We start from the raw sequence: 144,179 nt of genomic DNA, 5'->3' as shown, positions 1-144,179 counted from the left end.
TTTCTGTGGACTAGTGCATAAATGTACTCTGCGGACAGCAGGGTTCACAACTTGAATTCAGGTTTCCATCTACACTACGGACAGTAGGAAATTCCGCCTTGATTTATGTAAAGCAGAGATAATTCTACTGTATGTGTTCAGATTTTTACATAAGTCACAAAAATCATTCGTCGATATCTGTGCAGACAACTGCCTTCGATCTACATTGTGAGGGCTCACGATTCAAGTGGAATGGCGATTGCACATGACGCATTCTACTAGCCAAGAGACATTGTACCAGTGCGACACGCCCCAACCACGAATCATCGCAGAGTGCGCACACGCTGAGTTCTTCATGTACCACTAACTCACTGCACTACAAGTCATCTCCACGTGGCCTTGTTAAAGCAGAATTCACTAGGCAAAAAACATTGCTCCCAGTGCGGATCATCGCAGGTTACGTACACGCAGAGTGCCAAAGGTACCAGGAACTCACTGCACCATAATTCTTCACCACTTGGCCGTATTCAGGCAGAATTCAATAGAGAAAAGACATTGGTCCGAATACGGCCCCCCTTTCACCACTCATTATCGCAGGGTACGTGCAAGCTCAGCGCCAAAGATACTACTAACTCAGTGCACCATAAATCATTGCAAAGAAGAGTGAACAGTGTTATGTCAGCAATGAGGCATAGTATCACTTTTAAATGGAATTCTTGCAGAATTCTATCGACAAAAGACATTACTTTAATTACTGTGCCTCCACCCCCTCCACCACGCATCCAAGCAGGGTACGTACACGCTAAGCGCCAAAGGTACTACTAACTCAGTGCACCACAAATCATCGCCACGTGACTATATTGAGTCAGATGTCTTATTTAGAAGAAAATATATCATAGTTTTTGGAGATGTACTGCAACTTACTCCCGTGAAAAGACAACCAATATTTATAAGAAAACTTGATTTTAAAGACTTTGCTACCATTGCGTTCTGCTCGGAACATGCATCATCGCAGGCTCCACAGAACTTTGTTGCTTCAGTTGTCACTAACTCTATGCACCACTTATCATCGCTGGCTGCACACACACTAAATTACCAATACTATGAAGCTCTAATCAATGCCACGTGGTCATGGGCTTTTGCTAACCGCTGCCTCCTGCCTACACTGGATACTCACCAGTAACAGAGCGCGTTACAAAACGGTTTATACTATACTATACTATACACTGCGGTCATCAGAGCTCACAATTAATTACACTGTTGATTTATTATTTGCAGAATACAATACCAAACTAAGTATAACATTTATCAAACCCTATACAATATCCCTTTATTATGCTTCCTTTAACAACTTCTGTTATATCACTTATAGATTTACTTGAATAATAAATTTTGCATTGCAAGTGCAAAGGTACACTTAATGATAGTCTACACTGTGGATAGCATAGGTCACAATTTGAACCTCACCTGAATTTCTTTATTGGAGACAAAAATGGCTACACCACTGGAAGAATCATCTGATTCTGATCATTTTGTTGCTGAAGAATTCATAATCATCGATGGTACTTTTTTTTCCCCCCTCAAAGTACATACAGTCCAGAATGCAACAGTCAATGCTTGGAGTGCAGCCCGTTCACACCACACATCATCGCAGGGTGAGCACACGCTAAACACCAGACGTACCACTAACTCAGTACACCATAAATAATCACCACAAGGTATTATTAAGGCAAAATTCTGTAGTCAAAAAAGATTATCCCCAGTGTGGCCTATCCAGACCACGCATCATCGCAGGTTACTTACACGCTCCCTTTAAATAGCCCTGCACCCCAGAATCATAACCCACCCTTACTCCTTAAAATACCCCAACACCCTTAAACACTAACCCATCTTAACCCTATAAATATACCCTGTACCCCAAAACCCAAACTTATCCCTAAACCCTAAAAATATCCCTGTACACCAAACCTAGCCCTGAACCCTATAAATACCCCTGTACCTCAAAACCCAAACCTACCCCTGAACCCTAAAAATACCCCCGTACCCCAAAACCCAAACCTAGCCCTGAACCCTAAAAATACCCCTGTACCCCAAAACCCAAACCTATCCCTGAACCCTAAAATACCCCTGTACCCCAAAACCCAAACCTAGCCCTGAACCCTTAAAATAACCCTGTACCACAAAACCCAAACCTACCCCTGAACCCTAAAAATACCCCTATACCCCAAAACCCAAACCTAGCCCTGAATCCTAAAAATACCCCTGTACCCCAAAACCCATACCTATCCCTAAACACTAAAACTACCCCTGTACCCCATAACCCAAAACTATATCTGAACCCTTAAAATAACCAAACACCCCAAAACATATACCTCAGTACCCCAAAACATATACCCCTATACCCATACTTACCTTATCCAAACACTAAAAAAAACATGCTTTTACCATTCATGCATTTACAACGAATTTCTTTGTAAATGTATGCGTGGTAAAAGCATATAAAATGTAATGCCAGGCGTTATAATGGCATTGCGGAGTCATGGTACTTTCGTAATGAAAGTATGCGGAGTGATGGTATGCGGAAAGAAAGTTGCGGAATAATGGGTGTTTACCCTCCCCGGGTAAGTACATTTGTGGCACGGTGGCCCACATCTCCAGCAACATACTCATATTTTTTCACCACCGATTTGAAAAATGCACAGGTCTCTCTCATTGATGGCCAACACGACATACACTTTTAGACACACCTCCCGCCACAAGTTCTAGAATTGCGAACTTTAGAGCTGGGGAGCTACGTTCGAATCAAGGCATCAGCTCAACATCTTGTGATTCCAGGCAAATCGCTTTGTCTCCCCGTGCCTACCACAAATGAATGTGTTCTTCTGTAATGTAAATTGTGCTCATGCCATGTTGTCGAGTTCGCGCTATATAATATTGCAATGAAAAATAAAGTAGGGAAACTCGAGTTCACACACTACTGAACGCGCACTCTTAAGTGCATCAGCAGTGTCACAGATAAGAAATGCTATCAAAACGAAATCCTACAAAACAATATATAGGCTGTGGGGTTTTAGGTTTGAACCTATAATAACTGATAAAACCCCACTGAAAGAAACATAGCCCTCACCGGTGAAAACATATAAACACTGAAAAAACACCTGCACAACCACAAACTAAATGTCATTCAAAGAAAGGAAAAAGAAAGTGAGAGTCATTTTGTTCTTACTGAAGGGGTCAATAAAATGTAACTTTGTTATACAAGCTAGCAGTAAGAAAGACTGGCTAACATTATTCTGCTTGAGTTTTGTTCTTTAGGGATTCCACTAAAATATTGTTTCTTCTTCCTTTTACTTTTTTCAGTTTTATGGCCTTTAGTCTAAAGATGCAGGGTTTAGTTTCACGTTTTAGGTTTAGTTCAATTATTTTATAAACTGTAGAGAATCAGGACATATCAAACTCACATTTGATATTTTGGCTGCATTTGATTCTTTCACTGATAGGTAAAATGGCTAGTTTCATAAAAGAAATTCCTAATATGTGTCATCACATTTGCCCACAGAGAATGGGTAAAAACTCTTAATATATCAGACCATAGTTTCTAGTGGGTCAGTATTGATAGTAGGGGAATTGCCAACACCTCAGGCTTTAAACATTAAAGCTAAGGTATAGTGACAAGTATATATATCACCAAGCATCTGGGATAGTGGTGAAAACGTGACACCAGACTTTTGGAAAACATGGAACGCAGTGTCACTTGTTATGCTCTGCAAAAAATGTTCTTTCCAAGTTCAACAAAGATTGGAGTGATATGGTTTGTATTTGTAGTTATTCAGCTACGTATATAAAATAAATTGTGTGATAACCTGTCAAAATTGATACCCGGCCTGACGTGATTCCCTGTAGGAGATCCTTGCCACTTGTTAGATGGTATGCTGAAAGCTTCTTTACAATCTTCAGAGTTAATGAGGGATGCTATTGACTTTTTAGTCCATTCTGGTGCACTGTTTTCTTATGCCCAGGAACTAAAACGCAAATATTTATCATTTCGTGATTTATTTAGCATCAAAGAAAGAGTCATCCAAACTGTGCCCCTTAGCTGACGGTTCTCAGCCCAAGGGGCTATGAATGCTAAGAGGGCCTTTTCACAGAAGTTTACATGGGAAGGAAAGCGCGAGCGCACATGACCAAAGACTCACTGAAGAAGTATTGTATGGTGTACTACAATAAGATTAATTTGCAAAAATCTCTTTGGACCTCATCTACACTATACGTACACTGTCTTTATACCATGTTCTTTCAGTGCAGAAATAAAGCAATGATAAAATCAAAACGTTCCATAAACACCGGAAAACACTTTTTCTGTTGTTTTTAGTGGCGTGAAAATGTGTAACCACTGATAACAACTGTTTTTTAAGATATTGAAAAAACTGAAAAAACCCCACCAGAATTTACCAAAAATAGAAACTGAAAACAGGACAGCCTAACAATATACTACTGGCCGGCAGCAATTCATACCCGGACAACGTCGGGATGGGCTGCTAGTTATTTATAAAGTGCAGCACCAAACAAAGTAACGTCCCTCTAACCTACACAAAATGACCACATGGCCTTACTAAGCCAGAATTCACAAGACAAAAAACATTACTATCAGTACGGCCTGCCCAAACCACACATCATTGCAGGGTCCACAGAACCATGTTGTTTCAGGTACCACTAACTCAGTGGAAACCACACTAAATATATCACCTATCAAACCCTACACAATATTCCTTTAGTATGCTTCCTTCAAAACATTTTTTATATCACTTATAGATTTAGTTGAATAATAAAATGCACGCTGCATACATGTTCTATCTTCCACTTCAATCATAATTGTAGATGCTGCAGTCCACCCTAAGATCTACACTGCAGACAGCAGGGTTTACAACTTGAATTCACCTTTGTATCTACACTATAGACAGTAGGAAATTCAATCTTGATTTATTTAATGCAGAGAGAATTATACTGTATGTATTCAGATTTTGTTAAAATAAGTGAAAAAGAGCATTGTTCTATAACTGTACTGACTACTAGCTTCTATGTGCACAGTAGGGTTCACAACTTGAATCTACCTTTTCATCTACACTACAGACAGCATTACATTCAGCCTCGATTTATTTAAAGCAGAGAAAAAAATAGTGCTGTTGCCCTGCTAGTATGTGCAAGCACCTTCAATAGCTGCATAGTGTGAACTATGATAACAAAGAATGTAGAAGATTGTGCCAAAATGTACCTCCATCATCAGCAATGCAAAGTACCTCTGGGGTATCACCTTCAACATCGCCACCAGACATATGTCCCCAATTTGTGAAAGTTACAATGCACCGCGTGAAGAGGAATCGTTTAATTTGTTATGGGGAGCAATCAGTACACCTAGTTTGCACAACAATTGATAACCATTGATGCTAGTTGGTTTTTTTCCCCCTCAAAGTTCATATAGTCCAGTATGCAACAGTAAATGATTTCAGTGCAGCCCGCTCAGACCACGCATCATCGCAGGGTGAGCACACGATGAGCACACGATAAACACTAGACGTAGCACTAACTCAGTACACCGTAAATAATCGCCACGTTCCCTTGTTGAGGCAAAATTCAATAGTCAAAACACATTTTTACCAGTGCGGTCTGCCTGGACCACGCATAATCGCAGGCTCCACACAAACCGCCTGTTGTACAGTGCTTTGCTCCTTCCTTGGGCTAACATTCTAGATCTCCCCTTGTGTTCTGTATTCTGGAGCGCTCCTTCGCCTGGTTGGCAGTTGGAGCTCTGGTTGGACGAGGAGCTGACCTACTATCTCTGTGCTGCAATAAAGCTTATCTAAAGCTTACTTGTACCTGTGGTCTTCTATTCATTTACATCATTTGGCGACTTGAGTTGGCGAGAAGTCCGACCACTGTCTCCGGTGTATGCTGCAGCCTAAAGTTGTTTTCCAGAAAAGTAGCGTCTCAGCCCTCTCAAGAATCCACGCGTGAGACACAGCGTGAATGCGGAGTATCGTCTCCGTCTTCTCAGTGACAGCGACTTGATCAATTTTCTGACAATTACGCCGATTTTCTGTTCGTGGTGCAGCGTTGACGTCATCTCAATCAACGTCTACTCCCCTGCAACGTCTTTGTCGGTGAGTTACTTGGCAACGCTACGTCACTGAGCGCGTCTTTGAAAGCCGTACAAATTCACGTTGTGGATGAAGACTCAGAACGTCTGACGCCTGACGTTTACGCACGACGTCACGACGTTGTCGGCCATTTTGACGCCATTACTGTTACCCTGGTTACACGCCGGAGAACAGAAGACATTCGCGCTCACGCTTAGAAACACGAAATCTTCACACAAGTGTAAGTGTTACCGGAGTGCGTATAAACGCACACAACGTTTATAAAACTTGTTTTGGTACAGTTCCTCACTTTGGGCATTGTTAGGAACGTGTGTGATGAAGCATTATCGGAAACGAGTGTGATAGAGCACTGTGATGAAGCAGTAAGCATCAGCCATTCTTCACAGATCATCAACTGCAATAACAGTAAGCGTTTACCTTCTACTCTTTTTACTCTACTGTTTGGTGTACTTAGTTCTCTTTACCTGCTAACAACCTTTAAAGGTCATGACTCAATCAATCAACGTTGCTCTCCCTCCTCAATTTTTGTCAGAGCCAGGCAATCCCCCTATAGCATGGGAAGACTGGATAATTATGTTTCATAACTATATTTAGGCTCTGGATGGAGAAGATTATTCGCCTAAACGAAAAAAAGCACTGCTAATGACCACGTTAGGTAAAGAGGGGCAGTGTTTGTTCAGATACTTACCTCAAGTACTACCTGCAGGATCACAAGCCGATTTTGACGAGTTTAAAGAGGCTATCACAAGATTAGAAACTCGCTTTGGTAAAGAAGAGAATCTCATCCTTCAGAGATTTAAGTTTTACAAAAAATAAACAACTGGCTGAAGAGAGTATTGACGAGTTTGTAGCAAGACTACGCGAATTATCAATTAAATGTAACTTTGGCCAGATGGCGGATGAGTTAATCAGAGACCAATTAGTTGTTCAAGCCAACAATAGGAAAGTGCAAGAACGCTTGTGGGCGGCTAAGAACCCAACATTGAAGGATGCCATAGAGCTGGCCAAAGTCGTAGAAGAAAGTGAAAAATGCATGCGAGAACTGCAAAAAAGTGGCTTAGAATCCAAAGTGGCTGAAATCTCTCATAAGAGTACCCTTAGTGAAAATAGTGACGAAGAATCTGCCGCCATTGCAATTGTCAGGAAGAAAGGCTACATTCTTCAGAAAAAGAATGTACAACCAACATCTCTTAACAGGAATAATCAGAAAATGTGTTTGAGATGTGGTAGCTTTTCTCATCCTTCAGATGGGAAATTTTGTTTTGCAAACAACAAAGAGTGTCTACGGTGTGGTAAAACGGGACACTTTGCTAAGATGTGTAGGAATAAGAATAACTCAAAAGTTACAGTTGTTGATGAATGCGATGTTTTGAGACGTGATGTTAACAAAATTCTAGTCCTGACTGACACAGTGTGTGCATGTGATAACCAGAGGGGTAATCCTTTCAAAGATGATTTTGTAATTGATGGGAAAACTGTTACACTCATGGTTGATACCGGTTCAAAGTGGACCATAATTCCCACTTCCTTGATGGAAAATGTTTGGGGGAAAAGAACATTGAGAACGTGCGACATTTTCCCGTCTGGTTACCAGGGTGAGAGAATTGACATGCTGGGTTTCTTTGAAGCGGAAATTGCTTTCAAGGGCAGATCTGCCTATGGGAAAATATACATTTCAGCTGATGGACCAGCAATCCTAGGCCGTCACCACCAATACGACCTCCACATTATAGTTGATCCCAGGTCTGATAACCCGGTTTCCATAATTGAGACCTCGTCTGTGGAGAATATTTTGGCCAGATTTAAAAATGTGTTTAGGGACCAATTGGGTGAACTTATCGGATACTCTCATCGCATAATCCTTAAGGAAGGCAGTTCGCCCGTACAACACAAAGTAAGAAGGGTGCCCTTTGCTTTACGGGATGAAGTTAAGGCTACTCTTGAGGAAATGCTCCAAGGGGGTATCATCGAGCCCATTGAAGCGTCTCCTTGGATTTCGCCTGTCGTGATCTCGCAGAAACCGGACAACAAGATCAGGTTCTGTGTGGATCTTCGTTCTCTTAATAAGTGTGTGGTAGCTGACGTGTTTCCCCTCCCCAACATTGGCGAATTGGTATCAACCCTTAGAGGAGCAAGATTCTTTAGTAAGTTAGACCTCAAACACGCCTACCACCAAATTTGTCTTGATGATAACTCAAAGCACTTAACTGCATTTATCACCAGTGAAGGCACATTCCAATTCACTAGACTACCTTTTGGGCTAGTCTCAGCTGCTAGTGTATTCCAGAGACTTGTCTCTGAAGTTTTTAAGGGTCTTGATAAGGTACTATTTTTTCAAGATGATATCTTAATTTATGGTAGTTCATTACAGGAACACAACAAAATTTTACATGATGTGTTACGTAGAGTAGATGAGTCTGGGTTAACCTTGCGAAAAGAGAAGTGTGCCTTCCTATTGAAAGAGATAGAATACTTAGGTTTTTGTTTGTCAGAGGATGGCATTAAACCCAAAAAGAATTTAATTGAAGCTATTGAGCTAGCACCCTCCCCAGTTGATAAGGATCAACTTCGGTCCTTTATGGGCTTAGTCGAATTCTACTCAAAATTCGTAAGAGATTTTGCTTCCAAGACAGCTTCTCTTCGATCCTTACTTAAAAAGGGTGTCAAGTTTAGTTGGACTACTGAACACGAATCCTGTTTTAATTTGATAAAAAGGGAGCTCAAATCTGCTAACGTCCTCACCCCTTTTGACACTACCCGGTCCTCCATCTTGATGGTGGACGCAAGTGCCATAGGTCTGGGCGCTGTCCTTTTACAGAAACATGGTGGCGTTGAAAAAACAATTGCATTCGCATCTAGACCTTTGTCCTCTTCTGAGTCTAACTATTCGGTAATAGAGCGCGAAGCTCTTGCCGCGGTCTGGGGTACAAGTTACTTTAGAACCTACTTGTGGGGTTACAAGTTTGTTTTACGTACCGACCACAAACCCCTTGTCAACGTCCTAGCTCCTGGTGGAGCTGGTAAGGGTTCTCCCAGGTTGGCGAGACTAGCTTCTCGTTTGCAAGACTTTCAGTGCGAGATTGAGTTTATTCATGGGTGGAAAAACATCCAAGCAGATTGTCTGTCTAGGCTGCCTATGCCTTCCACTGATTGTAGTTCTGAAGTCAAGTCTGATGACCTTGCAGTTGCTGTTATGGAGGATGTCTTGTCAGTAGGTGGTGGCACATTTACCCGTGATGAGTGGTCAAGGGGAATGGAGGAGGATCTGACTTTGAAGGCCGTTATCAGTCTCATTTCTAATGGTGCTAGGAGAGAAAGCACTGTTAGTCCTTCCGTCAGACCCTTTCTAAAAATTTTGGATGATCTTTCTTTAGAAGGAAAAGATGTTCTAATGCGAGGCGATCGCTTCGTTCCCCCTGTTCTGTTAAGAAAGAGAATTCTGGACTTGGCCCATGAGGGACACTTGGGTCAAAGCCTCACGCAACGTCGTGTCAAACTGAACTTTTGGTGGCCCTCTATTGATAATGACGCAGTGGATTGCGTGTTGAGGTGTAGTTTTTGTAAGGAGGGTGAGAAGCGCCTCAAAGTTTTAGGCTCCCACTCCACGCACAAGATTACCTTTGAGAATTCTCCCTGGCATAGTGTATGCATAGATTTTATAGGCCCCATGTGTGAGCTTCCTACTGATCACCGGTTTGCAATCGTTCTTATTGACTGTTTTTCAAAATGGCTGTGTGTTCAGTTTGTAAAGGAAATCACTACAGATGCTACCATTAAGTTTTTGAGGGGCATTTTTAACAATGAAGGATACCCTTCTGTTCTTATTTCAGATAATGGGACTCAACTCACGTCCTCAAAAATGACTTCATTTGTTAATGGTTGTGGTATCAGGCATCAGAAGACGAGTCTTTACAACCCACAGGGTAACGGCCTTTGTGAAAAGGTGAATCGCCTCATTAAGGGTGTGATTCAGATGTTTGTGGAGTCTGGCTGTTTTTCTGATGAGCGTGTCCAAGAACTGGTCTGGGCGTATCGCTCCACACCCCATAGGTCTGGTGAAAAGTCTCCTTTTGAGCTAATGCGTGGTCGCACACCCGTGAGCAAATTAACCCCTTCTTGGCTGAGTTCTAGCAGTGAAATTCCCTTAATCCATGACAGTGCCTCCTTGCCCATTTCCGTGGGTGATTTGGTCAAGGTTAAGCCGGGCAGACTTAGCAAGGGTCTTAGCAAGTTTAGAGGCCCTTACAAAGTCAGGAAAGTTTTTCCCAACTTCATTGTACTAGCCAATGGTGAGAGTTGGAATTACCGAAGGGTAGCTCTCTACCAGAAACGTAAAGATTCTTCTTCTGATGACCTGTTTCCTGCCAAAGTGGATGGCTGTAATGGTTACTTATTGTCCTCTGGTAGTCCTTCTTCCCCCATTCCCTTGTCTGCTGGTCGGGGGGAGGTGGGTGGTGGTGATGCCTCCACTTCCTTGTGTACTTATCACAATAGTTCTGTGCTTGATTTCGATTCTGCTTCTCTTGTTTCTCCTTCTTTACCTCGTACTCCTGCTCCTCCTTCCTCTTCCTTAGCTGATGTCTGCCTGAGGAGCCCTCGCTCCCGCCGTCCACCAATGTATTTGAATGACTATGTGCATTAGTGTTTCTTTTCCCTTTTTGTTCCTGTGTTTCTTTTCATTGCAAGGAGGGGAGATATGTTGTACAGTGCTTTGCTCCTTCCTTGGGCTAACATTCTAGATCTCCCCTTGTGTTCTGTATTCTGGAGCGCTCCTTCGCCTGGTTGGCAGTTGGAGCTCTGGTTGGACGAGGAGCTGACCTACTATCTCTGTGCTGCAATAAAGCTTATCTAAAGCTTACTTGTACCTGTGGTCTTCTATTCATTTACATCACCGCCCCTACCTCAGTGCACCACAACTCATGAACTCTTTACGATAGAATCTTCTGTGTATTATTTCACATAAAATGCTCCTACCTTTGTACAGCAGAAGCCATAAACCGTTTATGATTAAATATCTGTATATGATATCATGATTACTATTCTACTTGTTACCAACAACAACGTAATAAAATGGAGTCGAGCACACGTGCCCGTACCCACTTCAACTATCTATCTGCGTCTGTGTATTTATTGTGTTTGTAAAATGCTGCTCCTCCACCCTACCACATTATATTGTGCTATAAGTAGCGTATGCAACCATCTTACCTGTGAAAGTAAGTGTGGGCTATTCCTCCTTTTTTTATTTTTACTTTTTTAGCATATTTATATAGCGCAAAATCAACCCAAAACTATATCAGCAATTGACATGAGCACCATATTTACAATACATTTTCAGGCACGCCTACATTACGTCATTACTCTACAATAACAGGATGTGGACGCAACTCCGAGACTCGAACACTGATTTCCAGCACCAAGTTCTACAGTGTACCTGAATAACCACATACGTATATATATTAGCTGCCCTTCATGTGCCAAAAACTGCAACTTAAACCTTTCATATCCCTGTATGACTACAACTACAACACTCCACTGAATGTACAACAAACATTCATTATTGCAGAAATGGGTCATGTCCACCATCTTTTATGTGTGCAACTATGAACGAATATAGAGTCAGTAATACCCTGTACCTCCCATGTTGGCCAAAGTTGTGGAACTGTACTGATATAATGACACATTTGCGTTTAAGACCCGGATGACGTCAGCACTACACAACGGACACCCGAATCACTTGATTTCTCATATAGGTCACGACGGGACCATGCCCATAGCTCCGGAATCATGGTTTAGAGCCTCGCACAGCACTGGCATACGTCAGGCCAGCCCACTCCACTTACGCTATCAGGAAAAAACAAAAACAAAACATTGCCCAGATTTCCATTGTAGTGACTCCTTAGTTCCAGGTCTAGTTGTCAGAACAGCACACACACACTCCCTCATGGTTGGTATACACCCACACCACACCGATACAGCGCATGCGTCACTACACACGTGACCTTACCCACTAAAAAAATGGGGCGCATGTGCTGTACGCCATTTTAGAGTTGCTCCCATCGCAAGAGCTGTGATGGCCCATCCTAGTGATTCGGACGCCTCATGGAGGCCCGAACCACCGAGTACAAGGGCCCACCACTACGTGCGTGGCCTCTTTGGTCACGGAGTTAGTGGTACAGGCAGGACTGAGCGGGTGAAGAACCTGCGATGATGATGGGAGCACGAGTATGTCGTTAGCCATAGCAATATCAAGACTCAGCACCATAAGTGAGACTTCTTGGTGGCAGAGTGGGACTGCAATATGAAGAAGGTGTCCTGTTCACGAAAAGGTGAGCAGTGAGGCCTGGGTGCGCATCAGAGGGAGTCGCGGGACTGCAGCAGACTGGATACAAAAAACCAACGCAGCGATTTAGGCGAACCCAGTCCTATATACCGAATCTTATTCCATTAATATATTTTTTTTCCAATAGCAGGAACGTTTTTATAATTGGTCAAACATCCGAAATATAAACTGTACAAACAGTTGTTTTTAAATGCAGGAGGGAAGGTGTGTGAAAGGGCGATGTTATTGTACTCTACATTAAGATAGTAACAAATATCAATAATAACATCTTTCTTTTACTATCTTTTAGATGTAGAGCTTCAGGGTGCATTATGTCCCGGCATGTGGTGAAAAACACACCGGTGACAGAAAGGTGAGTTGTGAATGTCGTGAGTGATGTCACTGACCATGTCATGAGTGATGTAATATGTGAGGTCATAAGCAGTGCATTGCGGGTACGCGAGTTATAGTTAGCTCAGCTAACTATAACTGCTGAATTTCACTTTTTTTGTACCTGTGAAACCTGAACCTAACATCCCTGTAACCTTTGTTTTTTTCAGTGAATATATACATACATATATAAGCATACATATGTGCATACACACACATATATATGTATACGCGTTTATATAAGCAATTATTTATATATAGTATTACATATTAGTGAGACTTATTTAATTACTATTAAATGAATGGTATATACAAAAATATTCAGAATTTACTACTTTAAACAACGTATATTAAAAAATTATATTTTAGTATGTATTTTAACAATATGAGTGTGAAACAATAATTTTTCCCATATTGTTGCACTTACTATTATATGGTTAGAAAATCGATATTTTCGTGAGCAATATTTTTGACACAATATTACTGTTACACAATATTGTTGATTCGGATATTATGTCAGTGATTCACATGAAACAAACGTGTAGCCCATATCTCTAATGAGCTAGAGTGATAAGCTAACTAATTACATTTACTGTTCATATGAAATATAGACTGAAAGAAGAGTTTTTTGACATTAACGTGCAAATGTTTTATAAGAGTGAGCTTCAAATATCTTATAATTCTGAAACTTCTTCCCAATTGAGATGGAATATATCCATGTGAACTCTGAGTCTTATATTTGTCCGTGGCTTGCTAGTAGAGTTTCATTATTTACCGGCTATCATTTTGGCCATTACTGGATCTTGTTGTAATCACCGTTGTCCTGCTTTCTTAATTTCCAACAATTTTTTCTGTTTCAATTAAATAATTGTTTAATTTATTAAGTAAGATTAATATTTAAAATCACATTTATCCTTATGTTGATTTCTCTCCATTATGTTGTTGTCGTTTGACAGTTTAACAACTTGGGAATTTTCTCATCTTCAGCTTTACCTTTCTCTAACCATGCCAGATTTCCTGTTATGAAAACAGCTTAATAGATTCTGTGGAAAAAATCTTGGACATCTTTATTTTTGCACTCAAACTGTTTGTAGGTTGAACTTTATCTATATTTATATTATATCCACAAATAGTTGGAACAGTCTGGTTTTCAGACAGTTTTCCAATTAAATTTTAATTGTTGTTAATGGAAGGGAACATTCTCACTTATTAGTATTTTATAGCATTTTGAATTGAGTGTCAGGTTAATCATCAGGCTAGATTTAAAGACTTAGAATAGTTTTTTTATAAGGAAAAGACATTCCGATCTCCAAAATCATAAGACATTGATGTAAAGTGAGAAAGTTTTGTAGCTTGGCTTGTAACAGGTTAAAACTGAGTCTCAGATCTTTAAAAGAAATGATCTTGTTTGTCTTGAACATATCTTAATGTATTGCCATTATGTCATGGTCTATCCAGGTTGTCCAGTTTAGAGGTTTGTTTTGCTTGTGGATGAGTTGGTGATCTCAGAGAAATACTGAAAAATATTTTATACCAAGTTTTTTAACACATTTATAGCAAAGATCATGTTGACCAAACATAAGATTTTTTATTTGAACCTGTATGCTTATAAGAAAATTTTGAATGATAACTCATTTATGGCCAACATCTCCTAATGACCGATTTAGGTGTTTCTTTGGTGATTATATTGAATATTGAATATTCCTCATCTAAAAGCTTTTAGAAGGAAAATAATGTTTTCTTTAAATTTGGAAAGCAAGCTCCCTTCTGAGAAGGAATGTCAAGTTTGCCAATAAATTCTTAGGACCTTTTCTTTGGAGTCCAAAGAAGTTAAGCCAGCAGCTTTTCTAGTTTGAGATAGAGATATTAAGGTTTGCCAATGGATATTAAGAACATTTTCTGTTGTAGGGAGTGTTTCACTACTGTATATGCATTCTCAAATATGTAAAGAATTCTTGATAGAACATTCATTTTTATTATTTTATTTTTTTGCCCCACTGACCTAGATTAAGTTTGTGCCATATTAGACGTTACTTCTCTGGATATGCTGTAGCCCACACATGGTAATTGTATTGTGCTGTAATGCACAGGTCAGTTCTAATACTCCTTTTTATGTACCATTTTAGAATGGGACATTTTGATTACTTCCATCAAAATTATTTGTAACCCAAAATACGATCTAAATAGGTTCATTAACATGGGTTGTTTTCTTTTAGATTCTCATGAGAAAGATAGTGTAAGTAACATATCATGGGTGAGCAATAAGCATTTGCACTCATGATGATCTTCTTTAATAACAGATATGGCATTCTTTGTTTTAATATATATAGCACCTTCTAGAAGTCCTACATTTAATAAGAAATGCTATAATGGACAGCCTTGCTTAGCTGTGTAAATCATTAACTCTACACAAAAGTAAATTAGTGTTAACATTTGCTTTGAAAACAGTGTGTAACACTTTAATGCTTTTGATGAAGGGATCTTCAAAGTTCTTCTGTTTAAAAAGTATGACTAGACTTCACTATTGAATGCATTCTCTGCAGCAAAACTCTTTAACATAAGATGGGGGCAACATACATTTGGTAAAAAAGTTAAATCACTTACTTTAATATCGTCCCAACCCTACCTGTCTATCAAAAAATAAGTTTTATTTTTGTCTGCTAGACCTGGTATTATTTTGTTCAACCTATTTAATGGTTTTTTAATTAATATTTGTCTTCTAAGTTAATTGGTAAAAAAAGGTCAAAAGCTTGCACTGCCTAGGTCGATTTTACTTGGAAGCTCTCCTGATGATGTTATATTTAACAAAGTCTGCTTTTTTCATGGAGGACCCAGGGAAGGTCAGCCCTCAGCTCGGACTACACATGAATATGAAAATGGAAATAAATGGACTGCTGGTTGACCATTGAAATAATACCATAGAGCCTTTCCAGAAATATAGGAGGCTCCCCCGCAAGAACTCATCTGAGGTGCGCATATGCAGATTGGCCCACTTTGTCCTACCTTTTCTGGTGTTGGCCCTGGTGCTTGCCATTATAGCAAGAAAACAGTTGCAATTGCAGAGTGGTGGGGAAAAGGGGGCTAGTCCTCCGACCAGCTCTCAGGAATTCCGCTGTGTAGGACTTACAGGAGTTAAAGGGAGGGCTTCTTGGCCCCCAAGGTCCTTCTGGAGCCAAGGGGACTTTGTCCCCAACTAGTAGTGCACTGGGAGACACATTTGTAGAGTGGTGGAGAAAGGGGTATGGCCTCTGACAACTTCTGAGCAATCCCGCTGAGTGGGACTTACTGGAGGTAACAGGAGGGGTAGTTGGCCACCAAGGACGTCCTTGGGGGCCAACTGCCCCTCCTATTACCTCCAGTAAGTCCAATACAGCATGATTGCTGAGATCTGATAGCATGCCACGCCCGCTTTTTCCACCACTTTGCAAACACACCTCCTAATGCACTTCTAGTAGGGGGATGTAGTCCCAGTAGCTATTGAGGGTCCTTGGGGGGCAACTACTCCTCCTGTCACCTCCTACAAGTCCCACACAGTGGGTTTGCTGAAAGGTTTTCGGTGGCCATCCCCTCTTTCTCCTCCACTCTGCAAACGCACCTCCTGGTGCACTACTATTTGGGGGATGAAGTCCCCTTGGCTCTTGAGGCTCCATGGGGGCCATCTAGCCCTCCTGTTACCTCCAGTAAGCCCCACACAGCTGGATTGCTGAGACTTGGTACCCCCTTTCTCCAGCACCCAGCAAATGCGCCTCCTGGTGCACTTCTGCTTGGGGGATGAAGTCCACTTTAGTCCTGAGGCCCTCGGGACGCAAGGGGACCCCATCACCCACCAGCAGTATGCCGAAAGGCGTGTTTGCAGAGTTGTGGAAAAAAGGGCATGGCCCCGGACCACCTCTCAGCAATCCCACTGTTTGGGGCTTACTAGAGGTAACAAATGGGCTACTTGGCCTCTAGGAACCCTCACCAGCGAAGGGGACTTATTTCCCCAACCACGAGTGCCCCAGGAGGCGCGTTTGCAGAGTAATGGAGAAAGGGGGTGGGGCCTCTGGGGAGTTGCGGCTTTGTGTTTTTATTTTTTATTTTAGGAAAGGGTCTGTGGGGCCCCCTTTCCCTTGACCCTTTTGGGCCCTGAACCAAACTACCCCCGAGGCTGATTTCGGTCCCAAGGACACAACCCCCGGGGCAAGGCCTTTAATTTTTTTTCTTTTCAATTTTGTTTTTCCTTAATGGGAGGGAGGCTGAGAGGCCTGCCTCCAGGGCCATTTTCAGACCTTGAGACCCAATCCCCCAGGGCATGGTTATTCCGTTGGGACCCCAGGGTGAGCCTGAAGGCCCCCACCGTCCTGGCTGCCTCCCGCCTCCTGCAGGAGCTGGCATTGCTTTTTAAACCCAGGAAGCTGCTGACATTCAGCTCCCTGGGTGTAAAAAGCAAAGTGCTCCGCTTTGAGCAAGGGAGAGCAATATGCTCTTGCTTTCTCAAACCGGAGCACTTGTGTGCTATGGGACGGCCCATAGCAAACTGCAATGTCCTTGGGTGGGCACCCTGGGACATTACTGGAGTTGGCCTTGTGGTTGTCCCCAGGGCCATAGTTTCTGTTGGAGGGGGCCGCACAACTCCCCTCCAACAGAAACTAAGCCCCAGGGAGGTGGTGGTCCCCGGGGCAGTGGGGGTCCAGAGCCTCCCCACACAATATTTTTAAATATAGCCCCAGGGAGGTGGCGGTCCCAGGGGCTGGAGCCCACCAGGCATTATTTTAAATATAGTCCCTAGGAGGTGGTGGTCCTCGGGGCTGCGGGGGGCTGCATGGCTCCCAGCATTTCAGTAAGTTAACCCCTGGGAGGTGGCGGCCCCCTGGGCTGCATGGGGGGGTGGAGCCCCAACAAGCATTATAATAAAATATAGCCCTGGGGAGATGGCAGTTCCCAGGGCTGCGGGGGCTGTTTGGCCCCAGCACTTCAAACAATTAGCCCCGGGGAGGTTGCGGTCCTTGGGGCTGTGGGAGCCCACAATGGCCTGCATCTTTATTTTTAAATGCCCCGGGACCTAGCCCCGCGGGGGCCTAAAATAAACAAAGCATGTGAGTCAGTGCTTCGTTTTAAAAACAGAATTGTCTGAATTCGCGGACCCACCGCGAATCCCGCTGAATTTGTTTTTACAAATGCTTTTTTTGGCCGGGCCCCCTGAACAGGCCTAGGGGGTCAGGGTGTTTCTACCCTGCCCCCTTTTCTTGTTTTTTAACATTTTTGCTAGTGACTCGGTTCAACTTATTCACAAGGAGGCTGCCAACACTTCCTGGTTTCAAGTGTGGCAGCCAATCAGATCTTAGGCACAAGATTTGGAGGGTTCGCGGATCCACCATGGCCACAGTTTCTCAGGAACTACTGAAAGGATTTATACCATTTAAAAAAAAGAGAGCACTCTGGACCAAGAGCTACCTTTCTGCCAAATGTGGTGTAATTCTGTTCAGCAGTTCAGGCTGTAGCTGTGTCAACAGTTTCCTTTGGAAATTAACATGGAGAAAAAACATTTTGCCCCCCCCCCCCTTTTTCTCGGCCCCGCTTGATGGATCACTCTGTGGAATTTGTGAAGGTTCGTCAAACGGTGCCAAAGTTATTGGCAAATCAAAAAACGCTTTTCCTTTGGAAAATAGATCCTAACTATCTCTACTTACCGGCGACCGCCATCTCACTAACCTGGCACTAACAAAAGCAGAGGAGGACATTTTATTGCTGGGACTTTCATATTGTCCTAAAAATATGATGAATTATCCTCAGACAAGAACTGAATCTTTAAAATGTAGAAGGAAGCTAAAATGATGAAAGTACATGCAATCAATAAACAATTTACCCACAGGGCCAGGGTGGAGTCTTGTACAAGGGGGTAACCAAGTGAGATTACAACTATTTCAGATCTCTCCCTATTACTAACTTTGAGACAACTAGAAATGGGAAATGAAGATGCCAATGTTGAAATGACAAGCCAGGATGTCATACAGCAATATGATGACAAAGAAGTGGGAGAGGCGGCGATTACACCGTTTGGACACGTTGTAGAACTTTACCTGCCACACCTAAGCATACTAATGACCCCTTCCGTGAGTTGGTTTCTGAAGAACCTAAAAAAATATATAAAGAGAGGAACCAAGGTAGAATGAAAAGAACAGCCACAGAATTGGAATATAATGAGTTAATGGCCAAGTTAAGGAAGAACAAAAATGTGGTTGTAAGAAACTCCGATAAAGGTGGCAATCTTGTGCTATGGCCACTGGACATGTATTTACATGAAGCACGTACTCAACTGGGACGGAGAGAATGGTAAAAAAAAGTAATCAGATGACAATGACTACGTTTCATTTTGAATACACACTCTAACTAGAACAATGGATGAATGATAACTCACTATCCCATGACAAATATCTATTTCTGAGAAATTATACCCCTAAAACTCCAGTGCTTTATCTAATAGCAAAGGTGCACAAGAACGCCAGCTGCCCCCTGGATGTCTGATCATTTTGGCAATTGGTAGTGTGATGGAGAACACATCCAAGTACATAAATTACTTTTTACAAAAATATGGGAAGAATTTACCATTGTGTGTACGAGATAGTGGCGATTTCCTAAAAATGATTTATGAAGTTCCTAAAGAACAAGAGTATGTACTAATGGCACTGCATATAACAACTTTATATACCAGTATTGCCCATAAGGATGGCTTGAGAGTCATGCAGCATTTCCTTCAAGATAAGCCAGTAGGTATGTATAGTCATACGCACCTTTGTTGATATCCATGGCAAAGTAATGTTTAGAAGGAAACTTTTTCTTGTTTGGGGGAAACTTTTATCATCAACAGCGTGGGGCTGCGATGGGCACCTGCTTCGGCCCCAGCTATGCAAGTTTACATGTAGGCTGGTGGGAGGAGCAGGTGCTGCACAGGGAACATGCAAGAATATGGGATGAGCACATAGTAATGTAGGTCAGGTTTATAGACAACCTTTTTTGTAATTTGGAGGGGCACTATTAGCACAGCAGAGCAGTTTGTGAAACTTCTTAACAGGAATGATTTGAATTTGAAATGTACATATGGTATCAGTGTGACAAAGGTAACCATTCTTGACATAGAAGCATTTGTTCAAGGAGGTAAGCTAGAAACAAGACTTCACAGGAAGGAAACGGCAGGTAACATAACACTGCATGCTTCTGGCTACCACTCTAACAGCCGCGGTCGGTAGGGGAGTACCTGCCAGGGCGGTGACGTGGGGAGGGGGAGGGGCAGGGTGGGGTGTAGTAATCTATGGATAATGGACTTTTACAGGTAAGTAAACATATAAATAAATCAAACGAATTTCGTTGCGTGCACTGCATTGCATTTAGGGATGCAGTGCACGCAACGAAATTTGTTAGATTTATTTATATGTTTACTTACCTGTAAACGTCCATTATCCATAGATTACTACCCCCACCCTGCCCCTCCCCCTCCCCACGTCACCGCCCCGGCAGGTACTCCCCTACCGACCGCGGCTGCACTCTAATCGCACTAAACAAAGCATTTCGTATGTGAATTGCAGAGAGTGATCTACAAAAGTGCCAGGACAAAATGACTAATAGATTTTTAGAAAGGGGATACAATATCTCAGTAATTGAGAAAGCCCACAAAGCAGCTAACAGAAAACAAAGAGAGGATATATTTTCCACAGAAAAATCACGGGAAATGGAAAGTAAGGCCCCCGTTAAGATTTCTAACCACATACATTGTGCAGGATAAAGAACTTAGGAGTCTGTTTAACAGAAACTGGCACATAGTGAGATCAGATTGAGTTATAGGAAATGCACTACCAAAACATCCTCCTATTACATATCAGAGAGCCCTATCTCTTAGAGATGCAATTATAAACAGTAGCCCGGAGATGGAGCACGAATATAATTGGTTAAGACCTCCCAATTGGTTTCAAGAAATGTACTCATTGTAAGGCTTGTAGTATAGGCCAGAACCCTGCTGCATACTACACCCCATTTACAAAAGAGGAGGTAAAAATCAGGGGGGCATACAATTGCAAAACAAAGTTTGCAGTTTATGTGCTGACGTGCACTTGCAATTTAAGGTATGTGGAGAGCACCACATTGCAAGTGCAAAAACGAATCTTACAGCACATGAGGGCGATAGCCAACAGAGATGAAGTGTGACCACAGATCATTGCTGGCACCAACCGACGTCAGCATCTATGAATAGGACGGAGCGTGGTGAGAGTTGCTGGGTGTATCCTCCCAAGTTTTGAACAATTTCACCACCCCACTTGGGTTTTATTTTTATCATGTTGCAGCACGTAGGCTAAGTCACTGTACTCACACAGCCCACTACCAAGACCATAAGGCAGCTCGACTGTCTCCACCCACTGAGGCCAGCATCACGAGGTATGTAGGCGCTGTGGATTGCTTGGTGTTGTTGTAAATGTCAGCCCATGAAGAAGTGCGTTATGCGCACGAAATGCGTTGGCAGTTTTTACTTTAATTTGGTGCATTGATCAACTTAGAAGCCGCAGCTCACGTCAATAAACGACAAGTACTAACCTTCCTGTGGCGCGGCTTCTTTTATGGGGACAACATTTTGTTGGATGTACATGCAGCCAGTCTTGCCGCGAAAGAAGCCCTGCCGTGGTGTGACCACGGATCATTGCTGGCACCAACCGATATCAGCATCTATGAACAGGACGGAGCGTGGTGAGAGTCGCATGGTGCATCCCCCAAGTTTTGAACAATTTCACCAACCCACTTGGGTTTTATTTTCATCATGTTGCAGCATGCAGGCTAAGTTATTGTACTCACACAGCACAGCACTACCAAGACCATAAGGCAGCTTGACTGTCTCCGCCCACTGAGGCCAGCATCACGTGGTATTTAAGTGCTGTGGATTGCTTGGTGTTGTTGTATAAGTCAGTCCATGAAGAAGTGCGTGATGCGCACAAAAGGCGTTGGTAGTTTTGACTTTAATTTGGTGCATTGATCAACTTGGAAGCTGCAGCTTATGCCAATAAATGACAAGTACTTACCTTCCTGTTGGTAGGCTTCTTTTCTGGGGACAACATTTTGTATATATATATATATATATATATATATATATATATATATATATATATATATATATATATATATATATATATATATATATATATATATATATATATATATATATATATATATATATATATATATTTAAATCTGACTTTCAAACAAAAGTGACTTTTTTGTTTCATTATTAAATTTGATGATTCTGCATGAAACATTGAAAATAAAGTTCACTCACTTCTGCTCTTTCATGGAAGGTTTTGTGCTTATTCATCTAACAGTGGTCAAGAAAAAAGGGGACTCCCAAGACATCGAAATCCCATGTTAATTCCCATTGAAAAATGTACTTTTTGATGCAGAAAAATTGGCTAAATATTAATTTGGCACTAAGGGGCTGATTACGGTGGTGGACGAACTAGGTCCGCCCGCCATCGTAGTGGTGTTTGGGACCGCCCCCCAGTCATGCTGTGGTCCCACCACTATGATTAGGATGCGCTCGCCATACTGCGGGCGCATCCTGGGCTTTTCACATCGCGGGTGGTGCTGCTGGCTGCAGCACCGCACGCAATGTTCAAAGTGCGTTCACAGCCTTTCCCTACACTATGTAGCAGGCACCACGCGGTGCCTGCCACCTGGTGCATGGAAATGAGGGCGTACCATGGGTACCCCCAGTGCAGCAGCCCTCCCCTCCACAAGGGGGGCCCGCAACGGGCCCCCAAACCCAATCCCCGCCAGCCTTTCGATGGCCGCCATGGAGAGTCCTTACCAAACCCACATCCTGATCTGGTGGACGGTGCCTGCTAGGCACTGCCACCATGTCAGGGGTCCTGCACCATCCGCCAGGCAACCGGTGCGATTGCCTTTGGCGGGAAATCGGCAGATGGCCTCTGCGTCCGCCGCGATACCCACCGCCATCCTAATTTGGCAGTAGGTAATAAGCTAGGTGATGGGGGAAGGACCGCCGCCCCGGTGGTGGTGAGCCTTCTGCCATCATAATGACCCCCTAAGTTAGTACTTTACTCATTATTTGGTGTAAATCAGTTTAGCAGTTTACGAGAAATGTATGTATAAATAGGTGCTAGGAAAGTTCTTGAAGGGATTAATTTCCTGGAAAGGTTAGCGATATCTGTATTGTGCTGTGGCAGTCCTGATAGAATCCTGTAGTGCAGACATTTTAAAGATACTCAAATCGCATTGGCTGGGAAAGCCTTTTATACTGTCAACCAATGCTGCACTCTGGACCATTGTGGTATCTTAGAATTGTAGGAGCAACCTTTCTGTTGATGTTGCGGCAAGTCAACCAGATTTTCTGGTCCTGTGATACTGAAGCGGCTGACAGGTAAAAAAACAAACTCTTACGGTTTATCTGAATGCTCTTTTTTTAAATTTCCGGTACTATGGGGTGCAGCAGGACCACCAGTCAATATATCATTAACATTTCAACCTTAATTCCCCAAAAATCTCTGAACGGGTTTACACTAAATCCCAAAAAGCATGTTTTCTGAGTAAAGATCTAGCCTGCTGCCAAATGTGGTCGAATTCTGCTCAGCCCTTTTTTCTCAGTCAATGTCTAAAATTCCTGTGAGAAATTCTTTGGGGAAAATATGCCTTGACCTCCTTTTTCTCAACCCCCACTAAAGGTATCACCCCAAAACGTTCCAGGAAGGAGCTGAGGTGGATTACATTTCTGGGTAAATTTCATGAAGATTTGTCAAACAGCACTAAAGTTATTAGCAAAACAAAAATGTTCTTCCTATGGAAAGTCTGCCATAAGTATACCTATACAGTGGCAGCCCCACAGTGCAATTAAACTACATAATGCTTATTTCTTACAGTATCTCAAGACATACCAAAGCAGCTGTTCAAGAGTTTTAGCTAACTGGAATGTATTTCGACCCCAGGCGGGTCTTGATGAAATCAACACTATTGATACAACTGTCCCTAAGTGAGCTCATCGCCATAAAGTGCAACAACAGAGCACAACAGTGTGAAAACAGATTAATTTAAATGAATCCATGATTGCTTTTACTAGAACAAGCATATCATCCTGAAATTAACAATCATTTGCTTATTTGATAATTTCATATCTATATTTGCAATTCCTATTTTTTACTTTTCATGGGGTAAACTCTCCACCCCACCTCTTTTTCAAATGAATGTTATCCTATTTATTGGTGGTAACCCCCCAGCCCACTCTCCATTTGCCCACTGTTTTTTTAACTTCTCCCCCAAATCCCATATTTTGTCTTATGTTTTATTAAAATACTAATATAATAGATACATTCACATAATATTTGCATTACTATAATTGCTACTATTTTATACTGTCACATATTTTAAATATACGTAATGGAACATATAAATTTGCCTAAACGTTGTTCTTCTAAATATCTAATTGTATCTTTCTATCTATCTATTTATCTAGCTATTTACTGTTTGTCTGTCTGTCTTGATCAAAGGTTAAGAGCAGTAAGTATTTTTAATTGCTTACTATTATTTACCTGTTTTGTAACTACGTCTGATGTATTTCCTGCGATGTAATGACTCCGGCGTAATACCTCTGACTAAAACATAGCACACCAATAGGATGTATTACTGACCCACAAAACCTGCCTATGTTCAAGAGTCTAAATAAAGGGACAAAATGCAAAGTATTATTTATCCCAGGATTTTTCAATTTTGCAATTGAGTTGTTATTGTGTGTATTCAGGTCTAGGGGCCTGTAATATATTGAATCGTCAGATAGTTTTCACGTTAATAAATTCAAACACAGAGATGTGTAATATGTCTGACAGCTGAAAATGAGGATTTATTGTGTTTCTGCTTCTGAGCCCATGGAGTGAGTTACATGCAGTTAGTTGTTAAAGCAGGGAATCACAACCCAAAGTAGATAATCACAATGTTTACATCAAAGACCCAGTGGAGCGATACAGAAATATAAGGCAATGTGTCATAATACACATACAACATCTGCAGCACAATTGCTGACATTTCTCACAAGAAATGGATTTTAATGTCTCGGTGGAGGTACTCAAAATGAGATATCATTGTTTCAGGTTCTTGTGTTGCATGTCGCTTTCATCATCATTATGACAGCTCTCAAATCACCATGAAGAGCTCTCCTACTGCCAGCTTACTATGATTTTGTGGCACGGAGGAGAAATCATGCAGCCACATTATCTAAAATATGCAGCAAAAATGCAAAGTATGCAGCCCATTGTCTGTCAGTATTCATTTCAGCCATCTGACCTAGAACCATGTTTGGTGAAATCTGCAAATTATGCAAATATCTGGCAAATTATATGTCAAATGTAGTAAACCCATAATTATGCAGGAACCTCTGTAACAACAGAATCTCATAAATACACGAACCTTGGCTATTCCAATTGTTTTATTCACGTATTCAAGAAAGATAAACAAAATCTACACTTTATAATTCCATTCAGTGCCATTGTTAACTGCACTTTAAAAAATAACGTTTTCCTTCTAACTACCACAAGATAAACATGTAATAAAAACAATACACATTGGGAAACGTGTACCTATACTATACATAACCTATACTGCCATCCCAGAGGTTCCAGTGACACAAAATTCAGCCTTGAAGTTTATGTCACCAGAACTTATGAGTAACAAAATTAGACCAGACATTTTGTTGTTGTGCCATAGAATACAATGATTTTGTTTTGGCTAAGAAGTTGTAGGAAACTTATATTAGTGTAAAAATATTTTTTTGCAAAAACGATGTCCTCATATACGACCATCAGTGCTGGAAACTCTCTCAAAAGAAATACAGTGCTGAGAATGATGATGATGGAAACAATAAAACAAAATAATCATACCCTGGAAACATGCGGATCTTTGCAAAAGGAGGGGCAATATCAATTCACATGAAAGAATATTAAAATATGTGGGAGGCATGATATTGAATGGAATACTATTATACGGCCTAAACGCCTACAACTAAGAGCCATTGAATTATAACCTCTCAGTTATGAAATAGAAGGCACGGATGTATTTCGAAGGGACACTTCCAAAGGTGGTGCAAACGCCTAGAGGGATATTGAGGATTTCTTTGTTGAGAGAATGTTATTTTGAGTTATTTCACAGGCACTGCAAGAAGAAATAGTCTGAGCCCTGACAACCTGTGTTTGCAGAGGAAGGAAGTGGATGTTGCGAAGATATGTATCTTGCCTGAGGATCTAGTACACAAGAAAGTATGGGAACAAATTGTTGTGTGTAGAGCCAATGTCCATAAGAAGTAGCCTTGAAATTATTTCTCATTTATATCAGTTGGTTCACTAACAATATTAAGATTGTGAAAGTGCTCCAGTGTCTTCGGCTGGAAAGGCCAGCATAGCATTTGTCCCAGTGACACATCTGGTGAAAAAGAAAGCGGACCAATGCATTGGAGACAAGAGAGTTAGTCCCAGATTCAGTAAACCCATATGTTGTCCTTGCACCACGCAAGTCAACACAAGAGCTTGAGTGACACTTACAAAACCACGCAAATAGATATGTGTGGCCTTGTATCACTTTTCACTCTCAAAGTAACGCAATGCATCGCGTTGTGCTGCCTTGTGTTGCCTTGCATCGAGAAGGCGTTACATGAGTGGAGCATTGGCATTTCCATTCATCCACCAATGTCTTTTGATGCAAACCAAGATTTACTAAAGTAAGTAATTCTGAATTTGCACCAATATAGTGCGCCTATCCCACCTTGGCATAATGAGGAGAAATATTGTTATTTCCTCTTCCCATATGTGCTGCATTTTGCAGCATACATAAAAATCCATAAATTTCTTATTTGAAGTGAGGTTAAAACCATAATAGGATGAGCAGGGACGTGTAGTGCTGATTTAACCCTATGTACAGGGCAAGTCACTGACTGAGGTTAATAAAGAGACTCCTGTGTGAAGTACAAACTACATCAGAAATACTAGGTGGCGACTAGAATTTGACACAGAACCCAGTCTTGAACTAATCTCGAAGGCAGGACCGTGGTGGCAACAGGAACTGAGAGATAATTGAAAGCAAAACACCTGCTACTTACTATGTCGACATATCTTCCTCCTGTGATCCATAATGTCAGAAAACGTCCCAACAGCACAAGCCATTAAACACTTTATGCAGAAACTCATCACTCATGTTATACTTCACTACGTCCATGACAGAGAAAGTCTTGGAAAAACATGTGATGTAAAGAAAGACAGCACAAAACATATGACAGATAGTCTGCCACCTTTTCACTCCTTCAAGACAGCTGCAAAGACTTCCACACTGTAAACTGAATAGAAGACTTTATGCCGAACATAAAATAAATTCCCAGTACAGCTCAGTTCAGGCCAGGATTGTCTGTGTTTTTCCAGCTGTCATTTCCCCGGTGGGCTGGTGCCATTGGAGACTTGATTTTAGGGCAGGGGTCTGCTGTTGGCGCCTCTGTCACTTTTTCCACAGGAAATTAGAGTGGACAACATTCCTAACTTTGAGAGTCAATGCAACATAGTGGCTAAGATAGCTTCCAGATCTGGCTGTCCAGGGCCATAGAACCCAAAAGCAGCCATGGCAAACATTTTCAAACCAGCCCCATTCCCTTCCTCCTCGCTCCCCACGGATCCATTGGCAGGTAGCTTTGGTGATGTAATTTCAGGGTAGTGTTTCTGCTGTGTGTGGTGCCAGCCTCACCTGGCAGTATTGTTCAGGACTGTAACAGTTGTACAGCAATTGGGGTTACCTCGGCGGGAGGCCTTGGACAGCCAGATCTAGTAGTTACCTTAGCCAGTGTGTTGCCTTGACTGTCGAAGGTGAGACTGTTGTCCACTCCCCTTTTAGGGGGTGCACTTGCTGGTGTGGCAGACTGTGATAACATGCAGAGGGCCAGGAGGTTGGTAGCACACCTTGATGGTAAGGTGTTTCAGGGGCTGCAGGTGGGTGGAACACCTGTTGCAGGAGTTAGTGGGGCGCCACAACTTAAGGCGGTAGTACAAGGGGCTGCAGCTCCGTCAGTGTGTCAGGGAGTGCAGGTGGGGGTCGCACCGGAGGCAGGGGTCCTTGGTGCCCCACATCTTAACCCAGTGGCTCAAGGAACCTCAACTTCGGTCAGCCTAGTGGCGCAAGGAATCTCAGCTTCAGTCAGTCCGCTGGCTAGGAGCACACCTGAGGCAGGTCTAGCGGTGGTGGGGGCCACATCTTCCACCCAGGAATCAGTGGTAACCAGTACAACGGCATTCCCCTGGCTATTGGTTTGAGGGTGTGCAGTCTGAGCGTGACCAGAAAGGCAGGAATTTCACAATGAAAGTGAAGGAAAGAATTTAAAAGGGGGATTACGTGGATATGTTTGATTTGATGGTGAATATGCCCAAAGGGAAGGGAGCAGTGTTAAAAGGAGTGCACACTCTCTAGGGACTGCGCCATTGGCCCTACAAAAAGAGGGTGGAGGAAACATTGGTTAATTGGGTGAAAGGCTTTTGAATTTCCAGGTTATTATTGCAGAACAGTTTACTAATTTAGCTGCCCAACTCGTGTGGTAGCAGAATAGGATAGTGTACGAACATGATGAGTTTGGTGGCTTGGCTTGGAAGAATTAGGATAAGGAATTCAGGAGGATTAAGGCTACTAAGCCTACTCTATCGTGGGATCAGATTGATGTAAACACTTGGCAACATCTCATTAAGCCTCAGTGCATTGAAGCCACTCCCCATCGGCACTTTTGGATGGGCTCAGCGTCAACTGGCAGGAGAGGAAGGGGAGAAAGAAACGTTTGTGTCTGGACTTTAACAAACTATCATATACCCGGCCCGAAGGTCTTCCAAGTTCAATCATTGGTGCTCATTCTGTGGCCTGCCATTGCACCCCAATTCCAAGTGCTTCAGAAAGTCCAAGGACGAAGGTGCTATGAAACAGTACTGATCACCCCCTTTTTCATAAAGCTCCCCTCCCAGTCAATAGGTTGGAAATGGGCCCATAGCTCAATGTGTACACTAATACCACAGTATCTTAGGCATTTTATGAAGGTTTCAAAAAAGGCTTTAGAATCCCAGCGGAGGGGTGTGCTGGCGTTTCCTACTGCAGGAATCAGCAGTCACTCAGGTCCAATCATGGAGAAGCTAGGGATAAGATCTTCAAATAGATGAGTCTGGGGACGGTGGCAGGCCACTTTGGCTCGGTCCAGTTCGATGATTCTGTTTGCTCTTCCCTGGGCTTAGTACCCAAAAAAGAACTTGGGGAATACAGATTGATACACAACCTATCAGCACCAAGGGGTAAGTCAGTGAATAAAGCCATTGAAGGGTTCTGATTCTCGGTCAAATATGCTTTTTTGGATCAGGTTATTCAGATGCTGCGGGAATTGGGACCAAGAGCTCTTTTAGCAAAGGCAGACATACAGTCAGCTTTCCCCTTGCTCACTGTGCATCCAGAGGACTTCCATCTGCTATGTTTTGAAAGTGAAGGATCCTTCTACTTTGACAAGTGCATGCATATGGACTTCTCGGTCTCATGCTCCTATTTAGAGAAGTTCTGCAGTTTTCTGCACCGGCCTTCAGTGGGTGTTGCATTACTTGGATGATATCTTTTTTTTTGGTCCTCCCAGGGACAGGGTAGTGTGCTGAGGCTTTGCAATCTTTCGCTTAACTAATGAAAGATTTTGGGGCACCCCTGGCTCAGGATAAGACTTTTGGACCTTCAATTACTTTGAAATTCCTAGAGATTGAGTTGGACTCTGTCGTCCTGGTCTCGGTGCTCCCCTTGGAAAAGTTAACACTTTTTCCCACGCCTTGAAGGCATGCTTGGGGGCTAGGAAGTTTACCTTGCAGCAGCTGCAAGTGGTGGCTGAGCAGCTGAATTTCGTCATGCGCATCATACCCATAGTTTGCCACTTTTCACTATCAATTACCCAGGCCTTTTCTGGTTTGACCACCATGCCAGGTTGTCAAAGGAGGTCCACCAGGATTTGAGGATCTGGGAGGCATATTTGCGTGATTTTAATGGGACGTTGGTATGACCCAGCCCACACAGGTCCAATGAAGAGAAAGGTCTGTTCACTGATGCCACTGGCAGCAAAGGTTTTGGTGCTATTCTAGGTCCAGCATAGTGTGCGCGGGAAACATCCTTTACAATGGAACCGCTACAACGCGGTACCGTTACGACGCAGTTTTAACAAGGAAAGTCGTTACAACGACTTTCGCTGGAGGGCGCTCTAGGATAGGGGATAGTTTAATTTACTATCCAACACCTTCCCCACTATCCACGGGGACTGGTGTTGGAATAGTAAATTAAACTATTCACTATCAGCGCCCCAACGCAAGTCGTTGTAACGACTTGCGTTGTTAAAACTGCGTCGTAAAGGGACGCGTTGTAACGGTACGCATTGTACCGTCATACATCCAGTGTGCGCAGCAGTGGCCGAGGGAGTGGGTGTAGTCTGGTCTAGTCTCTAGTTTTCTTGAGCTTTTCCCGATTCTAGTCGCTCTCTCCATCTGGCCAGAGCAGTTCCTCAACCAGTCAGTAATTTTCTGGTGTGACAACTTGATATTCGTAGAATGCATCAACGAACAGGCAGCAAAGTGAAAAATGATCCTTAGGCTTTTGAAGGAGATTGTGCTGCTATGTCTGAAACTTAACGTACTGTTTAAAGGCAAGCATGTCCTCTGTGTACTGACCAATGCAGCTGATGCTTTATCTCATTTCAAGATGCAGGCTTTCAGGCACTATCACCCAGGAGCAGTGGAATTGCCATCGCCTTTCCCAGACCAACTGTGGCGGCTTGATGCCCAAGTTTACCAGACTGCATGGCAGCCAGTCTAGCACCTAGGATGAGCCATGCCTATGAGGGGCCATTTGGTGCATATTTCAAATTACTGGTGCATAAAGGTTTGGGGCATTTGTTCACCCCCATGTATGTGATTGAATTCCTGGGGTCCTTAAGGGATGAAGGATCGCAGTGGTATGTGCCAGGTGCCAAACTTCAGCAATATCCTTTTTTGCAAAAATGCTGCGGTACACAAATGGGGCAAAAATCTTCCTGGGGCTGAGGGCATTGAGGGGTTGGCAGCATCTGGAGGGGGCCAAGCCTGACTCCAGGCCCCCCATCGACGTGGGGAAACCAGCACCATTCATGTCCACCATTGGGAGCATTTGCAGGTCACCAGATGAGGTCCGCTTCTTTAGGGCAGCATTCATCCTCACAGTCTATAGAGCCCTTAGGGTAGGTGAATTGGTGGCCAAAAACAAGAAGGACACTGAGGGGGGTTGAAGTATACTGACATCCAGTGGCTGAATGGTTCCCTGGAGACTATTATTCCCCACTCCAAGACAGATCTGGCTTGTAGGGGCGATCACATTATTTTGCATAGGGCTCCTGGTAATGCATGTTGCTTGCTAAGCAACATTGAGGTTTTCCTTGGGCATCGGTTTCAGGGTATTGGGGCCCCCACCTGGTGCATGCTGATAGTACACCTCTGACCAGGTGTCAGTTCTGCAGAATTCTTAATGAAGCATTGAGAGCGGCAGGATTAGATCCTGCTGAGTATGAGTTGCACTCTTTTAGGATAGGGGCCGTCTCTGCTGTGGCAGCAATGGGGTGTACAGGCCCGGCAGTGCAAAGGATTGGAAGGTGGACCACTGATTGTTTTAAGCATTATATAAGACTGCCCATGATGTAGGGACTGCTGCTAATCACGCCCTTTTTTATCCATTTCTGTATTTTCCTGTGGACACAGCCTTCCACCATGAGATTTGAGTCAGCTGCTGGATTTCTCAATGAACCCTGTAAATGCAGAGGTGACGGGGATTACAGAAGTGTTTGGCCATTCTTACATTCGACGCGCAAAGGCCTTATATCTCGCTGGTTGTTTTGCGGCCAGGACAAGACAGACAGTCTACCGACTGACTTTCTGTGGCCAAGGAGGGCTTCATTTGGCCCAGTTGAGGTATATCTTGGACAGGATCCGCCCAAAGGGGTCATCGTAGATGAGCAGGATGGACTTCTTTGCACTGGTAATGTCCGAGTTTAATTGGCCTGCAAGGAAATTTCCACAGGCCACACTAACAGGGTCCAACTTCTTTCCCAGATTGTAATGGAGTGATGGCAAGTCGGTCAAGGCTCTAAACAATTCAATGAGGCAAGTAAATTATACAATTGATAAGTTATCCATGTCGTCCAGGCTGTCATACATACTGTACTGCTGCTTAAAGGGTGAGAGTTCTTTCTTACAGGACGGGGTACACTTGTCAGAGGCAGGCAATGAGATGTTCCTGGAGAACCTAATGGCTTGGTTGATTCATTGCCCAGTGTTAGTGTGGGTGGGGAGGAGGGGCCATATAGTAAGTGAACTATGCTGGCCTGTGGCTTGTGAGGTCATGATTGGTGAGACAGTTCGAGTCTATATAGGAATTCCTTTTAATTTCAGGCTAAGATAACAGCAGTGGCAGCGAGCTGATTTGAAGTTTCAGGGGCACAGGGGGTTGGGAGCGGCCGCCAGCAGGTGGTCCTTACCAGCCAACTACCCTCACAGGCGCAATGGCTGCCAAGCTGGTACAGGCCCTTGGGGGGGGTGAAGGGTATAGGGGTACCTGAGGTAGGTGCACCCACTGCACAGGTGTACACAGTTATGTGAGGTGCTGTAGGTGGGTGGGGTTCTCCCCTAAGGAGGGACCGAACCAGGCCTATTTTTAGGTGATCAAGGAGGTTCAGATCAAGGGACACTGGGACCAGTCATGATCTCACTCGAAGTAATTCTTATGGATGCACAGGAACAAGTTAGAAATGGTTAGGTAAATTACTGTATTTGCGTCTCTGTTAAGGTTAGGCATCTAATCTTTGTAAATAAAATGGTAAACATTATGGGCTATTGTGCATTAATGTTTGAAATAGGTTATTAAATTTGTGTGTGCATAAATATGAGCAGGGGTTTACGACCCCTAACCCAAAAAGAGAAAATATTGGGGCATATTAACAAGATGTGCTTTAAAATATGCACATCGCACATTTCCATATCGCCGGATTTTTTCGCCGTGACAGCGCGTAATTATCAACGTGCATCACGTAGGCGAAATGAAATCCGGCGATAGTCGGCGATATTGAACATTAGCGCAGGAAAACAAGCGTTGTTTTCACGTGCTAATGTGTGCCTTGATAATATGGGGGGGTGGATTCAGCTTTATGATCCACACCCCCATGTTATCTATGCCTAACACCTGATCAAAGCAGGCGTTGGGAGACCTGCGATAAACTCGTAATAGGGTGATACCACCTCCAACCACATTTTACATGTGGTTGGACGTGGGAACGCCCACCCTGCATCCCATTAGCATTATCTATCGCCCCCAGCGCGGGGCGATAGATAATGTCAAGAATACGTCTCTAACTCAGGTTAGAGACGTATTGGTAATAGTACGATGTGAAAAAAATGCGTTAGCGACTTTAAAAAGTCGCTAACGCATTTCTCGCGGGCTTGGTAATATGCCCCATTGTGTCTTGCCTGTGACTTTGGTTGGGGGACTGCTGCGAGCCCCTTGGGGGGATGTGTGGGTTAAAATTAACTTGGAGGCATCGGCGATACCTGGCCATATGCAGGAGCACATCACATCACATAAGACAACAACATGTAAAATAACATTGTATAGCATGTATAACATAACATAAAAACATACCACAACATAATTTAACATAGCATAACGTAACATTCCATAACATGCTAAGCAGAAAATGTAAGCTCTAAATCTTAGGAATGATATCTACAAGAGAGAGAGAAATGTTTGACCGTTTTACAGCTAATGCTAGGCGCCTACCCGTGATGATAGCCGGCCTTCAAAACTAGGGCTAAAATGTAATTTACTATCATATTTGCACTCTGTGTAGAGCCATTCACTGGTGTGTCTCATGAGGCAGAGTGTAGAAAATGAGAAAAGCAAACGTGCCCCCTATGCCTAATAGAAGGTCTATGTATAGCTACTGCCTGAGAAAAATTCCGCTGAACATGTTAGACACTGTTACTCATGGCATTCGCTCTCATGACAGATAAATGCTACCAAAGAAGGAGCACTTTGCTACAGTTTTCAAACAGAGTTCTAGCAAATATAGATATTTATGGAAAAGGTTAAATTGTCAAATTCTCCATCCATTGCATTTTACTGAATACGATTTTAGAGTGGAGAAGTTAGCGATCATGTGAATTGAACAATAAGACCAAAATGAGCAAAAAACAATCTTTGCCACCTCCACAGAAAAATTAACCTTTTTATTCGGAAGCTGAAAAGTGAAAATAATGAATCAGCTCTCTGCAAACGTAAATGTATCCCTGCACAAAGCTAAAAATATGCGTGTGCTCAAACTTACTTCTAATGCAATCATCCACTTTGAAGCCTCATAGACCAAAACACGATAGGGCAGATTTACGAGTTCAGGTGCATTTCTGCAAATCAGCAGGGATGCGCCAGAACAGATGTGACACGTAATTCCCTCCCTGCACCACCACAAATGCGTTGCATTTACAATGCGGCGCACCGTGGCCCAAGGAGAGGACGATGTGTGTCGCATCCTGTGGCGTAAGGACAGCGCATTGCTGGAGTCGTGTCGCAAGCACGACGCGCTCCAGCAAGGCTCAGGGGTGCCCCATGCCTAACATGCTGAGTCACTCCTTACGCCTGCTTCAAGCAGGCGCAGGGTATTTGACGCAGCATGGACGTAAAAGTGACTCCGTGAAATCTTGTAGATTTCACTGCGTCACTCTGACAAGGCGTTCCTGCGATGGAATGCCCACCATGCGCCGGAACGCCCACATGAAACCTAACGCAGGTTTCATGTAGCGCAGAGCTTTACAATGTGACGCATCTCCCTAGATACGTCACGTTGTAAATAACGTGCAATGTGACGCATGGTTTTCGCTGCCGCTGCATCACAGAAGAGATGCAACGGCGGCATAAATGAGGCGCATGGGGCTTGTAAATCTGCCCTCAAGGGGCAGATTTACAAGCCCCTTACAACACTTTTCCATTGCTGTTGCGTCACTGTTGTGATGCAGTAGTGGCATAAACAATGCGGCCAATTTACAATGTGACGCATCTAGGGAGGTATGTCATGTTGTAAAGCCCTGCGTCACATTATACCTGCATTAGGTATTATGTATGCAGGGTTGGCGTTCACACGCAGGAAAGCCTTGTAAAAGTAACGCAGTGAAATGTACAAGATTTCACTGCGCCATTTCTAGTATGCCACTGTGTCAAAACCTTACACTAGCTTGAAGCAGGCGTAAGGAGTGATGCAATACAGTAAGTATAGGCCTTAACATGCATTCCTGGAGTTGCGGTGTGCTTGCGACAGAACTCCAGCAATGCGTGACTTTTGGGCCAACAGGTGCGTCAGAATTTTTGACGCATCCGTCAATTCTTGCGCCATGGTGCGTCATATTGTAAATACGATGCATCCATGGTGGCGAAAGTGTATCACACACTGGCACAGGGAAACTGATGCATCTCTACAGATGCATCAGTTTCTTGTCAATCTGCCCCTAAACCTTTATTATTAAAGGTTTGAGAATACTGACGCAGTATACACACTTCTTGAATTACAGATGTAATGGGGTCGGTAATTACAGTTTACTACTTTAGTTATAAATCCTGATCCATATAGTAAGACAAGTTGCCAACTGAATCGAAAACTACAACCTACTTGTACTCACTTTTCAGATCCCGCTGAAGCATTTATGCAATGGAATAGTAAAAAAAATAGAAATAACCATATACTAACATAGAACACCATAACTAAATAATGTACATGCAAGCAGGTGTGTGAAAAAAATAAGGCTTCATTAAGAAATGGATTATACTAAAATAGGCAATGTTGCTTAAACATTTCTTGGAGCAGTTCCACAAACTTTTTTCTCCAACAAAAAGCAGAATAAACTGTGGTTCTATCAGTCTCATCTTCATTTGCTTAATAGGTCCATACTGTACGTACCTACACCGCTCATCATAAAAGGGAAGAATGCAATCTGGGTGTGATTTTCAAAGAAAATGTTAATACCAAAAGAGCCTCAGTGTCGCAATGGTGTCTGACATTAGTTTGCCACTCAAATTCACATCCTTTCAGAACAGCAGTTCTTTTTTACTGCTGGTAATTGTGTTTGCCTCTGGCTGCATTGTGTCAATGCCATAATGTTATGTGTTGACTGATGTTATTGTATTACTGCTGGTAGTGAAAGGTAATTGGAGTATACCTTAGGAAGGTTGGTATTGTTAGAGGATCACTCACTTATCACTGGTATTCTCTTTAACGGAATATCAAGAGAGTGAAAGGACGTTTCAATAAAACAACAACGTTAATACATGGATTTAATTGTGATTGCCTTTTGCACAGCTTTTAAGTCCCATTGCTGAGAGTTTTCACTGCTGCCAATGCCCACCCCAAATCAAATCAAAAGTTAGGGCTTATAGTGACCTGAAATAACATTTAACTGTTTTTATTGCATAGGAGAATTGGGGCCCAGTGTCATCTTCAGGATTTTGGGGACCTTTGGCAAGATATATTTTGGGGAACCAGTTTTGAACAATTTTGAATTGTATTAACCCTTTTTGCTAATTCAAGCACTATTGTGGAAAAGTCAGCCCATAACGCACCGGATGCCCAGGCTGCTGGCGCAAGGCGCCTCTTAGTTCCCATCGTAAATAATTACCAAATAAAGAGACGGGCACTGGAAGCAGGAAAACAAGAACAGAGTTTTATTTCTCATGAGGAGAGCCTGTCATTTCGGACACTCGCATAGTGTCTTCAGGAGGTGCTCTAACAAGTTTCTCTGAGGCTTCGTCTTTTATACACAGGTTTATGGCACACAGACATCCTTCATTACAATCTTGACATTGTGAAGTATGAAGATATTCCAACACGTGGCTACAGTAGGGGCCCTTATCCTCCATACAATAGGAGGGGGCTGTCACGCAGCTGAGTGTTCTGCTGATTCCTTTGGAATGTGTGCGCCTGATCGAATCTCAGGGGGTGGGGAGGTCATGATCAATAGTAGCCCCCTTTGAAGAGGGGCGAGTGCATACAGTAGTGGGCCATAAACTGTATCCTCAGGCTGAGGGATGACCAGCGGTCCGTGCAGACAATCAGGCTCAGAGGAAGGGGTCATAAAAGGAGGGGTATTCATGGAAGAAAAGGAGGTGTTGGTCAGGCGCGGGGTGTGATTCCCAGAGACAGAGTCATGCGGGAGGGGAGGGTTCACGACTTGTGCATGTGAGAGCGGGGGCGGTCAGGGTGCATGGGGGATGCTTGCAGGGTCAGGGAAGGGGCTGATGATCGATCGCAAACAGAGAGACCATGGTACCTAAAATGGCTGTTGTATATATGTGTGCATGGGTCTATGCTGGCGGGATAACACAGTCAGTGTTTTGCAATATCCATTCTGCTTACGACAAGAGGTACAGCGAACACAAATGAACGCCGCTTATGTGCATATACATTGCTATTTTCAACAGTCGCCGCTTTTTAACGTAAGTTAGTTCTTTTGTGTTTACCCTAACTGACGGAGTGTACATATAGCCATGTGTGGCCAATGAAATAACGTTCGTAAATGCTAGCAGATTGAGTATAACCATATGTAGTCACAACGATTGGCGAAATGTGGTACGTATGAATTTACATTTGTTGGGTTATTCATGCAAGTCTAGAGATCGGCATAATACTTTAGTCGGGGTCAGTCAAGGAAAAATGTTCCGACACATTATAAAATCAAGTTCTTATTTTCTCTCCAGTGACATCAACATACAGTAAAAAGTGCTATATGAGACTTTTGGACTTGAGTGACCGATGAAACATTTTTGAAAGCAATAAAAAAATTAGTTTGAGGGAGGAATTCAGTTCGATGTAAGCAACTAGTCAAGGGGTGGGTAGAAAGTTCAGGAAGGGGGGTCTTAGTGAAAATGTCTTTTCAACGATGAGCCACCACTGGTAGACTCTGGTAGTCCGTTTTCTTTTCGTTGGCGCTTTTGAGCACCGGCGGTGGAGCTACAAGTCCAGCTCAGAATCATCCTTACGCGTTGCAAGGTGCGATCAGTCCTCTGCTGTTAGATCACAGTCCTGTTTCCTAACTGATCTTCTTAGGGGTGCCTTATGCTGGGCACCTGCGTGTCTTTCTTCTTCCGTGGCAAAACCTTATTCTATAGTCAAAACGTATGTGAAAAAAAGGGTGAGTTTGTTGAATAATCGAGGGAAGAGAGGGCGGAGTGGGGCCAGATCTTTGAACATACCAAGGGACCAAGGGAGCAAAGGACAACGAGCAGGCAGGCCCATCAGTCGGACTCAAAAAGGGGACGGGGACTTCAGGCACGAGTGGGTCAGCAAGTCCAGGGCTTCAAGGCAGCCCTTCATTCCTTCATCTGCCGAGTTTGAGAGTTGTGCCTCGTCCCGCGTCTCGTTGCTCTGCGGCTCCACCTTTGGTTGCGGTCACATGTGCTTCATGATCTGTGGCCAGGCTGTGCGTCACGTCCAGCTCCTCTCCTCCGGTGATTGTATCTTTGAATGGGTACAAAACAAGTTTTTAGAAAAACTGGCAGGAGAAGACATTTATACATCTCAATTCCGTCCCCAACCCTAAATAGGTAGGGAATAAGTTAATCGGTTACAGTCAGTAGTCACCACTTATGGAGTATGTAGGAGGACATTTCCACTGAATTCGTACTTTCTATCTGGCGTTCATACATGACGTACGCGGAGAGAAGTCGGATTCCCATCAACAGTGTATTCTATCAAAACTCAAAATCGAGTCCTTAACCCAAGTACTAACGATCTTACATCTCCCTTCGGGGTTGGCTAACTCTCGCAAGCAGGAGGTGTTATCGTCATGTGGGGGGCAAAGACCAAACATGCTTTTCTTGGGGAGTGACGGTTAATCAAGGTTATTAATTGTGCTTCGGGGATAGCTGATATGGAGCCGGGGTCAATCGGGAGAAGCGAGGACGCTTTGGACATCCGCACTTAAGTGCAGAGGGGTGGGACAATCTGGGCATTGGGGATCGCATTTCTGACGAACTGACAAACCGAAGACCATTGACGTTATAGTCCCCCTATAAAAAGGCCAGATTAGGGGACATCAGTCGTCTGACCTGTCCTTTCCTTCATTACCAACTCGGGTTCTATCGTTTTGCAGAAAGGAGAGGTAGTAATATGGCAAGTTACAATCGTTTTAGTTCCTGTCAATTTTGCCGAACACCTTTGTGTTCGAAGAGACCCAATTAGGTTCGTGCCGGTGGGGAACAACGTTACCACAAGGGAGGAGGGAACAGGGGGACCCTCAGAGAGAGAGAGAGTCGCCCACACTCTAAACGAACCATTTGGTACACGTATGACGTGGAGAGAGAGAGAGAGAGAGAGAGAGAGAGAGGGAGAGAGAGAGAGAGAAACATGTACAATAATGGTCCATTCAGTGCGCACACAACACAGAACAGCGGGGGTTAAGCAATACGGAAAACACAGGCAGAGGGATGACGTAGATCTATACATCACGTACACAAACTCAGACGGGGGAGACAGTACATGTATTATATAAAAAAAAAAACAAGACAAAACATAGAACAGTTATTGGCCAAAAAGGATCTCTTCCTGTACGCTGCGCATTCTCAGCATCCTAAGCTCTCTTTACTTTTTTTTCTTTTTATTGTCGGCTGCCTTCACTGGAGGTTTTGGTTGCACACACTTACGCCTCTGCCAATTGGTCATGAACTAACCTGGTCGGGCTAATGTTCACGGTGGTATTTTCGAGTCATTTTAGCAAATGTGTTTCCAGGCTGAGACAACAGTTGGTGTCAGTTGGAGAACAATGGGGCATCTTTGAGTTACATGTCTATGAGGATGCGAAAAAGGAGGTAGTAGGTTTTTAAATATTGGCAATATTCCTAGTCCTCCCAGCGGAGGATACTTGTATAAACCTTACCTCGGAATATTCCTTAAACTTTCCCTATTTAGTCAAACGTAGGAATGTATTCATTATTGTATGTCATTTTTGGTTGCATTATTCGGGGTTTGTCGCGGTTAGGTACCATAATCAAACCCTCTTTCCCGTCTCTTCGTCCGCTAGATCACCATTTTCGTACATTAATCGACATTCCGATGTGACCTGCAGAGAGAGGGTAAAAGAAGGGTGCAGGGGCTACATTGATAGACACATTAGCGCGCATAAACCCAGAAAGGCTTTTACTTACTGCATACTTGGCCTATCTCCACGGGATGCAGTCCCTGCCAACTGGGCGTTCAAGCCCAGGTGGACCCTTTAGCGTGGGAGAGATTTTTATCGGAAGCTTGTGGATAGCATAGGTCGCCCAAGTGTGGTATTACGGATCGTGTGCAGGGGGGGGGTCAAGTGGCACTCCTTCGGGGTGACTTAGGGGTATTTTAGAACAACCTTCCTGTTACAGGTAGCATATAAAGTATAGGCTAAATACCAGGATCTTTTAACGGTTGCTTTAGGCTGTAAAAATTGCAAAACACATACAACAAAAACCTGGGCCGTTCATATTTGCAATATTTCTGAGCACTATACTTTTTAACTCTTAACTAATCGAGCTGAGCCATTCCACCTGTAATTTAGTTACATCGGAAACAGTAGTCATTTATTTGAAACTTACCAATTTACGTGTGACAACTGCGTTTGCTTTTTCCAAAAAATCTTTAATAAGAATGTCGGTGCACACATACGGACCTACAACCCCGTGGGCCGGCCACGGAGCAGGCTGGAACTGTACATGTGGGGACACTTATTAGTGGAAAACCTAATAGAGTCGGTGGTCGTTAATTTCATAATAAAAAGTGCGACAAGTGCAATATAATCATATCGAAACTTCAGTGTGAGCGAGTATCATAAGTGTTGAAATTCGAACTTTCAATAATCATGATGCGTCAAAACTTAACAACAATTCATTGTCCGACTGTTCAATCGGTACCCATCTCATGTCAATTCATTGTCCTTCATTGACCGAACACATAATCAGTACCCATCCCATATCAATTCATTGTCCGAGCTGACAGTATACATCCTATATCAATCCGTTGTCCGAACATATAATCAGTACACATCCTATATCAATCCATATGTTTAAAAACTACATACATATCCCATGACACCAAGGCTGAGCAATCGGGGTACAACAAGGAGTTGAAAGATTCATTTGTACCGGCGCCATTTTGGGTGCAACCAGGCAGATCCAGGCATAGTCTAAATCTCCACTAACTCGTGGTTGGCCCAGAGCCTCTTTCGGCAGTCCAAAAGTTCCGTTAAAGGGCAAAAGAAAGGATCGGTGGTCTGAACCATCAGTCAAAGGGGGAGGGAGGCAACAATTTTCCTACCGGGTCATACTGGGTTTTCACCGGAACTGATCCGAACTGTAGTCTGCAGGATTCTAGTCATTCAAACTGAGGCTGGCGCCGGCATGGGAGCGCCAACGTCTCGCGGCTACATTTTCATCGTTCCGTGGGCAATCATGGCAGTCATTCCCCATCGGGGGTGTCTGCGGGGGTCGGGGACTCCCGCGGCTCCTATAGAATCTTCAAGGTCGAGGAGAACTTTTATGATGGTGGGACTCGTTTCTTAATCAACAAGCAGCCGGGCCATCTCTTCACCCCGGGCCCGCTCCAGCAGGATCGTCCGCCATTTTACGAGTGGGCGAACCCATGTCGGGTGAGTGGAGCGTTGGGGGTGCCCCTGGGGACCGCCACCTGGGGAGGTGGGAGAGACTCGTTTGCGCCGTCTCTCCCTCCCAGCGCACCCCACGCCGTTTTCCTCGGCGCTAATATACATGATGGCCGGACCAGGCGATGAGAGAGGGGGGGTCGGAGGCATAGGCAAGACATCCCCCCCAGTGTTGTCGCAGCCATTATAGAAGAAGTGGCGCCTAGTACGTTTCGGGCCGGGCCTCCGGTTGATGGCGGCCGGACGCTCTTCGCCACGGCCCCAGGAACGGGTCCCTTGGTTCATCCTGGGGACAGACCTTGGCGCGTGGTGCCGTCTTCGGGCTATTCGCGTAGTGGCCTCTCCACCCCCAGGCCTCTTATGGAAGCTGGTCCAGACTGTCTGAGAGAGGGGGGGTCGGGGCATGGACATTCCCCCCTACAACTCTCCAGTGTTGTCGCAGCCGCCACCGCGGCCGGATCCCTTCGGCCCCGGCCTCTCCTCAGGCCCACCTCATGCGATGACCTCCGGCCGACGGCTGGCAGCAGGACCCGCCCTACATGTGTTGAAGATCTCGTCTTCCGGCTGGGCGTAGCCGCAAACCTGTTGCACTTTGGGAGTTTCCAGAATGGGGGCGGATGTCTGCTGACTTGTATCTTTCCCAGGTTGCCGTTATTGGGGCGTGGCAGGCGGTGGGACAGACATGTTTGGAGCAGTGAGGGGCGATGAAGCCTCGTTGCCTCGTGGCCGTCGCAATGTCAAGCTTGGCTTCTCTTATCATTTTCATGTTTCTTATTACGGGCTTATTTCTAACGTTTCTTGATTCTAGGACAATCATATGTTTTATCATTAAGTATTGTTATCGTTTCCTTATTCGTTATTTAATAAAAATGTCATCAGTGGCCTACTGATTTCATTTTCCTATTCCTTTCTTTCTAGTTTGTTTCATGCTAAAGTTTCTGTTAACAGGATACAGTGATCACTTCGTTATTATTGCATATGTCCTTTTCACTAGGGGTGCTCTCTGGTCGGGCCAGATGACCTACCTCTAGTAAATGGTCCGGGTGGAACTGGTTTATCAATCAGTGGGGAGTAGATAGGCATGACAGATTACAACGGGGGACAAAGGTCCGCATTACCTACCCTTCCCTACTTGCAAAGACTAGACAGAGTATTTCTTTTCTATGTTATTTGCAAACAGAGAATACCTCCAAAAAAAACAATTCCAAACAGTCAATGTTCGGACAACCAATCAATCAATGAGGAACGAAATAGGCATGACGGGTTACAATGGGGGCAAAAGCCTGCGTTACCTACCCTTCACTATCTGCAAAGGGAGAGAGAATATTCCTATTCTTCCCCGTTTGTAGGCAGAGAAGATCCTTAAGAGAACCAGCTTCGAACAATTCAATGCTCGATCAAACAATCAATCAATGGGGAGAAAAATAGGTATGACGGATTACAATGGGGGACAAAAGTCCGCATTACCTATCCTTCACTATTTGCAAAGAGAGAGAGACGTTCCTATCTGTCGCTGTTTGCAAACAGAGAATGTCTCCAAGAGAACCAATACTTCAAGTAGCACCCAAGGCTAAACGAACCAATCAATGAACAATACCAGTATCTAAATACCGTTTCCAATATCAACAATCAATCAATTAATCAGATGGATAAAGCCATCCTACCAATCAGACGTAAAGACGTCCTACTTAACCTTACCCGGACCGGACCGTGTGGACAGTTCTTCGTCTTCCTTTCTCCAGCGCCCGATCGTTCTCTTTTCTCCATGTTTTTACCGCAGCATTCCTGTGGGATTCCAGTCAGGACAGTAGGTCACTTGAGAGAGGTCCGTTCGGAATCGGTGAAGTTTATTCAATCGGCAGCCGGACGAGGGCCCTCTCAAGGCAGGTATACTCCAATCATTTAGATGTTCACCCCATCGTCTGGACCTCTCTTACCGGACCTTATGTCGCTGATGGACCCCGCGTTGGGGCGCCAATTGTGGAAAAGTCAGCCCATAACGCACCGGATGCCCAGGCTGCTGGCGCAAGGCGCCTCTTAGTTCCCATCGTAAATAATTACCAAATAAAGAGACGGGCACTGGAAGCAGGAAAACAAGAACAGAGTTTTATTTCTCATGAGGAGAGCCTGTCATTTCGGACACTCGCATAGTGTCTTCAGGAGGTGCTCTAACAAGTTTCTCTGAGGCTTCGTCGTTTATACACAGGTTTATGGCACACAGACATCCTTCATTACAATCAAGACATTGTGAAGTATGAAGATATTCCAACACGTGGCTACAGTAGGGGCCCTTATCCTCCATACAATAGGAGGGGGCTGTCACGCAGCTGAGTGTTCTGCTGATTCCTTTGGAATGTGTGCGCCTGATCGAATCTCAGGGGGTGGGGAGGTCATGATCAATAGTAGCCCCCTTTGAAGAGGGGCGAGTGCATACAGTAGTGGGCAATAAACTGTATCCTCAGGCTGAGGGATGACCAGCGGTCCGTGCAGACAATCAGGCTCAGAGGAAGGGGTCATAAAAGGAGGGGTATTCATGGAAGTAAAGGAGGTGTTGGTCAGGCGCGGGGTGTGATTCCCAGAGACAGAGTCATGCGGGAGGGGAGGGTTCACGACTTGTGCATGTGTGAGCAGGGGCGGTCAGGGTGCATGGGGGATGCTTGCAGGGTCAGGGAAGTGGCTGATGATCGATCGCAAACAGAGAGACCATGGTACCTAAAATGGCTGTTGTATATATGTGTGCATGGGTCTATGCTGGCGGGATAACACAGTCAGTGTTTTGCAATATCCATTCTGCTTACAACAAGAGGTACAGCGAACACAAATGAACGCCGCTTATGTGCATATACATTGCTATTTTCAACACTATGTTGCCTAACAATATAGAATTAAAGGTTAAAGATTAAGATACAAAAATACACAGGAGTCAGCAAAAGTGAAAGTTCACTTTCCCTGGGGGCCCCTTGGAAGATTGGGGCCCTGGGCAGTTGCCAACTTTGCCCATGTCTTAAAGTGTCTCTGATGGGGGCATTACAGAGCAAAGCCTCTGTCTCCCGATCTAAGGGGTACCCTGGAGACCTCTACAAAACATGAAAACATAATCACTTAGGGCCTCATTTATAGTTTTACAGATGGATTACTCTGCCACAAATGTGAGGGATATCTATCAGTCTTATTACAAGTGCATAATATCCTAAGGCACTTGTAATAAGGCGGTAGGGATATCCTTCATGTGTATGACAGAGTAATCCATCTGCCGAATTCTAAACCAGGCCCACTGTTTTTTCATTTTAAGTATTTCATACAGTGTGAACCTCTCTCCAGAGAGTAGCAGACACTCTACAGGGATCATCACATGGAGCAAACATGAGGTGCTGAACATAAAACAGTATTGTATGTTTGAAGTTTTGGAGACTTAGGAAAGTGGAGTGGGTACATCCAATTAAAATGGCCTTAGATTAATGATTTTTACATGAAACATATTTACATTGTATAATGTACATCCAATTTGGGGACCATGGAAATAAGGAGATTAACTCAGAAACGCACAATTCCTGGTCATGTTTCGAAAATGGGATCAGACCTAAGATCATTGAAACCACCATTTTAAGCACTATAGCACATTTCCCACCAATTATAGATTAGTCAGAGGATGTCACAAACTCGAGAATACAGAAGAGAATTGTACAATAGCGTACAGTTCAGTTCCTGTAATCGTATAACTGGCACTGATGCTAACTCAGGGAACACCCTTACACAATCCAATGTTTGTGTTTGATTACTGAGGAAAAGAGCCACAGACAAAAGCCCCCAAAACCTTTGGAGGTTAGATCTCACCACACACAAAACAGAAATGCAGTTGTAGATTCTACGTTACGGGAACGACAGTCTTCAAAGACAGAACATGGGGGCATATTACCAACAAATAGCGATATTTATCGCTAAGTAGGGTTAGCGGCAATATTTTTATCGCCGCGCATCACCGGTTTTATCGCTGAGATAACTTGCTATTACCAAGGTTTATCTCAAACGCGATAAAAATCAGGCGAAATGCGTGAATATCGCTGAGAATACAGCGATATTCACGCATTAGCGACGAAATGCTCTTAGTCATGTTATCCACCTCCCATTGGATAACATGGCTAAGAACTGGTCTGAGCAGGCGTTGGTTTTTGGCGATAGCGGGAATATTTCCATCGCTACGCCTGCCTTGCTAATAGGCGATAGCGACGTTAGCGACTGCTTTCAGTCGCTAACAGGTTGAATACGCCCACTTTGCATGTCATTAGCGATAAATATCGCTGACATTCAAAGCGGGCCCCAAACCGCTCGCTATCGCCTAAAACTGTCGCTAACATCAGTTAGCGACAGCTTGCTAATAGAGCGATAGAATTATTGCCGCTTAGCGGCCGAAAACGGCTGCTAAACCGGCGATAATTGCCTATCGCCACCCTTGGTAATGTGCCCCATGATAACTTTTAAAGTGAAGCCAAAATGAAGACCACAGAAATTATGGCTGCTGAAGTGAAACTTAGATTTACCCTGAACTCTATTGTACCAGATCTCTTCAAATGGCCCCTATTAATCTTTTCGGATTTGTTCAACCTTAATTTCTGAGTCGATATGTAAAGTTATAGATAACTTCAATTCTCGCTTGAAAAACCATGTCAAATTTTACGCACATTGGCCAAGATACCAAGGGTGGTTCCAACACAACTAGACTTCCACTTTGCATTAAATTAATTGACAAATAGGAAAACTATGCATAATTCTGAACTTACAGTTTATTAATCAAAACTTATTTTGGGTAGTTTTCAAATTAAGGCATCTCTCACAAACCACTGAAGAAAACATAATATATATGATGAATGTGTGACTACTCTTTGCAGAATTGGGAAAGAGCCATAGAGAAAATTACAACCAATACTGAGATCTAGACCTAGTTAAGAAACATTATGCTGCACATCAATTTAGCTTTCATTCTATACCAGCATATGACTGAGGTGTTCTAATAAATTAAAGACGAAATCTGTCATAGCTGGATAAATCCACAAGAGTGGAGAAAGTATTATAGGTATGATATTTTCTCTTGCAGAGGACGACAGTAATGATCTTCAGAAGAAAGACAACATACATTTATACCTAGACACTAAGACCTGTAATGGCAACACTTACATGTTTTAGATTTCTGATATTTATGAGTTTAAAGTCTACATTTCTCCTTGTCTATTACCCTCAAAAGGCACAACACCGTTTTTATTTGACAGCTATTGTAGCAGTATGTATTAACCTGCACACTTTAGGGGATATTATCAAGAACGTGCGATAATCATCGCCAAAATAGGTTAACGTAATTTTTCATATCACCGTCTATCGCTGGAAAATAACTTTGTGTTAACGTCGTATTCACAACATGGCGGTAACATGCAATAGTCTCCCGATAACGTGTCAAATGTCCGCAATAAAATTACTGTGACGGCTCTAAAAATCCGAAGTAGAATGTGAAAAAAGTGGCGATGGGACCAACCACGATAGAAAAAATCGGCGAAAGCTGCGCCAGGTCTGCAATTCACACACGTCAGGTGGGAAAAATCAATGTAAAAGCAGAAAAAAAACACAAACAAAACCGAAACAACTGCGAAGCACAATGGGGGTAGCCAGAGCAAGTACAGAGGACAACCAGAACCCCACAAGCCCCACAGAGGACCAGCCTGGACCTCAGTGTCAGGGAAGGGCAAGGAGAAGAAGAAGAGGAAGACGTGCTTCAGTCAGCAGGAAAACAGGATCCTTATAACGGAGGTGATAGAACACCATCAACTACTGTTCGTCACCTCCACTGTGTCTTTGGCAACAAAAAATGGAATATGGCAGTCTATCTTGGACAAGGTGACTGCAGTCAGAGTGCTGAGGAGGACAATGGAAGAGGTCAAGAGGCACTGGAATGATGCGAAGCGCAAAACCAAGGAGAAACTCAGCAAGAACCAGAAGTCAGCAATGCAGGCACGAGGTGGGAGTCCAGCACCACAGGAGAAGCTGGATGAGATGGAGGAAATGGTGTCCACATTCATCAGTGTGGAGACGGTGCCAGGAGTTGGGGGGCCAGACACTGCTCAACATGACCTGACACAACAGCAACAGGGTGAGTAACGACTAGAGACCGGGGGGACGGGGGAAATGGGCAAAATGGCACACATGCACAATTTAGTGTAGCACAGGGCACACCCACAATGACTGGATCATGTCCCTGATCCCCGTGGCACACTGCAGCACACCTAAAAACAGCAGGTTGGCCCCCGTCGACTATGTGCTCAGAGGTGGCCCTTACCACACATCACCAATCTCACAATCAACCCATGCACATGTGCCAAACCCAGCAAAGCGTTGTGTCTGCGAGCCACACTGACAATGCAAGTGACACTGCATGACGAATAGCATGGCTGCAGTCAATATATAGGGTGACCAGGTGCACCGGATTTGCCAGGACAGTCCCGGGTTTTCACCAGCTGTCCCAGCAGATTTCAGGAAATTAAGCTCATGTCCCTGTTCTTAGAGATGGTTGCCGAAAATGGTGGGAGGTATCTTTTTATGTTTTGAAAAGCAGGGATAGTTAGCAGCTGATATAAAAAGAGCAATTTAATTACCAGCATGCTACTGGCTTTACAAAGGCATTTTATGTATGTTCTTACTGCCTCTTTTGTAATTACCTGCTAAGAAGCACTGTCATTCTGTGCGCTGGGTTGAAGTAAAATTGTTGCCCTTCTTCTAATTTTGGGAAATATCCCGGTTTTTGGCTTTAAAATTATGGCCACCCTATCAATATATCATGACATGTTGCACGCCACGACACTGAGGTGGCTGAGTGTGGACCATGTCCATAAAGCAGCAGGTCACACTCTGACACATCCACGTGCACAAACAACCCCTGACGTCAACAACACATCTGCGGACAAACCATGCCCCAGAGTCACAACTCCCACCAAGATCCCAACTTACCTAAGTACGCAACATCTCAGCACTGTATCAGCACAGAAGTCAAAGGCACACCGCCTGAAAGGGATAAGGGCCAGCAAAATCAGAGCTGCAGGGGCGACTCTCCCAAAATGCTGCACACACACACACACACAACATTCAGAGCCCATCAACATTGACAACAATGTGCTACAAACTGCAACGTATTCACAACAGAACAGATGACACAACTGCTGCCGCTTGTTTGTAGAAACTGGCCAATCACATTTGGCATAGCAGGTAAATGTGAGTTCATAATGTACAAGTACAAACACATCTGTGATGTTGTCGCAAGGTCCACTGTCCCACATCAAATAGCCAGCTCCTCCCAAACAGTCAGAATGCCGTGCAGCCTGTATGTTAGCTTGTACAATGCGTCAACATACATGTGACCACAATGTTAAACTGCATCTTACCTTCACATTGCAGAGGGAGATTCAACACCTCCTTCAGAGCAGACCGTACATCTCTTCACTGATGACGAAGAGGACGTCCACACCATTGACCCCGATGCCCTCCAACAGCTCATGGAAAGCCTTGGAACCCCACCTCCAGCTCGCGGCATCAAGGAGACCCCACCCCATGCTCAGAACACACAGCAGGAAGCACTCATCATCACGCCTGTCTCCCAGGACCTCCACGAACAACAAATGGCCTTCCAACGCCTTGTGTTAGAGGTCCAGAATGAGATGGACTGAACAGGTGTGGGTGAGGTTCGATCTAATGGCAGCCAAACTAGATGCCATATGTGGGTGTCTAAGTGTCATCAAGGAACACTTACAGTCCCTAACATACACCCACAGTCCGCTTCAGGCTCTCCCACGATCCATGGCTGACATCGCTGGAGTCCTCACTCAGAGACAAGGACAGCTGTCTAGTCAGAGTGGCTCCAGTAATGTCAGCCAGGAGTTGGGACACATGCGGAGAATCATGGAGAACATGGAGCGGTTGCATGAGGAAAGAACGGCTGCCACGGCTGCACACAGGCGATATGTAGCTGGGATCTTTCATGCCCTGCAGGCTCTCATCATGGCATTGCTGCCACAAGGCCTGGCGCAGATGAATGCTGCTGCTACCACTCCATCCACATCTCCGCCCCCTGAAGTGTCAGTGCCACACAGTGCGGCAGACATTCCACCATCAGCCCCTGATGTGTCGGTGACACACAGTGCTGCAGACATTCCAACTTTGGCCACTGATTTGTCACTGCCACACAGTGATGCACAAAAAACAACAACACCCACATGTGAGGCACATGATACATCAGAGGACGAAGATGCGGATGATTCTGCCTCAGTGGTAAAAAGGACGCAGTATCATTCATCTCCGCCATATGGCCTGTTCCCGCTTGGTTCTGCCCTCTGCATCTTCACCTTCCACTGTCCCCCAATACACTCTGCGCCACTTACCTTGGACCTCGACATGGGCTACCATAATCTGTTTGGTTACCAATGACACAGCAATCAGACTGCGGACTGAACTCTTCCTCTTCCTCTTCCGATGAACTTGTCTACGATCAATCAAGTATGAAAGTAGGGATGATGTAGGGGCAGTGATTCCCCCTCACATCCATGTTGCTAATGTTGTGGGACTTGAGTCACAGGGTGCAACTGTCTGCATCATGGTGGTACATATTTGAGCACAAATGACGCCCTGTTGTCTCGTCTCGGTCACTAATGACTGCCTTTATGTCATGAATTTGGACACATGTGATACGCTGCTGAGTGGGATTATGTACTATCGTTGACACCCTGACATGGCATTTTGAATACATGACACCCTAAACTGTCTCTCTGTACTGATGTGACACACCCACCTTCTAGTTGCCATTTGTGAGCTTGATAGCACTAAATGTTGCAGTTACACTTGTCAGAGTGATGTGCTTATGCAGAGGAGTGACATGTACACAGGGAATGTGTTTTGAAAGAAATGTTTTTGCACATGCTGTGCCTGTGGTCATGTTGTCCTGTCTCATGTTTGCTGAGGAAGTCGCAATGTGACGTGCTCTTGTGAAGAAATTGTGATTGTGTTCCTTCGGGTTATTCCAGCTGCAGCTGCAGTGGGGTGTGGTTCACCTGCCTCATCTTCCTCATCATAGTCCAGTGCATCTGGCACCTGGGTCCATGGGGCATTGGTGCGTACACAAATGGTGTGCAACACACAACATGCAATGATCATCTTGCACACTATTTGCGGTCTGTACAGGAGTCTTCCACATGTGATATCCAGGCACCTGAAATGTGACTTTAACACGCCAAATGAGCACCCCCCAATGCTCCTGGTGCGTTTGTGGGCCGCATTGTACTGCCTCTGGGCCTGGGTGTTCGTGTCTCGGAGAGGTGTCATCATCCACTGGCAGACTGCATATCCGCCAGCCCACCCCGCTTATGCTTAGAGGGGGGACGATATGGCTACATGTCCAAGGTCTTCCCCACTGCCTCAGGTAACATGGTAGCATCCACTGTCCACCACACTACAAACACCAGCAGTATGTGTCCACATGGACATGTCTGTGCTCTGCACTCTGAAGTCTGTCCAGCACATCACCGCCACACTTGGCTTTGTGTACATTCTTATTCATGGGTCACTTTCCTCCTTCGCCCAGACTTGGTTCCCACCTCTCCCCACATTCAGCAATTGTGTGGCAGAGGTGCCATGACGTGGATGGTTTGTCTACATGGCTGGCCACAGTTACCACAGTTACTTGTGTTGTCGTGTCTGGTAGGTGGGCATGTTGTTGGCATGTTGTGTGTGATTTTTAACATGTGCATTCCCACGGTTGTGAGTTGCATGATTGTGGAGTTGAGGTGTATGGTGTGTCCATTTGGTACTTACCAACGAGCAGTGCATTTCCATAGGTGCCATCCTGGAAGCACTGGTTGATGATGGACTGTCGGAAGATGTAGGAATCATGTACACTGCCTGTGTAGTTGGCGACAATGTTGGTGAAGAGTCCCCGGTGGTCCACTATTGCCTGCACATTGATGGAATGCATGTGCTTTCTGTTGCGGTAATTGTGTGCAGTGTCGGCAGGGGGCACAAGTAGGACCTGTGTGCAGTCAATTGCCCCCAACCCATGCGGGAAGCCAGCTATGGCGTAGAAGCCTTGCTTGGTCTCCAGCTATTCCTGCGCAATGTGAAGGTGTTGGGGTACCAAGCTGGTGATGGCATCCAAGACAGGTGTGAGGAACTTTGACATGGCTGGCTGTAAGACTCCTCTGACTCTGGCAGTTGTTGGTTGGAAGGTACCGGAGCCCAGTGGTAGAGATCGCAGGTCACCCGACCAACAATTTTACCATATACGTATCGGGCCCATAAGTTTCACTTTATCATATTTAATCAGGTGACCTTACTCTCTACTACCAGTAACCCTGATTCCTTCCTATTTATTTCTAGTGTACCTGACTTACCAATCCACCGTTACGGGTACCTATGACCACAATGGATCAGGGAGCTAGCTGTAAAAGAAAGGCAGGCAAAATACAATACCGACTTTATTTCTTCTGTATTCATCAAATAACCACAGACTACTGGGAAGTTTTAAAAGCTTTATCTAGATTTCAGATTCAGAAAGTAAACAGTTCACGACCAAGAGACAATCAACAATCAAGATAATGAAGATCACATAACCATACAAAAAGTAAATCAAGGCAACCATTTATGAGTCTAAGGAGGGTAAGAACATGAGAATATGCTAAGCGGATTTCAGGAATGGAATTCGAGAATGGATAACTAAAAAGGGCAAATTTTATGCACGTCTAGAAATTTACTACTGGGAAAATACTACAAAGTTGAATAGAGTTTTGAAAAATCCATGCCATCTATAGGTAGGGGAAAAATTGGAACACGCTAAGTTCTAGTAATTAACTTCAATTAGCTTGAAAAGGGGAAAATTATAAACCACATCTATATGTCATAAACAGTACGGAGAAAAGTGCATAAAGGGAGGGTAACATAGGAACATGCTAGGAAACAGCAATAACGTGTAGCTTTCTTTTAGGAGCTTTGCGAAAGCATGGAAAATCAATTGTGCGCAAAAGTATGTCTTTATTGAAGCAAAGATAGAAAAATAGAAGGTGCAGTATAGAGTTTCAGCACTATATATTTACCTAGAATGGTGTGAAGACCAACCCTGGCCACGGATCAGTCAAGGACAGGAAATACCCCAAGGAAGGACAGTCATCAATGGGACAGCTGGTGCAGAATGGACACCCCAGGACAGGACAGGAAACCCAGATTAGGATCAGGACAGGACCACCAAGGAACGACCAGCACCCGCAGTTTGGAAGCAACGCCTGCGCTCCACCCTCTCTGCAGCTATCAGTCAGAACTCCGATTGGGTTAGCGAATTCCCCAGCAAAGTGCTTCGCCAGCACTTAAGGTTCAGTAAAACCTCCAGAGACTATTATATATTTCGGACAGAGTGCTCCGCAGCACCTCTGTATCAGTCACCTATTGAGTGCGTTGGGTCAGTGACAGGTCAGCTATTCAGACAAGTCGGACAATTTCTCTAGCTAAACCTAGGCTAGTTATACTGTTTTCGGGTCAGTGTACCACCCCCCAAATGTTGCAAGTGTCAGAATCCCCAATTTCGATTGGTCTCCAAGTAGCATAGGTCAACACACCAATCACAATTTACGTCTACAAGCCCCTATTTACATACTTAGGAACCGCCTATTTGAATTTGGGGTTCTCATGAGAACTTCTATTGAGTACAATGGAAAAATAACATTTGTATCGATAGAGGAACAGTGCAGGTCCATCCTGCTGGGTCACAGGTCGCGTTCACAGGAGCATCTTGACTGTGGCTGCCAGCTGGCTGAGTTCCATTGCTCAAGGTTGCCTTCTCTCTGCCATGTTGTCATGCGCAGAAGGGACTTTCAAGATGGTTCACGTCTCCCTCAGACCCCCAATATCGCGGTACATGAAAAGTAAGCGAAAACAAATTAAAACATAGAAATAAATGATTCACTGTATACCGGGAATAGCTACTCTATACCCCTTACTTTATAATATGCCATTGCGTGAATGATTAGTGCAAACAGACAATAACACGAAAGCATTTGCACAAGCTTCACCACGTTAGGACACAGACAGCCATTTTTGAAGCAAGTACGCAGGCGCACAATTTCCCACCAGAACTGCAACTACGTCACGTCACGTGAGTGTGACTAACGCATGCGCAGAAGAAAACCCTCCAAGCAGCGGCCATTTTAGGGACAAGGGTTATTGAGTTAGTAAAACACATAGGCAAGCGTCGCTAGGACACCCCAAATGTAAAATAAAAGGGAAATTAGTAAGACATACAGGTTGAGTTACATTTTTACATGTTATTCGAGGTTCATGAATTCAAGCAAGTCGCGTAATATGCGAAATCTTGCTTCATCAATCCCCTCTTTGATGATATTTACTATCATCACAAACTAATGGAATCAGATGCCAACTTTTCTCACACTTTGTTCATCTCAATCTCTTCCAGCATTCGATTCAATTTCTCTTTCACATCTTTGTTAGGGTGAGAATTTTTCACCCTTTTGTAAATCTGATTATTCTGTTCTTCCAATTCAAGTTCATCCACACTTCGTTTCACACCTCTCTTATTTATAGCGTACTTTTTGGTGTGCTTGCGACATTTGCAACAAACAAATATAAGGAATATGATGAAACCTATCACTCCAATTGGCATCAGTACCTTAAACAAAAAACTTTTACCTAAATTAGCAAACCAATGACCTACAGAGGAGAGACCATCAGAAAGTCTCTTCCAGGCACTATCAACCTCCAGTGGTTTGAGTTCTTTTTCCAAATTTGTAATGTTCCTTACATACTTTTGGATTTGCACACTTTTGTCCGGTATGTAAGTGCAACAATGTTGCGCTTTCAACATCCGGCAGACTCCGCCCTCTTTTGCTAATAAGGTGTCAAGAGCAAGTCTGTTTTGTAAAACCATTGATCTGATCGCAACCATTTCGGTATTGACCAGCAGAAATCCATGAGCTGTGTCAGTAGACAACACATCCACTATTGTGGATAATTTGCAAATTCTGTGTGTGTTCAGAACCACTCCCACTCCAGGTATCAGTGCACTAAAAATACTACCCATTATTTCACCTACGCTTTCTCTTTTACTACGCACTAAGCCATTAGTGTTTTCATTGCTTCCAGCAATTTCATTCACATGGTATATTTTCGGGAAGACAATGCCAAGATAGCAGCTTCCATACCAGTGATCCGGCAATTTGAAATAAGCCTTGTTTCCACATATATAATAAATTCCGGGAAACACAGGTTCTGACCCATTTTTGAAACCCCAACCTCCAATTACCTTGTAATTGTGTTCACATTGACTGGAACCAATGAAAATTTTATTATAATAACTAGTCTTTTCACGGTGAAGACAGAGTTTTCCCTTCCTTTCGAAATCCAGCAACAAAGCAGGACCACTCCCACCATCTGAGGTGCTTTCCATGTTTTCAGGCCATTTAGGAGTTTTCTGTCTTTTATCATTCGCCTTTCTCTGGAAACTCTCCCTTCTTTTCTCTACCATGTTTAAAAACATTTTCTCTTGTTCATGTAATGAACAGGTCAAGTTATCTCTGTGTGCGTCATTTAATTCTATGGTACCTATAGTCAGAAAGTATTCTCCCATATAACGTGTAACGTCACTTTTAGTATGTACAGGATTCAGATTTCCACGTATAGGAAGTTCAGAAAATATCACGTCTGAGTTAGAGTAATAGTACTGTAACGGTCCTCTTTTGTAGAATAAGCTAGCTAAAATACTACAGGAAATTCCATATGTCAGGGGTAAGTGATGATAAGTCACGCCTTCAGCTACAGAAGTAGGTAGCTTCATACAGACATAGCAATCTTCTATTTCCATAGTTTCTACATAACGTACTAACAAGTTTGCGAATACATTTAAATGAGTCTGGTTCTTGATTCTGTGATAATGTAGTCCTTCCTCATCTGGTGCTTCTAAGTCTGATTTAGTTTGTCTAAGTGCTTTTTCACGTCTTTCTACACTTCGTGTTTTCAGTTCTTCAGTGTCAGTGGTCACAGTCTGTGTAGGGTCAATATTAGTATTTTTGCTCACCATATAAGGAATAAAAACTGTTAGTCCTATCCCAATGATTAACACTAGGGCTACACCACATATACATACTATGCAGCATGTTTTGCAACAACTGCGTCTAGGCCTTCCAATCACACTTGAATCAGACATTTTCGATCAGAAGAAGTTTTCAACCCCTCTTCGTAACTTTGCACAGGAAGCTTACACTGAGCAAATTCAGGTTGGTTCGTCTTCTTCAGCAGACTAATCAGCAATCTGTTCTTCGTCACTTTCGTCAGTTATATCAAGATCCTCAAACTCTTCCAATATCAAATAAGTCCATTCAGGGTCTTGGTATTTTTCGTTCAGTCTTTTTATTCGATCACTTCTTCTTTTGGAGCTTTCTCCAGCCTGTTCTGCTATACGAGAGCTTTTCCTTCTTTCCTCAAGTTTTTCTTCTACTGTTTTTAGTCTCAGTCTCAGTCTCTTAATATATCTCGGTTCGATATGTTTCTTTTTCTTGAGTCTTTTAGCTGGCACTGTGATTTGGCTTTCTTCTAATGCTCTTTTATTTTCATTTGTTTGTGGCACTTCTGCTTCTGTTTCTTCCCTTCCTGTCTGACTAGTCCCAGGTCTTACTTCAGTGTCTTCTGCCTGGTCGCTAAGCTGGCCTTGTTCAGGTGTATACTGGATTTGGCTTTTGGGTGTTTCAGTTTCTGTGTCCTGAACACGTTCTTCTAGTTCTATCTGTTCCTGTTCAAGCACTTTGGACCCTTGTTTTTCTTCTGCTTGAACCTTTTCACTAGTTCTGGACTGTCCCTTTTCAACTTCAGGAGTTTGTGGAGGTGTGTCAATCACTTGCTCTGTCCCTGTCTGACCTTCTTCGTCTTCAGATTTTACATTGATTTTGATAATCTGATAGTCTTCGCCTGTGCCTGTCTCTTCCTCTCTATCCCACTCTCTATCTGCTTGTGTTCGACTTCTTGTTCTGATGGGGTCGTCAGTCAGGTCGATTATGGGTATCCACTCATCTCGACTGGTGCTCGGTTGTTCGTTGTCAGCTACTTCAGGACCATCATCTGGAGACCCCTCAGCGGGACAACCTTCAGCGTCAGTTTTCTCGTCTGGAATCACCTTCTGTGTATGGCTGGCATGGATCCACTTTGGAACGCCGGCACACTTCACCGCTGTCGTGGTCACCAGTATCACTTGGCGTTGTTTTCCCCACTTCGGTGCAAGGCAACTTGAACGAGTATGTTTCTTGAGTACAACCCAGTCGCCAGGAACCAATTTGTGGACTGGGGTTGTTGGATTGGCGACGGCGTCTTCCCCAATCTGGCGAGAGATAGAACGCACTTGGTCACCCAGTTGCTTGCAGTACTCAAGTACCAAATCATCAGAAATGCTTAACAGTTTGTATCCTGGTACCCATGCCTGTCTCATTACTCTTCCCATCAGGATTTCATGAGGGCTCAGGCCTGTTTTTCGGTCTGGAATACTTCTGAGTCCCATCAGAACAAGAGGTAAAGCATTTATCCAGTTCATGCCGGTAGATTCACACATCTTTCCTAATTTCGATTTTATAGTGCCATTTATTTGTTCCACCACTCCAGAAGCCTCTGGACGATAGGCACAGTGCAGCATTTGTGTGATCTTGAATGCTTTACAGAGCTGATCGATTATCTCATTCTGAAAATGTCCGCCTCTATCTGATTCAATTGTGACTGGCACCCCGAACCTAGGTATTAATTCTCGCAGTAACAATTTTGCTACAGTTATGGCGTCATTCTTTTTGGCAGGGTAGGCTTCCACCCATTTTGAAAACAGGCAGACAATGACAAGGACATATCTCATTCCCTCACAACGAGGCAGTGTGATGAAGTCAATCTGTACTCTTACAAAGGGACCTCCTGATTTTCCAATTGTTCCCAATTGGACTACTGTTTTCTTCCCAGCGTTAAACTGCTGACATGTTAAGTACCTCTGGCAGAGTGACTCTGCTACTTTCCTGAACTTCGGATTGTACCATGTTTGTTTGAAAACCAGTACCATGGCGTCCCTACCAATGTGTGAATTTCCATGTATCAACCTGGCCATTGAAGCAAGCAGATGTCTAGGCAACACAGGCATACCATTTGGGCCCACAATTACACCATCCTCACTTCTCTGTCGACAACCAAGTTTCCTCCATTTTTCCTTTTCCTTTGATGGCACAGCATGCTGCCAATCTCTCAACTCTTCCCAGGTAGGCACATCCTCAAACACCATAAGTTGGCAGCTGTTTCCGGGTCCCCCCAATTTGATATTTACAGACATGCGATTTCTGGCACAATGTTGGGCCACTTCATCAGCAAATCGATTTCCTAAGGTCACATGATCAGTGCCAGATTTGTGAGCAGCACATTTGACCACTGCCAATTCTTTTGGTAATTGGATTGCCTCCAGTAAATCTTGTACAATTTTTCCATTTCTAATGGGAGTACCTGAAGAAGTCAGAAACTCCCTCTGTAGCCACAATTGGCCGAAGTCATGCACAACCCCATAACAGTATTGACTGTCAGTATATACTGTTATTCTTTTGTTCTTCCCAATTTTACAGGCCCTTGTCAATGCAATCAATTCGGCTACTTGTGCAGACTTCACTCCAAATAGACAGGAAGCTTCTTCAATGCGTTTTACTGAGACTACAGCATAAGCAGCACTTAGGCCTACAAGTTTGTGTCTCATACATGAGCCATCCACGAACAGCTCCTCATCTTCCACAGGCAAAGGCACTTCCTTAATGTCTGGGCGTGGTTTAGTACTGATTTCTGTCAGGTCAATGCAGTCATGCTCGTCCTCTCCCTTGGCTTCTGCAATCATTGAGTCAGGGAGCAGGGTAGCTGGATTCAGAATATTGCACCGAGTAATGACTACATTTGCAGCACCCACGAGAATCCTCTCGTATTTAGTCAGCCGACTAGGTGTAAGATAGTGGGTCTTAGTTCTGGTCAGTAAAATTACAACTGCATGTGGAACATACACAGTTACAGGATGTCCCATAACAATGGATTCACTCTGTTCTAGACTCGTGCAAGTTGCAGCTACTGCTTTCAGACATCCGGGTAATCCAGCAGCCACTGGATCCAAGGTGGCAGAAAAATATGCCACTGGACGTCTAGTCAAACCATGCTCCTGAGTTAATACTGACAGTGCACAATTATCTCGCGTGTCACAGAACAGTGCAAATTCTTTCGAATAATCAGGCATCCCTAAAGCAGGGGCTCTACACAGACACTCTCGTAATTTAGTAAATGCTGTCAAACTTTCATCATCCCATTCCACTGGGTCTTTTGCTCCTTTCTTGGTCATTTTTATCAAAGGCTTTGCTAGGACTGCAAATCCCACAATCCATTGCCTGCAGTATCCTACAACTCCAAGGAACATTCTGACTTCTTTCTGAGTACGGGGTAACTGCATGTTCCGAATTATTCTGACTCTCTCAGAAGTGACTTTTCTGATGCCTTTTTCTATCTGGTGTCCCAGATATTTTACTGACTTAGTGCAGAACTGCAATTTGTCAGGTGACACTTTATGTCCTTTTTCACCTAGGTGATTCAGTAAGGCAATGGTGTCAACAACACAATCTCTCTGACTTTTAGACGCCACCAAGAGGTCGTCTATATATTGCAGCAAAACAGATTTTCCAGGTTTGACTAAAGATTCAAGGCACTTTTTCAGAATCTGATTAAAGATAGAAGGGCTTTCTGTATACCCTTGAGGCACGCGATTCCAAACGAACACGTGACTGTGGAAAGCAAATGAGAAAAGAAATTTGATGTCTGGATGCAATGGGATCGAAAAGAATGTGTGACACAAGTCAATCACGGTGAACCACTCAGCATCCCAGGGGATCCGATACAGGATCACTGCTGGGTTCGGGACAATAGGACAGCAAGGAACGACAATCTTGTTTACCTTTCTCAGGTCCTGAACTACCCTGTACTTGCCACTAGGTTTCTTGATTCCAATTATGGGTGAGTTACATGGGCTACTCATCACTTCTTGTATGATGTTCGCTTCTAGCAATCTTTTTATTTCAATGGCAACTCCTGCTCTTACTTCTGCACTCATTTTGTAAGGCTTGGTATTGGGGTAAACTGCATTTTCTTTCATAGCTATTTTGATTGGGTCTACATTTGCCATTAAACCTACATCTTTTCCGGTAAAGTCCCATACTTCTGGTTTCACTGTCTTTTGGAGTTCTTCGGGTAAGTCTTGTATAGTCATTTGTTTAATTTCTGAGTCTGGTCTAATTAACATTAATTTGTATATGCCATCCTCGTCTGGGGTTTGAATTTCGACGCCCGTGGGTGTGCAAAAGATGGTACAGTTCATTTTGCACAACAAATCACGTCCCAGTAAATTTACTGGACTGGTATCACAAACTACAAATCTATGCATTTCGTTGAAATTCCCTATTGTGATCTCCATGGGCTCAGTAACTGGGGTACTAATCAATTGATTAGACACGCCCACTACTTGGATTGCTTCTCCCGAGAGGGGTAGGTTTGGAACATCTGCTGTTCTCACAGTAGAACGGGTAGCACCAGTGTCCAACAGAAAGGTGACATCATTGCCATCAACCCTTCCTTCTATGTATGGCCCTGACTGGTCTACCGGCAAGGAGGCGCCAAGCACGCACTCCTCGTCCTCCCCTCTCAGGCCTCGTCAGTATTGATCATCACAGAGAAAAGTATCGTTCAACAGAAACTGCGAAGTTGCTGCATTTCTATTCTCATTGCCTCCCCAGAACCCTGTGGTGATTTTCCCTTATAATTTGGTTTTGGCGCTCGGGGCAATTGACTTGCCTTTACCTGATGCTGGGTCTTTCTTGGTTTTTCATTCTGCGTCTGTGGAGTTAAATCAGGGGTTTGGGTATTATCATGCTGTAAATATGGACACTCGTCTCTCCAGTGCCCAATTTCTCCGCACTGGTGGCAGGGAAACTTCTTTTTAGCTTCTTCTCTGCTCAATTTTACTTTGGGCTTCCCTCCACCCCCAGAGCCTTGATTTTGGGTATTCTTATTCATTTTATTCAATTGCTTTTCCTGTTGTTCTGCCAACTTCACCTGTGCCCACATAACTTTCTCTTTCAGAGCCTTTCGCTTGTCTGCCATCTCATCCTCACAATACTTTGCATATCGCAAGACCTCATCCATTTTCTTAGACTGCCAACAGATTTTATTGTCTTTGATCCACTGACAAATTTCGAGTCTTAAACCGTTTACAAACCTGTAAATGAAGTGGGTCATATCCTTCATCTCGATGTTATCTATACCACTGTACGTTTTAAACACTTGTAACAGTCTCTCATAAAAGGAGTGCACAGTTTCGTCCCTTTCCTGCGTGGTTCTATCTATCTTGGTCCAATCAGTTTCCTTCGCAGGCACCTTTTGCTTCAGGTGTAACATTACTTGTTCATATTTTTTCATCACCTCATCAGAAGGAGCTCCTGTTTTAGAGTCCTTTGGGTATTCCTCACTAGGCCAACCAATGGCAACCTTGCATTCGGTCCATAAATCCACAGGAACCACTATATCGAAAAAACCATCCAGGTCTTTCCATAGGCATTTTTGCACCTTTACACATCTTTCCACCTGCCTGTACCAGTCCACAGGCTTTTCTCGTAATTTTGGAAAGTCATTGGTAAAGGACACAATATCCTGTCTGGACCAGGGAACGTGCACATATTTTCCACCTGGCACTTCACACATAGGGTATAACTGCTCTGGTTTGTCAGCTTCCTTTAGAACGAACTCAGGAGTCGTCTGTTTGGATCTAGCCTCATCATTCTTCTTGGCCCATCTGGCTTTCCATCTTTCTACATCTCCCCATTTTTGCAGCACTGTCAATAATTCTATGACCTGTGCCTTTTTTCCTGACACATTCAGGTTTTCCAAATCTTTGTCTGAAAAATCTGCTCTGTACGGTTTTTGCAATGGTTTTGATTTTGAAATATCTATTCCCATACTAGCTGCAGTGTCTGTTAGTTTCTCATGGAGCACTCTGGCATTCCGGGTAAGACTCTTGACGATAAACAGCAGCTCTTCTTCAGAATAGGTATTTAATCTATCTAAACCTACGTTTCCTGCCATTAGTTCTTCTATTTCTACTCTCAGTTTGTAGATATCTAAAGGTTTCATCTGAGGAGCTTGTTTTTCTAATTCGCGACTCCATCTTTCAATTTCTTCAGGAGTCACTAACGTGACACTCTTAGTACCCGAAGTCGATTCCATTTGAATCTCTCTCGTATTGAAAGGATTATGCCTTTTCTGTAATCTTTTCCCTGCATCCCTAATGGGCAGATCCATTAGCGAGACCTCAGACTCGCATTCACTTGTCTGGTCATCCACTATCAAGGGCTCTGGTCTCGGCTGTGCTATAACTGGGGTAATAACTGGAGTTTTTGGACTCCCTTGTCGGTCCCCATACAACAGAACCACTGGTCCAATAGTTACCGGGATTGTCAATGCTTCAGGGCTTGTATTCAACTGGGAGATTTTCTGAATTATCTCAGTTCTTTGTTGAGCTAGAATTTCTCGCTCTCTTTCCTGCAGTAGTCTATCCAGGCTTATTTCAGGTACTATTTGCGGAGTCAATGTTGGGGCAGTTGGGTGCGTCATACTAGGCCCTTCACCATAATTGGGTTTCGGGAACAAGCTTCCTGCGCTTAAGGATCTTGGTTCTTCCGTATATGGAGGTCTTGAGAACGGATTCCCTGTATTTGAGGGTCTTGCCTCACCTTCATAGGGTGGTCTGGGACTGAAATCTCTCTCACCTGAGTATCTTGACTCCCCACTAAATGGTAGTCTTGGACAGGTATCTCTAGCACCTATGGGTCCTAGGCCCTCATTATAAGCAGGCATTTGGCAACTGTCTCTTGGATTTACAGATCTATTCCCTTCCTGACACGGAGGTTGTTGGGAAGTATTCCCTACACTAGAGGGTCTATTTCTTTCATTATAAGGAGGCGGACTTCTCATAAACAGGTCATCTAATAATTCATCATCCGACTCCCCAATGGGCACCCAATGTTTGCACTTTTCTGTCTTCTTCTCTCCGCCGGAGGACCACCCATTGGCATCATGGGAAACAGTCCTTCTACAATCATATTTTGTCTCCACTGTTTCATCTTTTTGTCTCGGGTCTCTTGTTTCAGTTTCGGATACCATTTTGTTAAACCTTTATCCATGCGGGGCTTGTCTCTCTCAAAAGCCTCAATCTCCCATTCCTCTAGTGCTTCGTACTGCGTTATTCTAGGTCTGGGATGTAAATCATTTATCCGGGTTCTCAAATTAAATAAAATCCTGCCATTAAATGTACCTTCTAATGGAAAAGCCAAAATTCCATCATCCTTTGTGTATTCCGCCCAGTTTTCCAACCATACACACGAGTGGTACCCTTTATCAAACATCATGAAAGATGCGGGAGTATTCGGTGGCGGAATGACAACACCTTCTCTAGTTTTAATCGGTTTGTCTTTTTTGAAATAATTCTTCACTTTATTTACAAGGGACAATTTTCTCTTATTTCCGTACATAATGTCTGTTTTATGACCTTTCCACTGATCGTTCTCAAACCCCAACAGTCTTGGATCAGGTCTAGTCGCAGGTCTATACGAATGCCACATACGATTTCTGCGAGTGACTTTGTTTACAAAATCACTTCCAATCCAAGTGCGTCTTTTATTTTCGTGCAACCAATAAAGTGCACGGTTTCAAATAATCTCGACCAATGGGTGCGCGGCCTTTTCGCGAGACAGTTCTCACGCTTCAGCACTCACCCCTCCTTTACAATTCCAGCTCCGCTACACACCCGCTGTGTCTACCAATCCCAGCGCGGCACAGAGTGACGTCAGAGCAGCTCCGCAACTGACTCCCTCCTTTACAAGGTAACGGAAACTTGATTTCTCTTTTAAAGTGCAAGTGCTTTGGTTATTTAACAACGTAAACACATTTGCCACTGTACTCAAGTGTCTAGACAGTAAAGATTTGTTTCACTGCAAGTAAACTACTTCCATTTACTTTTCACACACTACGGATAGATCTCTTCTGCCTACCCTTCACTCAAGCATTAGGGAACCTGCTACTTCTTTGACTCATCCACTTCTTTTTGGGATAAATACAGAGCCTAAAGTTTCACCAGCGAACCCCTTTGCTCTCACCCAAGCTCCGATGAACCTGCTACTCCTTCCGGTGCGACCCTTACTAGGTTATATCACAATAGAAGTTTTGCCAGCGAACTCGTTGCTATCATTTATTCAATCTGTTCACGCAGAAAACCCTAATTAGTGCTTCCAGTTCTGCCTAACCTGCACCAACTTTCCTTGGGCCAGTCACCTCAAAGCAAGTGGATTCTCTTCACCACTCGCTATTCAATTCCCCGGGGATTCCCAACAAACATAAAACACTTTACTCACAAGTGGGTTAATACATATATCAGTATATCAATAAGAAAAACAGTTTAAAACATTTCATAATTTTTCAAAGCAAAGCATTTCACGTGAGTGATCAACTCACAAAAATGTTTACTTTTTAGCAGCAATAATTTTCTCGATTAGCAGCATCCAACCTATCTAGCTTAACTAGTCCTACCTAACTTTAACTAGTCCCTAACCATTTCCTCTGCTACCAGAAAATTACTGATAGAGATCGCAGGTCACCCGACCAACAATTTTACCATATACGTATCGGGCCCATAAGTTTCACTTTATCATATTTAATCAGGTGACCTTACTCTCTACTACCAGTAACCCTGATTCCTTCCTATTTATTTCTAGTGTACCCGACTTACCAATCCACCGTTACGGGTACCTATGACCACAATGGATCAGGGAGCTAGCTGTAAAAGAAAGGCAGGCAAAATACAATACCGACTTTATTTCTTCTGTATTCATTTATTTATTTATTTATTTATTTTCGTAATTTTTATAGCGCAACAAATACCCTGGGGTGTCTCGGCGCTGTGGAGCTACTGGGGTCAGTGATCCTTTTACTGGTTAAATAGCCACGTTTTTAGGAGCCTGCGGAAGCTCATCAGGTTAGGGGCAGATTTGATGGACTGTGGCAAAAGATTCCAGAGTTTTGGGGTGGCCACCAAGAAACGTCTATCTCCCCAGGTGGCGGTTCTTGTACGTGGCACAGTGAGGAGGTTGGTATTGGCCGATCTTAATTGCCGTCTAGGAATATATGGCTGAAAGGCTTCCGTCAGGAACCTGGGTCCTATGTTGTGTACTGCCTTATATGCAATACAGAGTGCCTTGAATTTGATGCGGCTCTCAACTCTCAGCCAGTGGAGTTGACGAATGCCAAGAGTGGTAGAATTGCGGCGAGGAATGCTCAGGAGAATCCTGGCTGCCGCATTCTGAATGGATTGCAGCTTTGTTATGACTCGCTTCTGGGTGTGGAGAAGGAGAGCGTTTCCGTAATCCATTTTGGAGAAGACTAAGGTAGAAACCAAAGTCTTCCCAGCTGAGGGAGGGAGATAAGGCAGCAGCTTCTTTATCTTTTTCAGGATAAAGAATGAAGACGACACAACCTTGTTTGTATGCAGGTCGAAGACCATCTTGCTGTCAAAAATGACTCCCAGGTTTCTGGCTTTTTGCACTGGGACAGGTGGGTGGCCGAGCTTTTCCGGCCACCAGTTAGTCGACCATTCTGGAGAGAGTTTTCCAAAGGTCATAACCTCGGTCTTGTCCGAGTTGAGTCTAAGACAATTAGAGGCCATCCAGGTACTGACCTCAAGCATAGCTTTCTGAAAGTTGGCTGCCACTGTGCAGCCGTCCTTGTGAATGCCCAGGACCAGCTGGGTATCATCTGCATAAGATGTTAACCGTATTCCATATTCCTTTATTACCCTCGCTAAGTCCGCTACATAGATGTTAAATAACATGGGACTTAGCGAGGAACCTTGTGGGACTCCACAAGGAAGTGCAGAGATGGGTGAATAGAAATCTCCCAGCCTTACAGTCTGGGTACGGTCTGCCAGGAAAGATCAAATGAGATCCTTGGCCGGACCGTTTATGCCCAGAGCTGTGACACGGTCGACTAAGGTGGCATGGTCGACCGTGTCAAAGGCCGCTGACAAATCCAAAAGGATGAGGACAGCCGCCCCCCCCTGATCCATGATTGCCCTGATCTCGTCAGAGGCCTTAATCAGGGCGGTCTCTGTCCCATGCCCTTTCCTGAAGCCAAACTGCGTTTCGTCGAGAAGTTGGTGGGTCTCAACGAACTCTGAAAGCTGTCTGTTCATAACGGATTCGCATACTTTGGCGGCGAAGGGTAGACAGGCAATGGGTCTATAGCTGACGACGGCTGTGGGGTCTAGGGAGGGTTTCTTCAGAAGGGGTTTTATAACATATTATTATTTTATATTCATCAAATAACCACAGACTACTGGGAAGTTTTAAAAGCTTTATCTAGATTTCAGATTCAGAAAGTAAACAGTTCACGACCAAGAGACAATCAACAATCAAGATAACGAAGATCACATAACCATACAAAAAGTAAATCAAGGCAACCATTTATGAGTCTAAGGAGGGTAAGAACATGAGAATATGCTAAGCAGATTTCAGGAATGGAATTCGAGAATGGATAACTAAAAAGGGCAAATTTTATGCACGTCTAGAAATTTACTACTGGGAAAATACTACAAAGTTGAATAGAGTTTTGAAAAATCCATGCCATCTATAGGTAGGGGAAAAATTGGAACACGCTAAGTTCTAGTAATTAACTTCAATTAGCTTGAAAAGGGGAAAATTATAAACCACATCTATATGTCATAAACAGTACGGAGAAAAGTGCATAAAGGGAGGGTAACATAGGAACATGCTAGGAAACAGCAATAACGTGTAGCTTTCTTTTAGGAGCTTTGCGAAAGCATGGAAAATCAATTATGCGCAAAAGTATGTCTTTATTGAAGCAAAGACAGAAAAATAGAAGGTGCAGTATAGAGTTTCAGCACTATATATTTACCTAGAATGGTGTGAAGACCAACCCTGGCCACGGATCAGTCAAGGACAGGAAATACCCCAAGGAAGGACAGTCATCAATGGGACAGCTGGTGCAGAATGGACACCCCAGGACAGGACAGGAAACCCAGATTAGGATCAGGACAGGACCACCAAGGAACGACCAGCACCCGCAGTTTGGAAGCAACGCCTGCGCTCCACCCTCTCTGCAGCTATCAGTCAGAACCCCGATTGGGTTAGCGAATTCCCCAGCAAAGTGCTTCGCCAGCACTTAAGGTTCAGTAAAACCTCCAGAGTCTATGATATATTTCGGACAGAGTGCTCCGCAGCACCTCTGTATCAGTCACCTATTGAGTGCGTTGGGTCAGTGACAGGTCAGCTATTCAGACAAGTCGGACAATTTCTCTAGCTAAACCTAGGCTAGTTATACTGTTTTCGGGTCAGCGTACCACCCCCCAAATGTTGCAAGTGTCAGAATCCCCAATTTTGATTGGTCCCCAAGTAGGATAGGTCAACACACCAATCACAATTTACGTCTACAAGCCCCTATTTACATACTTAGGAACCGCCTATTTGAATTTGGGGTTCTCATGAGAACTTCTATTGAATACAATGGAAAAATAACATTTGTATCGATTGAGGAACAGTGCAGCTCCATCCTGCTGGGTCGCAGGTCGCGTTCACAGGAGCATCTTGACTGTGGCTGCCAGCTGGCTGAGTTCATTGCTCAAGGTTGCCTTCTCTCTGCCATGTTGTCATGCGCAGAAGGGACTTTCAAGATGGTTCACATCTCCCTCAGACCCCCAATATCGCGGTACATGAAAAGTAAGCGAAAACAAATTAAAACATAGAAATAAATGATTCACTGTACACCGTGAATAGCTATTCTATACCCCTTACTTTATAATATACCATTGCGTGAATGATTAGTGCAAACAGACAATAACACAAAAGCATTTGCACAAGCTTCACCATGTTAGGACACAGACAGCCATTTTTGAAGCAAGTACGCAGGCGCACAATTTCCCACCAGAACTGCAACTACGTCACGTCACGTGAGTGTGACTAACGCATGCGCAGAAGAAAACCCTCCAAGCAGCGGCCAATTTAGGAACAAGGGTTATTGAGTTAGTAAAACACATAGGCAAGCGTCGCTAGGACACCCCAAATGTAAAATAAAAGGGAAATTAGTAAGACATACAGGTTGAGTTACATTTTTACATATTATTCGAGGTTCATGAATTCAAGCAAGTCGCGTAATATGCGAAATCTTGCTTCATCACCAGAAGGTGCAGCACAGCCAGCAGCTTTGTCCGCGGAGGAATGTTGGTTGTCAGCTGTGTTGGTACCATCAGCCTGTGGACAATGTGGGTCAGAATGCAGAGGATGGTTGTCCTTTTGAGCCTGTAGTGGGCAATGACATCCTTTGGCGTTAAATCTGGTGCGTTTTGGGAAGGTCCGCTGTCTTGTTCTGCGCTGCCTCTGTGGTAGTCCGGGGGGGTGGTGGTCTGGGGGGTTGGGGGGACCTGGGGGTGGTGGCGGTGGGTGTTGTGGCCCTCTTGGGTCCCCAAGCTGCATGATTAGTATGTGTTGGTCTTCAGATGTGGCTCTGGGCTGGGCTCCCTTTTATACTGCAGGTTGTCGTCCTACTTAACAGCAGTAAAAGGCAGGTGTTAAATCCCTGCTGCTAACGTGCCTTATTGCCTGTTTTTGGATTGCATCGTCGATCTGGCTGGTTAATGAGAATATCGAGAAGTTATGTTTTTGCGTGTTTTTCCATGGGTACGCCTACTGTGCATATCATTAGCACTAGTTGTTGCTCTGATCCGTGGTGATGTTTTTTGCGGCAGCCATCACTGGGAAACTGGCAAGATCGTCAGTTTGCACCAGCTTGAGAATAGGGCAATAAACCTTTTACCACTTTTGCGGCATAAAAAGTGACAATAGATCAGCGATAGGTCCTTGAGAATATGCCCCTTTGAAAGCAATACATCCGATGTCCAACTACGTTCATGCTAATAATATCCAGCTGGTACACTTGCTTTAAAACATTAAGTGATGCTTCTGAAACTTAAAGACCTTGTCACTAGTCTGGCAGCCGGAAGAAGCTGAACCCCAAGGAAAGCAAGAGTACATTTAGGCAACTATACGAAGATCTAGGCCTATATTTATGATGGTTTTGTGTCACCTTGCACCATGCAAGGAAACGCAAGTGTGACGTAAAACCTAAATGAGATTTGCTAATCCACGAGAGACCAGCTTGTAGGGCACTACATCTCTGAATAAATCTAGAGTTACACAAGGCAGCACAAATCGCTGCTTTGCGTTACTTTGCTGCCGGGAGGTGTTCCATGGGTGGAGCCTGGGTGTTCCTATGCTTCAACCCATACATTCTGACACATTCACAGATTTACGAACACTGGGAGACCTGGGAATGCATCACAATTGTATGCCTTCCCACCAGAGGCACAATAAGGAGAACTATATTTCTTCTAATTGTTTCCTTTTTCTAAATTGGAAAATCTCTCTGCGGATTATTTTTGTGCAGGAAAGTATCTCTTCCTGCACATAAGCAAAACAGCCTACAGTGCAGGCACCCTTGCAGCAATATGCAAGGGTTTCTGCATTGGAGCTAGGCAGCAGTTTGTGCGACAGCGCAGGCAGAGAGCAGGAATGTACAGTGTAATGTTAAATACAGCGCATTCCTGACCTCTACCTTTCACGCAGCACAGCAAGGTGACTTGCTGTGTTGCATTTCCTGAAATGCTGATAAATAGGGGCCCTAGTTTCTAAAATCAGTCTGAGAAATAACCAAAGCTTGAAACGGAGTGGAGATATCAAAAGGAGGCAACAGATGTTTCGGGGACTAAATGATATAAAGGTGAACGTTAATAGTGAGGTTCAAATATTCAAGCATACATTTGCAGGCTTGATGCCCTTAAGTGTGAATAACTGAGGTTGTCTTGGTTGTTTTTTGTTTTTATTCCATCCCAAAGAATGCTGTAGTGCTGAGTGAAGGCTTCTCATTTCCTTCCCCCAACATTCCCCCATCACCTCATTGATATTTTCTAACTCACAAAATCAATTGGCATCTGTTTGCTCTCCCAAGGGACTAAGGGAATCTGGTCTCTATCGTAGAGTTCTGATAATGTGATGCTCTCTGCCTCATGAATGTTTCATTGACTGAATTCCTGCTAGATGCAGCTTGCTGCTGCTAGTTTGGTTGTTTAATAAAAAAAGAAGCCCTGTTGGTACCAACAACGATTTTTTTGGGGGTGTACATTTCTTTTAGGGACCCAAAGAGCAGAGTTCAATAATGTTTCAACAAATTAAAACAAATGAATAAGACATATAACCCGGAGGAACATTACTGCACACAGCATGTATTACGTTCAAAGTTCATGGAACAATCTATGTACATGTCGATGATTAGTTGCTCTAATATGTGCATAGTTGAGACATGATTACTCATGCAGTGACTTGTGAAAAAAAAGAAAGTGACTGAGGGTAAAAATACAGAGAAAATCCAACACAGTGCGCAAGCCAACTGTCAATATGTATATGATTCATTTCACCAGGGAGCAACTAGAAGGGGGAATTAGCTTGTGTCCTGACCCCTTTAGGGCATCTGGCGTTTAACCCTATGGATAGCATGGTTGCACAAAACCATCAAGGAGAGTTTTCATCAGGACTTGGAGAGGGAAAGAAAGCAACCAGTATGGTAAGGCAGGAATAAATTAAAACCGGGTCTGGTATGTGTAAAAACCATGGAAAGTTTGCTGGGAGTCATGCAAACGCTCACCTTAAATTGCATTGGTTAGCACTTTCCAATTGGAAATTACAGAGGTGAAAAAGATGGCAGGCCTGCTGATTCGAACAATATCTGCGTGTAAAACTAGCCTCAGTAAAACCATTGTTAAATATTAGTGGGCCAAAGGCAAGTTGAGAGTAAAAGCAACTCACCAATGTGCACCCAAGTTAGTCGCACAGAAATGATATGAGCCCATCAGGGAGACAAGGCTGGAGAAATTACCTAATGAGGGAACAAAAATAATACTTTACTATAATCACCCAGGCAGCTCATGGGTTAAATGTCAACAAAATATAATAAAATAATTGCCCAGTTAAATTAGGCAGTCAAAACGTATCCAATAAATCATAAACAAGCCCTTCCTGTTATTTCTGCCGGGAATGGGCTGCGAAGATTTCAAATGGATAATGGTAAGTATTTGTCCAAGGTGTATATTTAATTATGATCACTATTTTGTAAAGAATTCATAGAAGTGGGTAGGGTAACTCACCTAATGCGGTCGAAGTCCGCAACTTGATAGAAGCCACATAACTGGGCTCCAAATCCTTTGGTATGCTTACCCTTTTGTCTCCTTCAAGTACTGCAGGTATGCTGCCCCCAAGTTTCAAGTTTCAAGTTTATTTTTTATGATTTGGGACTCCGAAGAGTTCCACATCAAGTGAAAAAGATACATCCAACATCAACAAAACACTCCAAAAAAGAGAAATTCTCTATTTATTTTTTTACGGTACTAAATTCATCATATCTTATAAAAACAGAGAAAGAGCATATACACAGAAACCATTCCAGGAACCTTTCAAGTGGAAAGTGGATTGATCCATAACAAATCAGATTACCATAATTGAATACTTAGAGGACTTTTGCGTAGATTTCAATCCAATACTACAATGGAAACTTAAGAATATAGAAGGCGTCCGTCTGAATCGTATCCGGATTCCTCTCCGTACGAATCGCACACGTCCATCCGAATCACGTAGTACGATCCGTATCTCGTCAATCTGTCCAAATCGCCGCAAACCAAACGAATTGCAAGGCTGAAACCGTACGACACGGACCCTCACAGTGAACCGTACGATTCGTAAACATGCAGTACGACCCGACGAGTACGATCCAGACCGGGGTATGAGGACGTGATTCGTACGGTCCACGTCAGGTAAGGGCGATTCGTGCAGACAATCACACAATCACATACACACCGTACGGTGCGTACACCCCTTGATCGCAGGGTGTACGCACCGTAGACCCTGCGATCATGGGGTATGGTGCGTACACCCCATGATCGTGGGGTACAGTACGTACACCCATGATCAAAGGGGGCGAAGCGTACCCCTGCAGACATGGGGTGTACACACCGTACCCGGGGGGGGGTGTTCCGTACATCTTTCGAGGCATACTCTGCTTCTCTGGACGTTTTTGGCTCCCGTAATAAAAGCATTGTACGGTGCGTACCCGACACGAATCGTACTTGCTGGGTCGGGAAAACCTGCTTCGAACTGTACGGATGTTGCGTACAGTGGGTTCCGAGGGAGAATCTTACGGAGATTAGAGTTGTACGGTCTTTGTACGATTCCTACGGAGTCCTGCTCCTGGTATGAATCTTACTTCATCGTACGTACGGGGGAGGCTGCAGGGTACAATTTGTACAGGAAAAACGCTCCGTACGGCTATTCAGAGTGGTTTTTCCCGAATCAGAATCGGCCCCATAATAAAAAGCGGGATTTGTCAATTCAAAATACAGTACGAAATAACCAGCAGCATAATGACAGTGCAATAATATTTTAAAAAACTTTGCAGAAAAACAGAGTAATAAAATTCAATGTGAAATACACAATAGCTAGCAGTGTAAAAAATGTGTAAAAATTAAAGGCTGATATTAAAATAAAGATATACAATTTCAACATACAGTACTCAATAACTAGCAGCAAAAAGGGTAAAAAAAAGTGCTCGGAAACATGCATAATGAACCAATACTGTTCTAAAATATATTTTAAAATTGTTTAGAAAAGCTAAAAATTGTAAAACAAACTAATTCAGAAGGAGGTGACAGACAGTCACAGGCCTCTTCTGCTGTGGTGATATTGTACTTTAGAAAAAAAATCCTTAGGTATCTGCGATGTAAAGGTTGTAATGTGGGGCAAATGAGTACAACATGATTTAAGTCTTGTACACAGGAGTTACATAAGTGGCAGAGTCTTGCCTGTTTGGCACCGACCTCCTAAGCTCCTGTTACGATTCTTAAAGGGAGTAGATGCAGCCTAAGCAACAGAATAACTCTACGTACTCCATGTTTGAGATTCCGTAAAGCATAAGGTTGGGGATTTTTGTAGATAGTACTCCCTGCAGTACAATCATTATTACTATTCTCTGTGCACAATAAAATTTCTCTTTCATGAGATACCCCGTAGATTGCTTTTTTAATTCAGATTTTCAAAGCACGTTTACAAAGTACCGCCACACTATCCATCTCTAGGCCAAACAGTTTCATGGCTTTTTGATGATTCCTAAAAAGAGCACTTTTTTCTTTCATGCTGGCAGAGATTTCCTCACGTAGTGCTACCCGTTGGGCGTTCTCAGAGCTATTTGCTAATACGTTGCTCCATCTTACGCACGCAGCCATAGAGAGCACATAAGTGGAGAGCAAATCAAATTGTAGCCGAATCGCTGCAATAGGAGCAGCGTGATTCAGATTACAGATTTGGCGCCAAACCTGTCCCTCTACTTTCTCAAATTAATCCCACTCTTGTGCATCTACTGTTACGCATGCATAGCCCAATGCTGGTGGTATCTTTATTTTATAAACTGATAAAATATGTGCGAAGTATCTTTTCCCACAGTGTGTATAAAATCGATTAATAGCGAAGGCCTGTGAAATTGCCTTGCCTTTACGTTGATCCATATGATTGCTACTGGAACACCTGTTTGTAAAAACTTTTCCTAAGTATGGGTAAAACTTTACTACGTCCAGTTTCTCATTTCCAAAGAACCAATGCAAGTTCTTTCTGATTCTACATCCCCGATAGCTAAAAACCATAACTTTGCTCTTTAAAATATTTATTTTTAAGTAGTATTCTTTTTTATACCTAATCAACTCAGCAAGGTGTCTTTGAAGTCCAATTGGAGTTAGATCCATTAATATGGCATCATCTGTATATAGTAGGCAGCTCAACTTTAAGTTTCCTAATTTAGGGGAATCCCCTTTGATGACCCCCACTCTACTTGGCAAATCTTTAACGTAAATAGAAAAAAAGGAGAGGGGCCAGAAGACACCCTTGCTTTAACCCATTATTAGTTTCTATTTTTCTGGACAGACCCTGTGTTCCCCCCAATAAGACCAGCGTCCAAGTAGAGAAATGCAGTGCAATAATCAATTGTAGTAGATTCCCTGGTATCCCCATGGTGACCAATTTTCTCCACAACATCCCCCGATCTACCCCATCAAAGAAAATCTATAAAACCCGCATATAACGGCATCCCGCAACTCATTGGATATTTTTTAATTAATGTTTGCAAGGCGGTGATGTTATCCAGGGTACCACTATTTTTGAAAAATCCTGTTTGCTCTACGGGGATGAGATCATTTCCGAAAGCCCAATCTTGCAGATGGCTAAGAATGCTTTTCGCAAAGAATTTACCAGTCGCATCCATGAGAGAGATCTGTCTAAAACTGGCAGGGGCATTTTTTGGACCCTTTTTGTATAATGGAACAACTATACTTCCCTTCCAGGATTGTGGAATGTCACCATGGGTATAACAATGGACAAACAGTGGATGTAAAAATTCTGCCCATGCTTCGCCATCCTGTTTGGATATGGCAATTGGTACATCATCTGGGCCCATCGCACTAGAGTACCTTGCCCCTTTAATATAACACTCTATTCCAATGCACGAAGGGACTCCATAATCGCTCTCCACGGAAGAGGCAGAGCCAACCTCGTGAGTCCATCCAACTGTAAAATTTAAAGCATACAGCTAGGAAATATACGCAGAACATTCTACATCTGAAATCAAAATAGGCTTTGCCTTATCTCTCCCATCGCAACATTTTGCTATCAGTGCCCAATATTTCCTAGTGTCACCAGATTGAGCGACCTCTCAGAGTTTAACCCAGTTTGAGTCTTCGACCCTTCTACGTTCTGCTACCATTTTCCTTTTCCATACCTGTTTTAGTCTATTCATTTCCTTTTGCCTTGGTATTGAGGCCAGCTTAAATTGTTCTCTGATTTCCCGATTTAGTTTTTTGATTTCCCAAGATTTAACCACTGGCGATGCAGAACTGGCAACTTGCTTTTTACTTCCGCACGATCTAATTTAAGCCAGGATTCTCTCAAACCTGAAAATAGGGGTTCTAGAGTGCAAATAAAAGCCACATTTTGAAAGACTCTCTTAAAAATTGGGAGCACATTATTTGACCAAAAAGTGTGCCCATTACTTCAATTATATGAAACCTTTTTGACCCTATGACTCCAGAGTTCAGGCATCTCAAATTCCATGTCAACATTAACAGCCAAAATTCTATGATCCCTCATGCTTGTTGGAAGTACCTTAAATTGTGTACATACACCAAAAAGTTGGTAACCATGTAATCAATTAATGAATGACCCAATGGGCCCGGTGAGTATAGGAGGCTGGGGAATCCTCTGGGAATCTGCCATTTAACATTACTAGGTCACACATTCTCAGATTATGCAAAAGTAACAAGCCTCGTTTACCTGATCTTAAATGATCGGGCAGTAAAGAATCCGGAATAGACCATACTTCTTCCAACTCAAGATTTGAAAAAACATGACAGAACCATTGGAAATTTTAGCATTAAAATCACCCACCATCATAATCTGCAAGCATTGTTCAGTGCTACTTATCCTTTTCACATAGGAACAGATGGAATCAACCAGTGAGTTGGATGATCTTCCTGGGGGAATATACACGTTTACCACAAAAGGGGAAACAGCTTGCCCTGATTTTTCTTTACCCATCCTCAACTTGACTCCCATGCAACACTTTGAGAGATGAATGTAAATCACAGGATCCCATCTTATCGTACAGCTAAGTAAAATAGCTAAACTACTGCTAGCATGCCCTTTTACTGAAGATTTTGCTGCACAAAAGTACACAAAGAAATTCTCGAGGTGAAAATCCCGACCGTTCCAGGTTTCCTGGAGGCAAATTATTTTAGGGTCATAATCTACTAACGATTTAAGTTTACAATTAGTTTTTCCTACCCCAGCTAGATTCCAGGATAGAATTATTCCCAATTGGCTACCTCCGCAACAAGGGCAGTTTTGTAGTTTCTTTTGAGCCATTCAGGGTTCCGGCTACCCAGCTCCACTGGGCCATCTCATCCTCCACAATGGGACTACTGGGCCTTTGAACTTGGGGAATTATAATGTTAATTTCTCTGTTTCCTAGGCTTCCTTCTCAGCACAGATATTTGAATGTCTTTAGGATTTATAGGGTTTATAATGCCTATAGCAGTAGGGAACCCTCTACCTGGCACCTCATGGGTCTTCTCTGATAATTCAAACGGGACAGGCCAAGAATTCACACAAGAGAGCACGTTTATTCCTCTTTTCCTAAAGTAATCTACATTGGCCAGTACTAGCATTGAACTACCCCTGACGTGAATGTGATTGAAGTGTTTGGAGGGTCATTCCTCAGGTCTAAATAAACCAACTTGAGGTCTTTGCTTGTTACCAGTCGCAAGTCCTCTATTTCTGATAACAACTACAAAAGGGCGCTTCTATTCAGTAACATTGAGTCAGTATCGAACAGGGAGACAAAAAGCAAGGTCTTGTTCCCCTGGCCGATACCCGGCCCTGTGTGCCCTATGTGCCTCTTACCAATTGGCCCCAAGACTGATCCCCTCTCTGACCTAACCCGATTACTGTTACAAACTGTGATTAAGTCCCCCTCCCAACTCTCCCCTGGCTGGGATCAAACCATACTGGGAGTGTATCCCGTCCGAAAGGAGGAAGAAGGGCACCTCCGCTAACCAAACCCTGTTCTAACACAGAGGCATATGTATTTTTCTGGTGTATGGTCTCTACTAGTTCCTTGATTAGCTAAAGTAGTGTTGCAGGGAAAACTCTGAATCTCAGGGTCACCCTTAGTGACTTTGGGAGGCCCTCTCTCTTCCTGACCCTCTTGGTTCCATGGCTTAATAGGCACGGGGTCCAAGAATGTCGGCTGATTACCATTAACTAGCCCTGCATTATGACCAACATTCAATATAGATTGTCCCAAGGGAGCAGGGACCTTTCTACTTGATGGTGATTTTGTGCTATTTGGCTCTTCAATTACGGTAGGGAACCGCAGTTTTGTCTGTTTCCGTTTAGGGATACGTCGAATCCTGTTCTTCTTCTTCACCCTCTGATTTTGTTGGGTGTTACTTTCTCTTAGTGGGGGAACCACCTCAAGGGGAGCATGGCTAAAGTATTAGCAGTCTCTCCTATAAACTGGTTTAGTCGAGGGACCTGCCATGCGCAAGGTGTTTAAGTTAGATTTTCTAAAAATAGGGGATACCTGCAATGGGGACGTAACTGGAGTTACATTTAAATTTAAATTTCCCCTAAGACTATTGGACTGGGTACTCTCTCTATATTGTTTAACTAGAGCTAAGCTAGGGGACTACCTCTAGGCGGTACAATTATAGAAGCCTCCTTAACTTTCTGCTCCTCCAACTTAATTCCCTTTATAGACCCCCATTACATGTCTGGCATGGGCAACAATCTACATCAGGGACCTTTGCTAACTTATTTGATACTTGATTAACCGAGTTCTTGGATCCCCATTAAAATAGTAGAGAGACCCTCCGATATATGATCAGAATTTACCGTAGTTTTCTCCAACAAAGATAAACTTGATGAGAGAATTCTCTCCAATGCATAAAAGATCTCCAAAGTACCCCTTGTACATTCTCAACTGAATTCATACAATTCTAGCGAATTAACATGAGAAATAAATAGTGGGGGCACTACTGTACAGGGCAGGCATATGAGGGCAACCAGCTGATAAAACCAGAGACAGTCTCAATTCCGGATCCAAGGTGATTGTTTTTCTCAAATGCGCCTCCTAGTCTTTGTTTTTTCCAGTGGTATAGCGATTTCCGGCAGGGTATAGTCCTCCATTTTCACCAGTACAAGGCTAAGGTGTGTAGACTGTGGTGCCTGTGATGCCTGCTCACACAAATTCGGCGGGGAAGGACCAGAATTACACTCAATGAATCTTCTGGGAGTGGTTTTGGGTTTATCAAACAAGGATAACAACCCTGCCAATGGTGACAATGATGACAATTCCTTTCCATCCAGGGTCTCAGACTTAAAGACTTCTGCTCTGCCCTCAGCTAGATCCATTTCCCTCTCCTGCTTGTAAAGCATTTCCACCAGGTAGCTGTGTAAATGAGGACAACTTACGTTTTTCGCCTGTGTTCTGTTGATGAATAATTAAGGCGGGAAAAGGGGGCGCCTTAAACTCTGGTAGAGCAGACTGAACGCCCTCCTCATTCTCCGGTTTTACATAGGTGTCCATCTCCTGGACATCCTGGACCTCCTTTGCCCCTTCCTATGCCACCTTACCCCATTTGGAGCTCCTTATACCCTTCGTGAGCATTGACATCACCGATGGATAGGTTTTCAAATGTGAAAGGTGCTCCCTATTTCTACTTCGCCTGATAGTTTTTGGGAGTTTTAGGGGACTACAGTGGCCCGTGGATGACTTACTGAGTTGCAGATGGCCATGACACTCCTGACAATCCAGTGACTGAACCTACCGGTGCGTTTGAGAGCAAGCAGCTGGATGGCATTACAAAATATTTTAATCTTTTGAAGTTTTTGGGACCAGAAGGAACCAGAGAGATTTGGAGATTCGGAAATAACCTAACAACCTATCGAGCAGAGTAGCAAGGTGGTTGAAAAATGCTTTAAACTCCATGGCCCCTTATCTCCTCGCCTCTCCAGACACCTAGATGCCTATACACTCCCGGGCCAATGTTCCGCCTCTGCCTCGCCTCGCTGCGACCTCTGCGCGGCCCGACCTCAACGGCCGTCTCCTTTCAAACTCTCTGGATGGCCACCAGATCACCGGATAATTACGCAACTCTGGCTCAGGTTCTGGGTAGGCAGGTGCAGACACGAAATCGAAGTGAAGTGGGGAGGGGACCTTCCTCTAGGCCAGCCGCTCTCCGTTCTTCCGTTCGCGCTCACCACTCACCTTGCTCCGCTCTGCGCGCTACACTCTGATGTCCGGCTGTGACCATCACTGCTCAAATCTGCCTGCCTGGCCTTGATATCCGGCTCTTTCAGCTTTCGTTCATGAACCATTAAGATTTCCTTTTCCTCAATTCTCCTCCATTTTCAATTAAGTAATCTGCAGCTTAAATGCTCTCTCCCCTCTTATCTCCACCATTTCTTCACTGCACAGGCAGCAGGAAAAGACACTGATCCCTTCCCTAGCAGGAAGCTCCAAATCAGAGGTCAACTCCTCCTCTTTCCCTGCAGGTGGTTTCTCAGAACGTTCATCCGCCAACCCACCATTCGCTCCTGTGGTCTCACCCAACAAGAAGTGAACTTCTGCCCAGGTGCTCAGCACTTTTTACAACTCCACCTTCCTGGTGGTGCTCTTGCCAGGAAATCTAATCTCCTTACAGAAGTCCTTGAGCTGGGCCACAGTGTATACCTCTATGTTGGCCTGCTCAAATCCCATTCTTGTATGTTTAGTTGTCGACCCAGCAGCCAGAGACATGATTTTGTGGAAAAATCAAAAAATGCCCATGGGGGAGAATTTGAAATTCAAATTGGTCTTGCATGTAGATTGGTAGTGTTCATCAAGTTACTGTATGGCATTGAACAAATACAAATCCTATCCTTACCGCTGATCACCAATTTTAGTAATTGGGTTGTTGGATGACTGGGGAATTAATTGTAGTCAAGCAGCAGCTTCAAACCTAGTCACTGTAAAAAGGGGCACACTCTAAATTAACCTGTGCTCACCCTCTGGTAGCTTGGCACAGAGCAGTCAGGCTTAACTTAACTTAACTAAGTTGGCAGGGTATGCTCAGACGTGAGTCCCTTGGCCACTGGATTCAAGATAGCCTGGCTGATGAGGAATATGAATCCGAAACCGGTCCCAGGATGCTGGTTTCCGGTCCAGGGAAGACATGGCTTGGCAGTTCGGGCTGGACTGTTCCCATGAGGCACAGGGTCAGACTGATTTGCATATGGCCATGTCTGAACTGGGGTGGCTGAGTGAGCTAAAGAATTTTGATGGATTAAACCCAGATCAGTTGACTGGGGGTGAGTGTTTGATTTGCTCAAGCACTCCGTCCATCATCCCCTTTTGTATCGCTTTAACTTAACAACAATTCAAATGATAAAACAGTGAACACACAAACAGATTTCACACCAGGCTAGAACAATGGAACTTAATTTAATAAATAAAACAAGACAAAAACAACACAAATCCAATAAGCAGAACTTGAGATAGGAATTTTTAAAGAATGAAGTGTAAAATAGCGCTTATAAGCAACAAGTACTTCCTTGGGGTATCTTATCACACTCGACCAGGACATAGTAAAAAATTCAGGCAGACCACGATGAACCGTGGTCCGGATCCAGGGATCCAGTGAGGTCAGGCTGAACAAAATTGCCTTGATCCAGGCTGTGTTGAAGTCAAAGATGTTGGCCAAAGTGATACACAGGCGTCAAGCCCTGCAGTGAAGGCGATGCCACTGTCCTGATATGCGCAGCAATGAATCGCCTTTGATGAATAAAGCATTGTGATGCGGACATTCGTCTTTTAGGATGTCACCGATGAGATGCCAGTAACCTTGTGCAGTGGTGGTTCCGAAGGCAATGCGTCGGGCCAATCTGCCCATTGAGGGTGATGTGCCGGTTCTGGGCATGAAACAGGAGCTGGTTCCGATCCCCGCAACAGGAGTGACCCGCCAGTTCTGATCCATGCAACATGGGTGATGCGCCTGTTCTGATCCACTCAGTGGCACCAATGTGTCGGTTTGATTGATGATGCGTGTATTTTGCTGAAGCAAGCACCTTAGGCTTCAGTTCTAAGGGCACCACTTGGCAGGGCAGACTCACAGATCCCAGAGTCGAGGTACAGAAGCAGTTACGTTGGAAGTATTTTATGTCCCTGATCCTTGAGATCAGGAGGCCAGTCAGCTAGCACTTGGAGTCACTTTGGGTTCAAGTGATGCTGGTCAAATCATTCTCACCTAGGCAGGGGAACAGCAGGCAACAGCAAGGCAGGAGTCCAGCAAAGCAGCAGTCCAGCAGAGTGATAGTCCTTTAGAGAATAGCAGTCTTTCTTCTTGACAGAGTCTGCACGGGTCCAGAAGTGTACAGAAGGGGTCTCCAGTGGTCCAGTACGTATAATCAGTTTTGTATTTGATGTGGGGGAGACTTCAGAGACAGGTCTTGAAGTGCACAAAGGCCCTCCCTTTCTGCCCTGGCTCCAGACTCACTACAGGGGTAGTATGCAGCCCTTTGCGTGGGTCCAGAACACAGCCTATTCAGGTGTAAGCTATGCTGGGTCCAGCTCCTCCCTCCGATCCTGCCAAGAAGGCCCATCAAGTCAAACCTAAGCTCCCATTGTGTGTGGTTATCTAGGGGGAATACACAAAGTCAAGTTGTCACCCTCCACTAATGTATATCAGAGACAGTCAGCAGGCACCAAATGGCTAAACTAAGAAAACTTTACAAAATTTGCATTTTCAGAACTGCAATTTAAAATCCGACTTCACCATAAGCTGTGATATTAAATTATGATTCCAGAGACACCAGGAAAGTCTATCTCTTCACAATTGGGAATTACACTTAAAACATGTAAAGCAATCCCAATGGTAGCCTATGGGACTGGAAGGCCTTGAAGTAGTGAACAATGACTTTGAGAGTTGTTCACTACCAGGACAGGCAATTTTTAAAAGTACATGTCCTGCCTTTTTAAATACATTGCACCCTCCCCTGTGGATTGCACAGGGCCTAGTTTAGGGGTGACTGATATGTTCAAAAAAGGAATGTTTGGGCGTGGCAAGAGGTATATCTTAGAATGTCAAACGGCAATGTAAACTGCACACACAGGCTCTGCAATGGCAGGCCTGAGCCATGGTTAGACGTCTACATAAGTGGATGGCACAATCATTTACAGGGCCTAGGCACAGGTAGTACACTTTACTAGGGACCTATAGGTACATTTAATATGCCAATTGGAGATGAGCCAATATTATGATGTTTGGGGAGAGAGCACAAGCACTTTACCATGGGTTAGCAGTGGTAAAGTATAGAGTCCTAAAGCCAGTAAGAATGAGGTCAGAAAAGTGGAGGAGATAGGCAAATAGCTAGGGGGAAGACCACCCTAAGACTGTCAAGTCTAACAACGGTATTAGTACACTACTCGTTTAGCTAGTCTTCAATATGTTAAACAAAACACATTTGTCTTCCAGATATAGACTCCCGAGCCACAATAACAATTTATGATTGGACCACACAATATCTTGCTTGTATCACTGTACTGTACATTCACCTCGTCGTTCCGCATTACACATACGAAGGCAGCTTGCCCAAAGAAATTGACATTTTGGAAAACCAAACAACTAATTTACTAGAAGCAGAGGTGCATTGAGATGCATTCGGATGCACATATTATTCAATGGGGGTAAATATTCTATTATCAAGTCCTGTAGTGGACAGCTTGGAGAAAGGCAGATGGATAATAGTAAAGAAATGTATCGAAGAATAAACAAGTCATGTGGAAAGATTTCTGATGCTTCAAGCAATATAGCATTTGGCCTGTTTGACAACTTCGAAAAAATATAAAAAAGGTAATTAATTTAGTACCACTATGGAGTGGCATCCTAAGATTGCTGCCGTCCCTCATCTTATGAAAATGTTAGTTAAAGTTGACTGAGAGGCACATTTGAGGTGGTAAATTGCTGCATTGTAGAACTGAAGTTGGTTGATGAAGAGATGAACATTTTGACAATTTGAAAAGTGATGTCTCACTGGCTTGTGAACAATTAATCAGGTGATACATAGGAAACACTTCTTATTCTGAACAGGATATCCATGATTGCCCTATTTTCGTATATGGATATTACTTTAAGGGCTTGTAGTTTGATAATATATGTATTGTGTGAGAATTACTTTTTGGACGAGTAACACTTGATAAAATAACTAAAACATAAAAACTCTCCATGGATACAAACCTCCGATTTTAACATAAAATTACCGCAATACCCCAGGTCTAAAGTATGTGGAGCATGTATTGGGCAGCAGAATGCATTTTACAAATTACCATGATGCTCAATTATGCATTTTCAATAAATGTGTTGGCTCTCAAAATCAATTTATAGGACAATATGGATTTTCTAACAATACTAATAAAAGTATCCGATTTAATATGAAAAATTACACAAAATAGAATGTGACTTCTGTTGTGAGGGAGTGGTACTGCTTGAGTGTCACTCACTGTATGCTCTTTTATAAAGGACAGGGAGTGATAGCCACCAGTATCTGCCGCTTCAGATAAGCTTTACAGCTCCGATCAGAAGCTCTGGGTTTTTCTACATGTGATTATGGGCCCGATGTAGGTAATCTCGATTTACCTACTCTTAAATACCAAATCATACCGATTCGGTATTTAAGAGTAGGTAAATTGGAAGTAGGCAGATGTAGGTAATTTTTCTTTTTCAATTACCGAATCAGTAAGATTCGGTATTTACCGATTCGGTAAATACCGAATCAGTATTTGCCATTGATTCCTATGGGCCTTGAAGCCCATAGGAATCAATGGCAAATACCGATTCGGTAATTACCGAATCAGTAAATACCGAATCCTGCCAGGGGGAACGGGGTGTCACTTTGACACCCTGTAGCACCCCAATGTCAGGCTTGTGTGCCATGTGGCACACAGACATGCCCTAAGGGCATGTCTGTGTGTCACATGGCACAGGTGTACATGCACAGATGTGCATGTACACCTGAATTCGTTATTTACCATGCAATAGTATTACATGGTAAATAACAAATTCTTAGGGGCCTGTGGCACTGTTTAAAACGCCACCTACATCTGCATTTACAGATTCGGTATTTTTACCGAGTCTGTATTTACCAATTCGGTAATTTTACCGATTCGGGAAATACAGATTCGGTAAAAATACAGAATCTGTAAATACATGCCCCCTACATTGGAAAAGGCATTTACCGGTTGGTAACATCCGAATTCGGCCGTTACCGACCGGTAAATGCCTACCTACATCGGGCCCTAAGTGCGAACACATGTGTGCACATGTGTGTAGGATGAGTGTATGAGACTGCTGTCTATCACAGCCCAGCATCTGCACACAGGTAGCCTGTTGCAGGAGGGACCCTTCAAGTATTGGTTAGGCCTGGCCAAATTTAAAACACTCTGGTGTAATAATCAGAATGTAGGGAATTTTGAGTTAGATGTGTTATGAAAAATTTCAGAGACTATGCCAATAATGCCACTTTGTTTACATGCCATTCATGGTATAAATCTACTGCTAAGATGGTGAGTGCATTATAAATTTACCACTGCTGTTGATTTTTGGACTCCAAAAACAATGTACACAAGGATGTATTCCACACTAAAATATATCTCAAAATGACAGATTTGCATTTTATGTAAATTATGTGTAGGTTTGCATAATTTCGCTGACATTTTGTGTAAGTACAAAAATCTAATTATGCAAATTTAGCACTCCTCTAGTACTATGCTGACCTGTGCAGGCCTTATAATGTGGGTGGGCATTAATAGTATGTGTATGTACATCTGGAGTGCTTTAATGTTTTAAACGTTAGGGGCGAAATCTGCACCAAACTACATGTTTCTCCATTGTTAGGCCAATAGATGAGCAAGATGCATCAATAGTATGTTATATCATGATCCTGAATGAGGATTTGATATTAATTTCCACATATCTGCACTCAATGTGGCACTTAAAGATATACATAGTTTTGTTGTACTCCGCTTTTAATTAGTTTCATTCATTTGGATTGAGCTACTGTACCATGTTAATTACCCTGCGAGCCTGCAGGAATATCAAAGGCCTCCTCACACAATAGGGTAATTTCCAGCAATTAGACCAGCTTTTTGGATGAGGAGATGGTGAGTACGGAATATGAATTTTTGCTAAATGCTATTTACACTGCAACAGGCCTGCGAAGGCTCAACCTAACAGAAACAAAGTAGGGTAGTCAGACCTTTGGAGCCAGTCACAGTAGCTCTTGCCCTTTTTGAAGTTTTGGAGGGGAGCGAGCAGGTAGCTGTGACAGCTAGGAGCAGGGCATAGTCTCTCAGAAAAGGACTCCAAGAGACGACTTGACTGGGGATGGGCGGTAAATTCTGCTCCGCTGGTGGAGTTGATAGCAGTTTTGGCCACCCCATGTTACGCATGTAACAGAGTTCAGTGCAAATTCCACCAACTGCCACATGGTGGAATTCTTTCTCATGCGCAGCTCGCCAATGGTAAGATTGCAAGTGTGAGCAAGATTTGGTGTCCCCTAGTGCAATTTTCGGTTGCTGGGAGGGCACATGGTGTGATTTGCCCAATGCGGGTGGTCGTGAGGGGTAAGAAAGCTGCCGCTCGAGTAGAAAATCTACTTGAGTTGCAGCAAAATCAACTCGAGAAGCAGCACCCTTTGGGATGCTGAGTGATGCAGTTCGCACTGATTTTTCAGTATGGAACGATTTCCCAGCCCTAAAAATTAGCATGAGCAGTGCAAAAGGCCTATTTTCTCCCTTTTGGGGAACTCTGCGGAATCTCGCTGAGTTTTAATATAACTCCCCCTAATTCCACGGAATGAAACTCTGCAAATCCCACCCACCCCTACACATCACAGCTCAAATTCGGAAAATCGAAAATGCTGTGTGCAGGAGGGTTGGGACAGGGGTGGAGTGATAATGTGGCACCCTAGGATTGGGTAGAAGTAACAAGCATCTAGAACGTTCCAACTTCTTAATTAAAATCCCCGTACAAGGAAGTTACATTTGAAAACAACTCGGACCACTCCAGGTCGGAAGTTCTGGTCATGCAAGATTTATTACATTCTGGAACCTGGCATACTCTGTGTCAGCAAGATGGGGTGAGACATTCATAGCAGTTTTTGTCAAAAAAAATAAAGATCCCTCTTGCATCGGTTCTTAGGGCCCAATTTTACTGATCAATTTGAATTTAAATATCTATACTAGGATACATGTAAATTGACTGGCTATGGTCTAAGTGATGTAGTGGATACAATGCAGCATGGTTTTATTCCTGCAAGCGATACTACTTCGCATATTAATCTGGCTATCTCAGCTCTTGAGGTAGCTGAGGTATTAGGGCAGGCCACCAACATTATCCTGCTTAATGCTGAAAAGGCATTCAGCAGCATCATTTGGTAGCTTCTTTGGTCAATAAAAAGCAATATGGGCTTCGGCAGTGACTTTCTAGTGCTTACTAAGGCTCTGTATGTGCTTTAATGACTCAAGTTGCATATATGGATCAGTGATCGGGTCTTATTTGTATGAGAATGGGTACCAGGCAGGGGTATAAAAAAGCGTTCTATACGAGTCCCACATGATCATGGTGGATGGAATGTTACTCGCCTCCTTTTGGTTATACTGAATTTCTTTGTTTAATTATAGACTTTCTGCAGTGGTTTGTTCACAGATATGGGAATTCTGTAGGCTATTTCCAGAATATAACACTTTTAAACATGGTAACCTACCTGTTAACAGGTTTGGTAGACATGGCATATTTTAAGCATACACACTGTAAGTCCTTGCAGGTCTACTATAAGATTTGACAGCCCATACGAATTACCTGTGGAATGTCAAGTTTTAATTGCTACACTTCACTTGGCCATGACCCAAATCTGCCATCTTTTGCAGTAGCAGTTATTTAAGTTGGTAGAGAGCCTTGGGTCTTCATACATTAGGCCAATTGTATTCAAATGGAATGCTGCAATCATTTGAAGATCTATCCAAAGATTTTAGAATGCCTGGCAGGGAATTTTTTAGATATCTACTGTTGGGGAATTGTTTGAGGCAGCTCCTGATCAATGAGGTAGTGTTTAAGGATAATGAGTTTCTGTAAAACTTTGCTAGGATACTGATTAAGGCGTTATCAGTATCTTTTATCAAATCTTTATGGGCATTTGGCTAGCAAATGGTTGCAAAATGATGTCTTTGAAGTTTCCACGACTGAGATCACTCATAGGGGCATATTCACAAGGAGCTATCGCCGAATTAGCGGCACTTTATTGCAGCCAAAGTCATGATAAATTTACCCTACCATTCACAAGCTGGTATTAACAGCCCACAGCACCGGTTTTCTCGTGATAGCAGCCGCAAAAAACATTGCCACAGAGGACCCCCGCAACTATCGCTAATGATATGCAGAATAGGTGTTCCTGTGCAAAAAGCTGTGACAACACCACACCTCAACATTCACAACGACCAGCCAGATCCTTGATATGAACACAAAACATGCGATAAGGCGCATTAACAGCAGGAAATTAACACCTGCTCTGACCTGGTGTAAAGTCAGACCAAAGCCTGCACCACAAAATGGAGCACAGCATACAGCAAGACCTGAAGACAAACAGATGCCATGGAGCATCTGAACATGCAGCACGGACACCCAAGAGGACCAAAACACCCACCGACACCACACCCAATACCACCCCTCCCTGTCACCCCCGACCAAAGACATGCCACATCAGCTACCCCAAAACATGTACGAAATAATCCACCTGATGTCGCACAATCACAACTGGTGACATGCATGTGTCGTCACAGACATTAGCATCACACATTCACTTTCGAAGCAAACAATGAAACTTTATTGAAATTAACACACAAATGAAATGAAGACACATGGAGTATGCCCTCGACACAATCCGTCGGTCTCAGCCTGCAAGACAAAAAAACATGATGAGAAGGTGTGTCCTACGCACATCAAAGGACAGAGAGAGAGTGAAGGAGAGAGAGAGAAGAAGAGAGGGGGGAGAGAGAGAAAGAGAGAAAAGGAAAGGGGGAGAGAGAGAAAGAGAAGAGGAGAGGGGAAGAGCGAGAGAAGAGGAGAGGGAGAGAGAGAGAGGGAGAAGAGGAGAGGGGGCGAGAGAGAGAGGGGGAGAGAGAGAGAGAGAGAGAACAGAAGAGGGGGCGAGAGAGAGGGAGAAGAGGAGAGGGAGAGAGAGAGAGAGAGAGAGAGAGAAGAAGAGCAGGGATGGAGAGAGAGAGAAGAGAGGGGGAGAGAGAGAGATCTGACCCTGCGCACTGATGGAGCGAGATAGAAAACAAAATTTTGTTTAATCTCGTGAAGTCACATTTCCATAACATGAATAATAATATTAATGATTTGTGATATGTCGTGCTAATACAACTTAGATTAAACTTTACACATGGGGGGACTAACATGTGTGCTCATAAACGTGCATAATTGTTGCATCTTTTTGTTCGTGCAAAATAATAAAATAATTTATTGTTTTCGTTTTTGTCATTACTAAATGCTGCAAACTTAAGAGAAGCATGTGCTTGTTTTGCTTTTCCTTGTCTGTGTGATGTCATTTCTACTATTCTAGGTGCATTTAAGTCTCATGGAATAACGGAGACTGGTAGATATAAACGCTGCTTTATTTGTTTGCTTTGGCTAGGTAACATTTTGATTAATCGGGTGGGTTAATTAATTAGTAAATCTTAAGGTGGATACAGAATCTACATTATTTCTTACATTAATACTTTTCTTGTGTTTGTTTTATATTAGAAATCATAAGTTGTCTGCTTTTTGGGCCTTGTCTGCCCGAACTACAATATGCTGAATTTTACTTCTGCAAAAGTGCTGAGACGCCCTTTCTGAAATAAATTATTCGTCAAAAGCTGCGTTCACAAAGCAAAAACTAACGTGCTATCGTCATTCTGTCGGACATGGCCAAGGTCGAAAAAGAACATTTTGTCAGTCCTTAACTTGGCATCCGCGGAAGTCAATTGAAAGTCAATGGACGCTGCGAGAATGACTTTATACAATTGTTGCAATACAAGGAAGCTCCTGGTTGCACTCGGAAGGGACAATGGTCTCTAAGAAATATGACTTAATGGAGGTTTTGAAAAGTGGGTGACATGTCGCTTGTCACTCTCAGCCAATGGGACGTCGAAGATTTCTGAAAACTTTCCTTTGCGTAGTTTAGTTAGCGTAGAAAGGTTATTCAGAAGTGTAGGTTACTATTAGCTAGATCACGTCGCCAATGGTGGTCGTTTAAATGGTTAGGTTTTATTCTAATGACAATATTCTTTCCGCAGATGTATACATTTGTATATAGTTTGTAGATAATGTGTATATAGATTTAATCTGACCACTTGATTCAGTAGGCCCAAAATATGTCAGGTTTATGAATGGGTCCATATTTAGTATAGAATTTTGTTTATAGGTTATAAAGTTGGGTAGCGTTGTTTATGATATATTTTCTATAGGCCGCTGGATCAATTCTCTGGTAGCAGAAATTGATGGTTGCTAAGAGTAACCAAGGTAATATGGTGGTTGCTAAGGGTTACTAAAGTATTATGGTATGGAAATAGGATCGATGTTTTAACACATGTTGAGTTCGTTTTTCGTGCTATCTGTAAGCTATACCGGTATAGATTGTGTGGCGAGAAATTAGTCACGCAAGCCATCTGTTCTGTTTGTAGTGATATCGCCGAGTATCACAAGAGGTATCGCCGTGTACCATAGTGTTGTCGCCGAGCAGCACAGTTTTAGGGCTAGGTGTGAATCTTGTATAGTGAGGGTTTTCTAAGAAATTAAAGCAGCATGAGAATAGGGACAAAGCGCCTTCCATAAAACTCACTGTGATAAGAGTATTAGTTATATCCGAGCTTGAGTGAAGGGTAAATTAGCGTCGGTACATGATTATCTATAAACAGGTTAGAGTCCTGTACGGGTACATGTTTCATATCTATAAACAGGTGAGAGCCCTGTACGGATAACGTCGTTATTTTGCTAACGGTGCATGATCTCTATAAACAGGTGAGAGTCCTGTACGGATTTCATGTATGTTTGAAATTAGGGAAATTTCAGTGTGAAAGTGCGAGTTTGAATTGTATTTTATGTTCAAGTGGAACTCTTAGAACTTTCACTTCGCGGTGGGTTCAGAGCAAAGCGAGTTCATAATTATACGTGTTAGAAGGGTGGGGTAAGGGTTACTCTACTGGCAATTGGATATTATCCTTAGTGTGAATAGCGCCGTCTATTCCGAAGTGTGGATACTTGAATGTATGTAAACTATCCTAAATAGTGAAACGAACAGATGTTGTCTTTATAGTCATTGTTAAGAATTAATTTACACTGAAAAGTGTTCTTAAAATGGCGCTGTGAAAAGATTTTGTGAAGGAGGGGTAAGCACCAGGAGTGAGAAACGAGAAACCGCAGCTGCTGTGTACGTCACAGAGCCGCGCTGGGATTGGGCGACTTACGTCACAAGCTATATTCTGATTGGCTCTTGAGTCTCTGACGACTTGTGAGCTGATTGGTCTTTCGGAAAAACTCCAAATTTATTGGTTGAGCAGAAAAGTGACGTAGCTCAACTGTCATTGGCTTGTTGGTGTGTTTCGCGCACGGATTGGTTGTTTTTCGGAACATCCCGGAAATATTTTACGAACGATTTTGTGAATTAGATTTAACTCCTAAAAATGAGTTATCATTTTAAACATGTTGAGAAAAAGCCAACATTATTTCAGAAATTTAAGAATTTATTTTCACCTGATAAGAAAATCGAAACGCGAGGTGGTAAACTACTTCATAAGTATAAAACACCTGCAGCGTATATGGAAGGTGAATATGGATATCATACTGTTTTATGGTTCGATAGTTGGAAACGATATACTAAGAACGACGGTGTTTTAACTTGGCCTGATGATGGTTCATTTAATGTAAAAGTTTTAAGAAATTTACGAGAGAAAATGAATGCTCTTGTTCCGAAACCGAGACCAACTCAATTTGTAGCTTTAGTTGAGTGGGAAGACGAGATGTATCAATTACAAAGAGAAGCTAGTGGAATTAAAAGACCTTCTAAAAATCCACCTTGGAGAAGAGAAACTCATGAAGATAGATTGCGAATGTGGAGACAGGGAAACATGAGTGAAGGATTGTATTTAATTCATGAAATGGTAATGGGTACTCCTACAGGGAAATCTATGGAAAGTGAATCTGAAGATGCAGTAATGGAAGAAATATATACAACTGCTAGAAAGAATCAGCCTTTGAGACCTCCTAGATCATGGTCTACTCCGGTGGTTTCTACTGAATCTTCACCGAGTGCACCTCCAATTAATGAAGCTCCTAAACTTTATCCTAATAATTGTGAAATTATTGAAACTCCTAGAAGACCAGAATTCGAGAATGCTCGAAATGAAGGTAGACATTTTACAATGGCTCCAAGAGCAAGAGAACCTCCAAAAGATTATACAAGAGAGGCAAGAAATGTTGAGGATGTTGATTATAATGAATATATAAGATCAAAAGAAGAATTAATAAAAAGAATGACAAATGGCATGAAAGCTGTGACAGTTCCAGTAACAATTGGTCCTGTTCAACCCGTATTTGACCAAAAGGAAACAAACAAAACTGGATTAACTATTCCTTTAAATACAGAAATTCAAAAGGCTACTGAAAAATTTTATTCAGATTTATCTGAAATAAACACTTCTAAATCGAGAATGCCTGATTTAACCTTTAATGAGGATTTATCTCCAAAAACACCAATGGGTGCTATATCAGATATAGGGAGTCCTGAAGTCAGGGTAACCACACCAAAACTTGATGTGGCCAAATTAAAAGCGAATATCGAAGAATTAATAATTGGAACAATTGGTCCAGATAGTTTAAATTACTATCGAGATGATGAACTACTGTTCATTTGTAAAAGCATACAGTGGAAAACGAAAAACAAATATGATCAACTAGAAGATCTAGCAGCAGAACTTGAAATTGATGTGAGCAAACAAAAGAATTTTGCAAAGCATTACAGATTAGACTTTTCAGAAAGTGACATTGAGAGTTTAAACTCAATGGGAAGAATAGTTCATATTAAAGATTTGATTGTCTATATCAAAAAGCTAGGAGAACTAAATAAATGGAGAGTAAAATGGACGAAAAAGAAGGAAGATGAAAGATTGGAAAAATTGTCAAAACAATTTCCAATGAGAGAAATTGCAGGTGGAGGATATGTTCATGTCCCTTGGTCGAGACAGGACATTCTGTTATTTACAAATGACTTTCCAAAATTGAGGGAAAAACCAGTTGAGTGGTACAGGCAAGTCGATAGATTTATTAAAGTGTCAAAAGTTCTGTGGATTGATTTAGATGGATTTTTTGATATTGTCGTTCCATCTGATCTTTGGACAGAATGCAAAATATCGATTAGTTGGCCAAAAACAGAACCTGAGCGAATCAAAGAAACAGGTGCTCCAAATCCACTTGTAATGGATTTTTATGAAAAAGTGATTGTTTGGATGAAAAACAAAATTCCACCCAAAGAAGTCGATTGGGTTAAAATAGAAAGGACAGAACAGGAAACAAAAGAATCAGTTCATTCTTTTTATGAAAGACTACTGTTAATCTTTAAACAATACAGTGGTTATGAAAAACTAGACGAAAAAGACATGAGCCATTTTGTCTATAGATTTGTTTATGGACTAAAACCTGAAATTGGAGAAATGATCAGAAATAGCATTGTCGGATGGCAATCACTATCTGTAGATGATATTCTAAGAAAAGCAAAGTATTGTAGCGATGAAATAGAAGTAAAACAGAAGAAGCTGAAGGAGAAAGCCATGTGGGCTCAGGTAAAGGTGGCTGAGCAACAGATTGCCAGCATGGGTAATAAGAACACTAATTTTGTTCAAACTGGAAATACAAACCAGATACAAGGAAAGTTTAAAAGTAATAATTTCCCAAAGAAATTTAGCCCAAAGATTGAGGAGTTGAAACAAAGATTACCTTGTTTTAATTGTGGCGAAATTGGACATTGGAGAGACGAGTGTCCTCATCCTCCTAAAAACTTAAAGAATCCCTTATTGAATCCACAGATGCAGAATGGTGTTGACCTGCAGCGACAGCTACAGATGCAACAGGGGTTAAACGAATTTAATATTCAGCGACAGTTACAACAACAGCAACAGCAACAGGTGAATAATCGTCAAGACCAATTGCCACAACCACCTTTTCCGAATTGTGGGGGAGTTCAAAAATATAATCCAAACGTGGGATTTCAGGGAAGTGAACAGGTAATAAAACCACAAAAACAGCAAAAGCAGCAAAGAGTTCAAATGCAAAATGCTTCACAACAATTTTTATTAGCAGAAAGTCAAGACAGCGATTCTGATGATTATTGCTGACGGTGCCCGAGAGAGGAGGAAGAGTGTGTTGTTGGAGCCACTCTTGAGGTTGACCAGTCTGGTCCTTTTGTAAACGGGAAAGTTAATGATGTAGACATCACTTTTCTAGTGGACACTGGTGCTACCCGTTCTACTGTTAGATCAGTGGAAATTGAAAACCTACCTCTCTCTGGGGATACCATCCAAGTTGTCGGAGTAAGTAATCAGCAAATTAAAACTGACTTAACTGATCCAGTACCAGTTGAAATTGGAAATTACAGAGACAAACACAGATTTGTGGTTTGTAATAGTAGTCCAGTAAATCTATTGGGCAGAGACATCCTATGTAAAATGAATTGTAGAATATATTGTTCTCCTGATGGAGTTGAGTTACAAACAATGGAGGAAGATGGTTTATACAGAATGACAATGATGATGATGGAAGCAGAAGAAACAAAATTGTTTCCTGCATTTGAAGAAAAGGATTTACCTGAAGAACTCAAGGAAACAGTGAAATCTGAAATATGGGATTTTACTGGAAATGAGATGGGTCTGATGAAAAACGTAGATCCAGTAAAAATTACATTGAAACAGGGAATAGAATTTCCAAACACTCCACAATATAAAATGAAAACAGAAACAATTGAAGGTATTACACCTATAATTGAAAAATTAATCAAGCAAGGTGTATTAAAAGAAATGGAGAGTAGCTCTTGTAATTCACCAATTATGGGAGTTAAAAAGTCTAACGGAACATTTAGAATCGTACAAGATTTGAGAAAAGTTAATCAAATTGTCGTTCCATGTTGTCCTGTGGTTCCAAATCCAGCAGTAATTCTATTTCAGATTCCACATGATGCTGAATGGTATACAGTCATTGACCTTTGCAATGCATTCTTTACTGTTCCCTTACATCCAGACAGTTATGAAATCTTTGCTTTCAGATTCCAAGGTAAGACCCTCGGATGGTCAAGAATCCCTCAGGGCTATACAGAAAGTCCTTCAATCTTTAATGAACTGTTAAAAAGATCATTAGAAGACCTAGACTTACCTGGTAGGTCTACGCTAGTGCAGTATATTGATGATTTGTTAATAGCTGCAAAGACAAGAGAAAATTGTGTGACAGACACAATAATTCTGTTAAATCGCCTTGCAGAAGAAGGACATAAAGTGTCCCCAGCAAAACTACAGTTTTGCAAACAAGAAGTAAAATATCTTGGTCACAGAATTGCAAAGGGAAAAAGACAAGTAACAATAGAAAGAATAAAAATGATTCAAGCAATGTTACCACCTAGAACACAAAGACAGGTCAGAATGTTCTTGGGAATGGTTGGTTATTGTCGACAATGGATAAGTGGATTTTCAGTAATTGCAAAACCACTACAAAGACTGACAAAGTCAGATGTAAAAGATCCAATTATTCTCAATGATGCTGAGATGGACTCTTTTGAGAACCTGAACAAGAGTTTATGCCAAGCTCCTGCTTTAGGCATGCCAAATTATGAGAAAGATTTTGAACTGTATTGCAGTGAGAGAGAAGGATGTGCATTATCTGTGTTAATTCAGAGACACGGAAATTTAAAGAAACCTATTGCATACTTCTCTGCAGTTCTTGATCCAATTGCTAAAGCATTACCAGGTTGTTTGAAAGCAGTTGCAGCTACAAGTATCAGCCTCGAACAAAGTGAGGGGATCATTATGGGATTTCCAGTGAAAGTTTTTGTGCCTCATTCAGTTGAAATATTACTGACAAGAGGTAAGACTCAACATTTAACAAGTAGCAGATTGACAAAGTATGAGAAAATCATACTAGGAGCAGATAATGTTTCGATTTCAAGATGTTTAAATTTGAATCCTTCTACATTACTGCCTGATTCTGAAATTGTTGATGACATTGAAACAGAACATGAATGTTTAGATGTCATGGAATTCTGCACTAAACCAAGAAAAGACATCAAAGACAGACCTTTGTCTGAATCGGATTTTGTCTACTTTGTAGATGGCTCATGCTTAAGATCTGAAGGAGGTGTCTTGAAAGCTTCATATTCAGTTTGTACAGTCGTAGATGTTGAAGAAGCATCATGTCTTGAAGGAGTTCGTTCAGCACAAGTGGCTGAATTGATTGCTTTAATTCGTGCATGTGAAATATCAAAGGATATAAGAGTTACCATCATTACTGATAGTCAATATGGATACGGAGTTGTACATGATTATGGACAACTCTGGTCACAGAGAGGATACATGACATCAGCAGGATCACCAATTAAAAATGCAGTTTTCATTAGGAGATTAATTGAAGCAATACAATTGCCAAAAGAAATCGCCATTGTTAAGTGTGCAGCGCACACTAGAGGAACTGATTATATTTCCAAGGGAAATGCCTTCGCAGATGAAACAGCTAAATACTGCGCAAGGAAAAATTATTCATACAATCGGGAGAGGAGTAAAGAAACTGATTCAAATTCATTAATGCTAACAACTGTTGTAGAAACATGGCATGAGATTAGAGATTTACAAAATGAAGCAGAAGATGAAGAAAAAGACTTATGGTTAAGATCAGATTGTAGACCACGTGAAGAAGATGGAGTGTGGGTTTACAAAGATGGCAGAGTAGTCTTACCAAATTGTTTGATTGCTGATATGGCCAGATTATATCATGGTCCAGCACATCTGGGAAGAGATTCTATGGTTAGACTTTTCAGAGAAACATGGTTCAATACAAAGTTTAGAACTATAGCTGAATCTTTTTGTCAAAGGTGTTTGTCATGCCAACAAATGAATCCAAATAGAAAATCAGTGGTGGGGACAGGAATAATTGGTCGAGAAGGTGGTCCCTTTACCAGGTTACAAATGGATTTCATCGAAATGCCATTACACAATTGTTTGAAATATGTGCTTGTAATCGTGTGCTTATTTTCAAGATGGGTAGAGGCTTTCCCTACACGACATTGTGATTCAATTACAGTGGCAAAACTAATGCTCAGAGAAATCATCCCAAGGTACGGTTTTCCAGTCACTATTGAGAGTGATGGAGGAAGCCATTTTGATAACAAACTGATGAAGTTAATTTGCGAAGCTTTGAGCATTGAGCAGAAAATACACTGTGCATACAGACCAGAGGCATCAGGAGTGGTTGAACAAATAAATGGAACAATTAAAAACAGAATTGGAAAAATGTGTCTTGAAACAGGTATAAAATGGACTGATGCTCTTCCACTTGTTTTAATGTCATTAAGAAGTACACCAGATAAAAAGACAGGTTTGAGTCCTCATGAAATTTTAATGGGAAGAGTTATGAGGCAAGCTTTTGTACCAGTAGGTAAACTGTTGAGCATAAATGACAGTGCAATTTTGGATTACTGTAAAAGGTTATCTGATATGGTAACTTCTGTGTCTAATCAGGTGGGAACTGAAGCTCAGTCAGATGAAAAAGTTTTGACACATGATCTGAGACCTGGCGATTGGGTCAGAACGAAAGTACATCGGAGAAGGAATTGTCTAGCTCCTAGATGGCAGAAACCTAGACAGATAATTTTGATCACTACTAATGCTGTAAAGTGCAGAGGATTGAAACGTTGGATTCATCCTAGTCATACTATTCCAGTACCAACTCCTGAGAGTTCTGACGTTGAAAGTGATACCACAGATGATTCTGATTCTGAAGCAGAAGGCGAAACAGAAGGTGAAATAATTCCAGATTCTGAAGATCGACAAGAAAGTCGACATCTGGAAACTGTGCCAGTGAATGGAAATTTAACAAGAAAAGACTTAGAAATCATTGAAATAGATTCTGAAGGTGAAGAGAATCTGTTAAAAGGAAAGATAACTGAGGATTCGGTTGTCTCTATTGAAGACAAAGAAGCAGAACAAAAAGAAGTTTCAGACCAGGAGAATATCGAAAGGCAGAGAAGAAACTCTGAAGTAAGGAACAAAAATCCGAAATCTGGGAAGTTGAGGGTAATTGAGGAAGAGGAGGAGAACGAATTACCAAGTACCAGTGATGGAAGACAAAGTGAAGTTCCTGAAGGAGTGAAATTGCCGAATAGAGAAGTTCCTGAGTCAATTGAAATTTCAGACTACGAAACTGAAGAAAGTGACGTGGAAGGTGAAAGTGAAAACAGAAAGAAAAGGACTTGGAAGTCAGAATCAAATAATTCTGAACCAAAGAAGAAGTACGTGAGAAAAGCAGACTACTGGCCTGGTGGAAGATTGAGAGTCAGATTGATCAAGAAACCAAAGGAACAAGTTGAAGAAATCAGTAGTCAAAAGAGTCCTGGAAAAGAAGTTGGAGTTGGAAGAAAAATTGAAGTGATATCGAGAAAAGGGAAGAGAATAGTAAGACCAAACCAAAAATACAAGTCTCCTGAGTGGACTTACTTAGTAATTCCACCTGTTATTGACATATATGATAGTAGTGAAGAAGAAAACGAAATTCAAGAAATTAGTGACAATGATTGAAGTACAGATATATTAAATTAGCAAAAGGCTGAAGAAAATTTGTTAGTTGACACAAGGTCGAAGAAAAACTGTTTAGTTGAAGAAAACTTATGTATGACATAAGGTCGAAGAAATCTTGTTTAGGGTTTTAAAAAAAAAAAAAATATATATTTTAAAAGGGGGGTGTAAATATAAATTTAGAATTTTAAAATTTATTTTATTTTTATTTTTAAGCTAAATTTAACCAAGAATGCCTTATGTTAAGGAGAGCACTTCAAAGTGTTTTGTTTTTAAAAGATGCTGTAAGATGACTCTGGTGTGTCTGCTCATTTTAGTTCTGCTCTGGTTGGTTCTAGCTGTAATTATCCCTTTGGAGATGAATAGAGAATTACACAAAGTTAACATAACAAGCAAAGCTCTGGTTAGCCAAACTAAACATAGTGCGTCTGCAAAAGTTATTGATCATCAGCCTAACATTCATCAAGATAAATCAATTGGTGATTTTTCAAGTAATACATTCACAAAGCTATTGAGTGAATATGTTAAGGTAATGGATGCAAAAGACTGCTACGTCTGCGTTAAGTTACCTGCTTCTGTTTCTGAGGGAGTAACATATAATATGCTTCCTCTCACTTATGCTGTAACATGTAGTGTATTAACTAGTTTATTTTATCAAACTGGACGTTTAGAATATTACTATTCAAATTATGATGAAATTTTTGCAAATATTAAGATTGATAATACTTTAAATAAGCATAAGAAAGCAAAACAAATGAGAGAATTTGTCCTTGTTACTAATGAACTCACTTATGAGTATGCTTACAAGAATAATCTAACATGTAAATTAAGTGCTGAAGGAAAGAAATTTTTGAACATGGTTGAGGAGAGAAGAGCAATTTATAAGAGGAATGAATTAGTTAAGCAGACTAAGTCAAGTTTCTGGCAGAAAGAGGATGAGAAATTAAATGGCAAAATGCTTGAAAATATTGCAATTCACATAGACAAACCAGTTAGTGGAAAACTTTGCATTAGAAGAGATAATACACTTTTTGATAATTATTTTGTAGGTGCAAGTAATTGTGAAGATACTTATCAGATTTTGGGAGGTTGGGGGTTTAAAGGTGGAAAAGATCCTATCTTTCCTGGGATTTATTTTGTTTGTGGTGACAAAGCCTACTACAACCTTCCAGACCACTGGTATGGAACTTGTTATGTGGGAATTGTTTTTCCTAAAGTGTTTCATGTTGACAGAGATTCAGAAGGATTGTTTAAAATTCATAATTATGTAAATAGAGTTAAAAGAGAAACTTTTACTGAAGTTCTAGGAGATATTTTTCAAGCTGTAATACCTTTTGTTGGTATAACCCTAAATGCAGGGAGAATCAGAAAATTGTCCACTATAGTTGATAGATTATCAACTGACACAGCTGATGGGTTTCAATTAGTGAATGTTGAAGTTATTGCAATTAGATCTATGGTAATTCAAGACCGCCTTGCTTTAGACATACTCCTAGCAAAAGAGGGAGGAGTCTGTGGCATTTTACATGTACAACATTGTTGTACATATATACCTGATGAAAGTAAGAATATTGAAATGTATATTAAGAACATTACACAAATGCATTCAGAGATAATTCCTTTAGAAGAAGATGATTTTACAGGGAAACTTTCAAAAAGGTTTCAAGCAATTAAAAACTGGTTTCATAATATCGGAAGTTCAATTCTTGGCAAGATTCTGGCACCTTTGATTATAATAGTATTCATTTTTATTTTGACCAAAATAGGTTGTTTGTTACATAAAAGAAAGAAACAGTTGAAAGAAAAGAAAAGAATCTATAAACTCAGAAAAGAAGAAGAAAGAGAGATCGAATTACAGGAGTTACATAGAGAGCGTTATGCTAATTCCAAAGATTATGCAGAAACAGACTTTTAGGTTTACTGATACAAATGAATTTGAATCGATTTCTTAAAAATTTAAATTATCAAAATTTTGAGTGTTGGTGTGGTGATTTGTTAATCACCAGATGAGGGAGTTGATGGAGCGAGATAGAAAACAAAATTTTGTTTAATCTCGTGAAGTCACATTTCCATAACATGAATAATAATATTAATGATTTGTGATATGTCGTGCTAATACAACTTAGATTAAACTTTACACATGGGGGGACTAACATGTGTGCTCATAAACGTGCATAATTGTTGCATCTTTTTGTTCGTGCAAAATAATAAAATAATTTATTGTTTTCGTTTTTGTCATTACTAAATGCTGCAAACTTAAGAGAAGCATGTGCTTGTTTTGCTTTTCCTTGTCTGTGTGATGTCATTTCTACTATTCTAGGTGCATTTAAGTCTCATGGAATAACGGAGACTGGTAGATATAAACGCTGCTTTATTTGTTTGCTTTGGCTAGGTAACATTTTGATTAATCGGGTGGGTTAATTAATTAGTAAATCTTAAGGTGGATACAGAATCTACATTATTTCTTACATTAATACTTTTCTTGTGTTTGTTTTATATTAGAAATCATAAGTTGTCTGCTTTTTGGGCCTTGTCTGCCCGAACTACAATATGCTGAATTTTACTTCTGCAAAAGTGCTGAGACGCCCTTTCTGAAATAAATTATTCGTCAAAAGCTGCGTTCACAAAGCAAAAACTAACGTGCTATCGTCATTCTGTCGGACATGGCCAAGGTCGAAAAAGAACATTTTGTCAGTCCTTAACTTGGCATCCGCGGAAGTCAATTGAAAGTCAATGGACGCTGCGAGAATGACTTTATACAATTGTTGCAATACAAGGAAGCTCCTGGTTGCACTCGGAAGGGACAATGGTCTCTAAGAAATATGACTTAATGGAGGTTTTGAAAAGTGGGTGACATGTCGCTTGTCACTCTCAGCCAATGGGACGTCGAAGATTTCTGAAAACTTTCCTTTGCGTAGTTTAGTTAGCGTAGAAAGGTATAAAAAGTCATGCCCCTAGGGATGGGCTGGCTGCTGCTTTCTGACTTTCCGATGAGGGTGATATGCTGACGGACTTTGCGTGGAGCACGTAAGAATCCTCAATGAACTTTTCTTTAATTTCTATCTATTTAGTTCAGTTAGGGAATTAGGTTTTAGAAATGCTAAATTTTAAATATTCACTTTGAATTTGATTCACTTGCTTAAATTGTATTTTTCTCATATTTCTTTACAATCATGCTTGCTTTATTGCAAATAAAATTCATTTATAAAACTATCAACTTATATACCATAATTTAGTAAATAAATCTTACTTTTGACAAACAAGCTGGTCTTGATTATTCAGAAGTGTAGGTTACTATTAGCTAGATCACGTCGCCAATGGTGGTCGTTTAAATGGTTAGGTTTTATTCTAATGACAATATTCTTTCCGCAGATGTATAAATTTGTATATAGTTTGTAGATAATGTGTATATAGATTTAATCTGACCACTTGATTCAGTAGGCCCAAAATATGTCAGGTTTATGAATGGGTCCATATTTAGTATAGAATTTTGTTTATAGGTTATAAAGTTGGGTAGCGTTGTTTATGATATATTTTCTATAGGCCGCTGGATCAGCACCAAGGCCACTCTTCTCACCTGCTGCCACCGGTATGTCTCCAACCACTTGCCGGTACGTATAGCAGTACACCAGGTCACACATCTGAGACAGAGCCGTCAGCTGAAACAGAGTCCAGAGACATGACTGGCACAGTACACACAATTGCACAAGACAACAAAGCCCGCCCACCCATGCACACCCAGCAGAGGCATCTCAGCCCTTCCCGCCGCCCATTGGAGCATGACCGCGCATGCACACCAGGGCCTCACTGCTCACCTTACACCACCGGCGTGTAGACTGCAGGTCCCACCACATGCCACTGCAAGCCACAAGCCCGGGGCCCACAGACTTGGCACCCTTCACACAATGCAGCCACGCTGCAAAGGCCACCAGGTCTCATGTCTGGTCTGGGTCTTGATTACTCCACGACAAAGGACATACCAGTGTACCCGGCACCATCGCAGTCTTCACACCCGCTCTGCCCAATGGGTGCCACTAATTCTGTGATCCTGGAAGCGAGGCCACGTGGCAGTAGGCCCCGCAGCCCACTGGCGTGTCCTACATTGCGGTCCAGCAAGGCACACAAATCCTGAGCAGTCCAGACCACCGGGACAAGAAAGTTGCTGATGCGTGTGTCCCTGTTGTGGTGTCCACGGGACCCGTGACACGAATTGCTATGTAGCACCCTCAGACTGGAATCCCACAGGATGAGCATTATTGATGCAAGGGAAATAACTTTCCTTACATTCATCCACACATACATACATGAATGATGAAAGACATGACACAGCAGTGCGTCACTGGATGTTTATAACACATCCAGTACAGTTCCACAGCTGGAGCGGTACAGAACACTGCCGAATACACTACACTATATGGGCCCATGGAGGGCCAGCCAGAGTCCATCCGTGGAAGACCAGTACTGCGAAAGAGGAGGGGTGTAGTCCGCAGTCTGGTCGCTGTGTCATTGGTCATCAAACAGGATGTTGCGATCCATGTTGTTGTCCAAGGTGAGTGTATCTGAGTGAATCGGGGGTCAGTGGAAAGTCATGAGGCCATGTGTGGGACCAAACCAGGAACAGGCCAGGTGGTGGAAATTAATGCTACTAAGCATGAGCGCAAAATCCGCTCCGATCGCGGATTTTGCGGATTTTCGGCAAATCCGCGATCCGCGAACTCTCGCGAATTTGCCGAAAATCCGCAATCCGCGATCGGAGCGGATTTTGCGGTCAAAAGTTCAAGCGAGCCTAATTAACGATGGCGCCGGCAAGCTGCCAGCGCCATCCTGCAATAGTTACTTAATTAGCTTCAACAGGAAGCTCTAATAGATAAGATACAGCAGGGGCTCGAGCGCCTGCTTTATTTTAACAGTTGGAGCTTCCTGTTGAAGCTAATTAAGTAACTATTGCAGGATGGCGCTGGCAGCTTGCCGTCGCCATCGTAAATTATTTCAACGGTGGTGTCTTCTTGAATAAATATGAAGGGCAGGGTTCATTCGGGCACGACGGTCCTGGCACAAAAAAATAAACCTCAACAGGAAACACTTGCAGATATCAATAAAGCATGTGCCCTAGTTGAAGCTTAAATTCAGTGACTCATTCATCAGCCCAAAAATTAATCTGCTGCTCTGATCGGTCTCTGCCCTTTTATACACACAAGAGGCATGCTCGCATGGACGCCCCGTCCGTTTGGCCCCGCCCACACACTCGAGGTGTGCACCGTCTTCCCGCCATTTACCCACTATGATGGACATTTCACTCAAGGGACCCCTGCGCACTTCGGCGCGATTGCATAGTAACACACACTTGGCCGCTGGAACTAGTTGAAGCGCAAATGCAGTGACTCATTGATCAGCCCAAAAAAAATCGTGAGCGTTGGGAGGCTGGGCAGATGTGCCTTCTTCCCAAATATACCATCGAAAATCCGCTGTGATGCTGCTCTGATCGGTCTCTGACCTTTTAGACACACAAGAGGCATGTGCGCTCGCGTGGAAGCCCCGTCCGTTTGGCCCCGCCCACACACTCGATGAAGCCCCGCCCCCCAATCCGCAAATCCGCTAAATCCGCGGATTTTGCGGATCCACGATCCGTGGATCCGCTAAATCCGCGAATCGTGGATCCGCAAAATCCGCCCATGCTTAAATGCTACAGAGTCCTTCTGATCACATGCCCATTCACATCCTCGTCCCCGGATGTGTGCCCTGCCCCACCTGTGGGTGTTGCTGTACTGGCTGTGGTACTACGGACACCTTAGGTGTCGGAGGTGGATTGTCACCCGCACTGTGTGCCACTGACACCTCTGGTGCATAGGTGGATTGCCAGCTGGAATGTGTGCCACTGACACACCAGTTGTCGGAGTGGTTATGCCTGCCACACAGGGAAGCATAGACACACCAGGGGGTGGAGATGTGGATGGTGTGGGGGCAGCAGCATTCAACATTATAACACCTTGTGGCAGCAATGCCATGATGAGGATCTGCAGGGCATGGTAGATCCCAGCTACATTCGGCTGATGTGCAGTGGTGGCTGCCATCCTCTCCGCCTCCATCCGCACCCTGTCCTCCATGAGTCTCAGAATGTGTGCCAGCTCACGGCTGGTATCAATGGAGCCACTCTCTGCATCATGACTCCAAAGATGTGTCCCCTGGGTGTCCAGTATGTTGTGGCAGCCACCTTCATTTGAGCCGGTGGCGACCTGCCTCCTCTGACCCGTTAACCCCGCGTTTTGCCACATGGAATCTTAGCCGTAATCATTTTCTGAGGCCTCTGCAGGATCGGGGGCTTTGCACTTAGTTTTACCGGGGACCTGTTATTAACGGGCCCAGTGAGGCTATTATGCACTTACCCTCACTTCGGCACGACTCCTTGAGAATGATTGTGACGGCTCCGGGTTACCGGGAGTGCATTGCCGTTATCTACATCGGCATGATGGCGGACCTTTGGTACACCTAGCCGCTGTCGGACACGGCGTCCTATCATGGGTTTGTTTGCGCTAGTAGGCCACCATTTTGTAATGTATGATATATGCCAAAACACGGGAGAAGACCGTTGACACCAGCTATTGATCTTAGTAGGGTGAGACTTGTACTCAATTCTTTTTGATTGTTTGTGTTATCATAATGTGACCCAGCCTTAGTCGTTTTTTTATGTTTTTTATATTTTTTATACTTCATAATAATTCCTTTTATACTTGATTACCTTTTGACTAGGTCCACCTCACACTTGCTGAATATAGCATGCATGTTTAATTAAGAACCAAGCACCGGTGATCTAGACTCTTGTTGACATTGAGAAGGGTATCACCACCAATTTTTTGTCATCCCTCTCTAGGTCCCACTACGATACAGCTGGACCTCGCGGCCTGCCCCTAAGTTTCCTGTGGAAGGTAGTATTTGCCCCTACCACTTCGTGTAGCACAGTTTTTCTTTTCTAGGTCCTGATGAATTGCTATAAGAGCATGAAACATGTTGACCACTAGGTAGAACATAGATCACTGGATCATTGCACCAGTGTGTATTTTCTCCTCACTGTTTTTTTTTAAGGTAGTTAACTACACTATTAAAAATACTTTGTGGATTACCTAACCTTTTTTAAATGATCACCTACCTCTTACGTCTACACTTCCCCTAAAGCCCTCACACCCACAGGCACCAACTGGCAGGAACAAAAGATCTCCGATAAAGAGCCCATTTATGGGTGCCCGTCAGATATTGCACCGCCAGTCTGACGAGGAGCAAAACCCAGATGATGAAGCATGACACCTAGCTTGCTGGGTGTGTGAGGGTTTTAGTTCCAAAAGGGGGATTCCCCTCCCTTTCCCACCTTTTGCTTGGTTCTTCTATTCTCACCCACTTTTGAGGAACAGTGTATCCTTTTGTGTCTCCAGAGATGCCAGTCAGGGCTCTTTGGAGACCATGAAGCGGGCTACACACCCAAGGATGGTGTGGTTGCCCGAAGCCCAACCGCACATGCTCTGCAGTCTCTCTGTGGCACTCCAGCACATAGCGTTGGAAGGCCATGTGTTGTTCCTGTGGGTCTTGGGGGAGTGCCGGGGCTGTGGGGGCCTCCTGCTGGGTACTTTGGGTAGTGGGTGGGGTCTCCTCGATGTAGCTGGCCTGCCCTGATCCTGGAGGTGAGTAACGGATGAGGTCAATGATGTCTTGTATGGCTTAAGTGTTGATGCTGGTGTTGGCCTCCTCATCATCAGTGAGGACTGGCTGGGACTGCTCAGCAGGAGGTATTGTTGGTGCCCCAGTGATGTGAAGGGGAGATGGTGCATTACAATGTGTTCACATGTATATAGCCGCGTGGTACATGTTGATATTCAGACAGCATGGCATTGTACGTTGTGACAGTCTCTAAATCTGGGCGATGACCCAGAGTCATTGTGGGTGTGCACTGTGCTCTGCTTGATTGGGAATGTGTGCCATTGTACCAATCTCTACCCGTCCCCCAGTACCTGGTGGTCACTCACCCTGTTGCGCTTGTGTTGTGTCCTGTCGAGCAGTGTCCGAATATCGACTCCTGCAACAGTCTCCACACTGATGACAGTCGACACAAGCTCCGCCATGTCATCTAGCACGAGCTGTGGCACTGGGACCCCACCTCCAGTCTGTGTTGCTGTCTTCTGGTTGGCTGAGTCGCCTCTTGACCACGTCCATTGTCCTCTTGTACTCCCCGACGGCATTTACCTTGTCCACGATGTCCCGCCATATTCCATTTTCGGTGCCCAATGACACGTTAAAGGTGACGAACAGTTGTTGATGGTGTTCCATCACCTCCGTGACTATGATCCTGTTCGCCTGTGGACTGAACTTCGTCTTCCTCTTCTTCTTGTCCTTCCCCTTCCCTGTCCCGAGGTCCTGGGCTGGTCGTCTGGGCTGCTTATGGGGTTGCACTTGTCCTCTGCGCCTGCTCCGTTGCCATGGGGTTATTTTTCCACGATAGGCTGAGATGTTGAAAGTTGCGTTACGCTACTCTTGCGGTAGTTATCACATGTTCTTGTGAATATACCCCATAGTATTATATTATCTCAAGATGTGCTCAATATATTTTGGATGAAGGTTCATTCTTTTAAAAGTTTGTACGATCTGTATTATATGCCTTTAGACTGCATAAATAGGGTCTTAGGGAGACTTTGAATTGCTTCCAATGCTATATTCCCATGGTGACAACTAAACATATTTTTGCATCATGCCCTAGTATAGTACCCTACTGGGTGAAGATTTTTGATAAACCCAATAACATATTTCAACTTGGAATCCAACCAGAACCTCAGGTCATCTTGCTAGGCCATTACCCTTACATACCATTGTCTATGTCAGGGATATATTTTTCACAATTACTGTGGCCCAAGTACAGTTCTACCCCCAAGCTTGGGATCTGTTAGGAGGATATCACAGTTTCCCACCTGTCACCATGTATATATGTGTTAAATAATGCTTTGATTACTGTGTGCATAATTCTATTCCTTTTTTTAAGTAAAAGCACCACTTAGACAATTAAGTATTGGGTGTTGTTGTTGCATGCCTGCGGGCTGGAGTACTAACCCACACCAGGACTGCTCTGCATCGCTACCCTGAGAGAGTAAAGTGCTACAGTGGGTGCTTGATTACCAGTAGATGGAAGGTTGCAGACTTGTTGCTTGTGAAGGATCCACATCCTGCGCAACTAATAACCCACTTTCTTACAATGATCAACTTGCACATTTTAATGGAGAACCATAAGAATGTCTCTTTAATAGTATACAATGCACCAGCAAAAGACATACAATTAACCTAAATACGGAATCAGGTCTCTTGTGTACCCAGTACAAGGACATTGTTTGTAAAAACAAAACAAAATTCTAATAACTGAGTTTATGAATATAAAGTATTCAAAGTGTTATAACATTATTAAAAACAAACATTTCTGAAATTGGGTTGCCTTAATCCCAAAACTTTGTACTACTGCTTCTTCCATAATTTTGTGATCTTTAGCAGTCAATAATTAAGAATTATAGCAGTACAAGAGGACTGCATTTTTGTTCTTAATTGTGGGAGTAAGTGAGGGGATAATCTAGAATCAAAAGTCCCTCATATGCTGGCTAAATCTGCCTCTGAGTATTGTGTTTCTATTTTCAAACTTCCAGTTGAAAGCATTCTGAATGTTTACATTCATTTGTTTTTGTTGTACTTTTTTGTAAACTTCATTATTGTGAATGTGGTCTTTTGCGTTGCACAAGGTTAAAATGAACGTAAAGAATGGTTATGTACAAAGGCATAAATCACAATTTGCCCTTGGTTACAGGAAAATATATGCCATAGAGTAATTCACTTAAAACGTATTTTCTGAGGTGAGTTAGCCACAGCTGTCTTTAAAGGATCTGATTCAGCTTCTAATATATGAGGAAATAAGTATAGTGACCCAAAGTTTTCCTTAGGAGCCCACCAACAGTAGTGCTGCATTCCAGAGTTCCGGAAGATGAAGGCTACCCAGAGGTGACTCCATCTCATGTCCTTTTTTTCCACCACCCTAAACCTCATAATGTGAGCACTGGAGATGCTAATAATGCATGACCTATACCAAAATTTTAGGCTGATAGGTGTGTTAATCATTTTAGAGTCGAAGAAGCAATATTTTTCCACCTTAGATGGCGGAAAATGGTTGTTTTTCTCCCGGAACTTTAAAGACATGTGCAGCCTTTGACTGACAATGTAGCATCATTTGTTGGCATTTTTAAAGTAATTTCAGAATGCACGATAATAACATAGCACAAATCAAAATAACGCCACAACCTAAATGTAAAAAGGGCACAACTCAACAAAACCAGACTGCAACACAGTATCCAGAGGACAACACAACTTCAGCACAATGCAATGATACCACAAAAGACCATGAGAGCACAAAACACAACACATCACCACTACAACAAAATAACACAACAAATATGCACAAATGTTCTTGACACATCTTACCTCCCACACAAATGTGCATTTTGATTACAGCGAGAAACTGTGTTGCACAAAGCTCAGATGTACTTACCACCAAGGACGTCACAGCACCAATTCTGAATGTTTTGTGATCCTACTGCCTATCATTTTATCTTACTCTTGCAGAGTTCGTTTATTCCTGCTTTCTTGCTTTCTTAGTGTCTTTCTATCTTTATCCTCATCCTTCTTTCTCCCTTTTCTTGAGTTCTCTCTCGTGTTGTGGGTCAAAGTGATGATGAAAAATAAGTTCTGCTGCTCAAAAATGAGTACTGGTACCCACCCCGAGTAACCCCTGGTGCAAATTAAGCAGTGAGTGGATGCACTGTGACTGGCAAAGGAAAGGTCACTATCGTGTTGATGTATAGGAAGTGTTGAAGCCAAGCAACAATGTCAACAACTTTACTTTGACAGTAAATGTGTTAGCTTGCAAGTCTGTGACATGTCATACAAATTCTGTATGACTCTCCAATAGTAGTCAGATTGCATTGCACACAACATGTAGGCCCAGATTTACAAAAGACTTACATTGTGCTTGCGTGACGCAAGCTATCGCAAAGCAACGTAAGTTCTCAACTGGGATTTACAAAACCAAGCAAGCGACTATTTGTGCCACCTTGCGTGACTTTGTAAAGAATGTAAAACAATCCAGCGGCTTGCACTGCATTACATTACATTTCATTGTGGTAGGTGTTCCATGAATGAAGCATGGGCATTCCTGTGCATCCACCCATGGAATCTGATGCAATCACAGATTTACTAACCCTTGTAACACAGGGATTGTGCCAAACTGGTGCCCTTACCACAGAGAGTGATAATGAAAAATACTTTTATTTCCCATTGTTATTTCCTTTTTCCACATGTGCTGCATCGTGCAGCACACAAAGAAAGAGGAAATTGCCTCTAAGGGTTGTTTTTGTGCTGGAAGGTTTGCCTTTCTGCTCAAAAACAATACTGTCTATAATGCAGGCACCCTCACACCATGGTGCAAGCAGTGTCAGATTAACAAATAGGCAAAGTAGGCATCGGCCTCTGGACCCCACTCCTTTTAATGGCGTCGAAGTGAATGGGTGTTGCGGTGGACCACCCACCGCAGCACCCACTGCACGCCCCTTTCACACTAATTTTAGCGTAAAAGGGGCCCTATAACCAATGCAGCGTTAGGCCACTTAATGTGGTTTAACACTGCATTGGTAATAGGGCGCTGACCCTATCTCCACCACAACGTCACAATAAGTGGTAATTTGCCCCTGTATGTAATGTACCCAATAATAACTTAAAGTACATAAACCAGGGAAATCAGATTGATAAAACAGTTTGGGCCATATTATCAAGCAAGGGCGATACATTATCGCCGCTTTTATCGGCAGGAAACTGCCGCAAAAGCGGCGATAATAGGCTTGATAATATGCCCTTGTGAATTCCCATAGAAGCCCAGGTTCTGGTGTTAACCTGGGCTTCTATGGGACTTCACAAGGGCATATTATCAAGCCCATTATCACCTCTTTAGCGGCAGTTTACTGCCGAAAGAAGCGGCGATAATGTATCGCCCTTGCTTGATAATATGGCCCTTTGTCTCTTCAAATCTCATCTTGTGGCAGCTTGTAAAACAAATCCAGTGCATTGGGTATCTGAAGATAATTTGCGAGGGGGGGGGCACCGAAATTTCGACTGTCTAGGGGCCTCCACAGGGCTTAATCTGCCACTGGGTGCAAGGGTGCCTGAGCTAGCTCCAGGCAGCACACAGTGCGACAGTGCAAGGACAGAGCAGAAGTGCGCCATATCTTTGTAAATATTCTACTCACTCCCTTTCACGCAACGCAGACAGTGTAGCCAGTTCCCTTGCTGTGTTGTGTGAAATAGTAGAAAACAGATCCCGAAATGAAGACGGATTTTCTACCGGACACTTGCAATGAAAGGATTTGCCCAGCTCATCTCTGAGATGCCGTTTGTCAAATTGACTATAAAGGAATTGGGCAAGTTAGTCCCAGCTGCCTCAGTACACCAGCAGTGAATTGATAACTGCACAGCTGCATACATGACTCCACGTGATCGCAGCAAGAGCTGAAGAATCTACGCTCGTGTCACATAAAATTCTTGAAATATTAAACGCATCATTCAAGAATTGTAGAAAAGTCGAGATGAGAAAGCGTACGACGATAAACAAAATTAAGTACAATATATGGAACAAATATGATGAAATCATACAGCAGAAATAGTGAAAATTGAGTTTCTGGTTCATGTATGTGTCTGTTTCAAACATTTATCAATGCGCAGAAACACGTGTCTGTCGTGTTGTCATGCCTTTGCAAGGGCTACCTTTTTCCTGAATGTGAACCTTTACGCCATTAATCACCCGAATGACATTCGGCTACTTGAGAATAGGAAGTAGTGGTTTGAGAAAGAGGAAGCTGGTGAAACTACCGCACTGGAACTGTGAAAAACAGTAAACAATGTATGTTTTCTATTAATCATGGACGCCAGACATATCTATTTTTTGGAACACTCCGCCTGCTCGTCTCTCTTTATCTCTTACTCTCTTCAATAACATCTTTTGCACTTCTTCTTAAGAAAGAATGTACTCATTTATCCACTGACAGGTTTTAAGAAAGCCCTCCACAGCTTTTGTACCTCCAAAGCAGGCTAAACAGGCATTGGTAAAGACATTACATCTCACATTTCATATTTATAATGAGAGTTTCAAACTATTGGTTCAACCATTACTTGTTAGTAATGCATTGTTTTAAAAAAAAGTAAAGTAAAAGAATGTCAAGATAATGGAGAAAGAGCAAACACGTATCTTAAGGTATGTCAGAACTGTACATGGGGTACAATATTTACAATCTTTGCAAATGGTTAAGTCTATTTTTCATTTTTTTCACTCAATAAACTCTGAACAAAATGTAAAAAAGATAAAGAAGTTTAAAGGAAAATGCGTGCCAATGCCTAACTTACTTTCCAGTCTGGAGTAAAAAATGCAGCAGCCATTTGATCCTTTGCAGTAGCTCAGGGAGCATATATTGGGGCATCCAAGAGAAGGGCACCTCCTTTTCAGTCATGCTAATTACACTATCTGCCTCCAATACCTTCTGGGTGAGATCAGCAGCCAGCCCCTCCATAGCACCATTAAAAAAGGATTGTGAGTCAAAGCCTGAGCTTTTGTGCAATATTTGGAAAGAGCAAATAAAACAAAAAAACCCTTGCAGTCTGCTCTTTAGTCATACTCTGGATAAAATACCTGCTGCTGTGCATTTCCAGACAAGCAGGGAGGGTGGTGAGCAACACAGAGCATGGGGGGTAGGCAGGTATTTGAGGGAGAGAAACGTAACACGAGGGAGAGAGCAAGGGATCACATGCACTTTCACGGGGTACTCAATATAAACAAAAAAGTAGTTCCCAAAATGTGGGTAGTAGAAGGATATAGTTCAGCCAATCTAAAGCGTTGTCTAGAGGCAATGTTCTAGGGGAGAAACAGACACAAGATGAGGAAGGCAAGCCATTGAATAAGCAAGCAAATGGTAGTGACAATAAAATTAACCAATGGTAAGCTATGAATGGGCTTTAAGTCTACTGTAAAATATTACTATGCTCCACAAAAACCTTTTGCCTGCAGACAGCTAAAAGCTATACTTCCTTGATGAGTGAGGAAGCCAGAGCTCCTTTGCCGCCTGTGATGGGACCTGTTCCTAGGTTCAGAGCCGTTTCTGAAACAGAATGCCTGGTTTGCTGGATCATGGTACTGAGGAGCAGAACTACTGCAAATGAAAGTAAATATAGGTAAGGGCACAGAGTGGCACTTAAAAACTATAGCAAGTAAATTTTTTTGACCACGGCTAGGGGCATAGTTAAGTCATATGATTTCACCGAAGTTTAAACCCCTTATGCTTTCCAGGCACCAGCAAGTTTTTGCTAGTAGGAAAATTGCTAGTAGCACATCAGAGAGCGTCTTCAGCATATTGATCTACTTCAGTGAGGCAATGCATAGTAATCTGAAGTCACTGGTGATTAGTTTGCTGTTCACAGTCAAACTACAGCAGCATTATCAAAAGCCAGATGCTAGAAAACAGTTTAAAAGCCACAGGGTTCCAGGAGATAACGTAAATATGTATCACAAAATTACAATCTAAATAAAATAGTGCCCACATGAAAATTCAAAACAATTTAGATTATTATTAAGGAATCATTTTCACACAAAAAATCTCAGTGCAACATACAACCAGAAAATTTGTGTTCAACATATTACACAAAATACCTATATTCAAACAATAAACAGTGTTAACGAAAATAAAAATACTGGGAGAGGGTCTTAAATTCAATTAAATAGTCCACACGAGATGGAACCTATTACAAACAATGTTTGTTTCCCAATTTGCCAATAGTGAATTGACAGAGTTTTGTTTTGACCCTAACAATGTACTGAGTCATCATTGTGAGCAGAAAGAACAGAAACCTGAAAAAAAATATTAATAGCAATAAAGAGGGGCAGCGTACAAAATGAAAAATAATAAATAATGATAAAGCAGTGTATAGCCATGGCCAAGTATTCACGTTATTGACCTCTGAACAAAACACATAGCCAGCAATTTGTTGCCTAAAGGGAATCTTCCTTGGAAACTGAGATTGAGTCACCTAGATCAGATAAACAACGACACTCATCATTAACGACTAAATTAAGTCAATGAATCCTAAAACAAAGCCAATTACACGTGGAAAAACTGCATACTGTCAGTAGCCAGAATAAAAAATGAAAACCATGAAACTACCACCAACACGCCATGACCATACAGAGGAGACAGTGCGCAACAATGCGGGTAAATGAAAATTTGGGAAAACACCACCAAACTGCGAGGACATACAGTTTGTGCCATCACAATAATAAACACACCATTGCGGTGAAGTCCCAATGTAGTTAAAAAGATTATTAAAAATATAAAAAAGCGCAACTTATGTATAAACGTATGCATATCCTAATGACTAGGAGACCACTAGGTCCAAAGACCCATGCCACTCATATTTTTTAAAGGGACTTGTTCTAAAAGGAAACAGAATACCAAGGCACTGTATCCCTTTTAGTGCTATTATCAAAAATACACCACAGTGAAAAAGTGTAGGATAACTCACCAGTAAAACACTCCAGTAGTCAGATTCAAAGGATGAGGTATCGGGAAAAGCAGTTGCTATTTCCTAAAGCATTCGGAAAAAGAAGGCTTAGACAAGAAATTATGGTGACCTGGCTTTATACATTAAGGCTCAAAAATAAAAGATTTCCCAAGGAACATGATTCCACTCTCCCCTGAACTCCGTACTCCAACTCACTACCCACAAGAAAGCAGCATGAAGGCTAGACAGACAGAACTATCAGCGTTTTAAGCAGCTCTAGTTCCCATTGAAATAGAAGAAATACTATAATTCCAAAATATCAGGCATGAATGGTAAACTCAAAAAGTTAAAAAAAACTCATCAATTTGTTCACAAAGTAGGCCTAAAATGTGTAAAAACCAAAAGTAATAACCCAAAAAGGATATTGTAGTAATTTGATTGATACCACAGCAAAATTCAAAGGCCTATACCGCAAATGTGCAAGGGTGGCTCTCTAGTCCTTGTCACTTCCATGCGTTCCATATCAAAATAAGTCGTAAGGACAAATCTCATAATTTAATGAGCAATGTACTGCGTATATTCAATTGCAGCCATTTAAAGAAGGCTCTTGTAAGCACACATACTGCTAGACATCCATATCGAATGGTATGTGTCCAAAACCCATATTTTCATATTTCAATTATATTAAATATATTAATGCCCATGCAAAAGGTAATGCTTAGACACCAGATTGGTCAAGTTAGAAAAATGGGTAGATAACACTCCTCACTTGATCACCGTAAAGTAGAACAAACTACATACGTTAGCCAACCACTACTTTCCAAGACCAGTTTGCCTCAACCAAGGCTATATAGGAGAAACTAGGCTAATGGTTCATACATAGAAAGTGGGGGAGAAATTATACAAAAGAAGAAAGAGATTAATTAAGAATCAAAATGAGAACAGTTTCTCATAATTTTCTATCAGACAATGCTCCACACATTTCAGTATTTGATATTCCCGGTCACCCAATCAGTATTATAGGAAAATGCATTTATCGTTCTTATCATTGTGTGTTCCCAAATCAATCCATATCTGTATAAGCTGGAAAAATTGACATGACATCGAGTCATGAGATTATTGACATAGGAAAAGTGGACGTACAGCATTAGAACACAGGTTTCAGATGAAACACAGTAAAACCTGTGCATACAATGACATACCTAAAATCATGATATAATTTAAGTGAAAAGATGGATATCCATCAATATCACATAAAATGCAGATGGGCGTCAATGAAACCTATGTATACACTTTGTTCAAAGCAGTATCACAGAGTTACATTCCTCCATTCTATTAAAGTAGTTTGTTATGCTGTCACAACTAAGGATCCAGAGGCATTCAGCCCGATTAAGGATAACCTGAGTGCCACCTCCGCAAGGGGGTCTCTTCACTTGCTCAATAATCTGTCACCTGATGTCATTAGAGGAGTGGCTAAGCTCCACAAAGTGGGATTCCAATGGTGCAGATACAATATTGCATCAAATTCTACTCTTGTTTGAGACAACCGTGATTTAATCTTTTGTGTTGTTTGGCTCACGTAAATCAAATTACACAGGCACCATCCATACTAATATTATAAAGAGAGAGCCCAAACCTTTGAGGCGGGTAATCTCAGTAACCACAGCACCAATCACAACACCCAATACAGCGTTGGAAAGGGCAGTTGCAGCAGAAGGACATCGGCTATGCAGACGCCCACCATATACATTTTTAAAAAAATTGTTTTTATTAACTTTTCAAGAAACAGTGGTGTTCATCACAATCATACAGTGCAAGACATTCAATTGTACCGTAAGACACCATATACATTTAAAAGGTCAAAGAACCGTGCCAGCAAAGTAGTCCCTTATGGGCGTGTCTGCGTTGTGCTGTGGGCGCGGGCATGACTAACGCTGGGGGCGTGTGGTACGGCCATCACATCATGGGCTGTGGGCGTGTGCTGGGGGCGTGACAAACGCTGGGGGCATGTGTCCGCCCTTCATGCCATGTGAGTCGTACATACAAGCGCCAATTACGTTGTTGCGCAGCATCAAGGGGCACACCTGGGGTGTGATAAATGCTGGGGGCGTGTGTCCGGCCTTCATGCCATGTGAACGCAATTGCGCCGCATCAAGGAGCACGCTGGGGGCGTGAAAAACGCTGGGGGCGTGTGCTACGTTCCGCCCTTCATGCCATGTGGGTCGTACATTAATCAGAAGATCGTCAGCTGTGGCCGTGTGCTGGGGGCATGACAAACGCGTTCAGCTGGAGGCCTGGTAAGTAACATTACTGCAGCCTCTCCTGTGCGCTGTTACTGAACTCTCTCATTCAACGAAATTAGATGCGCCTTCTACCATCAACCAGGGCTCTAGCCGGGCTCAGGCGGCGGATCAGTACACTAATTACACACGCCTGATAATATCAATCAGGGCTGCAGCTGGGCCTCAAGCGGGGGAACACGTGCCTGCTAACATCAAACAGGCCTGCATCTGGGCCTCAAGCAGGGGAACACGCAAATGAGCGTGTCTGTGGGAACAATTACTGCAGCCTCTCCTACTCGCTGTCACTGAACACTCTCATTAAACGGATTTACCCGCGGCTTATAACTCTCTCATTCAACGACATTACACGTGCCTGCTAACATCAACCAGGGCTGTAGCCGGGCTCAGGCTGCGGATCACTACACCAATTACACGCGCCTGCTAGCATCAACCAGGGCTGCAGCTGGCCCTTCTCCGTCCCTATTCTAATGAAACAAAAAATGTTGCCTACCGCGAGATTTTAAAATACATTTCCCTTGCCCAATACACACATTACCCACATTCTATTTCATACCTGGACAACGTCGGGACGGGCTGCTATTATCATATACACAACATTCTGGGAATTACAGTTGGATTGTTCTTGTAAATTATGTGTGCTTTTGCCATGAATGAACTGTTTGGTAGTAAAGGTGGAATTGCACACAATCTTGGCAAAGTCCCACAGGGAGGACTATTCAGAGGAAATTGTCTTCGGTGTATCAGTTCGTACCAAATGATCCTTCAGGTTACATCCCTTTTTGAATAAGAACAGTGATAAGTCCATTGTGATATCTGTACATTGAATTAGGGGCAATGTTTTTATTTTCAACAGTTTTCGTTATAGCATTGTCCTGTGTGCAATATGTTGTAACACACACCACACTCTCCATGTGTTTTTGTTGGCTTTGGAGTCAATTAGAAATCCCTATGGCTGTACCAGGCTCTCTACAGAGAGAGATTCATTAATCTCAATGGGTATCCACACTTCCAAATTGTTTGCTATAATATTAGACTTCCGGAAGTAGTCCTCCTTGATTTTACAGTTTCTTCCGGTACAAATAAACTCTCTAATTGGGAGCCCATCTTTTAAGTCCTTAGGATGATGATTTGTGTATTGGAGCAGACTGTTGTGGGCTGTAGGTTTAGAGTCTTGTGGCCTTTTTGCTCTCTTGCGCAATAACAGTCAGGTCCACAGAAGAATGGACTCATTGCTGAAGTGAGGCGTAAAATTCAAATCCAACAATAGAGCATTGAGCCACTCTAAAAAGTTACTAAGCATGAGACTGTTATACTTCCATATGAAAAAAATTTCTTCAATATAACTCCTTCATTGGCATACATTGTCAAAAAATTAATTAGCTACACGATCGCAGATGTACTTTCAACATTTCTACAAACAGAATTGCAAAGTTGGGGGCATAGGAAGCCCCCATGGATGCTCCTGTAATCTGCATGTAGTAATGGTCATCAAATTCAAAATAATTACATGTCAGTGAGCTATTGTAAATGCCAATGATAAATTCTGTAGGAACAATCACAGGGCTTGGTCGTCTGCCTAGAATATCCCTTATTACACTGATGCCCTCAGCCTGCGGGATGATAGTTTACAAAGAGTCGATGTCTAGTCACACTAATAATTTCTCTGCAGGATTAAAATCAATGTCTTCAATTTGGCTGATCATGTCACTGCTGTTGGAGTTCTCAAGAAAGTTTCTATATTTACACAGGGCCACTAGAACAGATCCACAGCCAGATACTCTGGGTCTTCCTGGCGTGATTGGTCCTTGTATATTTTCTGTAAAGTGTAGAGGACTGGAGTCCTTGAGGTATTTGAATTAAGATATTCAAATTCTTGAGAGCTTAGAAAGCTGAGATATGTGACCTTTGTTATTGTTTCTTTGATTCTTCTCCGGATATCAAATAGTGGAATGGACTTAAGAAACAGATAAGGATTCTGATTCAACAGTTGTCGTTGAAACTCTGCTTTGTAGGAAGTTATTTTCTAGACAATAAAACAGACAATAATATTCACGGGTTTTATTATAAGAGTTTCTGTTGTCTTTAATGGCCTGCAATTCCCGGTTTTCATCACATAACATATGTATGATGATGTATATGATGTATTAAAATGTTTCTTTTACATTTTAAACTTATTTGTGAACCATGGTTTTGAAAGCTAAAAGCCCAACTAGCTTCTTGCTGCTTGGTGAATTGAAAGAAGAGGGCAGCCGCAATTTGGAGGGGTTAAACATTTCAAGAAAGCTTTTAACCTATGTTTCTCCAGAAATTAGAAAAGTACAATTCGAAAATTGAAAAAGTTAGTTCCTTTAGTCAGTACGAAACTTAATCTTTACTGAGTAAAGATACTTCAGCAGAAGAAAGTAGATGAGCAGACACACTGAAGATAAGAATACGCTCAGAATTTGCCATATAAGTTACTGAGAAGGACTACACTGGTAGAGCTTCCTGTATGTCTGTCTCTCTCCAGGTAAGAAATGCCAATGTTGCACCTGACCTCTCCCTCTGCCTCCACCTTGGTTCCCTAAAAAATGAAGGATTCCAGGTGTATGCTGTTGGCCAATGCTAGACCCTTCTCCAGGGTCAGAAGTCTCCACAAAACTGCCCCAGGACTTAGAGAAGGTAATAGCCATCTGTTTATTAAATATCCCCAAGCCTTAAAATTGTCAAAGTATTGCTGTCAGCCAGGTAAGGATGTGCTTTTTTTGTGACTTTAATTATAAAATATCCATTTTAAACAGTTTAAGGCATCAGCAGGCACAATACGTTGAGGAAAAGTCTCATACAGATATGTTTGAAACCACTGATGTGACTAGTAGATTCTTCCCTGGAAACCACTGGGCCATATTTATGATCCCAGTTGCGTTGTGAATGCACCACGCAATGTAGAAAATGTGCGATGCAACTGAGAATTGAGATTTATGTAGACAAGCAAAGCAACTTTGCGTGGACCTGAGTGACTTCATAAATCTCAAGTAAAGCAACGCAGCACAAATCGTTGCATTGCCATTTGCTGCGCTAGGGAGGTGTTCCATGGGAGTTACGTGGGTGTTACCATGCAACTCCCATAGATTTTGACGCATTCCTAGACTTCCCAGAATTGGCAAAAGTGGGATTGTGCAAAACATGCCTTCTCAGGAGATGCGTAACAAGGAGGAATATCTTTATTTCTTTTTGTTGCTTCCTTTGGCGTTCTGCAGCACACATACATAGAGCAACATGCCTCTCAGAATTGTTTCTGTGCAAGAAAGATACCCCTTCCTGCACAAAAACAATCCTGCATGCAACACAGCCACCCTTGCTTGTGCAATAGGGGCTGCATTGGTGCTAGGCAGCCAAAACTGCACCAGCCGAACATGTAACTCTGTAGCTATGCTCTAATATCTGTATATCCTGTGTAACGATGTAACCTGCAACTTTGGTCTGATACGCATGTAAAGCGCCCTGATATCTCCAGGTCTAGCCAGCGCTATATAAAACTTTTCAAATAAAAAAGAAATAAAGTAAGTCGCAATAATGACCACTACTCTGAAAAGTCTGTGCATATAATTTTGAATAGAGCAAGACCCTTGATTAGATTGTGGCTCCCTACCAGTATTCTTTACTTTGGATAAGTACTGGGGAGCTGGCTCTAGCTGCTAGTAACAATCAAGACTTTGATGTGAGCTTTTTAGGGTAGCTAACAATGAGTGCTTGTCAGGGCAGGGTCTGACTTGCCATTTCCCTCAAGGAAAGGGCCAAGCCTGCAAGACCATGCCTGCTTCACCTTCAATGAGCTTACATCTGTGCCATTGACAATTAGTAGTTGGGAGAGCATGGCTGCTCTTGCAAAAAGGATACATCAAAAGCCATTTGCCACCTTCCTGGAATAGAGGAGAGTAAGTACCGGTATGAATAACCAGTGTAAGAGCTGCCTACATGTTGTGAAAATAAGTAAAGGTAATTGACGTGCTTCACAACAAAAGGCCCAAGGACATCTAACTGAGCACAAGCATAGTTTCTGGTAAACTTGCTCCCCTGCATTCTCCTTTGGAACAACCTATGCACAAGACCCTACATTTGACTGTTACCAAACAATAGATATCACTATTTTTTTACCTTAATTTCTCTAAAATGGATTTACACCAAATCACAAAAAACAGACTTTCTGAGTAAAGATCTAGGTTTACATCAAATGTGGTGTAATATGTGTATCACTGTCCTAAAATCCCTATGGAATTGCATTCGGTGAAAAAGGTGTTCTGGGACCCTATTTTTCTCAACTGCCCCTCTCCTCCTACTTGACAAATTACTCCAAAAGAATTTAGGAAGGACTTGAGATCGATGAACCTTGTTTTGGAAAGTTCGGTGAAGATTTATGCAATGGTGCCAAAGGTATTACCAAATCAAAAACTGCTCTTCCTATGGAAACTCTGACTTACATACAATGACACAGCGGCATGGCAACTGTCACTGTACAATATAAATATATAATATACACTGAAAAAAACAAAGGTTAAAGGGACGTTATAGTTAAGTAAAAATTTCAGTTAAAATACACTGTTTTAAACAGACAAAGCCACTGCAATTCACCAATTCAGTAACTATAACTTGCGCCATCCCCATACATAGTTTTGGCATCAATTACATAATTTCAGATGATGCAGTCATTATATCAGTAGTGTCATAGATCATATAATGAGGGATGTAATATTGGAGCCAATTAACAGTGCATGGCGAGGGCTCGAATTCTAGCGATAGTTACAGTTCTAAGTGATTGTTAAAAAAAGTGTAATAAAGTTTCATTTAAAAACAAATCAACAAGTCTCTAAGATTTTCTTTTCAAATTGTTTAGCCACAAAATAAACTCACAAGAGGGCCCTGCATTCCAGCTCAAGAGGAAAAAGATCCAGCTAGGAGAGCTTTAGAAAAATATGGTAAGCTCTTCTGGGATCATGGATTTAATGACCCATCAGGCTTACTGTATGTGTTTTTAATGTTGATGGTGGGCTGCTGCACTCCCGACAACCCCCCACAACATTTAAAAAGTTTTATGGTGCCCCCACTCTGTATAGGGGCACCGCCAGCAAGAAAACATCATCTCCAAAAATTCCCTAGCGCATTATGAGGCGCTCCTTGCTGGATCAGTGAATAATACATGTGCATCTCCTGCAGCTCCTTTGTTATTCTTTTTTTTTGGGTGTGTGTCCTGGTGCCCACACTGACACCCACATCTTAAATTTTTGTTTGGGGTTGGTGGGGGCCCCCACAGCTCAATTTGGCTCCCCAACCATCACTCATTGTGGGTGCTGGGCTGGAGCTAGAATTTCTTTTTTACATGGGACCCTTGTGTCTACCCAGGGCACCCACAGCTCAATTTTTCCCCAGGGCCCCACACCCACAACTGACTCCACTGGTGGGAGCCAGCCACTTCCAATACTTGGTGGGTGCCTTGCTGCACACCTACCTCCCCAAAAACAAAACCCTGATCCCCAAGGATGGGAACTTCAGGGCTTCCTTGAGGTTTGGTGAGGAGGGTGAGGCCAAAATGTTTTGGCCTGGGTGATGGGGGCACAGAGGCTTCAAAAAGGCTTGGGGTGGGGGCAACATGCCCCCTCCCCTCATTATATGATTTAGCCCCAGGGAGACGGGTCCCCGGCTCCTGAAGAGGCTAGGGGAACAGATGGACACCCACTCCTATTAAATAAACTGTACAGCTCCTGGGCGTTGGCCCACTCAGGGTTTTCTTTTTTCAAACTGTCTGGGAGACCAGTGCTTTTTTATAAAATGTTGGCATGGATCCTGCCCCTCCATATATTTTTTTTGTCTTTTTATCAAAATAAGCAACACAGTTCTAAGATGCCTGCTGCCACATCTTTGTTGATGTGGTGGCAGCCAATCATATCAAGTCTTTTGACCTGCTGGTTTTGTAGGTCCTGCGCAGCCTGATTTATACAGATATTTCGTTACCCTTAATTTCTCCAAAGCTACTGAATGAATTTACACCATATGACAAAATGTAAGCTTTCTAGAGAAAGTTCTAGCTTTCTGACAAATCTGGTGTAATTCTGTTCAACAATTTGACTATAGAAGAAAAATGAATGGGGAAAAAGCATTTCAAGACCATCTTTTTTCTCAGCCCAGCGTGATGTACCAATCTGAAACTTTCAAGGAAGAAGCTATGGTGGAAAACAGTGTTTTTAGGTAGGTTTTTTGAAGATTTGTCAAATGGAGTCAAAGTTATAGGCAAGCCAAAAAAGGCACTAACTCACATTGCCCTAGTATAACTATCCAGTGGCTACCGCCTCTAGCTATCTAGCCATCTATTTATCTATTATCTATCTATCTATCTATCTATCTATCTATCTATCTATCTATCTATCTATCTATCTATCTATCTATCTATCTATCTATCTATCTATCTATCTATCTATCTATCTATCTATCTATCTATCTATCTATCTATCTATCTATCTATCTATCTCTTCATCTGTCTGTCTGTCTGTCTGTCTGTTTATCTATCTACCTATATTCACAGAAAAAACGAAAGGTTACAGGGACGTTAAAGGTAGGCTCAAATTTCACTCATACAAAACCATTGAAAATCAACAGTTATAGTTACCTAAACTAACTATAACTAACTATAACTTAAAACCATGTACTGCACTGCTTATGACCTCGCACATTACATCACTCATGACATGGTTGGTGACATCACTGATGACATCTCAAATGACATCCCTCATGAAATCATCCAGTGGGTGTAAGTGTTTTCTAAGAGTTTATGAGTGTTAAACACATATACTAAGCTACTACAAAAGTCAAATTAGTATACTAGATGTACAACTAATGAAATGAAAGTGGCTGTGTGACAGTATGTATCCATGTGTGAGTGGGTGTATGAGTGGCTGTATGGGTGTGTGAGTGGGAATGCGAGTGACTGTTTGGGTGTATAAGTGGGTTGGTGAGAGCTGTGTGGGTAAGTGAGAGTCTAGGTGACTGGGTGTATTGGTGAGTGAGTGGAATTGTCAGTTGCTGTATGGGTGAGCAAGTGGCTGTGTGAGTGGCTGTATGGGTGGGCGAGTGAGAATGTATGGGTGAGTGAGTCGGTGTCTGAATGGCTGTATGTGTTAGTGACTGGGTGTATAACTGGCTGTATGGGTGAGTGAGTGGCTGTTTGAGGGGGTGTTTGGTTAAGTGAGTTGGTGTGTGAGTGGCTATATTAGAGAGTGAGTATCTATATGAATGGCTGCATGGGTGAGTGAGCAGATGTGTGGGTGCTTGTATGGATGTATAAATGGGTGTGTGAGTGGTTGTGTGAGTGTGTCAATGAGTGTGTGAGTGGGAGTATGGGTGAGTCTGTGGCTGTGTGAATGGCTGTATGGGTAAGAGAGTGTTTATATGGGTAGAAGTATGGGTGAGCAAGTAGTTGGGTGAGTGGCTGCATGAGTGAGTGAGTGGGTGTGTGAGTGGCTCTATGGATGAGTGAGTGGTTGTGTGAGTACTTGTATAGGTTTGTGAATGGCTACGTGAGTGGTTGAGTGGGTGTGTTAGTGGGTATATGAAGTTGTATATGGGTGTGAGTGGTTCTGTAGATGATGTCATCAGTGATGTCATTTGAAATGTCTTCACTGATGTAATCAGTAATGTCACTGACCATGTAATCAGCGATGCAATATGTGAGGTCATAAGCAGTGCATTGCAGGGGCGTAAGGTATACTTAGCTCAGGTAACTATAACTGCTGAATTTCAACGGCTTTGTACAAGTGAAATCTGAGCCTGACTATAATGTCCCTGTAACCTTTGGTTTGTTCAGTACATTTCAAAGGTTTTTTAAATTCTATTTCCTAACTATAATGCCCCTGTAAACTTTTTTATTCTCAGTGAATTTCTAAGGTTTAAAAAAAGTATTATTTCCTAACTTTAACATCCCTGTAACCTTTATTGTTTTAGCAAATCCAATAACCTTTGAATTTCTACTACATTTCTAAGTTTTGTTCAATCTTTGTTTCTTAACTGTAATAAGTAACCTTTGAGAGTGGGGGTGTTAGTGGCTGTATAGGTGGGTGGATGTGTCAGTTGTTGGATGGGTCTGTGAATGGGTGTGTGATTGACTGTACATGTATGTAAGTGGGCATGTGAGTTGTTTTGTGGGTGTGTGAGTGGGTGTGATAGTGACTGTATGGGTTGGTGAGTGAGTATATGAGTGACTAGGACTGTGAACAGATGTGAAAGTGACAGAATGGGTATGTGAGTGGGTGTTTGAGTGTCTGTATGAGTAGCTGTGTGAGTGACTGCACTGGAATGAAACCTCATTTACTCCTTTATCCAACAAGAGCCCAGACGCTTTGCACAAAATGTCTACCCAAATAGAATACTTTCTATTGGTTAAAAAGTATGTGCTTCCTCATTGGGTGAATGTCTAGTGCATTTTCCACACTCCAACTTTATAATGGACCATGAGCAGGCAGGGAAACAGATGAAAACTGTGCTCCCAGCGAGCAGGACCAATTTTCCTGCTCCGCCCACTGGGAGCAGAGTTACTGTCTGCTTTTGCATGGCGGAAACTGTCACAGCTCCTGCCAAGTGAGAGCAAACACCATTTCCTCAGGATGGGCACCTCAGAAGATAGTAGGAGCCAGCCTTGGGGGGGTGGAAGTCCCCAGGGCCACTAAGGATTCCACGAGGGATGGCCATGTGGCTGCCCTCCTTTAGCATGCACAGGACCAGCCCTGGGTAGGTGGTTGTTCCTGGGGCCGTAAATGGCCCAGGAGGTGTAGTTTTGTTCCCGGGGAGGTGGAGTTCCCCAGGGCAATTAAGAAGTAGGAGGGGGTCCACCGACCCCTCCTCTCCCAGTTCCCTCGGGCTTTAAAAGGCCTCAGGAGGGGGCCAGGATGCACACTCCAATTATAAAAATAAACCAGAGGAGGTAGTGGACCCCAGGGGTACCCCTTTTCTTCAATAATTTAGCCAAGCCATTTGTGATTTCACTGCAAACATTTAAAAAAAATGCTTTTTTGCTGTTTGTTTTAGCACCAGGGCTGGGGGGGGTCAGGTTATTCCTACACTGCCCCCTTTTCTTTTTTTCTGTTTTTTTTAGACTCAGATTAGTCTGAGTCCTGCACTGGCTGACAACACTTCCTGGTTAAAGAATTGGTAGCCATTAAGATCTCTGTACAAGATCAGAAATATTAGCAAAGGCTTCATGCACCTAGATATACAATTTTGGATTTTCTTTAATATCTCCAAAACGACTAAACGGATGTACATCAAATAACAAAAAGGGCACGTTCTGAGCCAAAAGCTACCTTTGGGTCAAATCAGGTGTAATTCCATCCAGCAGTTTGGGCTGTAGACATGTTTAAAATCCCCATGGGAATTAACATGGGAAATGCACAGATCACCCCAAAACTTTCCATGCACAACAAGACCCAATTTGACACTTTTTGGAGAAATTTTATGAAGATTCATCATATATATATATATATATATATATATATATATATATATATATATATATGTCTGGAACTCCGAGATTTCAGCAAATGCAGCCGCAAGCCAAATAACGGAACGGACCCATTAAGATATTTTCAACGCTTTTTATTTTCTGTGCACCCTCTTGGTCGCCATGACGCGTTTCGGGCCCAAAAAGCCCTTGATCACATGACATGGTCTAAACACACCCAGTGATTTGTAGTGCTGGATCGGTCACATGACTCCAGGCCTATAGAAATAAAGAAAATACTTCAGCCTGGACCGGATTTTTTTGACACCAATACATTTACATTAAAATCATGTACGTATTACACCCCAATTATGCATTACAATAATCCCATTTAAGGAATGTGCAAAATTTCGCAATAAATACATTAAATATTTAAAATAAAATATTAATACATGTGCAAAATTGCAATACACCTATATACAAATAGTCTTAATAGATTATTGTACAATAAAGTTCTCTGTGCAAAAATAGCAAGAAAAAAATTTATATAAAGTGCATTGTGCAAATTTCCAAAAAAACGGGATATGTTATTTACAAGGGATGTCAAAAAACATTTCTGCCCAAGTGGGCTTTGTCAACAAATTTCCGGACCACTGCTTCTACACTGCCTGGAATTTTATCTTGTTCAATCCAAGCACCACTACAGGAAGTAATAAGATTAAAGTGATTAAAGTGATTGTTCCCTAAATTAGTGTTATGCTCTATTTCAATGATTATTTTAAAAACATATATCTATGTACTGGCAGTATTTAAAAGACTATATACAGCTTATTTGGTTGTTCCTGTTTCTTGATGTTCTTGTGCAATTTTAACAATTTGATTCACATAACTTGCTTCTATTCTTATTCCAGATGTAAGCAAGTATGTAAATCCTCAGTCGCATTAAGCCCAGACGGTGTCTTAGTGTCAAGTTCAAGAATGTACCGGGTTTCCAAGACTCTCAGTTTTGCCTCTCTATTTCCACCACGACGTGATGGTAGCACCATATCAATTGCATAATATCTCAGGCAGTTTACATCTCCTTTGTGGCATAGATTGATATGCCTAGCCACAGGATAGGCTTCATCCTTGTTATTCACTGCCCTCATATGCTGCAATATGCGCCTGTGGACTTGTAACTTCGTGCTCCCAACATAGCACAGTCCACAAATGCATTCTAAGACATAAATAACATAATCTGACTTGCAGGTTATTTTCTTAGAAATAGGAATTTCCGTTTCACTGAACGGGGAACTGTATGATGTTTTGTTCCTTCCTATGGTGCAAGCCTTGCACACGGCACATTTGAGGAACCCTCTGCTCTTACCCAGCCAGTTCCCTTTAGTTGGTATCTCTGGGCTGCTGCTAACCAACATATCATTCATGGACCTGGCACGGCTATATGTAATAGCTGGGAACGTTGTCATTGTTCTACCAACCACCGGATCCCCTGTGATTATGTGCCAGTTTTTTTTGACAATGTTTTTTATCTGTCTATGTTGGCCACTGTAGCCCAGAATAAGTCTTGGTTGTCCCTCTCTGTTTTTTGACACTTTATCATCTACTCCCATTGATGTCATTGTTGGTTTTGAGGTCGCATTCGCCCTTTCTATCGCTTTAGACACCACACTGGGTATGTAGCCCCTTTGCAGGAACCTATCATGGCTCTCCTTCTGTGCTGTATAGCAGGCTGAATCAGTGCTGCAGATTCTTCTAATCCTCAGCATCTCCCCATAGGGGATACTGCGGATTAGATGGTTGGGGTGCTGACTTGAGGCATGTAGGATTGTATTCCCTGCAGTTTCTTTACGATGTAACTTAGTCTGCAGCTGCCCTGCCTCTACATAGACCTCTACATCAAGAAAATTTACTTTATTTTCACTGATGGTACCAGTGAAGTGCAAATTTAGTTCATTCTTGTTGATATTAGTAATGAATTCTTCCACCTCACTCATTGTCCCCTTCCAGATTATAAACAAATCGTCTATGAATCTGTACCACGATATTATCTTGCTAGACATGATTTCACTGAATATATTGCCTAGGACCTGCTCCTCCCACAGCCCCATGTGTAAACATGAGTAACTGGGGGAGAAGCAGGGTGGCCGTGAGATTAATTGGAAAACAAAGTGCCCGAAACAGCGGAGCATTAGACAAGCTGCAACTTTATGCTGGATGGCGAGAGCGATGTCGTGTTCCTGCTCAATGCTCTCGGGCACTTTGTTTTCCAATTAATCTCACGGCCGCCCTGCCGTGGAGCGGAGCACCATCTGGTATTTGAAGAGGCTGAGGTGAGGAACTAATCGACACCGATTCAGCACATCGCCCTTTTTTGCAAAATTAGCCTGTCGTTATGCACTGCGACCTACTAAGGACTTTGAAAATGCTTTTAATCACGAACACACATTGACCTTACCAAAGGAAATAATTATACTTACAGCACGGACTCAATGTCCCATCAGGCACAGTGAGAAGACTGCACTGATTGCACTAAGCAAACGCCCACTACGGGGAATAGAAATAAATAATGCCTGGTAAACTGTGAACTTTGATGTGTTGTTTGTAGCAGCAGCCCTGAAGAAAAGGATTTCATCCTTGAAACGCGTCGGCAATTGCAACAAACAGCGGAGCATTAGACAAGCTGCAACTTTATGCTGGATGGCGAGAGCGATGTCGTGTGCCTGCTCAATGCTCTCGGGCACTTTGTTTTCCAATTAATCTCACGGCCGCCCTGCCGTGGAGCGGAGCACCATCTGGTATTTGAAGAGGCTGAGGTGAGGAACTAATCGACACCGATTCAGCACATCGCCCTTTTTTGCAAAATTAGCCTGTCGTTATGCACTGCGACCTACTAAGGACTTTGAAAATGCTTTTAATCACGAACACACATTGACCTTACCAAAGGAAATAATTATACTTACAGCACGGACTCAATGTCCCATCAGGCACAGTGAGAAGACTGCACTGATTGCACTAAGCAAACGCCCACTACGGGGAATAGAAATAAATAATGCCTGGTAAACTGTGAACTTTGATGTGTTGTTTGTAGCAGCAGCCCTGAAGAAAAGGATTTCATCCTTGAAACGCGTCGGCAATTGCAACAAACAGCGGAGCATTAGACAATCTGCAACTTTATGCTGGAAGGCGAGAGCGATGTCGTGTGCCTGCTCAATGCTCTCGGGCACTTTGTTTTCCATATATATATATATATATATATATATATATATTGATTTTTTTCTCCAAACATGTTTTATGATGCGTTTCGGTCAGCACAAGTGGCCTTGATCACAAATATTGCACTGCAGCACAAACAGCAATTATTAAACAGAACAAAACCCATGTGATTCACACTGTGAATGGCAATCTAACAGACTACAGACAAATACTATGTTGTTTGTTAGGAAACTGACCGTTCACGTTTCCTATTTTCCTGTATCCCAAACACAATCAAATTATTTTTTTCAAGGCCCGCTTTTCAATGTAACCATAAAACACATATTAGGAGCTTGAATGATCTAGCTTCAAACAAATACACTATCCTAGATCAGTACCCGGGTTGTTGGAATAAGTATCATCATTTTTATATTACAAACAACAATAGTTATGTAAAATACATGAAAAATTCATGTATTCACAGCTGTCAATTGCCAAAAAATCCTAACAGAAACTATTAAAGTGCTCAACCATAGAGAGTGCAAAGTGCTGAAAAAAGTGCTGGGTGTAAAACAGTACTAAAACTATGGAACACTATTGGAAACTGTGTGTATTTCATTATACTCATTGACTTATTCATGGCAGCGCTCCCGCCATGCCAAAGCAAACTACAATGTCCCAGGGGTTGGCACCCCGGGACATTGCTGGAGCCAGCCCTGGGGGGTGACGGTCCCCAGGGACAAAGAGGGCTCCTGGAGGGGGGCTGAGTGGTACCCTTCTTGTCTTCTTGGTAGCCCCGGGAAGGTGGTGGGGTCAGGGGTCCGCAACAGACGCCTGCATTTTTAAAATACTTTTTTATTGCATTTTTCAAAATAATATAAACAATCAGGGTGTGATGTCAAAGGCCCACAGGTGTAGGTACTACTGTACCATTATGACATTGTAAAACACTTTCCTTCATCAAACTCAAAAACAAATTACAACGGAGCAGCTCATTTTCAAGTAGTCAAATAATAATCACAGTACAGTAGTCTCACAGTATTAATCGTGACATTATTACAGTTTTACACATTACAACTCTCTCGTGGTGGTTATTTGTCCTGGAACCTTTCAGTTTGCGCCTATTTCCAGCCTATTTGATAGTTATATCCTATAATTGTGTATGTGTATCCTTCTCAGTCATTGTCAATGGGATGGGTTTATAAATAGTTTTTCAGTGGTTGCTAAATATCACATGGGCACGAAGTGTTGGGTAGTAGTGTGGCATAAATATCACTCATGGTATCACAGTAAGTGAAGTCCGGAAACCATGCCCGTACCGATGGTGTCTGCGCTCTGCCCCAGTGTAAAGAAAGTTGTCGCTATGCTATCAATAGAGCTATCGCAGAGAATCTTCTAATGCTCCTCTTAAGTGGCTTGACATATCCTAATAGTGCCGTCAGTGGTATGGGTTGTATTGTTTATTCCACCATGATGGACAGATGAATAAAAATGTCTTCCCAGTATGCTTTTACAGGTGTGCAATACTGTGCAAGGTGTGAAAAGTCCGCCTCTGGAGTTCCACATCTCACACATGCATTCATAACAGCAACAAAATGGCAGTAAGGAAATCCTAGTTGCGCAATCTAACTATACACAAAAGTCACAGTGGATTGTTCTGCAAATGCTGGCCACCTCCCTGGTCCACTGCCACAGGTCTATGAACATCCAAACAAGCATATAGAGAGGGAACAATAAACGTAATTATACAGTGCTTCAATACACCAAGACGAAAAAAATGTCCTTCAATGATATGAAAAAAGTCCTTTTTAATGTATCCTCTTGGTACAGGATGTAAAGACAACCTGCCAATATTCTTGGTACAGGATGATCACAAAGACAGCCAACGCATTTCGCCCGCTTTGGGCTTCCTCAGGGCTCGTTAATGGCTATCCAGTGCGTCAAACAACGAGTCAGAAATGGGGGAGCATGAAGTGAACCCAGAATTAATCCAGAAAAATTTTTCTGTGCCGTATTTCTGTTACAATTTCTTAACAATTCCACTTTCGGTATTCAAGTAGAAAATGCGAGTATGTGTTCTGATATGCAACCCTCCTATATGGTCAAATCTTTCTCAAGTGGCCCCCATGTTATCCTAGGTCTCACGACTCACCAGCAATTGAGGTCAAAGTTTCGCGCGACATGCATTCGACAGGGTTGGATCATAATGGATAATAGTTTCGACGTTACGTACACTCTATGGAGATATTTGAAATTTAGTCATTTATTTTTTTGACTTTGACTATGCCTATAATTGCTTGAGATATTTAGCGTTTATACGCAACAGTAATAACGATCTGGTGTCAGTAATCATAGTGTCAAGATCCTGTTCTCAGGATGTTCGTGCTTTAGTGCCCACGGCAGGGCGGAGAGGCAGCGATAAATGGTATATGCGTGACACTAAATTAGTTCTATCCGGTGAGCTTATAACAAGCGTAAGTAGGGAAAAGTCGTCTGGTTCAGACAAGGATTCTGGTATAACTTACAATAGGGACTCGCAGATTCTATGGAGCAGAAATCTATCCATATACGTAGGGGCTCTTCTGGAGGCTAGCTCGGAAGTTGTACATGGCCTGGAGTCATTAAACAAGTCTCCCATTTGTAGAAGTCTATGTTTCAGTAGTGCGTCAAACAACGAGTCAGAAATGGGGGAGCATGAAGTGAACCCAGAATTAATCCAGAAACAATTCTTCTGTGCCGTATTTCTGTTACGATTTCATAACAATTCCACATCCGGTATTCAAGTAGAAAATGCGAGTATGTGTTCTGATATGCAACCCTCCTATATGGTCAAATCTTTCTCAAGTGGCCCCCATGTTATCCTAGGTCTCACGACTCACCAGCAATTGAGGTCAAAGTTTCGCGCGACATGCATTCGACAGGGTTGGATTCATAATGGATATTAGTTTCGGTGTTACGTACACTCTATGGAGATATTTGAAATGTAGTCATTTATTTTTTTGACTTTGACTTAGTCATTTATGCCTATAATTACTTGAGATATATAGTGTTTATACGCAACAGTAATACGATCTGGTGTCAGTAATCATAGTGTCAAGATCCTGTTCTCAGGATATTCGTGCTTTAGTGCTCACTGTAGGGCGGAGAGGCAGTCTCCCATTTGTAGAAGTCTATGTTTCAGTAGTGTCTTTGAGCAAGCATTCCTGTGGTAGGGGGTATCCACTGCCTATCTGCTAATGGTAATTGTGGAGAGTATAGGGACTTGTATTGCCGGTACCTCCATAATTTGGTCTATGCCCAGCATGCCGTGGGTAATATTTGGATTTGTCTAGGACATCGTGGCAGGTCTCGACGTAGTATAGTTGAAAGCGAGTTCGGGTGTATCTGTGATCTGTCAGGTTTGAGATATTAAAGTCAGGCATCTGGGTGATACCAGTAATAGGTAAAGTGGACTTGGGCTAAAAGGTAGTACAGATAAAAGTCAGGCACCCCAAAGCCTCCCAGTTCATATGGCATAGTCAGGGTGGTCAAATTCACACGCGGTTGTTTACCCGCCCTGAACAGTCGTATCAGAAGTGACTGAAGTGTATTTAAAAATGTCACAGTCAGGGCGATGGGGATGTTAAAGAAGAGATATAAAAACCGTGGCAGTACAATGATTTTTAATATAGCAATCCTACCAGCAATGGAAAGGGGAAGTCTCGTCCATTTGTCGATTTGCGTCCCAAGTTGGTCCATCGCGGACCCTAATTTGAGCAGGTGACCATTCAATCAGTACCCACGTACTTATGCAATGACCCAGGCACTAACACATGGACTTCTACAATCCTCTGAGCACTACCCATGCAATCCAGCCATCATCCTTTCAGTACCCATGCACTCTTTCAATCACCCAGCCAGCACCATGTACTTATCCAATTACTCCACCAAAACCCAAGCACTTATAAATTCACCATGCACTCCTCCTTGCAGTACTCTAATCTGCCAGTCAGTACTCATGTACTCATGGAATGACCCAGGCACTAACACATGGCAAACACAGAGGAGGTCATGCTAATCACAGGGGTACCCCTTAGCATAGTGTTCCCTAGTGTATGTAGGTGTCTCACTGTATTCTATGTGTCTTTTAGCATAGCACTGGCTCCAGTCCTGGTTAGTCAGAGTCAGTTACTACCAGTACCCGTCAGTAAAAAGTCGGGGGCACAGGAGGACTTTCTGCTCCTCTGTTCGATCTTTCTGTACTTCTCTTCTTTTTCCTGCACTTTACTTTCTGGACTTCTGTTGACTCTTTCAGCATTTGTCTTGATTCTTTCTGAGCTTTTCTTCCTCTTTCTTCACATGTCCTACCTTTGTAGGCAATGTTAGAAATTAGCATTTAAAAAACCATTGAAATTCACTGAAAAAACCATGGGATTCAGGCACGTTATAGTTAGAAATTAGCATTTAAAAAAACATTGAGAATCACTGACAAAAATAGGTTTCAGGCATGTTATGATTAGAAATTAGCTTTTAAAAAACCTTAAAAATTCACTGAAAAAACCATAGGCTTCAGGAACATTATAATTAGTTAGACATTTCACTTGTACAAAACCATAGAAATTCCCCCGTTATAGTTAGTTCAGCTAACTATAACTCGTGCCCCCGCAATGCACTGCTGATGACGTCACATATTACATCATTCATGACATGGTCAGTGACATCACTGATGACATCTCAAATGACATCACTGATGACATCATCCAAGTGAAAATCTGATGCATCTCCACACACTCTGATATAACCTTTGATACACCCACTGTAAAATACAGACTACCATTTTCAAAACCATCGACACACCAATACCAGTTACTACATACGCACTCACCCACTCATTCACCCATATAATCACTCATACATACAGTCACTCATCAATAGAACACTATCATATGCAATCATACACTTATACAGACACTCACCCACTGCCACCCATCCATCGAGTTACTTACATACCTAGTCAATCATGCAAAGATTCAGTGACACTCCCATTTCCTCACCTATACAGTTATACACACACCACCTCACTAATTCACACATATACTAACACATACTGACTCTCTTATATAATCACTGAAACCAGTACACACTCATCCATACTGCCACTCTCACAATCACTGACTCTCACGTGTAGTCATTTTTATACTCCAACTCTCACATACACTGCCTTTTACATATGTAGTTACTTGAACATGTACCACTGAGACATCCAATCTCTCACCAACACACCCATACACACACTCACCCACCCATACAGCTGTTTCCACATGTACTCTTGAACCCATGCACCCAGTGAATCGACCACTCTCACATCTATGCATATTTAAATAACGAAGCAAACCACATTCACTGGATGATGTCATCAGTGATGTCATTTGAGATGTCATCAGTGATGTCACTGACCATGTCATGAATGATCTAATATGTGACATCATCAGCAGTGGATTGCGGGTGCGCAAAATATAGTTAGTACAACTAACTATATAGGAGCAATTTCAATGGTTTTGTATGAGTGAAATGTCCAGCTAACTATAACACCCCTAAAACGTATAGTTTTTTGAGTGAATTTCAAAGGTTTTTTTAAAAGCTAATTCCTAACTATATAAGGCCTGAACCCTATGGTTTTTTCAGTGAATTTCAAAGGTTTTTTAAATGCTAATTCCTAACTATATAAGGCCTGAAACCTATGGTTTTTTCAGTGAATTTGCAAGGTTTTTTAAATGCTAATTCCTAACTATATAAGGCCTGAAACCTATGGTTTTTTCAGTGAATTTGCAAGGTTATTTGAATGCTAATTCCTAACTATATAAGGCCTGAAACCTATGGTTTTTTCAGTGAATTTGCAAGGTTTTTTAAATGCTAATTCCTAACTATGGGGCCGATTTGGATGGCAGATGGACCTGCGTCCGTCCACCACCCCAGAGGTGGAGGGACCGTCTGCAGGGGCAGCGGCGGTCCCTCCGTGCAAATTAGGATGTGACCGCCACCCTGGCAGTCACATCCTGTATTTTTAACATTGCGGCGGGAGCTGCTTGAAGCAGCACCCGCCGCAATGTTTAAACTGCATGTTTTACATTTACATGCACAAAGCGGCAGATTTGTGCATGTAAATGTTGGGGGGTACCATAGGTACCCCCCATGTGCACCCCCCACCCCCGACACCCTGGGGGCCCGCAACGGGCCCCCAAACACCAATGTCCACATGCTTTTCCACGGCGGAAAAGCCGCCGCGGAAAAGCATGTGTCCGTGCACATCCTAATGTGGCTGACGGTGTCTTGCAGACACCGTCACCAAATAGCCCTACACACCCCGCGGATCAGCGGCGGACGGACCAGCCGTCCGCCGCTGGTCCCACCGCAATCCCACCGCCATCCTAATCTGGCGGTGGGTGTTGTCCGTGGCCACGGCAGTTAATCCGCATCCTCCAGGCCGGCGGTAGCTTCCGCCGGCCCGGGTGATGCGGATTAACCGCCATCCTAATCGGCCCCAAAATAAGGCCTGAAACCTATGGTTTTTAAGTGAATTTGCAAGGTTTTTTAAATGCTAATTCCTAACTATATAAGGCCTGAAACCTATGGTTTTTTCATTGAATTTGTTATTTTTTGTTTACTGATTTACTACATTTTTGCAGGCAGGTGTTCAGAGGGCACGCCCCCTTTTTACATCGTTCTGCAGCGCAACCCTGGCGCGTTTGCAGAGGAGGAACTAATTCCCCTTGCATACTGGGGGTTCCTGGGGGGCAACTAGCCACCAGGAGCCTCCAGTATAAGCCAGGGAGCTGCATTACAGAGAGGTGTAATGAGGCCACACCCTTTTTTACATCTCTCTGCAACGCAGCCCCTGGGCGTGTTTGCAGAGGGGGAACTAATTCCCCTTGCACACTGCGGGTCCCTGGGGGCCAACTAGCCCACCTGGAACCTGCAGTATGCGCCAGGGGGCTGCATTGCAGAGAGGTGTAATGAGGCTTCACCCTTTTTTACACCTCTCTGCAGCGCAAACCCTGGCGTGTTTGCAGAATAGGAACTAATTGCCCTTGCATACTGGGGGTCCCTGGGGGCCAAGTAGCCCACCAGGAGCCTCCAGTATGCGCCAAGGGGCTGTGTTGCTTTGCCCCGGGGGCGGCGGTCCCCAGGGCAGTGTTGGGGGGGATTATGGACCCCCCACACTTCTTTATCACTATGCCGCCGTGATTTGGTCCCCCCGGGGGGTAATTTTTAAAATAACAGACCAGGTTTTTAAAAAAAAAAATGTGGGCCTTTTTTGTCCTTGTGGGACCACCTGGGCAGGCCTAAGGGGTCAGGGTGTATCTACCCTGTCCCCTTTTTGTGTTCTTCACATTTGTTTTTCTGCTTTCTTGTGCCTCGGTCTATCTACACGCACACATATACACATATATATATATATGCATTTATATATATGTATATGTATATATATATATGTATATATATACATACACATATAAACATATATAATCTGCATATCTATATAAATACAAATATAAATGCATGCATACATATACATATATGCATACATATGCACGAGGGCGAGATCTGTTGCATTTTCAATGCTTGTTTACTTTGGTTCCATCAAGAAGGCATTCAGATGTGTCACACGCTTGCCATAAATTCTGAATGTTAGCACTCTAGTTGCTCATTATATCACTGTAGTAAAGCTACTGCTCACCAGGGAAGTCTGCTGCTGGTATTCAAAGTGCATGTTTCAATCTGCATGTCAGAATGTTTTTAATGAAATAGAAGAGGATTTGAGAAGTCACTCAAAATGTGCCCTGATTTTTCTTTCTGAAGCACTAATCATACTTTCTATGGCAAAATGAGCCCCCTCATTTTGTTCCTTTTTAAATTAAATGTTTTCAGACTTACCACTTCATTCCAATCAAGATTGCTTCTGGTGTGCCATACTTTTGTCATAAGTAAGACTGTTAGCGTGCTAGTTGTTCTTTAGAACACTCTGGGACATTTTGTCATTGGGCTATACTTGGGCTACATCTGGGTGCTATTTGGGCTACATTTGGGCTCTTTTGTCTCTGGTGGCCATCTTGGGAGACTGCATGTCAGAATGTTTTACTGAAATAGAAGAGGATTTGAGAAATCACTCAAAATGTGTCCTAATTTTTCTTTCTGAAGCACTAATCATACTTTCTATGGCAAAATGAATCCCCTCATTTTGTTCCTTTTTAAATTAAATGTTTTCAGGCTTACCACTTCATTCCAATCAAGATGGCTTCTGGTGTGCCATACTTTTGTCATAAGTAAGACTGTTAGCGCTCTAGTTGTTCTTTAGAATACTCTGGGACATTCTGTCATTGGGCTATACTTGGGCTACATCTGGGCGATATTTGGGCTACATTTGGGCTCTTTTGTCTCTGGTGGCCATCTTGGGAGACTGCATGTCAGAATGTTTTAATGAAATACAAGAGGATTTGAGAAGTTACTCAAAATGTGCCCTAATTTTTCTTTCTGCAGCACTAATCATACTTTCTATGGCAAAATATACCCCCTCATTTTGTTCCTTTTTAAATTAAATGTTTTAAGAGTTACCACTTTATTCCAATCAAGATGGCTTCAGGTGTGCCATACCTTTGTAATAAGTAGGACTGTTAGCGCTCTAGTTGTTCTTTAGAACACTCTGGGAAGCTGCAGTAGAACACAAAGGAATCAACTGACAGTCTCTGTCCTTGTTGGATGTACATGTTTTACTGAGAATGTCAGACTTCATTCTCACATGACTGAGAAAGATAATGTGAATTTACGGAAAATATGCTTTCAGCTTAGCTTATAGATCCCCTTCCAAACCACTGTGGGAAAAGCATGAGATAATAGTTTTCTTTCAAACATGATTCATGATATCCCAGCAGAAGGCTTTTTCACATGGTAAAATCACCTTAGAACACACCACAATTCTTAAAACTAGTCTGGTACTATCAACAAATGATTTATAATGTAACTAAAGTCTTAAAACCTTTTATTAACTGCAATGCTTTTTAATGAGGTGCTATCATGTATATTGGTCCCAAGATGGCTGCCAACAGTTTCTGGTTTGGAGTGTTGACAGACAGTTGACAGCCAATCAGCATGCAGCTCGTGCTCCGAAAGGTAAGCTTACAGTAAGCTTACAGTAAGCTGCTATAGATATATATACATATATTTTCTTTTTTGTTTTCTCAGGAACTTCTGGAGGGATTTCCACCAAATATAGAAAAGGCATTTCTGCATACCAGTCCATACCATTTTGCCAAGTTTGGTGTAATTCCGTTCAGCCGTTCGGGCTGTAGCCGTGTCTAATCGTCCTATGGCAATTAACATGGGGAAAACATGTTTTGGGACCCCCCTTTTTTCTCGGCCACCGCTTGACGTATACCCCCAAAACTTTCAGGGAAGGAGCAGAACTGAGCTGGCCAAAATTTTGGAAAATTGCACGCAATTTCCTCAATCGACGCCAAAGTTATTCCCAATAGAATGTTGCGGATTTCCTATGGTAACTTGGTCCTAACTATATATACCTACTGGCGACCGCCAGTAGGTAATATATATATATATATATATATATATATATATATATATATATATTACCTACTCGCGATAGCCAGTAGGTATATATAGTTAGGATTTTTTCTCTATGGGATTTCTGAAAATTCTATGTCTAATAACTTTGGCGTTTGTGGACGGAATTGGCTGAAATTTTCTGGAAAATGGCACATTTTGTTTCTAAGCAGCCCCTGAAAATTTGGGGGGGTTTCGTCAAGCGGGGGCCGAGAAAAAAGGGGGGTCCCAAAACGTGTTTTTAACATTGAGTTTTCCATAGGGCGGTTGGACTCACTTTTAGCTCGAACGGCTGAATGGATTTCCACAAAACCTGGCAAAATTGTAGGGACTGGTAGCCCGATGTGCCTTTGCTATGTCTCAAGATATATGCTCCAGTGGTTTTTACGAAAATTAACTTTGAAAAATATATATTGGGCTACATTGGGCTATATATATGTTGGAGCCCAATGTAGCCCAATGTAGCCCAATGTAGCCCAAAGATGGCCACCAGAGACAAAAGAGCCCAAATGTAGCCCAAATATCAGCCAGATGTAGCCCAACTATAGCCCAGTGACAGAATGTCCCAGAGTGTTCTAAAGAACAACTAGAGCGTTAACAGTCTTACTTATGACAAAAGTATGGCACACCTGCAGTCATCTTGATTGGAATAAAGTGTTAACACTTAAAACATTTAATTTGCAAAGGAACAAAATGAGGGGTTTCATTTTGCCATAGAAATGTTATATATATATATATATATATATATATATATATATATATATATATATATATATATATATATATATATATATATATATATATATATATATATATATATATATATATATATATATATATATATATTCACTGAAAAAACCATAGGTTATAGACCATATATAGTTAGGAATTAGCATTTACAAAACCTTGAAAATTCACTGAAAAAACCATAGGTTATAGACCATATATAGTTAGGAATTAGCATTTAAAAAACCTTATTTTACTCACACAAAACCATTGAAATTCCATATATAGTTAGTTGCACTAACTATATATCGCGCACCCGCAATCCACTGCTGATGATGTCACATATTACATCATTCATGACATGGTCAGTGACATCACTGATGACATCACTGATGACATCTCAAATGACATCACTGATGACATCATCCAGTGACTGTATGTTTCTGTAAAGTTAAAATATGTCTTACATATTGAAGAATGAGTGGATGTATAAGTGTCTGGACGAAGGATTTAGTAGGTGCATGACTGAATGTATGAGTGAGTGATTAAATGTGTCTCACTGAGTGCATGGGTTAGTGACTAAACTGTCTTAATGTGTGCATCATTATGTCTGTTGTTCTGTAAACTGCTGCATGTGTTGATCAGTAGCTATATGAGTAACTATATGGCTTATTGATTGATTGCCCAAGTATTTGCATGGGAGACTGAGTGTGTGTGTGGCTGGCTGGGAGGTGTGTGACTCTGTGCAGATCAATGTGTACTTGTATCAATGATTGTATAAGAGAGTAAGTATGTGTTAGTATATGGTTGAAAACGTAAGGTGCTCTATGTTTAACTGTATAGATTAGAAAATGGAAGTGTGATTGAATCTTTACAGGACTGACTAGGTGTGTGAGTAACTCCATGGATGAGTGGCAGAGTGTGAGTGTCTGTATAGGTGTATGAGTGCATATGATAGTGTTGTAAAGATGAGTGATTGTATGTATGAATGATTGTATGGGTGAATGAGTGAATGTGTGTGTAGACGTAGGAATCAGTGAGTGCGTATGTAGTAACTAGTAATGGTGTGTCAATGGTTTCAAAAATTATACTCTGTATTTAACACTGGGTGTAACAGAGGTTATATTAAAATGTGAGGAGATGCATTGTATTGTCACATGAATGATATCATCAGTGATGTGGTCATTGATGTCAAATGAGATGTCATCAGTGATGTCATCAGTGATGTCATTTGAGATGTCATCAGTGATGTCATCAGTGATGTCACTGACCATGTCATGAATGATGTAATATGTGACATCATCAGCAGTGGATTGCGGGTGCGCGATATATAGTTAGTGCAACTAACTATATATGGAATTTCAATGGTTTTGTGTGAGTAAAATAAGGTTTTTTAAATGCTAATTCCTAACTATATATGGTCTATAACCTATGGTTTTTTCAGTGAATTTTCAAGGTTTTGTAAATGCTAATTCCTAACTATATATGGTCTATAACCTATGGTTTTTTCAGTGAATTTCAATGGTTTTTTAATAGCAAATATCATAAGCTGTCGAATGTCAAGTACGTGGTAAGTGAAAACATTTTCGTGTTTATGCACACTGATCTGCTTTGAATGGTGCCCCCCCCCCTCATTTCTATTAGGAGTACTCTCTCTTTGCACATAGTGAAGGGTAGTTAACGCAGGCCTTTGCCCCCGTTGTAATACGTCGTGCCTGCTTCTCTCTCCATTTGATTGATTGTTATCCAAGTATTTACTGTTTTAGAATTGGTTCTCTTTGGTTCATTCTCTATTTACAAACAAACACAGAGTCGTAATACTCTGTTTAGTCTTTGCAGATAACGAAAAATCGTGTAAAAAAAATAGAAAAGGAATCGAGCAAAATCAGTAGGCCACTAATGGGATCTCTTTTTGACCTCGCTAAAATAGAAACATTAGGAACAACCCCTCATGACAAATACAAAACTAGTGAGATGAACTGAACTCCACACAATGATGGCTGCAAAACAGCTCGGCTCCGCCACCCACCCCGCCCAAAATAACGATAAAGAGCGGCTGCCATGATTGGTTGCGGAATGGCCACGACGGAGCTACGAAATGGTGCTGCTCTCATGCTAACCCCAGCTTCAGTCTGAAACATCCAGAAACACTGTAGACTACCAATTCGATCAGTTCCGGTAGCGCCCCAATGTAACCCGGTAGAGAAGAACTAGCCCTCCCCTCTTTGACTGATGGTTCTTGTTGCCTGTCCCTTCTGTTGTCATTTAACAGAACTATTTAGCCTGCTGAAAGGGGTTGTGTTCCGACCGCTGGTTGGTGGAGACATTTTGACTATATTCTGGACCTGCGTTGTCGCGTAATGCGTCATATGACGCGCCGCGTTAGCGCATCCGGAAGTCATCCGGGGCGCGCAGCGCGTAACGTAAGCATAACAAGTCATGTGACTTGTTAATAAAACTTTTTCATTGGTTCATTTTACTTTTCTTATTCTAATGATGAAAGGCTTGGTCATATGACCTAAAAATTACGCTTTTTATTACTTCCGAACATTATTTTTTCTTAAATATATGTTATAATGTTCCAGGCTAATGTACTTTCCCGGAAAATTTACAACTGTCCTGCAAGTAAAATATATTCTTTTTTCGAGAAAAAGAGCGTTTCTTCGTCCCATGACGGAGCCGTTGAGCAAAAGAGGGTCGACCTGCTGTCTTAGTCGCCGATACGCCTGAATATGAGATTCTTATCGATCACTTTATGTTGCAGGAGTAGAAAACACAACAGCCCTTGACCATTTATCTTTACTGCGTTCCTTCGTATTATACCTTTTACCCTTCATGTAATTGGTCTGCTTTATTTCACTTGCCTTTTAATGATTCTAAAACAGTGACTATTATTAAAAACTTTACCAATGTATATACTACTACCATGTTTTCTTTTAAAAACCTTTATTGTGAAAATTTCATTATACAAATACGAGCCTATAACCACGTGGGCCGGCCACGGAGCAAACTGTAATCGTATATGATGAGTAGACATTTACACTGTAGGGGAACGTAACGGGCGGGCCATTAGGTTGCAAGAACTAAGGTGTCTAACAGTTACGGAATCGGTGGACGTACATTTTATAATTAAAATACGACAGGGCCAGTTACAATAAAATTATCTAGATATACATTTGCGGGCAAGTACCATGGGTGACGTTAATTCGAACTTTCAATAGTACAGTAATCAATAACACATCAGAACTTAATATCAATAGGGATGTCGAAATATTCAATCAATTCTCGTCCCCGCCCGCCATGTGCTTCAAAACTGCATACGTATCTCGTGATTTCAAGGTTCTGCAACCAGTACACAACAATGAGTTACGAGTCCCATTTATTCCGGCGCCATTTTGGGCGAGGACGGGCAGGTCCCGGATATAGTCAAAATGTCTCTACCAACCATCGACTATGATGATGTTCATATGCTGTATTTATTAGAGTAACACTCATCTGTCCACATGAAATTAATTTGCCACAATCTAAACATGTCATTTTAATCTTTCCAAAGTTCTTCTAAATATTTGGGACCGTTTCCCTTGCCTCTGATGCTGTCAGTGCCACTTCTTTGATGAATGTACTACCAGGTCAGGGGTTCTCCTCCAAATCTCTCTTTTATGCAGCACTATAATTAATTGGTGCCACCTCTCCATATGACGATGCATGGTATAGTTACCATAACTATATTTTTTTTCGGTTCCTCTGGAGAGTTCATCGTGGCAGATGAAGCGTGTAACGTACCGGGCATTTACCTTTTTTTGCATGTACAGGAAAGGAAAAAAAAATCGAGCGTCCGAGTTCTAAGGTGTCCCAGGGCCATTTTAGTGGACCAGGCCCAAATCCAAAGAACAGGCCGCCATTTTGAGAGTCCTGTTGCAGCCGCCTGTCGCTGTAGCATCAAGAGCAGCCGAAACTCAGCTGAATGGCAACTGAAACGGTAAAGGGGCGCCCCACTACAGCAGACGAGCCTCCACCTAGGAAGGCCCGTTCACGCCGCCTCCCCCCCCCCTTCGGGCACCCCACTCCGTTATTCGGAGCAGTATTGTAGGATGGCCACACCAGTGCAGCAACTTGCTAGACACCACCTCGGTGGTAACCGAATCTCAGCGCCTTGTGGTGTCTTCTATTCAGAAAACATTGTTGTGCTGCCTTCGACCTATTCGCCGCAAGTGCGCACGCAACTCAGCTGCATAGCTTGCTAGACACCACCTCGGTGCTAACCGAATCTCAGCGCCTTGTGGTGTCTTCTATTCCAAAAATATTCTTGCGCTACCTTTGCCCCATTCACACATCGGTCCGCTACTGACGCCATCTCACAGGCTAATGGGGCGCCCCACGCCGAGTTTCAGCATTGTAGGATGACCACACCAGTACAGCAACTTGCTAGACATCACCTCGGTGCCATCCGGATCTCGGCGCCCCACTGCAGATGAAGTGCCTCTCAACTATGAAACCACCACGGTGACATCCGGATCTTGGCGCCTTGTGCTGGTTCCGGCCTATTCACACATCGGTCCGCTACTGACGCCATCTCACAGGCTAATGGGGCGCCCCACGCCGAGTTTCAGCATTGTAGGATGACCACACCAGTACAGCAACTTGCTAGACATCACCTCGGTGCCATCCGGATCTTGGCATCTCAACGCCTAGTGGTATCTTCCATACAGAAAATATTGTTGCGCTGCCTTTGGCCCCATTCGCACATCGGTCCGCAACTGACACCATCTCACAGGCCAACAGGGCGCCCCACGCCGACTTTTACCATTGTAGGATGGCCACACCAGTACAGCAACTTGCTAGACATCACCTCGGTGCCATCCGGATCTTGGCATCTCAGCGCCTTGTGGTGTCAGTCAGAAAATATTGTTGCGCTGCCTTTGGCCCCATTCGCACATCGGTCCGCTACTGACACCATCTCACAGGCCAAAAGGGCGCCCCACGTCGACTTTTACCATTGTAGGATGGCCACACCAGTACCACAACTTGCTAGACACCACCTCGGTGCCATGCGAATCTTGGCATCTCAGCGCCTTGTGGTGTCTTCTAGTCAGAAAATATTGTTGCGCTGCCTTTGGCCCCATTCGCACATCGGTCCGCTACTGACGCCATCTCACAGGCCAACGGGGCGCCCCACGCCGACTTTCAACATTGTAGGATGGCCACACCAGTGTGGCAACTTACTAGACACCACCTCGGTGCCATCCGGATCTTGGCACGTTGTGCTGCCTTCGGCCTATTCGCACATCGGTCCGCTACTTACGCAAACTCACAGGCCAACGGGGCGCCCCACGCCGCCTTTCAGCATTGTAGGATGGCCACACCAGTGCTGCAACTTGCTGGACACCACCTCGGTGCCATCCGGATCTTGGCGCGTTGTGTTGCCTTCGGCCTATTCGCACATCGGTCCGCTACTGACGCCGCCTCACGTACCAACGTATTTTTTCCGCATTTTATACCCTATGCCGCATAACAGGTCATGTGACTTGTTTATAAAACTTTTCATTGGTTCATTTTACTTTTGGTTTCCTAATGATGGAAGGCTTGATCATATGACCTAAAAACAACACTTTTCATTGGATGAAAACTTTTTTTTTTCCCCAAACGATGAAAGCCCCACCTTGTTTCTGGATGTTTCAGACTGAAGCTGGCGTCAGCATGAGAGCACCACCATCTCGTAGCTCCGTCGTGGTCATTCCGCGAGCAATCATGGCAGCCGCTCCCCACCAGAAGCCTACAGGAGTCGGGGGCCCCAAAACTTTTGATGAATCCTCAAGGCGGAGGGGACGCTTTCCAGAATGGGGTCCAAGACCTAGCAGACAAGCGTCCGATTTCCAAGGTGTCCCAGGGCCATTTCAGTGGACCAGGCCCAAAAAGGAAACAGCCTGCCGCCATTTTGAGAGTCCTGTGACAGCCGCCTATCGCTGCACCGCAAGAGTGGGCGCAACTCAGCTGAATTGC

This window comes from Lissotriton helveticus, chromosome 4_1 (genome assembly GCF_964261635.1).
Source record: "Lissotriton helveticus chromosome 4_1, aLisHel1.1, whole genome shotgun sequence".
NCBI lineage: Eukaryota > Metazoa > Chordata > Amphibia > Caudata > Salamandridae > Lissotriton > Lissotriton helveticus.
This window is presented reverse-complemented; position numbering follows the sequence as displayed.